A 144,179-nucleotide genomic window follows, 5' to 3' on the forward strand; every position below is an offset into this window, starting at 1 on the left:
AAATTAACAATTTCACCTTTGGGTTAAGAACGACGGACCCCACTCAAAAGACGCCAACGATGGTAGTTAATTCAGGATTGAATTAGGGGTTGTGTTTGTGATTGGCTGGTGGGTAATACTTAATCGCCATAATCCAATTAGGTTGCCGCTTTCAAGACCATGCTCTAGAGGATTAACCCCTCTTCGACGTTGTCTTCTTCTCTTCGTCCTTTGCTTTCTCTTCAGCCAATCACCATGTTGTTCAAGAAAGAGAAATTGGGTGTGGGACCCACACTTCCTTTTATTATTAAATCAACAAAATATGTCATGTCAGTAAAAAAACTATTTGAGATTATGTGTCATTAGTTTGACATTGTCATAAGAAAATAAGATGAAAATTAAGAGTGGCAGGTATTGGGAGTGTTCCCGGTCAACAACTGAAAGTTGAGAGTATTAAAATCGCATAACCCAAAACATATGAATGTTAACTCGCTTGACTAGTCATTAGTAAAGACGATCAACTTATTACTAGGTTATAGAGCATTATTGTATAATTGTTCCAACATAGAAATCAAATATATTTTATTCTGTTGTGTAGAATATTGATGTCATCCTTGTCTACTTGTTTATAAATCAAACACTAAAGTTCTTAAGATACTACTAAAGTTTCAAACGATATATAAATTGAATAGAATTTATCACACGAGTTTTTGTTCAAGTTACCGTTTACGTCCTGAAGTTTGACAAGTCACGAACTTTTTCACAACTGTTTGTCAAACGAAACACTTTGGTCCCTAAATTATTTAGTCTCCGTGTAACAATTAGTTGGTGGAGTTACTGATTTTCCTCCAATCAGTTTAGTATTTTGACTCCAAGATCACTAGTAAAGAGTTTAATTATAGACATAGAAACATAGCGTACCTAAGGTTATCGAAGAGATTCATTTGTTGCTGGAGACAGAAAAAGCAATGCGAGAGAGATTGATGGGTGGATTAATTGAGGGGGATGGTCAAGGCTCTAACATATGGTCGAACTAAAATGGTGAAAACGACAGATCAATGGTTCATCGGCGTGATCTTAGGGATTTCCTGAGAGTACAATTTGTTTTTTCTTGTTGGTTGTAATGATGAATTGCATAACTTTCATTTAAGGCTCCACCTATTATACCTATTATGGGGGCGGGGGTGGTTGTTTTTCCATCACTTGCAACACCCAATGAGGATGTGCCACCTCATCTCACCACATTCCATCACTAGTGATGGAATTTAGTGGGGGTAGTGGTAGTGTGATGGGTTTTGGTATACACACACACACATACATATATATAGGTTTTTGTGTGAGTGAAATGAGTGTATTTGGGGTATATTTATACTATATATAAAGCATGAGTGAGGGTACTTTTAATTTTTAAAAGGTACCAAACTTGTTGCCTTAGATACAAACCATAATGCATATGATTAAGACATTTTAGGGGTAATTTTGTCTTTAAACTATTAAAAAGATAAAAATTCAGGCCTATCGGGGTGTTGGGCCGTAGTCGTTCGACCACCGGGGCCTGCTTCGTAGCCGGCCTTGATGTAAATGGAACAAAAATATAAACACAATAATAAATAAATTTAAACACATGAGTTGCAAATTTTTCATATTCGGTTTCGAAATGAAAACGAGTCATTACATCCTCTTATTTTACTTTATCAAACGTTTAACTTTCGACCACACAACTTAATGCATTGTTCAAATACTCATCACCCATTCAGTTGAACAAATCCGTATTAATAAGCTTCATTTTATAAAAACATCTTTCAACGGTTGCGGTTGCAACCGGTAAAACCAACGCTAGCTTCAATATTTTATAAACCAAAGAAAAGGTGGTGTGTTTTTGAGTTTCCACCATTAGACGAGCAAGGTCACAAATTACACCCAATTTTGAAAATTTATTATATTCCTTTAAAGTGTAATAAACAGACGTAAAATCATCACCCAAAATACAACATATTTCTTTGTTACTAAAAGCATTCGGATGCATCTCATATAATGTCACTATCTTAGATATATCAAAACTTAGAAATTGAATCGCAAAGATTTAAACCAGACATATTTTCTAACAAACTAGTTGAGACCTCACTAAATCTATTTCCATGTTTTTGAATTTGCATATTGTCACACACCAACCTAAGGCGGTATATGCCGGGGCGCGAACTGATTATTCACAGCTCACAAGGTACTATCATGCAATTGTAAATTGACAATATCTAATTTATTTATTTAAATAAACAATTTACATTTAAGTACATCAAGTATAAATAAATTACAAAACAAATCTAAACCATCTTGTATACATTTTATCCTAAATTCATCACTAAGTGTTTTTCACCTTGATAGATAATCCAACCTGCAAATGTGTACAAAATAGGAAAGGTTTGTCAACACGAGGTTGAGTGAGAAAATCACCAGTTTTGACACTAACAGTAATATATATATATATATATATATATATATAAGAAAACCGTAAAAATTATCTGTGAGTATAAAAATCAAACCATAGCATGTAAATATTGCAAACAAATAATGATGTGTAGGCTAAACCATTGCCATGCGAATCGGGCATTGGTTACCATAATAGAATAATCGAGTTGTCGGTAAAACCATTGTCATGCGATCGGACGTCGACCACTACGACATGGTGTGATAATAAATGATAGACCTCTCCGAATGCGATTAATAAACACGTAAACAAAGAACAAGTAGCAAATAGTCATTCAATTGATACACAACAAAAATATTACTAGTTTGCATTTAAGAATATAATAAAATGTGTAAAGTGATAGTTGGTACGCATAAGTCCCAAAAAACATTTGAAAACAAGTAAAATATGGGAGTGATACTCACATGATTAAATGAACAAAAGTCAAAGGATGATGTGAGAATGCTAAACCCTTCGGGATTTACAGTCAAGGATTCCTAGATATATAATATAATATTATGATTTATTTATTAATGATATAACACGTAAAATGAATTTAAGGTTTCGATGTGATTTGAGTTACGTTTGCGATTAGTATGTTATGGATCGAATGATTTATTTCTACGGTTAATATTATTGCAAAAATCAATATTATCGTTTAACATTTTTTCATAAGATGATTGGTTTCTATTATTTATAAAATACCATTGCGTATACTTGATATAATATAAAATCAAATATATAAATGAAATAATTTAAAATAAATAGATTTAATAGAAAATATACTCATAATAATAATGTTTAGATAAATATATAATTAAATAGATAAATAAAATAAAATAATTTAATTAAATATAGTATGAGATATACATGTAACGCCATGGTTGTGGTGTGAACATATAATGTATTTATGTGTGGGCCATTGGGTGGGCAAAAGTGAAATTGCACTAATTTTGACGTTATTTTACTATTTTTGTGAAAATAACATTAAAATTGACGGAAGGTTAATCAGACATCATGTGGTGGCGTTGATGGCTGAAAGACAAAGGTACATGCACCAGTCATCCGGTGTCCGGATGGTTGAGTGTTATGTGCCTTATGTGCCTTATGTCCAAGGCTTGATGCAAAACTACTATCGAGCCGGGGGTCTCACCGGAAGCAGCCTCTCTATTCTTAGGGTGTAGAGGTAAAGCTATCTACATCTTACCCTCCTCAGATCCTACCATAGCTTTGCTATTAGTGGGATTTACTAAGTACGATGATGATGATGATGAGATATACATGTAATATTGAATAAATACAATACAAATATATAAATATTTAAATAAATAGATATAATATCTAAATAAAAATTTATTTCGAGTCTTTAACAAAAATTAGTGGTAAAAAGATAGTTAATACATTTAATACATTTATCATACTTTTGTTTAAAAAAAATAACACACACACACACACACACACACATATAGGGGATGATTCAGGAGAGAAATGATAATACTACGAGAAATGCGAGAAATGAATATGAGACACTAGTTTTATTTTAGGTTTTAAAAGCATAAAGATAAATTAAGAAAGTATAAATGCACTATCCCCTTCAATTAATATAACTAATAAACCATAATAATTATCTATTCAATTAATAAAACTAATCAAATTACTATAATTGAAAAATATTAAGAATTCATTTATTTTTATAACTTATTTTTTGTCTCTTGAATTTTTATCCTACACAAGTACAATTTATTCATATGTTAAAACTTCTTTCTATCCTATAACCAATTACTTCCAACTCAATATATTAATATCTATCAACACGTAGTTACATTGTGATAAATAATACAAAAAACTATTTTACACGTGTTTGCATTAAATATCAACAAAAAAAGATACAACCTACTCCAAAACATATAGCCTACACTTGTTTTAAGAATAAGAAAACATATAACATACACACAAAATTCATCATCAATAAAATACACATACACACAAAAATATATAACTTACACACGAAAATTTTGTCCCACACAACTACAATTTATTCATACATTAAAATTTCTTTCTATTTAAAACCAATTTCTTCCGACTCAACTAATTAATCAACTTATTAATATCCATCAACATATAGTTACATTGTGATGAATAATATAAAAAAAACTATCTTACACATGTTTGTATTAAATGTGAAATGTACAACCTACACAAAAACATATAACCTACACTTGTTTTAGTAATAAGAAAACATATAACCAACACACGAAAAACAAATAACCTACACACGTGTAGGATATGTGTATATTTGTGTAGTTTTTATAATTGTTGATGTCGAATTAAATATGTAAGATGTATGTTTTTTCGTATTTGCTCAAAACAAGTGTAGGTTATATAATTTTGTGTAGGTTGTATATTTATTGTTTTTATTATATGGACACATTTGTATGACATTTTTTTATTATATATGACAAGTTTTTCTAGATATATCAATTTAAAAAAATATTATGTTTTGATATTTATTGTTAAAAATTACGCGTTGATATATGCTAATAAATTGAGTGGAAAGAATTTTTTTTAATATAAAGAACTAGTATTATATGAATAAATTATATTTTTGTTGGATAAAATGAAGTGGAAATAAATAAATTATAAAACTAAAATAGTGTTTTTATTTTTTTTAATTATTATAGTTAAATTAGGTAGGTATATTAATTATATAGAGATTTATTATTGTTATATTAGTTTTATTAATTAAAGAGAGAGAGAGAGAGTGTATTTATTGTTGCATTTACATCTTTTTCATTTATCTTTAAGCTTTTAAAACTTAAAATAAAAATAGTGGCTCATATTCATTTCTCGCAGTAATATCATTTCTCTCCTGAACCTAAACACACACACACACACACACACACACACACACACACACATATATATATATATATATATAGCAAGGTTAAAATAAGAAGTAAAACTATCATAAGAAGTGTAAGAAGTGTTTTTTACCTTTAAAAAAAACACACCGAACTAACAAAATAAAACACACCGAATAGAAAACACACTAACAATATCCACCATCAGATGATCACATCCAACGCCCGATATTACTTCTCACACTTCTTACAAATAACTCACTTCTTATTCTAACTCCACCCTATATATATATATATATATATATATAACAAAAACCTATAACGAGATTATTTGTCAAGAAACGTAAGTGTCACACCCCAACTTAGAGCCCAGACGTGTGACCAATAGTTGGTACATATTTTGTAAATATATCAGAGTTTTCCAAAAGACGGGAGTTACACACCCGTTAGTCGTTACAAAAGTATTTGAAGAAGGAAAACCATAATTTACATTATTTTAACAATAAAATTGCGTCTGATTCATCAGATCGTCAAACGGTTATCCATCATCTCCAAATATCTAACTTGGTTACCTGTAAAACAGTTTATAAAATACGTCAGCAACACATGATGGTGAATAAGTTGACACAAAATATTTTAATACTTAATTATCCTCTCGAGACATCTTAGGCCTCGACTCAACGTAGCTTAGGAAATAATCAAGTTTTAAAAGTCTGAATAACTATTACAAACTCCAGCTCAACTGGAAACCTCTCAGCGAACACCGCAACGTTCGAGATCGTAGCCACTACCTATATACACAAGATTATCCCCAATCGAACATCGTAGGTCAGGCCCAACGTGGCGGAGGCATAATCAGGCGTGGTGCGGTGTGCCCACCGTCTACTCACATATGAAGGATCTAGACAAACGTATATGATAGCCTGAGGACCAGCGATAACCTTTGTTTATAACGTTTTAGGGACACGTAATCCCATGTATCATTTATAAGACTCAATTTATAAAGTCATAAATGGTTTGGAGATCAGTTTGTCTTACTGATGCATCCTTCTTGTTACCTCGGACCTATAGTACGAGAATAACCTTTTATAAATACTAGATCGACGATCTAGCTTTAGACCTTTAGTCTATTTGCATAATCATTACCTTGAGAATCATTTCTCCTTTATAAAATACTTGGACCTTTAGTCCAAGAGGTTTCATCATTTAAACACTACGTTTCTTCTTCATGAAGAAGCGTATATACTAAGTTTCTTATTTCTTAAGAAACATTATAAAATATTTAGAATTATAAAGAAATAATATTTTATCTATACCCTCATCTTATAAAAACTATATTCACTTATTAGTTGATGAATGTAGAGACTATACCCCCCAACGAGGGTCTAAGCCATATTTAATAAAATAACCGAGTAGAACCCCTACCTGGTAGAGCTATATTCTAAGAAATGCCTAAGCTTGGCGCGAGTAGCACTTCTACTTGTCGGTGGGTGAACGAGGAAACAAAAAAACAAAGCTTCAACACTTGCACGTACTTCGAGAAACGAATCGTCAGAATGTCGGGATCGAGGCACAAATACCGATACAATATGAGTGTAAAGTTTGATTTGGGATGCACAAGGCAGAGCCCACCACCCCTATTTATAAAGTAAAGATTGTGACCTATCACGTATCGCGATGGGCTAAAAAGGGGATCCATTGCGTATCGCGATGGATTGCTTAACCGCCATAGAAAATTATGTTCCATTGCGTACCGCGATGGAACTTTGGTTTGGCCATCGTGTATCGCGAGGCTACTCACTAGGTCTCATTGTCACCTAGTAGACCTGCCACGTGGTGAAACGTATCCACGATTACTTCTCCTGCTCATCGCGTATTGCAATGACCCAAAAGGTTAGATGATCGCGTATCGCGACACCACCTATCCTGGGGCAATGTGATATACCCATCGTGTATCGTGATGGGTGATCTTATGATCCATCGCGTATCGCAATGGGTCTTGAAATCCAGAATTTCCATTTAGTCCCTTGTCTTTGATAACTTATCACATCTTGGTCTCGCTTCCATTTTCCAAAACTACTAAGTCGGCTTACAGCGACGCGTGCGTGTGAAGTGCAAAGTGTGCCATCAAAGCGCTACATTGCGCCCATCGCCCAAGCCCGTGCGCGTTGGCTGCTTCGCACTTTCCGCTAAGACCACTAGTGCATGCGTGGCATATAAGAATATTACTATGGAAACTCAACTTCTTATAAAGAGCTTCTAAATTTTTCTTACTTTCCATGTGGGATGGATTTATTTTTCCTATTTATACCCATGTGAAAGGCTTCTATATTCTTCCTTCTTTCCATGTGGGATGGATTTCCATTTCCTTAACATGGATTGCTTCCATATTTATAATCTATACATATTTTATTATTTCTTTATCATATTTATTATTAAAATATTTTTGGGTCCTTCTACTTTTAAAGTTGACATTTTTAAGCCAAAATAAATATGGTATTTTTCGAGATGTTACATCCTCCCCACCTTGGAATGAATCTCGTCATCGAGATTCGTTAAAATAGGTGCGGATATTTCTTTCTCATCTTGGATTCCAATTCCCAAGTAAATTCTGGTTCTCTTCAGAAATTCCATCTTAGTTTGACTAACTTTAGTTTTCGCCTTTTAAGATTCTTAACTTCAAAATCTTCAACTTGTAGAGGTTATTCTACAAATTTAAAATTTTTGTTAATTTCAACATCTCTTAAAGGCATAGCTAAAGTCTTGTCAGCCAGACATTTACGTAGATTGGAAACATGGAACATGTCGTGTTTTCCTTTCATTTCTTCGGGTAAACGTAAGCGATAAGCTACAGTGTCGATTTGCTCAAGCATTTCGAATGGTCAAACAAAACGTGGGCTTAGTTTTCCTTTCTTTCCGAATCGGACAACACCTTTACGGACATCAACATAACTCTCTTGTCAATCAATTGCCGTCTTAATTCGCTCACGGATTTGTAATACTTTATCTATGGTTTCTTGAACTATTTATGCTCCAGATATTTGGTTATTCCCAATTTCAGACCAACATACCGCCATTCTACATTTTCGTCCATACAAAACTTCGAACATTTCGACTTGAATACTTGTGTGATAGCTATAGTTATACGAGAATTTCATTAGGGGAAGACGATCATCCCAACTTCCTATTAAGTAGATCACACAAGCTCGGAGCATATCTTTAAGCGTTTGAATTGTTCTTTCGCTCTGCCCATCAGTTTGAGGATGATAAGCAGTGCTAAGATTTAATTGAGTTCTTTCGCTCTACTATCTCGATCAGATATGATAGATAATGGCACACCATGTAATGATATGATGTTGGTTATGTATATCCGTGCCAATCTATCCATAGAGTAAGACTCATTGATAAGTAAGAAATGAGCGGATTTGGTTAACCTATTGATGATAACCCAGATTGCATTATGTTGACGAGTAGTCTTTGGAAGTTTTGTTATTTTTTATAAAGTCCATGGTTATCATATCCCATTTCCAAACAGGAAGTTCGGGTTGTTGATGCAAACCCGAAGGCTTTTGATACTCGGCTTTTACTTGTAAACATGTTAGGCATTTGAATACATGCAAAGCAATGTCTTTCATCATGCCATTCTACCAGTATTTAGCTTTAAGATTTTGATACATCTTATCACTACCTGGGTGCATCATGTATTTTGACTTATGAGCTTCATTCATTATCTTTTCACGTAGCTCTCCGATTATTGGAACCCATATCCTATTTCCAAGTTTGAGTATACCATCATCTCCCTTGACTAAAGAGTCGATTATGCCATTACGCTTTTCTTCGGGGATCTTGTTTTCCTTAATTCCTTGCTTTTAAGCTTTCTTGATTTGTTCGATTAGATATGTTTGAAGTTCTAATCTTAAAGCTCGAACTCTCTTGGGTTTCTCATGTTCTTTTCGGCTTAATGCGTCAGCCACTACATTGACTTTACCTTCATGATAAATGATTTCACAACCATAATCATTTAATGTTTCCATCCATCTCCTTTGACGATCAAAGATGTGCTTTAAACTTTTATGATCAGTGTACATGATAAATTTGACTCTATAAAGATAGTGTTTCCATAATTTCAAAGCGAAAATGATAGCACCTAACTCTAGATCGTGAGTCGTATAATTCTTTTCGTGTACTTTCAATTGACGAGAAGCGTAAGCTATTACTTTATTTCTTTGCATCAGTATACAACCCAAACATGAATGGGATGCGTAACTAAATAAAACGAAATCTTCCGTACCTCCTGGCAAGGCCAGTATAGGTGCATTAATAGGCTTTTGTTTGAATAAGTCAAATGATTCTTGTTGTTTGGTTCCCCATTCATACTTGACGTTCTTTCGAGTTAACGAAGTTATGGGAACTGCTATGCGGGAAAACTTTTCTATGAATCTTTGATAGTATCCATCCAAACCTAGGAAACTTCGAGTTTCGGTTGGTGATCTTGGGATTTCCCAATTAGCTATTGCTTCAATCTTGGCAGGGTCTACATGAATTCCTTTGGAATTAACCACATGACCAAGAAATTGTACTTCATGAAGCAAGAATTCGCACTTTGAAAATTTAGCATACAATTTCTCGTTCCTAAGTATTTCAAGTAAGATCCTAAGATGCACTTTGTGATCTTCTTCCGATTTAGAATAAATGATTATACCATCGATGAATACAATTACAAATTTATCTAAATAGGGTTTGCAAATCCTGTTCATCATATCCATGAACGCGGTTGGGGCATTAGTGAGTCCAAACGGCATCACGGTGAACTCATAATGTTCATATCTTGTGTGAAACACCGTCTTTGGAATGTCTTCTTCTTGAACTTTCAATTGATGATACCCCGAACATATGTCTATTTAGAAAAGTAGCTCCCTCTTTGCAATTGATCAAATAGATCATCAATTCTAGGTAGCGGATATCGATTGTTAATAGTTCTTTGTTCAAGTATCTATAATAAATACACATTCTCATGGATATGTCTTTCTTCTTAACGAATAATATTGGAGCTCCCCAAGGTGACGAACTTGGATGAATGAATCCTTTTTCCAGTAGCTCACCCAATTGTTTCTTCAATTCTTTCATTTCCGTTGGAGCTAAGAGGTATAGGGCTTTAGCTATTGGTGCAGTTCCAGGCATCAGGTCTAATCTAAACTCGACTTCTCGATTAGGTGGAATACCTGGTAACTCATCGAGAAAGACGTCTGAAAATTCGGCAATTATAGGTACATTATCTCTTTTAGTTTTAGCTCTTCGGTAACATAGTCCATAAATTCTAAACAACCTTGGTTTAGACATTTGTTAGCTTTAATCATGTTAATTATACTAACTTGACCAGTGTAACATTTGTCATTTTTTTTGTTTAACTTGCATTTGTATTTGTATCAAAAACCCGACCCGTTTTGATCTTTCGGATTCGTCGTTATAAATAAAATGTTGGATTTTATGTTCGTTTATGTTTCACAAATGTCGGATCAAGAAAACATCCTTTTCGGTACGTTAAAACACCTCTTTATGGCTAAAAATGTCTTAAAACAAACTTTAGGGACTATTATTGTCAATTATCAAAAGCTTGTTTAACCATTTTAACCAATCACATGCATCTTACCCCTTATGAATGAACCATGCTCTTACCATTATAAAAGCAAGGTTCCATTCACCACTTTGGTTGTTCATATTCTCCAAACTCTGTCTCAAATCCAAGTATTCTTTCTTCAAGTTCTTAATAGTTTGACTTCTCAAGATCAAGCTAATACTAATCTTTATTTCTAACTAATTCTTGTTACTTAAAGCTTGAGGTTGCAACATATATATATAATATACACCCATTGTATCCTTCAGCTTTCATTTCTCCGGTCACGGTCGGTTGAAGTATTGTGCTACAAGGCAAGGCTACATGAAGGATTATTATAGTCCTTGATATATACTTAACTTATGCTTTAATTTTGTTTATGCTTATCAATATTGTTTAGTTATTGCTTACTTTTAGTTTCCAAATCATTTTTAATAGTTCAATGATATTGGGTATGTGGCCACCAATTTCGGTTTCATCCCGAGTCAAGAGCCGAACCAAAACCGAACTTTTGTTTAAATACTTCATTATTAACATATTGTATGAAAGATTTGAGTATTATTATTTTTAAGTTTATTTTAAAGAGTTCTATGGTATTGGATATGTGGCCACCATTTTCGGTTTCATTCCGAGTCAAGAGCCGAACCCAAACCGAACTCTTTTTTAGATACTTTATATTTAAAATGATTTATCAATATGTTACAAGTTTGAATTGTGTATTATAATTTCTAAGTTCATTTTAATAAGTTCTATGGCATTGGGTATGTGGCAACCATCCTCGGTTTTATTCCGAGTCAAGGACCGAACCAAGACCGAACTAAACCGAGTTCACTCGCTTAAGACACACTAGTGTGTTTTGAGCCACCAAATCTCATATTTTCTCTAAAACTATTTTAAAAATTAATTTTAAATTGTTTTCTCAAAACACTTGGAATTTTGAATCTAACTTGATCTTATAACAAGTTTAGACCGACAAAACTAAACACTCGCTTAACGGACGTTGAGGTTCTTCTTAATAGAACTACACACTTGAGTAAGCTTCTTTTGATTTCATTGAGTTATCTCATAACATTTTGGAACCTCGGCTTCGAGCTTGACAAATTATCAAGACTCAAACCGACAAATCCGAACACTCGTAAAGTCTCGTTTTGGTATCTATTTAACTTTGCAATATTGCAGTTACACCCAAATATTTACTTAACAAAGGTTAAGTAAAAACTAATAAATAAAATAACAAGACCCGACTTCGAGTAAATTTACTTTTCAAAAATCATTACTTTAATTCCTTATGTGTTTACATTATAACCTTCAAACTTAAATTATTTATGTTACTTGTCAAGTTATTATACTCTAAAAGCTTCCAAAACCATCTACTAAATCAAGACCCTTTTTAATTTAGGTCTTGCCCGTTGAACCTACCCTTCCCCCATTTTATCACAAACTATCCTTCAAGTTACTTATTTCACGTGAGTACATTTCATCCCCCGTTTTCAGTTTTATATTTTGGGGGTAACATGCATACTTATTTAAAACAATAATAATTTATTATACTCAATCCTCAAACCACAAACTCTAGGGTGTATGATACTTAGAATACTTGCTCTATTGTGTGTTATATGTTCATATGCTTTACGTGCACGAGTGTTTATTTTTATGTTGTTGTTGAGCCTCAATAAGTATGATCATACGCTCCCCTAACTATTTTAGCCTTGTGCTAGTAGAATAGGGCCTCATTATTCAAGTATTTCGATTATTACCGATTAGAAAGGATCATTATTTACATATGTTTTATATACCACGATTGTTGCTTTTATTTATAGGCTTATATACGTTTATGGATTTCGCTCATATTATATATATTCTCAAAACTATGAAATTGTTCACCAACGTACGTGTTGACAAATATTATTTTATGCATTGTTACAGGTTTGATTATTACTTGACTTGGAGTTGAAGACACCATTCTATTTGATACCGCTAGGTTATTAGAAGAATGAACAATATTTATTTCTTGTATTTGGTGTTTATTTGTATGAACGAGATGCGCTACTTTTGTGATTGAATGAAATTAATGAGTTGATTAAATATTGTCACTTTAATAATGTCTTGTGTTCATGGGCAATCCGTTTCACCCCGGCATGTTCCTCCGCTTTTGGTCGGGCTGTGACAGATTGGTATCAGAGCCAAGACTATAGGATAGGCGGTTAGACGTAACGGCCTAGTATAGTTTTGCATTAGGGTCCTTATACGTGATGCTTATACGTGTTACCCTACTTGATTGTTTATTACACTTATATATTTATTTGCTTATTTATTTCATTTAATCTCCAAAATATACACATGCACACACTTTCATAGTATTCTAAGGTATCCTTACCTTACCGTAAAAAATTAGATTTTTCATGTCATTTTTTTATGGATCACAAACTTAATTTGGATCCCGTTATCTAAGATCCCGTAAAGGTTGAATTTATATTGGGTTTGTAGCCATCATAGAGGGCGAAACACTATGAAACGACCATTTGACAAAAAGATTCCAAGAATCGAAGGTGATTTACTTACCCGGGATGGTTGAATTGTAGTGTTCGTCTTTTAGGGCAACGAACCGTGTTATGCATGTCAATACTTTAAGTTGTCTAATGCAAATGTTCTGGTTGCCTCCTTATATTATTGTTGGAAGCATAAGAGCCACGGTGATACGTGGACTAATGTTTTCAACAACCCGATTACCTCATCGTTTACTTTTTATTGTTATTATTACGATATTTGGGACAAAACGTGTAAAACACGGTGATTTCGTGCACATGTTCAACTTCCCACTTTACAACGATTTTTAAGATTTAATGTTGGGACAACTAGTCATGGTGGTTTATGCAAGATTTCCCGATTTTAAATCCTAACACATTATTTCAAACTTCAAAGATTTAAACTATTTAACATTTTATATATTTACTTTATAATACTAACAAAGAAATTTTTTTTAACATCCTCATCCTCATAACTCTAGGATTCACAATTATTAAAGCCCTATATTTACTCATTTCTTTCATACTTATATAAATTACCCCAAACTTATATTATTTCTCTTTTATTATTTTAGAATGCCTCCACTTCGTCGCCAAACTCGCAAGCTTAACTCTGGTTTCGGATGGCCGCAATGGTTGCTAAAGAAATTGCCGCTGTGATTCCCGGACTAATAACTCAAATCCAAGCCACCCAACCCACCGTTACTCAAACCACACCCAACCCTGCACCTTTCGCCTTGAAAAATTTCACTAGTGTCAACCCATCTCAATTTTTTGGCACGAACTGTGCCACTACCTTGTTGCAATGGTTCGAGAAAATGGAAAGCGTTTTTACTCTTTGTGAATGCCCCAAACCCAAGAAAACCACGTATGCCTCATGCATGTTCGAGGATACCGCACGCACTTGGTGGAATAGCAAAATTTTCACCAATGGGGCATAAGTAGCTATGGCCTACTCATGGACCAAGCTCAAGGTAGTTATGACGAAAAAGTTTTGCCCAAAACATGAACTTCAAAAACTCGAATCTGAATTTTGGGAACTTAAGCAAGAGAGTGATGACAACTCCGCATACTCCAACTGCTTTCACGAGCTTAGCCTCTTGGTTCCCCATTTGGTCACTCCCCTTGAACGGTCTATTGACAAGTATGTCGGCGGTTTGCCTATGTAAATCCGCGACTCAGTGATGAGTAGCAAACCGCAAACCTTTCATGATGCTATTACCTTAGCCAGTGCTCTTTCCGAAAACCATGTCAAAGCCGGTACCCTTACCATCAAAAGCTCCAAGAAACCCAATGACAAGAGTACACCCGAACCATCAACCCTCACCAAAGTTGACCCCTAACCCCAATCCATAAAATACTCCAATTCCACCCACCACACCAAGAAGAAAGGCAAACCAAATTACCGAAACTATGCCGTCACTCACCCATCACAACCTCAATCTCAATCCCAAGCACTACAAAACCGAAAACCGTATTCCGGCCCGCACCCGTTGTGTAACACTTGTCAACGTTATCACCCCTCCTTCTCCGCTTGCCGCCACTGCACAAAGTGTAACCGCTATGGTCACCTTAGCAAAGTGTGTCGGGAAGCCTCTCGTGGACAACCCGCTCCACCAAGATTTTATCCAACTAACCAAAACCGACCTGCACCGTTTGCTTAAAATCCTCCTCCTCAACCTAGGGCTTGTTTCAATTGTGGAGACCTGAATCATTTCCGCAATACTTGTCCTCGACTTGCCTTTGTAAACCAAGCCCAAATCATGCCCACACCGTACTACCAAACCCATATGAATGCCAACCAAGCTCAAGTTACCAACGATGTGGTGAATGGTACGTTTTTAGTAAATGAACATTAGCTTCAATTTTATTTGATACCGGAGATGATAGGAGTTTTGTTTCTTTTAAATTTAATCTACTCTTGCCCTACCTCGCACTAAACTTTCTCACCCTTTTTTTTGTCGAAGTCGCCAATGGTAGCTCCGCCACCATCGATTTGGTCATTCGAAATTGTATTCTCACTCTTTGCAAGCACGAATTCTTGATCGACCTCATCCCGATTCAAATGGGGAGCTTCGACATTATAGTAGGTATAGATTGGTTAGCTTTGCACCGTGCCGAAGTCGTTTGTTATGACAAATTCATTCGAATCCCGCTCGTCAATGGAATAATCCTCAAAGTCTTTGGCAAAATGATTCCTAAGAAATTCAATCTCATGTCTTGCTCACGATCTCGAAAGTACTTACGCCAAAAGTATGTTCCATTATTAGCCCAAGCGGTGGTGAAAGATCCCAAAGAAAAGAAACTTCAAGACATTCCCGTTGTTTGTGAATTTCCCGGCATTTTTCCTGAAGACGTCTCTGGTCTCCCACCCATTCGTCCCGTTGAATTTCGAATCGACCTTGTGCCCGATGCGACTCCCATAGCCAAGGCTCGTTACCGTTTAGCTCCTTTGGAATTGCAAGAGTTATCGAACCAACTTCAAGAACTCTCCGATAAGGGCTTTATCTGTCCAAGCTCTTCCCCTTGGGGCGCTCCCGTCTTCTTCGTGAAAAAGGAAGATGGCTCGTTTCGCATGTGTATCGATTACTGTGAACTTAATAAACTCACCATTAAAATCGTTACCCTTTTCCTCGAATCAACAACCTCTTCGACCACTTCCAAGGCGCAACTTGCTTTACCAAAATCGATCTTCTATCGGGCTATCATCAATTGCGAGTTCATGAAGACGACATTCCAAAAAACCGCTTTTTGTACTCGGTATGGACAATACGAGTTCTTGGTTATGCCTTTCGGATAATGCACCCGTGGTATTCATGGACCTCATGAACCGCATTTGCAAACCATTCTTGGACAAATTCGTAATTTTTTTTATCAATGACATTCTTATTTTCTCCAAGACCCAAGCCGAACATGAGCATCATTTACGTTCCATCCTCGATCTCCTAAGAAATGAAAAACTTTATGCCAAGTTCTCAAAATGCGAATTTTGGTTAAAGGAAGTTCAATTTTTGGGAGACATCCTAAACGATAAAGGTATTCATGTTGATCCCGGCAAAATCAAGGCCGTAAAAGATTGGAAAACTCCATCCACACCCACGAGTATCCGATCTTTCCTTTGTTTGGCCAGGTATTATCGGCGATTCATTCTAAACTTCTCTAAAATTGCGTTACCCCTCACCGCACTAACTCATAAAGTAAAACCTTATGAATGGGGACCGAAACAAGAATAAGCTTTCCAAACTCTAAAGCATATACTTTGCAACGCTCCCGTTTTAACCCTTCCCGATGGAAACGATGACTTTGTGGTATTTTGCGATGCACCAATTATGGTCTCGGTTGCGTTCTCATGCAACGAGATCAAGTTATCGCATATGCCTCAAGACAACTTAAGGTTCACGAAAATAATTACACGACTCATGATCTGTAACTTGGTGCCGTCGTTTTCGTTCTCAAAATCTAGAGACATTATCTTTATGCCACAAAATGTGTTGTATTCACCGATCATAAAAGTCTTTAACACATCTTTGTCCAAAAATATCTCAACATGAGACAACGTCGATGAGCCGAATTACTTAGTGATTACGATTGCGAAATTCGTTACCATCCCGGTAAAGCGAATGTCGTGGCCGATGCCCTTAGTCGTAAAGTTAATGTCAAATCCGTTCTACTTCATAGCATCATCATCCAAACCGATCTCCAAGACCGCATCTATCGAGCCCAATGCACCTCCGTTGATGAAGGCAATATGTATTATGAAATGTCATGTGGAGCCGAACTTCAACTCGAAACCAAACCCGATGGCTTGCTTTATTTTTTCAATCGTTTGTGGGTTCCCGATCGTGTTGAACTTCATACTTTCATTCTCGACGAAGCTCATATGTCGCGATATTCCATACATCCCAGTGCGGATAAAATGTACTTTGATCTTTGATCTAATTATTGGTGGCCGGGTATGAAAAAGGACATAGCACTTCATGTCTCAAAATGCCTTACTTGCTCAAAGGTTACAACCGAACATCAAAAACCTTTTGGTTTACTCGATCAATCTTCTATTCCCGTTTGGAAATAGGAAGATATTTCTATGGACTTTATCACCAAATAACCCCTCACTCAAAAGCAAAATGATAGCATTTGGGTCATCATCGATCGATTAACCAAATCAGCTCACTTCATCTCGATCCACGAGAAGTACCCTGTTGAACAACTTGCTCAAATCTATGTTCGTGAAATTGTATGCCGCCATGGTATTCCATTGGCCATTATTTCTGATCGTGATGCTCGTTTCACTTCCCGTTTTTGGAAACACTTCAAGAAGCCTTGGGTACTCGCCTCGATCTTAGCACCGCTTATCACCCTCAAACCAATGGCCAATCCGAGCGTACAATCCAAACTCTCGAGGATATGCTTCGATCTTGTGTTCTTGACTTTGGTGGAAATTGGGATTCTCATCTCCCACTTATCGAATTCTCTTACAACAACAGTTATCATTCTAGCATTGATATCGATCCTTTCCAAGATCTTTATGGTCGTAAGTGTCGTTCTCCAATTTGTTGGAACGAGGTTGATGAAACCCAAATCACCGGTCCCGAGATGGTCAAAGACACTACCGATCGTATCGATCAAATTAGCAAAAATCTCCTCGCTGCTAGAAGTCGCCAAAAGAGCTATGCCGACAAACGGCGAAAACCCCTCGAGTTAAATGTTGGCGACCTTGTCCTTCTCAAGGTATGCCCTTGGAAGGGGTAGTCCGTTTTGGAAAGAAAGGAAAACTAGACCCTCGTTTCGTAGGCCCATTCAAAATCCTCGAAAGGATTGGAAAAGTGGCTTATAAGCTCGATTTACCGCAAGAACTTAGTGGCGTTCATCCAACCTTTCATGTTTCTAACCTCAAAAAGTGCTTAGTCGAAGGTAATCTCCATATACCTCTCGACGAAGTGTGTATCGATGAAACCTTGCAAATGAACGAAAACCCTGTTGAAATCGTGGACCGCAATGAGAAAGGAACCAAATGTAGCCGCATCCGTTTAGTTAACGTCCGTTGGGAATCACGGCGTAGCGCTGAATTTACTTGGGAACGAGAAGACGAGATGAAGAAAAAGTACCCGCAATTTTTTATTACAGATTCATCTTAATTTCGAGACGAAATTTTCTAAAGTAGGGATGACTGTAACATTTGTCATTTTTCGGTTTAACTTGCATTTGTATTTGTATCAAAAACCCGACCCGTTTCGATCTTTCGGATTCGTCGTTATTAATAAAATGTTGGATTTTATGTTCGTTTATGTTCACATATGTCGGATCAAGAAAACATCCTTTTCGGTACGTTAAAACACCTCTTTTTGGCTAAAATGTCTTAAAACAAACTTTAGGGACTATTATTGTCAATTATCAAAAGCTTGTTTGACCACTTTAACCAATCACATGCATCTTACCCCTTATGAATGAACCATGCTCTTACCATTATAAAATCAAGGTTTCATTTACCACTTTGGTTGTTCATCTTCTCCCAACTCTGTCTCAAATCCAAGTATTCTTTCTTCAAGTTCTTAGTAGTTTGACTTCTCAAGGTCAAGCTAATACTAATCTTTATTTCTAACTAATTCTTGTTACTTAAAGCTTGAGGTTGCAACATATATATAATATACACCCCTTGTTTCCTTCGGCTTTCACTTCTCCGGTCATGGTCGGTTGAAGTGTTGTGCTACAAGGCAAGGCTATATGGAGGACTATTACAGTCCTTGATATATACTTAACTTATGCTTTAATTTTGTTTATGCTTATCGATATTGTTTAGTTCTTTCTTACTTTTAGTTTCCAAATCATTTCTAATAGTTCAATGATATTGGGTATGTGGCAACCAATTTTGGTTTCATCCTGAGTCAAGAGCCGAATCAAAACCGAACTTTTGTTTTAATACTTCATTATTAACATATTGTATGAAAGATTTGAGTATTATTTTTTTTAAGTTTATTTTAATGAGTTCAATGGTATTGGATATGTGGCCACCATTTTCGGTTTCATTTCGAGTCAAGAGCCAAACCCAAACCGATCTCTTGTTTAGATACTTTATATTTAAAATGATTTATTAATATGTTACAAGTATGAATTGTTTATTATAATTTCTAAGTTCATTTTAATAAGTTCTATGGCATTGGGTGTTTGGGACAAAAATCACTCAAGGATAATGTATCCAAATTCGTAATTGTGAGGTCTAGTGGTATGATGATAATAATGAATATGTAAACGAAATAATGATGAACACAAGGATTTGTTACGAGGAAAAGCCCTTGATCTTGTTCTGATCGCCTGCACAAAAACCCCGGGTGATGACAAATTCTCAATCACCACTTTATTAATATGAAAAATAAGGATACAAGGTTGGAGATTATGATCAGTGATTACAATAATTCTAAGTGTGTGTGTGTATTGCTGTCCTAGCTTGTTCTTTGGATGATTATGAACGTGTACTATATATAGGTAGTGTGCCTTAACTGATCATAACTCAATGGAGTTATTAATAATAAATACAATTAACTAATAATCCCTAAAAATCCGCCTTTATCTTGAATGTAAACATAACAGCCACTTTGACCACGTGTTCCATCACTTTTACTGCGAAATAGGGGGTAGACTAGGTCTCTTAGCCGTTGCATCTGTCAAATATATTGTTATACACATGAAACAATCGTTAGTAAATAATATGTACTGAGGATCCTTGATCCTGACGGGATTTGACTAAGGATAACTGATCCAAGAACATATTCCAGGATAACTTATCCTCAGTGTCAAATTTCTGCGCACTAACAATTGCCCCCCAAAATGGCGGTTGTGATAAGATCACAGCTATCATTTTGCCTTTGAATTCAAACTTCCTGAAAAAACAGATGAGATTTGACAAGGTAGATATAATTATCATATAGAATTTCCTTGGGAACTTCCCTTCTGGTCGTATATCCGACTCCTCTAATTCTCCCTGCAAGTCATGAACAGTTAGTAGCATTTGTTTAACCCGGGTGGATGATCCATTTTTATGAATGGTGAAATCCAGGTTAAGATTTTTGGTAATTGCAAGTAACTAGTATCTTTTAACTATTGCCTGATTGTTTATATATTATAAAAGCATGTTTGTTATAGTTTAAATCTATAAATAGTTTTAAAAAATATTCTTTGAGAAAAAGCTTTAAGGATAGAGTATCCTTGTAAAAAAAATTTAAGGATCCTGAATCCTTACAAAAATAGATTGAGAATAATGAATCCTTATATCTATGAAGATATAAACTGAAATCCAATAAGTGGAAACCGATAAACAGAAATCATACCGTAAGGTCTGGTTAGACTTAAGTTACCATAAGTATTGATCCTTTTGTAATCCTTATGAAACTGAATTTAAGGATTTTGAATCCATATGTATTGATCCTTCGGTGATCCTCAGAATCTAATTTATGATACCTGATGCAAATAACTTATGATATTATCTGGGATTAAACCCAATAAACTGGGGACAGGCCCATAAAATAAACTGGGGACAAGCCCGTGCAACTAGGGACAAGCCCATGTAATCTGGGGACAAGCCCGTGTAATCTGGGGACAAGCCCGTGAACTGGGGACAAGCCCAAACTGGTGTCAAACTGGGGACAAGCTCAAAAACTGGGGACAAGCCCAAACTAGGGACTGGCCCAAGGATACAGATGTTAACTGGGGACTCGCCCAAACCGGGATTTAGCCCAAATGTGAGTGACGTGAAAACGCCAAAACCTTAGCTAACATGAAAATGTTAGAAACCTTCGTCTTGAGATAACGTGATAACGTTATAAACCGGTGGTATGGTACGTCTACCATAAATCGTAGGATCCTCCATATAGCCGAAGACAACGAAATTTTCAGCCACTAAGCGTGTACTGGTCCCGCTGCCCCGGACTATACATTGGATAGCGTGCGCTCCAGGCGAGAGTGTAGAAACTCTAATTTATAAGAAAGGTGAAAACCTTTAAACCTTCGAGGATATGACCATCGGGGGTCATATCCAATCGTGGGCTAGGATAAGGAAAATAGCAATGTACCTTAAGCGTGAGGGAGAGGTGGCCAACCTCTTAGACATTGAACCTTTTATTGAAATCTGCATTGTTACTTATAAACTTGGAAAACATAAAACGTTAAGAATATATTATCCTTTAATTAATAATAAGAAATTAAAAAGAATAAGTGATTAGATAGATATTACCAATTTTAGGATCCTTGACCCTTTTAGGATACTCGATCCTCTAAGGATACTTGATCCTGACTAGAAAAAGTACTTCTTGAGATGGATAGCATTCCATGCTCTTGGTAACCTGTTTCCTTCCATGGTGAGCAAATGATATGCCCCCTTCCCTGCTTCTGACTCGATCAGATAAGGACCTTCCCACTTGGGTGCTAGTTTCCCATCTGCCGGATTAGTTGTGTTTTGGAAGGCTTTCCTCAAAACTAGATCTCCTTCTTGAAATCTTCTGATCCTTATATTTTTGTTGTATGCCCCAGCTACCCTTTGTTGATATGCTACCATTCTGATCTTAGCTAGGTCTCTAAGCTCATCAATAGTATCTAGATCTTGGAGAAGGATTTCATTATTGGCCTCAGGATCACAGATGCTTGTTCTAGCAGTAGGAACCACCATCTCTGTAGGAATTACTGCTTCTGATCCAAACACCAATGAGAAGGGGGTTCGGCCTGTTGCATTTTTGGGTGTTGTCCTGTCGGCCCAAAGAACATAAGGTAGCTCCTCGGCCCATTTCCCCTTCTTGGATCCTAGCTTCTTCTTCAAGTTGTCGATGATAATCTTGTTGCTTGACTCTGCTTGACCATTGGCTTGAGGATGAACTGGTGTAGAAGTGATCATCTTGATGCCCCAACTGTCACAAAAGGTAGTGGTTCTTTTCCCGATAAACTGGAAACCATTGTCACAAACAATTTCAGAAGGGATATCAAATCTAGTTATAATATTTCTTTTAATAAAGGATATAACTTCCCTTTCTCAGACTAGCACGAATGCTTCTGCTTCAATCCATTTAGAGAAGTAGTCTGTCATAGCAAGCATAAAGACCTTTCCGCCTGGTGCCTTTGGTAGGTTGCCTACAATATCCATTCCCCATTTCATGAAAGGCCATGAAGAGGATATAGGATACATAGGTTCTGCTGGCTGGTGAAGAATATTTCCATGCCTTTGGCAAACATCACACTTCTTTGAGTATTCCATAGCATCCTTCTTCATTGTTGGCCAGAAGTATTTAGTCCTAAGTATCCTGGAGAATAATGCTCTTCCCCCCTGTGTGGTTGCCGCAATCGCCTTCGTGGAAGTCTTGATGTACCTCTTGTATTTCAGGATCCTCAATGCATCTCAGATAGGGACATGCAAGAGATTTTCTATACACAATATCTTGTAAAATAATGAATTGTGATCCCTTTAATATGAAAGCTTTAGGATTTTCCCCTGTAGGGATCTCTCCATCTTGTAGGAAATTTTTGATTGGAAGAATCCAAGATCCTACTTTTGAAGAGGATGGAGGATCCGTAAGTTCTCCTGTGCAATCCACTGTTATCTTCACGGATTCTTGTTCTCCAATTGCTCGAGACAATATATCAATGATAGGTATCTTTACATCATCCAGGATTTTTAATGATGATGCTAAGTTTGCTAAGGCATCTGCCCCGGCATTTTCTTCTCTTGGTACCTGCATGATACTAAACAACTGGAAGGATTTCGCTAATTCCTTCACAATTTCTAAATATTTGACCATATTCTCACCTTTTACAGTATAAGAACCGTTAAAGTGGTTAGTTATAAGTAAACAGTCTATATAAACTTGAAGATACCTGATCCTCATCTGTTTGGCTAAACATAAACCTGCGATAAGTGCTTCATATTCTGCCTCATTGTTGGTGGCTTGGAATGCACATGCAATGGACTGGGGTATTATGTCCCCCTGTGGCGATTTTAGTAGGACACCCAATCATGTTACTCTTACATTAGAAGCTCCATCTGTAAAGAGGATCCAAGGATCCTTGGTTTCTTCTAGTTGTTGAACTTCCAAGTCAGCTTCTTTCTGCATGTCGCTACTGAAATCAGCCACAAAGTCTGCAAGCGCTTGTGATTTAATGGCTGTTCTAGGCTCATACTGAATATCATATGCGCTCAGCTTCACAGCTTACTTGGCCATTCTACCTAATAATTCTGGCTTTCTAAGAACATTCTTAACAGGATAGTTAGTTCTCAAAATAATAGTATGTGTTTCAAAGTAATGTGTCAATTTAGTAGAAGCCATAATAAGTGCAAGAATTAACTTTTCTAAATGAGAATACCTGGCTTCTACATCTAAAAGACTTTTACTTACATAATAAACGGGATGTTGTTCACCTTCATGATCCTTCACAAGGATAACACTTACAGCGTTTCCTGAGATAGCTAGGTACAGGTATAAGGATTCTCCATCCACAGGCTTCATCAGAGCTGGAGCTGAGGATAAGTAATCCTTCAAGGCTTTGAGTGCAGCCTCATGCTTTTCCGTCCACTCGAACTTCTTATTTTTCCTAAGAATGTCATAGAAATCTTTGCACTTCTCGGAGGATCTGGAAATAAATCTGTTGAGAGCAGCTATTCTCCCTGTCAGTCTTTGGACATCTTTAGCATTTGCAAGAGACTTTAGGTTGATAATGGCTTCTATTTGCTCAGGGCTTGCTTCTATCCCTCTTTTAGTCACCATGTATCCTAGAAACTTTCCAGCCTTAACACCAAAATGGCATTTTGACAGGTTCAGCTTCATGTTATACTGGTCGAGGATATTGAATGCTTCTTCGAGATCTCTGAGATGATCCTCAGCTTTCTTCGATTTCACCACCATGTGATCTATGTATACTTCCATAGTTTTGCCTAACTGATCCCTGAACATCATATTCACCAGTCTTTGATATGTTGCCCCTGCATTTCTTAGTCCTAACGGCATAGCAGTATAAAAATATATGCCGGTAGGAGTCATGAATGTTGTATCCTCTTGATCAGATGGTTCCATCTGAATTTGTTGAAATCCAGAGGAAGCATCCATAAAGGTAAGCATTTCATGTCCTGCCGTTGCATCCACCATGGAATCTATATGTGGTAACGGGAAAGGATCCTTGGGGCATGCCTTGTTTAAATCAGTAAAATCGACACACATCCTCCACTTTCCATTGTTTTTAGAAACAACAACCACATTAGCTAACCATCGAGGATACTTAACCTCTCTGATCATACCGCCCTTAAGAAGTTTTTCAACTTCTTCTTGTATGATCACGTTCCTCTCAGGAGCGAATTTACTTCGCTTCTGATGGACGGGTTTAATAGAATGATCAAGGCCCAATTTATGAGTAATTACCTCCTTAGAAATACCTGTCATATCTGAATGTTTGAAGGCAAACGTGGATTTTCGTCGCTTTAGGAAGGATATTATATCCTCCTCGATCTTGTCAGGGATACAGGATCCTAGGAACACCTTCATGTCTGGATCTTCAGGATCTAAAGATACTTCTTTTAGGTCCTGCTCTCGAGCTTCCAGTACATTCTTAGGATTTTCTCTAATTTCTATGCTATCGTCTGTTTAGCTGTCGGCTTCATGGATGAAGAATAATAATTCTTGGCCTCCACTTGGTCACCATCTATCCTTACTACTCCCCAAGGAGTTGGTAGTTTGATGCACTGATGGTAAGTAGAGGCTACAGCCTTCATTCCATGTATCCAAGGCCTGCCAAGAATAACGTTGCAACAAGAAAGATTGTCAATAAAACAAAACTTTTGGTAGGAATTTAACCCTTCGATATATATTGGGAGGTTAATGTCCCCCAATGTTTTCTTGGTTTCTCCACTGAAACCAACTAACACCGACGTCCTCGGAATGATCTCCGAGTCTGGTATGTTCATCTTCTGAAGGCACATCGTGTTGGATGATATTGATCGAGCTTCCACCATCTACTAGGATCCAGTGTACATAATGGTTAGCAATAAACAAAGTAACAATCAAACTATCATGGTGAGGATCCTGGATGCTGGTTTTATCTTCTTTATCAAAGAAGATTCTTTTATCAGTTGTTAAAGTAGTGGAAATGACTGGTCGTTCCCCGTTCTCCATCTTGGTTTCTTTGGCTAGTCTCTTAGCTGCGGAGAAGGAAGTACCACATATATCCGAGACACCAGAGATGAAGTTAATTACTTGTGCATCTGGTGGGGGCAGAGTTGCTTTTTGCGGGATATCCTCAGGATCTTGGATCCTCGTCTTTTTTCTTCCCAATAGTTCTTTGAAATGGCCTTTGCTTAGGAGGTATCCAATTTCCCTCCTTAAACCAATACAATCATCGGTCTGATGGCCAAAGTCTTCATGGAATGCATACCACTTAGACTTGTCTTTGAAGGATGTTGTTTTCTCAATTTTCCGAGGCCACCTTGCTTTCTCTCCAAGATCCTTCATGGCACAAATCAAACCATGAGTATCAACAGAGAAGCAATATTCAGAAATACTTGGGTAGTCCTCATCATCATCATCATCTCCTTCTTCAACTGCCCGAACATTTTGGTTGTTGAACTTGGAGTAAGGCTTCGAGTTATTGTTCCTGAATGAGGATCCTTGTTTCTGGTTAGGTGACTCTTGTTTTGCTAGAGCTCCTAACAGTTACTGGATCTTCTTATCATCCTCTAGCCTTATAAATCTGAGTGCCCTATTTCTGACTTCATCTAAAGTCCTGCATGGAGTCATCACAAGATCATCATAAAATGGGGAGCCCCTTTGAAGTCCCATCTTGAATGCTTCAACAGCCGTAGCCATATCAAAATTAGGTATTTCTAGAGCCTCCCTGCCAAACCTTGTAACAAAATCCCTTAAGGATTCATCATAAGGTTGGACGACTCTATATAAATCACTAGTTAACTTCTCAAGTTTCCTACTACAAGAAAACTGGCTGTTGAACAAGTTAACTAAATGTGAAAAAGAAGTAACATAATAAGGAGGAAGACTTAGCAGCCATTTAAATGCAGATCCTGTTAGTGTGGATCCGAAACCCTTGCATAGACAAGCTTCGTTGAGTCTTTCAGGAATTGGATTGATATCCATCCTTTCCCTATACTGAGCCACGTGCTCTTCCGGATCAGTGGTCCCATCATACACCTTCATGTTGGGTGTTTGAAAGCGTTTTGGGATCTCCGTATCACATATCGGTGGAGCAAATCTGGACAGCTTATGGCTCCCTTCTGGTATTTTAGGAATTGGACGGACCACTCCTGGCACGCTGGAAATCATATCCTTAAGCTTCTGAAGTTCCCTAGCCATAGCCTGATTGATACCTGTATCCTGCATAGAGCCAAGGTTAGTGTCTAAGGATATGTGATTATAGGCATTACCTCTTGGTTGTTTGAACGTTGGCATCCCAGAAGTGTAGTTAAGATAAGAGGCATCTGCTACAGTAGCAGGTCCACTAGAGGCAATGGTCTGCATGGGGATGATGTCCCCTTCATGGACCTCTGAAGACCTTTGATGGTGAATTCCTGAGGATCCTTGATTCTGCCAGAAGGATCCTTAATGTTGGGAGCTGAAGGATCCTTGAGGATACAATCCAAAGGGAATCAAGGATCCTTAATGTTGGGAGCTGAAGGATCCTTGAGGATACAATCCAAAGGATCCTGGTTGAAGGATGGATTATCCTTGTTGAAGGAACAAGGATCCTCGAGTTTGCTGACCCATGGACCCTTGTTGAAGGATAGATGATCCTGGCTGAACGAGCGAGGATCCTTGAGTTTGTTGACCCATGGACCCCTGTTGAAGGATAGATGATCCTGGCTGAAAGAACGAGGATCCTTGAGTTTGTTGACCCATAGACCCTGGTTGAAGGATGAATGATCCTTGTTGAAGGATCGAGGATCCTTGAGTATGTTAAGCCACGGATCCTAGAGTAGTGAAATCCAGCACCCTAGGTATCAAGGGAGTCTGATCCTCCGCTGGCCTCTTTCTTTTCTTGAGATCTTCAATTTTATGTAGGATCCTCTGGTTGGTTTTGTTCTGCTGCTCCATGTATGCCTTAACCTGTGAAAACATTGCAGAAACATCATTGTTAGATTTGACCACCGAAGTGGCAGCAGTGGTTTTTGAGCTTTGTAAGACTGGAATTTGTGTCTTGTTTCCAGCCGCGGTGGTCCTTGGTGCTCCCGTAATTGGAGGAGGCATCGGCAGCAAAGTTCTTGATGAGAGAGAAACCGAAGATGGCATGGTTGATGAAGCAGAGGTTGATTGAGAGGCCATTGATGGTGATATGGGTATGAAAAGTTGAAAATTGATAGGAAATAATCTGGATTATAGCACCAATTGCCCCACGGTGGGCGCCAAATTGTTTTGGAAAAAAATCACTCAAGGATAATGTATCCAAATTCGTAATTTTGAGGTCTAGTGCTATGATGATAATAATGAATATGTAAACGAAATAATGATGAACACAAGGATTTGTTACGAGGAAAAGCCCTTGATCTTGGTCGGATCGCCGGAACAAAAACCCCGGGTGATGACAAATCGTCAATCGCCACTTTATTAATATGAAAAATAAGGATACAAGGTTGGAGATTATGATCAGTGTTTACAATAATTATAAGTGTGTGTGTGTATTGCTGTCCTAGCTTATTCTTTGGCTGATTATGAACATGTACTATATATAGGTAGTGTACCTTAACTGATCATAACTCAATGGAGTTATTAATAATAAATACAATTAACTAATAATCCCTAAAAATCCGCCTTTATCTTGAATGTAAACATAACAACCACTTTGACCACGTGCTCCATCACTTTTACTACGAAATAGGGGGTAGACCAGGTCTCTTAGCCGTTGCATCTGTCAAATATATTGTTATACACAGGAAACAATCGTTAGTAAATAATAAGTACTGAGGATCCTTGATCCTAACGGGATCCGACTAAAGATAACTGATCCAAGAACATATGCCAGGATAACTTATCCTCAGTGTCAAATTTCTGTGCACTAACATTGGGTATGTGGTAACCATACTAGGTTTTATTCCGAGTCAAGGACCGAACCAAGACCGAACTAAACCGAGTTCACTTGCTTAAGACACACTAGTGTGTTTTGAGCCACCGAATCTCATATTTTCTCTAAAACTATTTTAAAAATTAATTTTAAATTTTTTTCTCAAAACACTTAGTATGTTGAATCTAACTTGATCTTATAGCAAGTTTGGACCGACAAAACTAAACACTCGCTTAACGGACGTCGAGGTTCTTCTTAATAGAACTACACACTTGGCTAAGCTTCTTTTGATTTAATTGAGTTATCTCATAACATTTTAGAACCTCGTTTTCGAGCTTGACAAAGTATCAAGGCTCGAATAGACAAATCCGAACACACGTAAAGTCTCGTTTTGATATCTATTTAACTTTGCAATATTGAAATTACACCCAAATATTTACTTAACAAAGGTTAAGTAAAAACTAATAAATAAAATGCCGAGACACGACTTCGAGTAAATTTACTTTTCAAAAATCATTACTTTAATTCCTTATGTGTTTACATTTTAACCTTCAAACTTTAACTATTTATGTTACTTGTCAAATTATTATACTTTAAAAGCTTCCAAAACCATCTACTAACTCAAGACCCTTTTTAATTTAGGTCTTGCCCGTTGAACCTACCCTCCCCCCATTTTATCGCAAACTATCCTTCAAGTTACTTATTTCACGTGAGTACATTTCATCCCCCGTTTTCACTTTTATATTTTGGGGGTAACATGCATACTTATTCACAACAATAATGATTTATTATACTCAATCCTAAAACCACAAACTCTAGGGTGTATGATACTTAGAATACTTTCTCTATTGTGTGTTATATGTTCATATGCTTTACGTGCACGAGTGTTTATTTTTATGTTGTTGTTGAGCCTCAATAAGTATGATCATACGCTCCCCTAACTATTTTAGCCTTGTGCTAGTAGAATAGGGCCTCATTATCCAAGTATGTCGGTTGTTACCGATTAGAAAGGATCCTCATTTACATATGTTTTATATACCACGATTAATGCTTTTATTTATAGTCTCATATACGTTTGTGGATTTCACTCATATTATATATATACTCAAAAATATGAAATTGTTCACCAACATACGTGTTGACAAATATTATTTTATGCATTGTTACAGGTTTGCATATTACTTGACTTGGAGTTGAAGATGCCATTCTATTTGATACCGCTAGGTTATTAGAAGAATGAACAATATTTATTTCTTGTATTTGGTGTTTATTTGTATGAACGAGATGTGCTACTTTTGTGATTGAATGAAATTAATGAGTTGATTAAATATTGTCACTTTAATAGTGTCTTGTGTTCATAGGAAATATGTTGCACCCCGCCATGTTCCGTCGCTTTTGGTCGGGGTGTGACAACCAGTATTTTAGTCACTGGAAATTCGTATTGGTCGTTTATCAGGGGCTTGTAGTTCTATGGTTTTCTTTATAGGTGGGAATGCGAGTGGGTTGGGTTGGATCTGGGTGATGGGTTAGAATGGGTATGGGTCAGAATGGATTTTTAAAATAGAGGGTTAGGATGGGAATGGGTCAAGATGGATAAATTTAACCCATGTTGACACAAGTGAAAGTTAAAATAAAATGGGTTTCAAAAACCCCTCAAAAAACAATTCAAAAAAATTAATAAGAAAATAATAACTCAAAATATAAATAAAAAACCCAAAATGTAAAATAACTAAAATGTTTCCCTTGTCATCCTCGATAATTAAAAAAAACCTGGTTTTATACTGGCTCAGGTTCGATTTTCTCAGGTTTTTTTCGGTTCGGTTTTGCTTTTTTTCATTTCAGTCGTTTTTGGTATCTGTTCGGTTTTGATTTCTCTGTTTATATTTGGTTTCGTGGGTTTTGTTAAAAATAAAATTGGATTGAGCTTGTTTTAGTCCATTCTAACCCATAAACAAACCCATTCTAACCCATAACCAAGAACCACTAGCATTTCCCCAACCCATCTTGATGTCCTTGAAAAATTCTTTTAATCCATCCTATCTCATTTCAATTTTTATAATTATCCATATTGACCCAAAACAATGGGTTTGTTTTGGCATCCCAAGTTTTCTTATTGCAATTGCTACGAGCATGGTTAACGGATAATGTCAAAATCAGCTAATGTCATGGGTAATAATTGAAAGGGTATAATGTAACCTGCTAATAAGATCTTTCCATTTCCTAAAGTTTCGAAAATCTTAACTATCTCACTATTGGTCGTTTCAACGTTTAAAGTTTCATTCAATTTCGCTAAAGGTTCATTTAATAGACTACAAAAATTATAATCTATAAAACTTTGGTTTGCACCTAAATTAAATAAAACTCTACCATAAACTTTATTAACAAATAGTGTACCAGTGATGGTATCTGGTATGTCCACAACCTTCTTGGTGTCGAGTACGAAGACTCGAGTGCTTCCCTTCTTTGGATCATTCATGGTGCCGCTTCCTCCAGCACCTCCACCAGCAACAACATTTTTCTTTTTAGGGCATTCAAAACTGATATGCCCAGTTTCCTTGCAGTTGAAGCAAGTCATGGATGTCTTCCAACATTCAGCTACAACATGCCCTAGCTTGTTGCATGAATCCCATACTACAAACGTAGATTCTGCAAACCGACATCGACCGAAATGATGCCTCATGCATATCTTGCACAATGGGTTATTAGAATTAAAGCCTCCTCTTCTTTTATCATTATTCTTTCCCTTAAAACGAGTATTCCCCTTTTCTCTCTTGTCGCCTTTTGTGTCAAATTTCTTATCCTCTTCCTTGTTTTGGATAAGACAATTCATCAAATAACCGGCGAGTTCCATGGAGGAATCGGCGGTTTGTGGCAAGTGAGTCCTTACCATGTATCGTATCTCCCTAGGAAAACCCCAAATGTAATGGGTTACCTTTTTTGATTTCGGTGTCAACATTTGAGGTACGAGTTTACAATACTCTTGGAACTTAGTATTGTAATCCTTCATATTAGTTCCGACCACCTTGTGGTTGAGGAACTTCGTTTGGATCATGTCCTTCTCATGCATCAGACAGAATTTCTATAGAACCAACTCTTTAAACTATTCCCATGCTAACTGATACATGGGCTCTCTTCCCTTTGACATAATAAGGGTGTTCCACCACTCCAACGCTTCACCTTTAAACATTTGAGAAGTATACTAAATCTTTTCCTTCTCAGTACACTTGCTGATTATCATAAAATATTTCGCCATAAAATATTTCGGACCATAAGTCTTGAATTCTTTAAAAAGACAACCTTCGATCCTAAGTTTCTTTTTGAAATTTCTATTAAAGTTATCACCAGTATTTGAGTTTTGATCACTTTTTTCATATTGGTGAGTAGGGTTAGGGTTGATCTGTACAGTCTTGTGGGATAGTCTGGTTTCACTTTTGAGAACTGAATCGCCCTTCATAGCTTGAACTAGCGGGTTAATAGCTTGCGTTATTTTTTCTTGCATTTTTATTATCAGATTCTTGGGGATCTCTTGAGCAGGGTCGGTTCTAGCTCGATTGCTTCTTGTGTTAGAAGCTACTTTGTTTTGTGAAAGATTATTTTGGTTTGAAAGTTGAAATTATAAAGAGTAGATTTAGAACCAAAGATTTTAATTTTATATCGGTAGATGAGATATCTTATAGACCGGAATATCTCACAACAACTAGCATATTATACATACAACTATAACTTCTAGTCCTAATGATAGAGTATATTATAAGAACTGACACATAAACAAAAGATACAAACACAAATGGACGGGATTCTTAATCTTTCATATAATCCGTGATCATCTTCTTCATCTTACTATATTTATGTAGTAATTTATTTCCAACTTTCTTCTTCTTGCTAACCTCAGTAGCAACTTTCTTCCTTAAGTCATCGGTTTCATGCAGGGCTTGATCAAGATGTTCCTCTTGTGATTGTGGCATAACATTCGTGTATCCATATTGTGGTGGTGGATCACGATATCCCATCATAACAATATCTTAGTGATTTCTTGGGTATGGTGATGGGGGATTCGCTTCAAATGGTAAGTTGCTTCTTGTTCCCTTATTTTATTGGCTTGTTCCAACATGGTAGGAACAATTCCAGGGTATGGTGGAAAACTTAGCGGGAACCCTTGAACATAAGGATCTTGAGAATTATATCCATAAGGCATAGGAAGCATGGGATGTTGGAAACCAATATTTGGTGGACAATCACATCTTATATTATCTTGAATATTAGGGCTTTCTTCCTCGGTACTTATTTCTTTCGACATTTCTTCTTTGGAATCTTCCTCAGATTCTTCTTTCGTCCACATCTCTTCATTATCTTTGTTTCCACTTGTATTTTCACTTTTTCTTGAGATTGCATCACCCTCATCTTAGGTCTCCTTGATGGACATGCTATGGAATCAGTGTTGGAATCAGTTGGGATATAAGTTGGAGTTCCAAAACGCCATCTTCATTGATTGGAATGACATTGAATCCAACTGGACGTGTCTTTCTTGGTTTTGGATTTTATTGCTTCGTCAACTTGCATTTCATTTAAAGGGTGATAATCCAGAATATCAGACGGATGATATTCGGGAGTTGGTGTATCACTCGGTATACGGATTGGCATTTGCTCCATGCCGGGAAAATAAACTGGTTGGCTTCCATAGGGTATGGCAGGTATCATCAGACGATCTTGGCTAAAGAATTCAACATAGTAGCTGTCACTTTCGTATCCTTTGGGAAAAGCTGGTTCGGGACACTTTTCCATCCTTCGATCCTTGCAAAAAGTATCCATGTAACTTTTGAACAACATCTATTAGATTTAGAATGATGAGGGATAGGAAAGAGTAACAACCTATCTTATCCCTATAATATAATAAATTATTGAAACTTATCCCTTGATCAAATATTAGGTTTGATTAAATGCCTAATCGCTAAGATCGATGGCTCTGATACCAACCTGTCACACCCAAACTTAGGGCCTAGGCGTGTGACCAATAGTTGGTACCCATATTGTAAATATATCGGATTTTAAGGTTTTAAAGCGGAATTTATGATTAAAATAATAATATATTCCAAAAAACGAGAGTTAAACACTCGTTAGTGGTTACAAAAGTGTTTGAAGAAGGAAAACCATAATATACATTATTTTAATAATAAAACTGCGACTGGTAACGACTATCCATCATAACCAAACATCTTATCTTGATTAACTGTAAAACAGTTTATAAAATACGTCAGCAATTCATGCTGGTGAATACGTTAACACGAAATATTTTAATACTTAATTATCCCTCGAGACATCTGATGTGCTATGAAATACACACATCTTCATGCTTGTTTGTCAAGCTTTTCATTGTGTTTTGAAGTTTGTTTATCCGTTTTCGATGGTGCTTACAAGTTTATGTTTGATGTAGGATCATGGGTGATAAGAGCATGAAAAACAAGTCATAAAGTGATGAATATAACACACGCGAGGATTAAAACAAAGACGAAACGCGTATACAAGTATTACACGTTATAAAAATCGAGAAAACCGAACCAAGGTCTGACCGAGCCACGCGACCAACTTATCCCTGGTTGGCCGCACATGGCGTCGTCTCACACCAGCCCAGCTCCCCACAATCCCTCTAGCCCGTCTATTTTATCATTTAATGGGCTTGGTCCGGCTGGTTTTGATTATTTTGGCCTGTTAAGCAAGTTTAACTCATCTATTTAAGGAGATACAACCCTAGGTCTAATCATTCATCATTCCTGCCACCAAGAGGACCTTTTGGACGGAAAATTGAAGAGCACAAGATTCACTACAAGTTCCTCAAAATTCTCAAACAGCGTCACCTGAACATTCCTTTCCTTGAGGCACTCACTCAAATACCCAAATATTCCAAATTCCTCAAGGACATTCTTTAAAATAAGGAAAAGCAAGTTGAGGTCTCTTTTATTCCGTTTAGTGTTTGGTGCTCTGCAATGCTGGAGAGCAAGTTACCTGAAAAGATGGCTAATCATGGGAGTTTCATGATTCCCTGCATCTTAGGCGAAGATACGATTCGACATGCTTTGGCCGACCTTGGGGCCAGCCTCAATCTTATGCCGTATTTTGTTTTTCAGTAAGTTGGGTGTTAGTGAACCGAGGCCAACCTGAATGAGTATCTAGCTTGCTGATCATTCCGTAAAATACCCGTGAGGGGTGGTCGAGAACATGCTCGTTCGTATCGAAAAGTTCATCTTTCCGGTGGACTTTGTCATTCTGGATATGCATGAGGATGATAGTAAGCCGCTCATTTTAGGCCGACCATTCCTTGCCACCGCACATGCGTTGATTGAGGTCTGTGAGGGCAAATTTATTTTGAGAGTTGGGGATGATAACATCACCTTTGACGTAAGACAATCACTCAAGCACCCCAAGTTGGCGGACGATTATTTGTATTTCGTTGACACCCTTGAATCACATGTGGGGGATTTTTTCACTGACATATGTGGAGGACCTTCCTTGGACCCACAGATTCTCGATAGGGTTATTTCAGAGGTCAAGTTGGTTGCTATGACCGCTCAATCATATTTTTTTTTGGTATTTTAAACCTTAATTGTCACACCCCATCTTAGGCCTAGGAGTGTGACCAATAGTTGGCACCATATTTGTAAATAAATCAGAGTTGGGGGTTAATGCGAAAGACTTTATAAAACATAAGGATCGATATTATAAATATTTACATTACAAAAGACGAGACGAAAGTCTCGTTTAGTATTTACTTGTTTATATGTTTTACAAAAATATTATATTTTAATATTTAAACAAAATTATCCGAGCCATCGGATTCTTGAGCTTCTTCGTCTTCACAAGCCCTAATCTTGATTACCTGCAAAACGTTATTAAAATACGTCAGCAACGAATGCTGGTGAATATGCTGACGCTATAAGTATTTTCTTTACTTAACTACCCCTCGAGACCACGTAAGCCTCGGCCCATCTTGGCTTAAGAATAATCAAGTTAAACAATTATCATAAACTCGAGTCTCTACACTAGGTCACCTCAGTAAAACACCGCAGCGTTTCGACGTACTTAGGTACCATAAATATACACAAAGTCATTCTCACTCGAACATACTTTGGTTCGGCCCATCGTGGCTGGAGGTCGTGACCAGGCTTGGTGCGATGTGCCCCCCGCATACCACATATGTAAGGATCCAGACAAACGTATACTACAGCCTGAGGGCTAGGCTCATACTTTTATTTACAATGTTTTTAGAGAGACTTAGTCTCATGTAAAGTTTTACACATAACACGTTTTGTTTGTTTGAAAACAAGTTTGTAAAAGTGAGGCGTATTCACCTTTTCAATGGGATCGGTTTCCAACACCGATCGTGAGTCTCTCCTTGCTATCTCGCACCTATAGTACGAGTGTTGTTAGTGCACGGTTTTGCGTCTAGAGTTTTTGTATTTATCGTTAATGTTTTATTTATTAAATAATGTAATATTTAATGTTTATTATTAACTAGTTCGTTAAGGTTAAGTCTAGTTCGCTAGGGATGTTAGCGAACTAAGACATTATAATGTATACCCTCCTGATTCATTAGGGGATGTTAACGAATCAGGGGGTGGTTCGCTATGTTAAATTATGTAACGAAGGGGAAGCTGGTTCGCTAGGGGATGTTAGCGAACCAGGTCGCCTTCTATATATAGTGAACCACTGTTCACTTTAATGTAAGTTTTTAGAGAAAAGTTTTCAAAAGGAATTTTGAGTAATTGCTCTCTCTCAAGCTTCACCTTAACATTATTCGTTTAATCTATTGACAATATATATACATACATAACATTAAATCAAGGTAAATTATGAGCTAGATCTTTAATAGTGGTAATCGGATATTGACAGATCTGAGATCTGTTTATTGTTATCGACTGTTAATCCGGGATCCAACAAGTGGTATCAGAGCTGTTGGTGCTCTTTACACTTGATTTGGTGTTTTAATTGTTATGTTTATTAAGTTTTTCTGTTTTGTTTGGTTTTGAATCAATTTTGATTTGAATTGATTGAATTATGGATAATTTGGATTGAGGTTGTGTTGGTTAAGGTATTGGATAGGTGTGGATTAAAGGAATTGAGGTGTGGATTGGATTTGTGTGTTTTGGATTTGGATTCGGTTGAAGTCCGAAACAGGGGTGTGTTGTTGGTCAAATTGATTTGGTTTAAGGTGTTAATTGGTTACGAGGTTATGAGTATTGGATTCGGATTTGATTTACGAGTAGATTGGTAGGTTATTTGTTCATTTTGGTTGAGTAACGAGGTTGTATTACAAATCTGGTATTGTTGAGTTTCTGGGTTTGATCTTCAAAATTTCTGGAAAAATCGTTTAAAGTTTTGAAGATTTGAAGATGAATGTAATTCGTTATCTTCTTCCTGGTGATTCGCTATATGTTTCTTGGTGATTCGTTATCAACAGTGTTACTTCGCTACCTAGTTCGTTAATCAATTCGTCTGAGTTATTGGTTTGTGTTATCTAGTTCGTTAACTAGATTAACCGATTCGTGTGACACGTGTTCTTCTTGGGATTTGTGTCATAACAACCTTTGCTGTAACACCCCGACCAAAGGCGGATTATACATCGGGGCGCCACATATTGTTTCATTACTCGTGACACTATTGGGTGTCAATATTTAATAAATACATTCATTCGCGCACACGCAAAGTAGACAGAAGATAACATAAATCAACATAAATCAATATGTTATAAGGCAAAATATTCGAACAACAATAACTTGTCTTGATACATTTTAATCTAGGTCCAAAATAAAGAAAACTTCCTACGTGTCCACAAGCTTCAAAACAGCTACTGCAAACCTGAACATGTGTTAAAATAAAACGTCAAACACTTGCGTGTTGGTGAGAAATCAAGTTTAATAGATAATAGATAACAATAAATCTGCGCGCAACACGTGTATGTCTGGTGTTTAACAAGGGTGCAATCAGATTGTGATCAAGCCTAAATAGATCATAGCTCATAGTTCATAGTTCAATCCGTGCTCCCAAATGAGCACAAAAACAAGAAAACATCTGTGCAAGTGTAAACAAAGAAAACCGTAAACGATAGGTCTCCCGTGTTCATCTAATGGATCCATGAAAACTTCGGAATAGGCCGAACAAAGCGGTTAATGATACACACATACAAATAAACAGCCAAGTAAACGTCCTCAACACATGGGATACTGCGCGACTAAAGTTCATAAACAAGTTTAAGACTCAAGTTTGTACGAACACATGAACATCCCAAAACATTAAAAATAAAAAGGGATTAGATACGAGATTACTCACTTGATAAACGATGCGGTGAAAGATAAAGCAAGAACCAACTTTAAACAAGCACAAGTTAACCTATAATTAAAGATTATTGTTTTAACGATTGGTTTTAAGTCTTGATTATAAGTTAGCATAATTAATAAGTAACTTAAACAAATTATTATATATAATATATATTACCGGAAAAGCAGGGCAGAACAGGGAGGAAGACGGAGGCAAAGAGGGAGGCGACAGAGGACAACGGCAGAGAGCAAAGGAAAAGAAAGATAATAAGTGTTTGTGTGTGCAGTGTTAAGAAAATAGCATTATTATTTATAGGGAAACCCTAGGGAACACAATCCCTAGAAAAGGGGAAAAGATCTCCAAAAAGTAAAAGATTCCAAAAGCAAAAGATATGGCAGCTGCAGGAAATAAGGAAAAGCTGACAGGTAACAGTAAACAGGTATGGGCGGGTCAGATAAAGGTACTGGTCAAGCATGGAAAAGCAGATCTCAAAAGATAATGTCAGTCACTTTTTCTGTCAACCAATGGGGTTGGTGCGCATGCTGCGCCAAAAGTGGCTTTTCAGACATAAGACAGGTTAGGTCAACAGCACAGAAGATAAGACAACACAAAAGCAAACGGCTAGATTAAACAGAAGAAAACTCAAAGGGTTTAGCGCGAGAAGGCTCGAGCGCACGCGCGAGGGCGAAGGCTGACAGAACAAACCTTAGCGCGCCGCGGGAAGAACTATTATCCTTAGCGCGCCGCGGGAAGAATTACCATTCTTAGCGCGCCGCGGGAAGAACTTTTGTTCTTAGCGCGCTGCGAGAAGAACTACAATTCTTAGCGCGTCGCGGGAAGAACTACCGTTCTTAGCGCGCTGCGAGAAGAACTACAATTCTTAGCGCGTCGCGGGAAGAACTACCGTTCTTAGCGCGCTGCGAGAAGAACTAAAATTCTTAGCGCGCTGCGAGAACAGATCGCCTCGCGTATCGCAGGAACAACTGGTCTTCGCGCAGGCTTCCTTGTAAGGAGTCTGGCGCGTGGAGCTGCGCAGACAACCTTAGGCGGGAAGAAACAAAGGACACAAAAATAAGAGAAGGGGTTCAAGGCTTAAGGGCGGGACGGCGACAAGAGAGAAAGAAGGCGGAGAGAAGAAGAGGGACGGGACGGAGGAAAGGAAAAGAGAGGAAGAAGCGGGAAGGAAAATATTATTATTAAAAATAAAGTATAAATATAAATAAATATTAAATCATAAAAGAAAGAGATCGGATAAGGGAAACGGGTACCTGGGTCGGGTCGGATCGGGGCAGATGTCACATTTGCCACGTGGCATAAGGTGTCAGAGTTTGTTACAAACGGTTGTAATAACCTGATTCGCTATAGTGTGATTCGCTAATCAACTGTAGCTGATTCGTTATATTAATTCGCTAAGCATTTCTTAGTGATTCATTACTGATTATCTTTGTGCTTCGCTAAACTAATCATTTGTGCTTCGTTTGGTCAATTCGTTAAGTTGACTTGTGATTCGCTAAATCTTCATCTCATTCGTTATCTGTTTGTCATTTGGTTGATTCATTAACTTTATTTGTGATTCGTTAAGTTGACTCGTTAGGTTGACTTTTGATTCGCTAAAACACTCATCTCATTCGTTAAGGTACTTCGTTGCTGATCAGTCTTAACTTCGTTAAGAGTTGATTCGCTATAACTGTTCATAGTTCGCTATAACTGTTCATAGTTCGCTATAACTGTTCATAGTTTGCTATAACTGTTCACTGATTTGTTAAGCTATTTCACTCTTTGATTCGTTAAATTCTTAAATTTTTTTAAAAAAATGGCTGGTATGTATGCATTAGCGTCTCAAAACATGTTGATGCAACATATGTTGCAACTTGATACCGAGATAGGTTCACATTCTAAATGTCCAAGATTGATGAAGTTCAGTGACTTTGCCAAGTGGGAACCTCGGTTTCGTGCACGTTTGGGATCTGTTCATCCTGACTGCTCTTACTGTCTTGATGAAGTTTATGTTGCACCAATGATTTGTGATGATACTATTGGGTATACTCCTAAAGCTGTTTCTCAATACTCACAAGAAGAGAAGAAAGCTTTAGAAATCGAGATAAAAGCCTATTCTACTCTTACCATGGCTTTACCCGAGAATATCTTTCATCAAGTTGGTAGTATCAAGAGATGTGCGTCTTTATTTCAACATCTGCGTATGAGTAAGAAAGTGATGCTCAAGTTTCAGTTTCGAAACTTTAATTTATTGAAAGTAGAAACAGTTGAAGAGATGACTACAAGATTTAGTCATTTAATTGCTGAAATGGACAAGATGAAAATGGAAATTTCTGAAAGAGATAAAATTGACACTATTAAAAGTGTGCTTCCAAGTTCCTACTCAACATTTCTAATGGTTTTGAAAGAGAATGATTATTTTCTGAATGAAGACTTGACGGCACTTGAATTCTACAAAAGATCGAAGCTAGAGAATATGATCTTAAGTGTCAAAAATCCTCCAAAGAAAATCAAGATCCAGCTTTCTATGGTGGAAGTATGCCTCTTAGTTCAACAATCTCTCCAATCACTGCTTTTCTTACTCATGCGGCAAGTGAAAAAGAATCAACTATGTTTAATGATCCAAAAGTTTGTTTTTACTCTGCTGGTAATTCGGGAGGTTCTGAAAATTCAACTAATACCAATCCATTTGCTACACCACCTAGTGTTAATATGAAGGAAGCTGAGCAAAACTTTGCTTTTCTGACGGCTTTTATGTCTTCATATGAAAACTTAGTGAGCAGTAAAATTGCCACAAGTGATTTAACAGATGAGGACTATGATCAGATAGATCCAGATGATCTAGAAATCATGGATTTGAAATGGAACATGGCTATGATCGTTCGTAAAGTTAAAAGATTCATGCAGAGAACTGGAAAAGATCGTCCAGCTTTAAACAAAAAGTTGGGTTTTGACAAATTAAAAGTAAAGTGTTATAATTGTTAAGAATTTGGGCATTTCGCGAAGGAATGTGACAAACCAAGGAAAGAATACACTGGACCTCGTGGTCAAAGTCAAAATGCTTCTACACCACGAGGAAGTGATGCTGAAAAGAAACAATCTTCTTCTACAACACTAGCAATGTTAGCAGATGGAACTGATTGGTCACAACGGTTACTATGCAATGATGTTCAAGCAAATTTGGCTATGTTTGGGTTACATAAAGATTGTCAAGATGCTACTGGTAGTGAGATGTCTTCCGATAATGATTCTGGATCTGATTCTGACGACTCTTGCGACAACCCTTCTGAATCAATGTTTGCCTGCATGGCTAAGATCAATGAGGTTAGTAATTCTATTTCTACTACTTCATTTTTAAAGCATCATGTGTTGACTGTGAATATAACAAATCTAAGTTAGAAGCATTGAAAAATCAAAATGATAATCTTATAAGAGAAATTGCTTCTCTTAAGGATACTTATCGACAATCTCTTGAATCTCAAAGGAGATCTCGAGAAAAGATTGAAGCATTGTCGACAAGTAACCACGATCTCAAAGCCGATTTATCTGTGAAAATGACCATTAATGACCAAAAGTTTCATGAAATTTTGAAACATCGTTCTAAGATAACTGAGCTTGAGAATGAGGTTCTTGAATTGAAGAACAAATTGGGAAAATTTAGGAATTCATCTTTTCTGTTGAATGAAATTATTGAAGTATCTGGAAAACAAAAAGATTCTAAGAAAGGTATTGGTTTTGTTGAAATTCCACCACCTTTTCATAATGATTATAAAATTAATCTTTTTGCAAGAAAAGAAGAGGATTTGATTCAAAAAGAATCTGTGATTTCTGAAAAACCTAAATTGGTTAAACCTGAAATTGTCAAATCCCAAGTTGCTCCTCAAAAACCTCATGTGGAAAGTAAAAAGGTCTTTGTTGAAAATGTTGATAAAGTGATTATTGAAGATGTGTTTGAACCTGAGATAATACACAAGAATAAGATAATTCCTAGTTCTAATCATATTCTTTGCGAACCTCAAGAGTTTGAGGAAGCTGTGTATGGTTCATTCAAATCTCAAATGAACAAGGAAGAAACTGTGAAAACCAAACCAGTGAGGACAAAGAAGTCAGTTAAACCAAAGATTTCTGACGAGGACTTAATGCGTTTCATTAATCCTCCGAGTTCTAAGTCTTCATCGGCTAGAGTTTTTAAGTTAAAGGGAATGGATACGATGTTCACTGAAAAAGATATTCCAATAAGTATTATCAAACCTGAACTTATTGAGAGTGTTTTTGTCAATGAAACTTCAAAAATTCAAGAACTAGAACGTGTGTATACTCAAACAAAAACATCAGTTCAATCTGATCTATTGACTAAGGCAAAACAATTTTTAAAACAAGCTAAGAAGATTAACTTTGTGAAGTCAACTGGGACAGATACACTAAAAAGCTTTTCGAACTGTTCTAATTTAGATTTTTATTTAAAGAAGAAATCTGAATTATCTGATGAGTTTGCTAAGAGCATGACTAAAAATGTGAGTCATCATCAACCATCTGCATCATTTATTCCAATTACTTCTAAACATCATCATGTAGACATGCGAACTTATTTTTTATGCGGTCAACAGGGTCATGTTGTAAGGAATTGTAGTCAGCAGAACTATCAGAATCTTCATCCTTTTATCAAGGACAAATCTAAGCCAATTCCATTGGTCAAGGAGATTTTGAAATGACCTGTGTCGTATGTTGATGATACTCATATTTTGTTCTCTGATGTGAATCCTCGGAAGGTTCTTCATGTCAATGAGACACATGGTCAAGTGAAACCAAAATTCGTTCCAACTGAACACATATGTCAGAACAAGAATTCAAACATTGTTCAGACAGCTTACTTAAGACGAAAGTCTAGGAAGCCGGTAACATATTCACAAGTGGCTGAACAACAGTTGAAATCTGTTAAAGTTAATGATCAAAGAGAAAACCAAAAGGTGCCCAAGACTGAGGCCTGGGCTGCCTTTTTGAACTAATCACTTTTGTTTGTGTGTAGGGTTCATCCAAGACCATTTCTGGTGAAAACTGGATCATGGATAGCGGATGTTCTCGTCATATCAGTGGGAATCTCGACCTATTAACCAACGTAAGAAATATTCAAGGGGGTTATGTAGCGTTTGCTGGGAATTCTGGGGACATGATCACACAAGAGGGTGAAGTTTCAAATGGTCATATTACGTTTGAGAAAGTGAATTATTGCGACAATGTTGATCATAATTTATTGAGTGTATCGCAAATTTGTGATAAAAAATACACTACGATATTTACAGACAAAGAATGTCTTATCTTGAAACCGGGTTATGTTATCCCCGAGGACATGGTTGTCATGCGATCACCACGATCAAATGATATTTATGTCTTAAATATGAGATCTAGGGTATCCACATCGATCGAAACATGTTTTGTCTCGAAAGAAACCGAGAAAGACTCGATTCTATGGCATCGTAAAATGGGTCACCTACATGTCAGAAAGATGAGTTATTTAATGGCAAATAACTTAGTTGAGGGTGTCTCGTTAAGGAATTTTAAGTTATCTGATCACTGCGTTGCATGCAAAAAGGGCAAGTAGAAGAAGAAGACACATCCCTCTAAGTTATTGAATTCCATTGATACTCCTCTTGAACGACTTCATATGGATTTGTTTGGTCTAGTGAATCGTGCGAGTATTTCTGGAGACTGGTATTGTCTTGTAGTGACAGATGATTATTCAAGATATTCATGGGTGTTATTTATGAGTTCAAAAGATCAAACACCGGTTTTGGTACAAAATCTTATTACTAAGATCGAATCACTGTATAAACAAAAGGTGAGGAGAATCCGTAGTGAAAATGGTACTGAATTTAAAAACACTATATTGGATTTCTTTTGTATTCAAAAGGGAATTCACCGAGAATATAGTGCACCTTATGTACGTCAACAAAATGGTGTTGCTGAAAGGAAAAATAGAACTCTGATTGAAGCTGCACGCACAATGCTCGCTGATTCAAAGCTTCCTGTCCAATTTTGGAATGAGGCAGTGAAACAGCTTGTTATACGCTTAATCGAGTTCTAACAGTGAAACGACTCAAGAAGACAAGCTACGAGATCTTAAATAATAGAAAACCTAATTTAAAGTACCTGGAACCATTTGGGTGTCCGTGTACAATGTTGAAGAAGGATTCGAGTAAATTTGAAGAAAAAGCTATCGAAGGGTATTTCTTGAGATATGCATCTCCAAAGAAAAGGGTTTTTAATTTCACATCTGGTTGTGTTGAAGAATGGTATCATGTGGACTGTCAAAAGTACACAACTCCTCCTCAAGGGAAAGGTCCAGACTGGATGTTTGACTACGATAGTTTATTTAATTCTTTTACTCCTTCGACTGAACACATCGATGAAGATCTGGTTTGAGCATACTTTGAAGATCATTTGACCATTCCACGATCTTCAAGTTCTAATGAAGTTGAAGCTCAACCAGATGCTCCAACTGAAGAATCTCAAGTTGTTTCTCCAGTTGCTATTGATAATGTTTCTACTTCTTCTGATGATGATCAAGCTGAAATTCAATTTATTGTTCTTGACATGGATAATGTTTCATCTCCCGAGTTGGGTGAACATTACACTAACTTATTTGATAATGTTGTTGTTCCTGAGAATCCTACTCTTCGGATTCATGGATATCATCCACAGGAAAATATCATTGGAGAACTTGATGTGGGCGTTCGTACACGTCATCAAGTTGCTTCGTCAAGTGATAATAACATATTGTGTGCTTACACTAACTTACATTCTTCGGGAATTGTGAATATTGCTAAATTCAATTGCTTTCTATCTCAAGTTGAGCCAACGACAGCTCGTAAGGCACTTGAAGATCCTTCTTGGGTAGAAGCTATGCAAGAAGAATCACAGCAGTTTGCACGTTTGGGTGTTTGGGATTTAATAGACAAACCTGCTAGAGTTAAGAAAGCCATTCTGACTAAGTGGGTATTTAAGTGTAAGAAGGATGATCGAGGGGTGATTGTCAGAAACAAAGCACGTCTAGTGGTGCAAGGTTTTCATCAGCAAGAGGGTATTGATTACACAGAGGTATACGCTCAAGTTGCAAGATTAGATTCGATTCGAATCTTCCTGGCTTATGCAGCTTATAAGAATATAGAGGTCTATCAAATGGATGTTAAAAGTGTTTTTCTTAATGGTGAATTACACGAGGTAGTGTTTGTCCAACAACCACCTGGTTTTGAAGATCCTGATTATCCAGACCGTGTTTACCGATTAAACAAGGCCCTGTATGGTCTACATCAAGCCCCGAGAGCTTCGTATGGCACGCTCGCCGACCATCTGACTGATAATGGCTTCAAACGAGGAACTTTTTACTGCACTTTATTTCATAAAACTGTTGGTGACGATCTTCTTCTAGTCCAGATTTATGTTGACGATATTATTTTTGGGTCTACAAACGACACATTGTGTAAGGAGTTCGAGAAGTCCATGCAAAAAAAGTTCGAGATGACTTCGATGGGAGAGATGAATTTCTTTTTAGGGTTGCAGGTTCACCAGTCTGCTCATGGAATTTTTATTCACCAGACTAAATATGTGAACGTCGTCTTGAGCCGATTCAAGATTTCTGCCGGAAAAATCCCTTCAACTCCTCTTCCAGTAGGGCACAATTTATCACCGGATGAATTGGAGGATTCCGTTGATCCTACCCTCTATCGTGCCATGATTGGTTCTTTAATGTATTTAACGGCTTCTCACCCTGATATTATGTTTGCTGTTTGTCTTTGTGCTAGCTATCAAGCAAGTCCACGAGTGACTCACCTAGCTGCAGTCAAAAGAATTCTTCAGTATCTGAGGGGAAATCCAGACATCGGGTTGTGGTACCCCAAGGATGATACTTTCGTTCTTACTGCCTACTCAGACTCAGATTATGGAGGATGCAAGATCAACTTCAAATCAACGACTGCAGGATGTCAATTTTTAGGAAACCGGCTTGTTTTCTGGCAGTGTAAGAAGCAGACAACGGTCTCCACTTCAACCGCCAAAGCTGAGTATGTTGCAGCCTCGAGTTGCTGTTCCCAGGTTTTGTGGATACAACAACATCTTCGCGACTACGGTTTGAAGTTTCTTACTACTCCTATTTTGATTGATAATTCTGCTGCTATTAGTATCACCAAGAATCCAGTACAACATTCTAAAACGAAACATATCGAAATTCGATATCATTTTATACGGGATTGCTATGAAAAGAAATTAATCGATCTTGAGAAAGTACATACTGATTTTCAGAAAGCCGATCTGTTTACTAAAGCTTTTGACAAAACGCGTTTTAAATTTTTGATTGATTTAAACGGATTGAAGACCCTCGCTGATATCCTTAAACAAGGATGACTATCTTTATTTTCTGTCATATCTTTCTTTTAAAATTTATTTTGGTTTTAGGGGGTGAAAATCTATAAAATACAAAAAGAGTGTGTTTTCGTTTGTTTAGATAAAATCCAAAAACATTAAAAAAATTCCAAAATTTAAATATATTGTGATTTTTGTTCTTTAATGTTTTTCTCTTCAAATATTTAGAAAAACCAAAAACATTTTAAAATTTTGAAAACAAAAAAAAATGTGACTAATGTTTTGTACAGAAAAATCCGAAAATCCAAAAAGATTGTGAAAGTGATTTTGTTTATAAAATTTTTTAAAAAAAATATTGTGTTTTTAAAGTTTGTACAGAGAAAAACCAAAAAGATTTTTGCAGACGTTTTTAGATTATTTTCTCGCTGAAAATTACGTCGGTTATTTAAGTTTGTGAAGCATGCTTGCATGTCTTGGTCCTATGATTCACTTGTGAATTGATGGTTAGCCATTTATTTATAAACTTAAGTTAATTGAGGCGATTAAATTAATCTTTTCTTTATTTTATGCTCCTCAAAATTTTGAGTTTTTGAAGCAAAAAGAGAACATGATAGTACATTGATTACCTTGACCCCAAATTCAGCAAAAAGTAAGCTTAAAAGACTGTGTGCTTAATTGCATTGGTGCATTGGTAGGTCTTAAAACAACCCAGTAGAGTAAAGTATGTGATATAAACATAAAGAAACGCCAAATTGAAAGGGGTGTTAGTCTCTAGCAAAAGTCTCGGTGAGGATGGCAGATATGTAATAACCAGTCATACTCAAGCCTTATATTTGTTGATCACCCAAAAATAAAATAAAGCAAATAACAAGCGTTAAGATTCTGGACACTATGAGTCTTTATGTGGCTTAACCATCTGGGTATTCATAAGCATGAATATTTCACTCGCCTTCTAGAGCAAACCCAAAGTCATTAAACTTGATCACCGCTGTACTTCGTACAATTTAAATTACCGACTTGATCAAAATCCGCTGTTAGTCATACAATTGTTCCTCCCTTGCGTGCGTCTTAATACCATTAAGAAACGGACCCCAGGGGATACAATGTATGTAAGCCGACACATGGACTCGTGCATATTCACTCACAGTAAAGGAAACTTGATGCATTGCTCAAAATTTCAAAATAGGTATCAAAATTTTGATCAACAATATAATGGTTTAAGTCAAGTTGGGGTGATTTGGCAAAAATCAAATTAAGCTTGAACCGAGAGTAGAGGCTGATAGTTTCTGATATTCTGTGCTTTAATTGAACTATTTAATCATATCACAAAAATACTTGAATGTGTGTTATTAGATTTATGTGGATAACAATACCAATGACCGACTTATCACCAGTCATAATATCGCTGAAATATAAAACTGTGATGGAAGGGCAATTTGGTCAATATGATTCTCTTCTCAAACTCAACAAAAAATACAAAAATATGTACTCTTTTTGATAAAATCATTGAAAAACACAAAAAGATTGTCTATTTTTTAGCGGACCGGATATTTTTTTTTTTAAAATACATTCTTTAAATTTTTGCAAAATACCAAAAATATTTTCGTCTTCTTTGTACAAAATACTTAAATAATTTTAAGCTATGTTTCGGAAATCTGAAACGTTCTTAACGTATTTGGTTGTCGGGATAAAAGCGTTTCTCGATAACCTAATTTATTTATTTATTTATTTAATTCTTTAATTAATTCATTTAATTATTTAATTTAAAATTAAATAAAAGAGTTTATTTCATTAAAATCCAATTCGTTATTTATGGATAACGAACTAGGTGATTCTTTAGCGAACTAGCTTCTGGTTCGCTAACCTAATTCGCTTCCACACTTTGTAACGAATCATCCATTCGTTATGTATATTTAACGAATCGCGTCACGAATCAAGACTTGATTCGCTACTTTAATTTAACGAATAAAGTAGCGATTCGCCAACATAAGGTAACGAATTGAGTTAGCGAATGGGCCAATTCGTTAACTTTAATTTAAATGAATTGTCTGATTCGTCCAAGCTGTACCTAGGGTTGCGTGCTATGTTATATAAGACAAGAAAATGAACAGGCGTTCATTGTTCGCCTTCTTCCTTCATCTTTAAGAAACCCTGTTTAAATTTTCTCTGAAATCTCGACTTTCTTGTTTGGATATTTCAAAGATATATTTGGGTATCTAAGGTATAGCCGATCCTGGCGATATAATTTTCGTCAAAAATGGATAAGAGTTGATAGTTAAATTATAAACTTTTAAGAGTTTAAGGGTTTCCGAAGTTTTGAAACCTATTTGTGTGTAATTATGTTAATAACTGTATGTTTTTGATGTCATTGTGATCGGAATCATATTCCGATACCCTTGGTGGGCTTCAATCATGTTTTGATTGTTGTTTGCCGTGTTAATTATTGTTTCGTGTTATTGGTGTTTACTGTGGGTTCGTCTAACCTATGTACTCAGAGATTTTGAGTCTTAATCTCATACATCTTCGATTATGTATGTAATTCCGAGTACAACGAGCTCATTATTGTGATGTTTCGACGATAGTTATGGCCTAATTGTCCCCGGGTTCATATCGTTGACTATCTGTGTTCATCCTAATTTTGACCTTGACTTTGTGAAGTCAAAGAACAAGTCTTAATTAAGACCATTCGTTAGTCTTAGCGAATTGGAACTGTTTCGTGTCCAATTCGTTAAGATTTTACACGAACTAGCTAAGCAAATAAGATGTTACACGAATCAGATTTGAATTCGCTTAAAATATAACGAACTAGCGCGTAGTTCGTTAAAATTAAATAGTAATTTGCTATGTTCAGTTCGTTAAAACATTTACTTGATAGCGAATCGCCTGATTCGTTATCTTATTATAACGAATCAGTGTGATTCCCAACGAATGACAATTTAAAAAAAAATAAAAAATAAAATAAAAATTTAATTAATCTAAATTAATTTCAATATTCATTTATTTTAATTATAGGATTTAAATCGTCTAATACGTAAATAGATTACTTACACATATCTTTTGATTATATATTCTGATATCTATTCTCATATTCGGTTTTATTTATACAGTAAAACATGGCTGATCAAGAACAACAAAATCAACCGCCACAGGAACAACCTCCACAAGGACAACCACAACAACAAGATCAACAAGCTGAAGTGATCTTATTGCCGTTCGATAAGAAGCACAACATTTGTGCTTATGTTGATCAAGATGTGACTGATTTGAGAACGTTTGGAGCTATGTTGACTTTCTTACGACGTTCAAAGAATCACTTCTAAACCTAAAGTGTATCTTAGTATAATCAGGCAGTTTTGGAACACGGCGGTATATGTTGAGGAAAATAATTGGGTTCGAGCTACAATTAATCAAATTCCAATTACGATTGATGTTGAGGTCATTCGTCGGGTACTTCAATTTGACGATAATGATGATAACCCGAGTGAATTTGACAGGATATTGGTTAGGGGTTTATTCACACGCTTGAATTATGAAGGTGATATTCGTAAATCTATGTTGAACAAGAATGGGTTGTGTCCACCATACAAGTATCTGCTGCATGTTTTACTTCATTGTATGAGTGGACGTCACGGTGGTTTTGATGAGTGAAGACTAAGTTTGCAATCGGCATTTGTTGCTCTAATCCTGAACAAGCCCTTCAACTACTCAGAACTCATCTTTGATCATCTGAAAGAGCAAGTTCAGCAAACTCTACCGTCAAAGAAGTTCTTGATGTACCCTCGCTTTTTACAGCTAATTATTCAGGATTTGATTCCGAACTTGGTGATTGATCGATCGTTGGTAAACGATGTTCTTGATATGGAACATATGAAAGATGAAACGGTGCATCGTATGTTAATCTATAGAAGAGAAAAGCCATAGGATAAACGGATGATTGGTCATATAATCAATCCGGATTACGTATGTCCTCCTAATGAGCGCTGGATCCACGATGATTCGGATTCCGAGCGTGAAGGGGGAGAAGGTGAGAACAATGATGGTGGAGATGATGATGGTGACAATGATGATGGTGATGGTGATGGTGGAGCTGGTGAACGAGCTCTTAAAGAACAACAGGATGCAGTCGATGCTGCTCTAGCTGCCACCATGAAAGCTCAGCTGGAAAGAAAAAGAAAGGGTAAAGATGTGGCTACTGATGAACCATCAAAGAAGCCCCGTGTGTCTGCTGGGGCTGGGGTAATCATTAGAACCCCACCACCACGTCAATCAACTACTCAAAGCTCGGCGGTGCCGCTAACTACTAGCACTCCGATGCTTACCTTGACAACGACGTTGGTGTCACATGAGAGGCTCGGTCTAATTCCTCAAATGGCGTTGACCGAGATACCGAGGCCTTCTGCTGCATTGTCTACAGTATCTCCTATCACATCAATGAGACCTCCTCCTCCGCCAACAACTACTCTTCCTCTACCTCCTCCTAGTGATGTCTCATTCATGAGAATCACTCGACCTCAAGGACCTGTTCAACCTGTTCATCCATCCGTATACAACTTGCCACCAGGTCGTCAAACTGAAATGCTGTTAAATCTGCTTCATCTATATGAAAATCAAATGGCAGCTGACCGTCAAACTCAAGAACGACTCATGGAGAATCAATGACGAATGATGAGTTATATTTCTTTTTGTCAAAAGGAGATTAAGTCGTTACGTACGATTGTTGAGTCTCAGGGGGTGAAATTAAAAGAACAAGAAGAGTTGATTTTACAATTAACTTGTAAAGAAGATGCCCTCAAGAAAATTAAGAATGACGATGATGATCCTGACGAATCTGATGCAGGAGGTGAGCCTAAACAATCGCATGGTTCATCCTCTGGTGCTGGTGTTAGTGGCGGTGAGGATTCGAGCAAGCAGATAATTACCTATCAAGATCCAACAGCTGCCAAGCCAATTGAAATGATTGCAGCTTACACAGTGATTTTTGTTGATGGATCAGGGGTGGTTCGTAGTGTGGTAAACAGAGATGAGATAGAGGTTGGTGAGTTTGTGGTTAGATCCTTCACACGGGAGCAGATTTCGATTCTGCTTGGGCTGAATGACGATCAGTTGACTGCTTTAGAGACTGAGCCCGATGTTGAAGTGATCACTGAGGAAGATTTGGAAGTTGATCCGTTGTATATGGATACAGATTTTATTTATGAGGATGAAGAGATTGAGATGGAGAATGTGACAGCTGAAGAGTACCCGGACTTGTATCAACACGCAAACGTTGATCAAGGTGCTCCGGTATTTCATGAAGATGTAATTAAAGAGACTGAGGATGAACTGGAAAAGGTTGTGCAGCGAACAGTTCCTTCACTCAAAGAAGTGACTGATGATGACGTAGAAAGATGGTTCAAACGTCATAAAGTGGGTAAAATTATCAGTGCTTATCGTTATGTAGATCAAGAAAGAAAAAATACCGCTGCTGCTTGGATTGAGACTAATCAGGTGACTACCTTCAAGACTGTTTCAAAGGTACACGGTGATATTGTTTCATGGGCTTATGACTCTGACCTTAAAGTATGTATAGTCAAGTGGGAAAAGGGTGTCCAGTATTACGAGAGGATAATGGATGTTTTAACTCTACCGCGTTGGGATGTACGTACCCTCGCGAGACGTCCATTTATCAATCGTGGGGGTCACCGAACGGCTGAGTGGTTTCATCAACACTTACTGTTCGAGGTCAATCATGGCTTCAAATTCTTCAAGCCCCAGGTCCCAAGACGTAAGCGCATTGATGAGATTGATCCAAAGACCGGCTGGAAGAAACTTGTCTTGAAAGTGAAGCCGCCAAAGACAATGAAAAAGGTTCCTGTGAAGACAATGCCTCAAGATATTTATCTGTCTTTCAACCGTTGGTACTATGAAAATCGTACTGGCGAGGCCGTTATTGTTCGTGGTCGAGGACTGCAGACCGAGCTCATCAAAATAATTGACCCGATGTGGTTGGTTAATTATCAGAGACAGACAACGACGTGCTACACAGGAAGCAGATTTTGTTTGAACGCCAAGAAGATTACGACCTGGCTATGCAATTCCAACGAGTCGTTCGGGTGTGTCACGAACATGGAATTCATAGTTGCAGAGACTGGCAGTCCAAGCGCTTCAAATAAGTTAAACACAAAGAGCTTAAGACGAGGGGGTGTCTGTTAGTGCACGGTTTTGCGTCTAGAGTCTTTGTATTTATCGTTAATGTTTTATTTATTAATTAATGTAATATTTAATGTTTATTATTAACTAGTTCGTTAAGGTTAAGTCTAGTTCGCTAGGGATGTTAGCGAACTAAGACTAGTTCGTTAAGGTTAATTCTAGTTCGCTAGGGATGTTAGCGAACTAAGACATTATAATGTATACCCTCCTGATTCGTTAGGGGATGTTAACGAATCAGGGGGTGGTTCGCTATGTTAAATTATGTAACGAAGGGGAAGCTGGTTCGCTAGGGGATGTTAGCGAACCAGTCCGCCTTCTATATATAGTGAACTACTGTTCACTTTAATGTAAGTTTTTGGAGAAAAGTTTTCAAAAGGAATTTTGAGTAATTGCTCTCTCTCAAGCTTCACCTTAACATTATTCGTTTAATCTATTGACAATATATATACATACATAACATTAAATCAAGGTAAATTATGAGCTAGATCTTTAATAGTGGTAATCGGATATTCACAGATCTGAGATCTGTTTATTGTTATCGACTGTTAATCCGGGATCCAACAAGTGTAACCTTTGTTATTCGGATACACGATCCGGATTGAGACCTTTAGTCTTATAAACTCTACCTCGACGAACCTTTAGTTCGTAAATCTCTTTTACTTTAAAACCTTTAGTTTTAATAGTAACTTATAAAATTTAGTTTATTTATAATTTCCTACGTTTCTTCTTCTTTAAGAAACATATTTCTTTCTTTATTATTTAAGTATACTAATTATACTTAAATAATATTTATAACGAAGAATACTTATATATATATATATATTTCTTTTTCTTTCTATCTTTTCTTTGTTATATGTATTTCCTTTATTTTCGAGGTATTGTGTATAATTTCGACTTGGGGTATTAAGCCTTTATAATATTTTGTTATTATTTTGGTCATGCATTATGCCTACCTTGCTTGGCTTAGAAATGCCCTCGACACTTGGGCAGCAGTTCGACGCCGCCTGATATTTTCCACTCTTACTTGATCAATACTTCAATTCGGCACGCAAATCGAGACACTCTTCTACGTCGGCACGCTTTACGAGGTATCTTGTTGGGACGTCACTCCAATACCATCTTCTTGCTTAAAATTATCGGGAGGTGGCACGATTATCGAGGTATAGCACGAATTACGAGAAATCAGGTACACAAAAAGAGGTGGATCGATGGCACGAACTTCGAGGTTTAGAGAGATGTTAGAGAGAGATTAAAATGTGTGATTTGGTGTGAGTTTGTGAAGAACCCGTGGCTGCTATTTATAGAGCTGACTTTGGACCCCATCGCGCTACGCGATGGGTTTCTTGGCAAGCCCATCGCGTAGCGCGATGTAGGCTTGCTGAGTTAGAGAGTAGACCTGCCACGTGGCAGGTGCCGCGCCACGTGGCGGATGTGTTGCCACGTGGCGGAAGACGTTGCCACCGTGTGCCACGTGGCACACGTGTCACATGTGCCAGACAACCCTATCGCGGTACGCGATGGGTGTCTCCTCTGAGCCATCACGTATCGTGATAGGTCAAGAAAATCATAATTTACATTTTTAGTCCCTTGAGTTTGGAAATTGACAGTTTTGGTCCCTTGACTTTGGAAACTTGACATTTTTAGCCCGAAATTTACGTGATGTTACATCCTCCTCACCTTGAAATAAATCTCGTCCTCGAGATTGCATACGAGAACAAGTGGGGGTATTTCTTCTTCATTTCGGACTCGAGTTCCCAAGTGTACTCGGGTCCTCATCGGGAATACCATTTCACTTTCACGATTTTCAAAGTTCGTCTTTTAAGTTTATTTAATTTTGAATCTTCGATTTGTATTGGACGTTCTACAAATTTTAAGTTTTCATTAATTTCTACGTCTTTTAATGGCATTGAAAGAGATTCATTGGCTAGACATTTTCGTAGATTCGAGACGTGGAATATATCGTGTCTCCCTTTCATTTCCTCGGGTAGTCGCAAACGGTATACGAAGGGTCCAATGAATCGAGGGCTTAGCTTGCTTTTCTTGCCGAAGCGGACTACACCTTTCCATGGTGAGACTTTCAAAAGAACTTTGTCACCGACACTAAACTCTAACGGCTTACGACGGACATCAGCGTAACTCTTTTGGCGATCACGTGCCGTCATAAGTCGTTCTCGAATTTGAATAACTTTGTCGGTGGTTTCTTGGACTATTTCGGGTCCAGACAATTGATTATCTCCAGTTTCAGACCAGCACACGGGCGTTCTACATTTTCGACCATATAACGCCTCGAATGGTGCGGTTTGAATGCTCGCGTGATAACTATTATTGTATGAAAATTCCATTAGTGGTAAGTGGTCGTCCCAACTTCCACCTAAGTCTATCACACAAGCGCGGAGCATATCTTCCAACGTTTGGATTGTCCTTTCGCTTTGCCCATCAGTTTGAGGATGATAGGCGGTGCTAAGGTTAAGTTTTGTGCCGAGTGCTTGTTGGAAGCTTTTCCAAAAGTGAGACGTAAAACGACTGTCTCGATCCGAGATTATAGATAACGGTACTCCATGCAAAGCAATGATGTTGTTGACATAAATACGCGCTAATATATCCATTGAGTACGACTTGTTGATAGGAATGAAGTGTGCGGATTTTGTTAAACGGTCCACAATCACCCATATAGCGTTATGTTGTTGTGTCGTTTTCGAGAGTTTGGTTATAAAATCCATGGTTATTAACTCCCACTTCCATATGGGAAGTTCGGGTTGCTGAAGCAATCCCGAAGGCTTTTGGTGTTCCGCCTTGACTTTCAAGCATGTTAGACATTTCACAACGTGCGAAGCGATGTCCTTTTTCATCCCATTCCACCAGTAGTTTGACTTGAGATTTTGATACATTTTGTCACTACCGGGATGCATCATGTACTTGGTTTTATGAGCTTCGTTCATTATTTTCTCACGTAAATCCCCAATGATTGGTACCCATATCCGGTTTCCCATTCTAAGGATACCATCCTCACCTTTGACGAGCGAGTCAATGGTGCCGTTACGTTTTTCATCGGAGATCTTGTTTTCATTGATCGCTTGAGTTTGAGCAGATTTGATTTGATCAATGAGATCGATTTGAATTTCTAGCCTTAACGCTCAGACTCTTTTTGGCTTTTCATGCTCTTTACAACTCAAGGCGTCGGCCACAACGTTGGCTTTACCTTCGTGATAAACTATCTCACAGTCGTAGTCGTTAAGAGTTTCCATCCAGCGTCGTTGGCGTATATTAAGCTCTTTTTGATCGAAAATGTGCTTTAACTTTTATGATCGGTATACACGATAAATATAACTCCATAGAGATAGTGCCTCCATATCTTAAGTGCAAAGATTATGGCGCCTAACTCTAGATCGTGAGTTGTATAGTTCTTTTCGTGCACCTTGAGTTGATGAGAGGCGTAGGCGATTACTTTCTTTTGTTGCATTAGCACACATCCCAAACCGGAATGAGATGTATCACTAAAGACAACAAAGTCTTCGGTACCTTCTGGCAAGGCCAGTATAGGAGCTTGGGTAAGCTTTTGTTTAAGTATATCGAACGACTCTTGTTGCTTTGTTCCCCATTCGTATTTGATGTTTTTTCGAGTTAGAGAAGTTAGGGAAACTGCGATTCGGGAAAAGTTTTCAATGAACCTTCGGTAATAGCCAGCCAAACCTAAGAAACTTTGAATCTCGGTTGGCGAATTTGGGATCTCCCACTTATAGATAGCTTCAATATTTGCGGGGTCCACTTGAATACCGTTGACGTTGATAATATGACCAAGAAATTGCACCTCGTGCAACCAGAACTTGCATTTCGAGAACTTGGCGTACAACTTCTCGGTTCTAAGAATTTCAAGTAAGGTTCGAAGATGATTTTCATGATCATCCTTAGACTTAGAGTAAATAGGTATGTCGTCGATGAAGACGATAACAAATTTATCTAAGTAAGGCTTACATATACGATTCATCATGTCCATGAACGCGGCTGGCGCATTAGTAAGTCCTAATGGCATAACAGTGAACTCATAATGGCCATACCTTGTTTGAAAGGCGGTTTTCGGATTATCTTCAGATTGAACTTTGAGTTGGTGATAGCCGGAACGAAGATCGATTTTAGAAAAGAAGCTAGCACCTTGAAGTTGGTCGAGTAGATCATCGATTCGAGGGAGTGGATAACGATTCTTAATTGTAACTTTGTTGAGAGCTCGATAGTCGATGCACATACGCATGGATCCATCCTTCTTATTGACGAATAGTATTGGCGCTCCCCATGGTGATGAACTTGGTCGTATAAAGCCTTTCTCTAGAAGCTCGTCCAATTGTTTCTTTAGTTCCTTCATCTTGGTTGGTGCGAGGCGATACGGAGCTTTGGCGATCGAAGCAGTACCAGGAATAAGATCGATCCTAAACTCTACTTCTCGATCAGGAGGAATACCGGGGAGTTCGTCGGGGAATACATCGGCATAACCGGAAACAACATGAACGTCTTTGATTTCTTTGGGCTTTGATTCCTCGGTGACGTAGGCCATGAATGCTAAGAATCCTTGATTTAAACATTTGTTAGCCCTTATCATGGAGATTAGGGTAACTCGGCCAGCGTCTTTATCCCCTTCAATTCGAATAGTTCGTTTATCCGGGCCTCGTAGTTCAACGGTTTTGCTATTGAAAAGGATACGAGCATGGTTGTCGTATAACCAATCCATACCCAATACAACATCAAAACCAGCAAGAGTCATAGGTAGCAATTGAATAGGCAAAACGTAACCGGCTAATAAGATTTTTACATTTTCTAAGGCTTCGGTGATTTTAATAGTTTCGCCGTTAGCAGTCTCGACGCTTAGAGTTTTATTGAGTTTGATTAAAGGTTCGTTTAATAGACTACAAAAGTTATAATCTATAAAACTTAAATTGGCTCCTGAATCAAACAAGACTCTAGCATAAGCGTTGTTAACAAGGAACGTACCAGTGATGGTTTCCGGTGTGTCGGCCGCTTTCTTCGTGTCAAGGACGAAGACTCTTGCATTGCCCTTCTTGGGCTCGTTCTTTTGACCGCTACCACCCGCGGGTTTATTCTTGGGACATTCAAAGCTGAGATGTCCCATCTCCTTATAGTTGTAGCAGGTCATCTTCTTTTTCCAACAATCGGCCTTTGCGTGGCCGGGTTTGTGGCATGATTCACAAAGACGTGGAGTTAAATGGCATCTACCCCTATGATACTTCTTACAAATTTTGCATTGTGGGATGCCGGGGTTGAAGCCTGACCTTCGTTGGTCAACTCCTTTACCCTTGAAACGGGTATTTCCTTCCTTCTCGGGTCTTGCGTCTTCACGACCTTCTTATCTTCTTCTTTATTGCGGATCATTCCGCCCATCAAGTATCCAGCCAACTCCATTGCGGAGTCAGCGGCTTGAGGCAAGTGTGACCTCACCATGTCACGAATCTCTCGTGGCAATCCTCAAATGTAACGAGTAACTTTGCTGGATTCCGGGGTAACCAGCTGGGGAACCAAGCGACAGTATTCGTGAAATTTCGTGTTATACTCACGAAGGTTAGTTCCAACAACCTTGTGAGCCAAGAACTTGGTTTGACTTTGGTCCGTTTCATGCATCGGACAAAATTTCGACATTAACAACTCTTTAAACTCGTTCCAAGACAAACTATACATTACTTCCCTTCATCTACTCATCATTAGCGCTTCACCTTTGAACATCAAGGCGGAGTATTGAATCTTCTCTTCGTCCGAACACTTGCTCGTAATCACAATTGTCTCTATATCTTCGAGCCACCTCACGGTTTTGATGGCTCCCTTGTCCCCATGAAATTCTTTCGGCTCATAATACTTAAAGTCTTTAAATGAACATCCACCGATCTTAAGCTTCTTAAATTCTTGTCTCACGCCTCCATCGGAATTTGATTCATGAACGCTCTCTTCTAGATGAAATGATTTCGGACGTGACTTAACAGATTTTTAAGAAGGGTGAACAGATTGGGAATGTTTTATTTGTCTAGATTGGGATCGAAATTCAGATTCTTCCCTAACATCCTTTTTAATCATTTGCTGGATTTGATTCATGTATTTGTCGGGAATTGGTTCCACTTGATCTTTCTCGGGACCATTCCCTTTTGCTTCACGTTTCTTGGCTTCCTTTCGGGAAAACTCTCGATTATCACTTTGTCTAGACGTTCTTTTATCTTTTATTCTTTTTATCTGAAATTTAACATGTTTCTTTTCTTAATATACAAGTTTATTTATTTCACATTCATATACATATCATAAATGATATGTATATTATTTTACAACACACTTATATATCGTTTAAGCGATATATAAGGTCCTATCCTTATTACATATGATACATACATCACACATAACATACAAACTATATTACACACATAAACTTTATTCTTTGAACACGCCATCATCATCATCCACTTAGTCTTTTATAAATTTCTTCACTACTTTTGTTAGCTTGTTGCATTTGCGAAGAAGCGTCTCTCCTATCTTCTTCTTTTTCTTTCCTTCAACATCAATCTTCTTTCTTAACTCATCCGTCTCTTGTAGGGCTCGATCCAAATGTTCCTCCTGAGACTGAGGTATGTCGGTAGGATACCCGTATCTTGAATGTGGGTCGCAGTAACCCATCATCACAATGTCGTAGTGGTTCTTGGGATCAGGGTATGGAGATGCAGTCACATCGGAAGGATAATTGAAGAATGCATCGGCATCTTCGTTTTGTTCACGAATCTCAGTGGCCTGTTCTTCAATGGATGGTATCTCTCCTTGGTATGGTGGGAAGCTTGATGACACCTTACCTTGAGTTCATGAATAAATTTCATATATGGATCGACAGAGCCATAGCTTGGGGTTGAGTGTTGCTCCTCCTCCGGTGTGGTTACCTCATTTGGATTATCAGGATATTCCTCTTCAGGGTCGGTTTCTAATTCTGGTTCCTCTTCTGGTTCTTCTTCGGTCATTGCCGACATGTGAATCTTCTCATATGGCGTTGTCACTCTCATCTTGGGTTTGCTAGATGGCCTTTCCTTGTTGATGCGGGAATCAGAAGAATCCATAGTTGAAGTGCTGGTATGCCACCTTCGTTGATCGGAGTGGCATTGCATCCAGTCGGATGAAGAAGATTTTGGTTCCTCCTTGATTGGTAAGTTAGAGAGGAAAGCATACGAAGGATGAGGATTTGGTGGTAATTGTGTTGGAACTTCGGATGGATAATATGGCGGAATCTCGGTGGGTTGATATGTTGGTATTTCAGATGGTTGATACATAGGTAGACTCGTTGGATGATAGCTTGAATGTCGAGGGGGTTGGTATGTTTGATGTGGAGTGTTATCTAGGTGATAGATTGGACTTGGATTAAGGTTTTGGTTATGTTCTTCGTAGAAGAATGATTCAAAGTAGTCTTTACTCATGATGTCTCTTGGGAATTTGTAGTATTTTCTTGCCCTTCTAGCTTCATTATCATAATATTCCATTAACTTCTCGTAAGACATCTTGATAGGTGGTTTAGAATGTGGAGAGGGAAAGAAAAGGTTACCAACCAATCTTATCCCTATTCAAATAAACAAATAAATATTTCCTATGCTTGAATCGAAGCTGGGGTATTGTTTTATGATACCCAATTCGCTAAGATCGATGGCTCTGACACCAACCTGTCACACCCCCATCTTAGGCCTAGGAGTGTGACCAATAGTTGGTACCATATTTGTAAATAAATCAGAGCTGCGGGTTAATGCGGAAGACTTTATAAAACATAAGGATCGATATTATAAATATTTACATTACAAAAGACGAGACGAAAGTCTCGTTTAGTATTTACTTGTTTATATGTTTTACAAAAATATTATATTTTAATATTTAAACAAAATTATCCGAGCCATCGGATTCTTGAGCTTCTTCGTCTTCACAAGCTCTAATCTTGATTACCTGCAAAATGTTATTAAAATACGTTAGCAACGAATGCTGGTGAATATGTACGGATCCAGACAAACGTATACTACAGCCTGAGGGGTTGGCTCATACTATTATTTACAATGATTTTAGAGACACTTAGTCTCATGTAAAGTTTTACACATAACACGTTTTGTTTGTTTGAAAACAAGTTTGTAAAAGTGGGGCGTATTCACCTTTTCAATGGGATCGGTTTCCAACACCGTCCGTGAGTCTCTCCTTGCTATCTCGCACCTATAGTACGAGTATAACCTTTGTTAGTCGGATACACGATCCGGCTTAAGACCTTTAGTCTTATAAACTCTACCTCGACGAACCTTTAGTTCGTAAATCTCTTTTACTTTAAAACCTTTAGTTTTAATAGTAACTTATAAACCTTTAGTTTATTTATAATTTCCTACGTTTCTTCTTCTTCTTTAAGAAACGTATTTCTTTCTTTAATATTTAAGTATACTCATTATACTTAAATAATATTTATAACAAATAATACTTTTATATATATATATATATATATATATATATATATATATATATATATATTTCTTTTTCATTCTATCTTTTCTTTGTTATGTGTAATTCCTTTATTTTCGAGGTATTGTGTATAATTTCGACTTGAGGTATTAAGCCTTTAAAATATTTTGTTATTATTTTGGTCGGGCATTATACGTACCTTGCTTGGCTTAGAAATACCCTTGGCACTTGGGCAGCACTTCGACGCCGCTTGATCTTTTCCACTCTTACTTGATCAATACTTCACTTCAGCACGCAAATCGAGACACTCTTCTACGTCGGCGCGCTTTACGAGGTATCTTGTTGGGACGTCACTCCAATATCATCTTCTTTCTTAACATTATCGGGAGGTGGCACGATTATCAAGGTATAGCACGAATTACGAGAAATCGGGTACGCAAAACGAGGTGGATCGATGGCACGAACTTCGAGTTTTAGAGAGATGTTAGAGAGAGAGAGTAAAATGTGTGATTTGGTGTGAGTTTGTGAAGAACCCATGACTGCTATTTATAGAGCTGACTTTGGACCCCTTCGCGCTACGCGATGGGTTCCTTGACAAACCCATCGTGTAGCGCGATGTAGGCTTGCTGAGTCAGAGAGTAGACTTGCCACGTGATGACACATGGCAAGCGCCGCGCCACGTGGCGACACGTGGCGGACGTGTTGCCACGTAGTGACACGTGGCGGCAGACGTTGCCATCGTGTGCCATGTGGCACACGTGTCACATGTGTCGGACAACCCTATTGCGGTACACGATGGGTGTCTCCTCTGACCCATCGCGTATCGCGATAGGTCAAGAAAATCAGAATTTACATTTTTAGTCCCTTGAGTTTGGAAATTGACAGTTTTGGTCCCTTGACTTAGGAAACTTGACATTTTTAGCCCGAAATTTACATGATGTTACATTAATACAAGTTTTAATCAGTTATATATGAACATGTTTTTCATCTATATCAACATTATCTGCTGTTTGATTAATATAATTGGCTAAACTTGCTTGAATCACCTAGATTTGATGTTTAATGGTTAAAATTAACTAGTTTTGGGTGCTTAACAAGTGGTTGATTGTTTTTCCATTTTAAAGTTCATATTTTGTGATATTATTCAGTGTATACCCACTGCCCTAGATGTGTTTTGGGTTGCATGTGCCCTGTGCGATTGATTATGGCATAAATTAGTTTTGTGTAGTTATTAATTACATAGTTCGGTTAATACTTTGTGTGTTGATTGAGTGTGGTAGACGTCACCATTAGGGTTTATGTTTCCTGAGTCATTCAAGTCAGTGAGTTCACCATCTTTGAGTTGGACCAAGACCTTAAGTGTCAGCTTATCTTGCTAGTTAGTTGATTTGGTTAGTCATTGCGAGACCACGTGCGGTTTTCCATACTATTGACTAGGTTAGTTTGTAAGTAGAGTTTTTCTGCCCATAATATTGAATTCTCCTTTACTCCTAGGTTTATAATAGCTTTAAGCTTATTGTATCTTAGACTTCGACCAAGTGATGAGTTATTAGGGTACTTAGAATAAGCAACTAAGAATTAATAGTTAACTAGACGTCGTTAGGGTTTTCTAGTAAAACTGACCGTAGGGCCCCAGTTACCTTGGCTTCACTTATGTTAATTTATCTTTAGAACCCTAGTTTCAACCACATGTTAGCACCCGTGCCATCCTACAACCGTTAAATTATCTTATCTAAGTGATTCGCTTTTATCATTATCGTCAAACTCATTAATTGTTAATTTCGGGTTGTTATTTGAATTTCCGTTAGTTAAGTTAAGTTTAGATAAAATTATTACAAAATCAATTAAATATTATTAGGTAAGACTTGTGTTGGAACCCGGTAATTTGTATCAATCCAGTAACAATAACAATAACAATAACAGATCTCAGATCTGTGTATAATCGATTAATACGTTTATATGGATCTAGCTCATAATTACTATAGATTTAGTGTTGTTTATGTATAAGTATTATCAGTATCTGTATATAGGTAATTCGTATAATATTAATATGAAGATCGAGAGAGGAATCGGGCAAGGTTTTTCTTAATTAAAACTCTCAAAACTTTAATTATGCGTGAACAGTGTTCACTATATATAGAAGACAGGTTTGGTTCGCTAACATCCCCTAGCGAACCAGACGCTACTTCGTTACATACATTTAAATAATGAGACACCCCCTGATTCGTTAACATCCCCTAACGAATCAGGAGGGATTAAACTTAAGTCTTAGTTCGCTAACATCCCCTAGCGAACTAGACTGCACATATAACGAACTAGATAATAATTAAACTAATTATTACATTAAAAATTGAACAAGAACGTTAACATTAACTACAAAGACTCAAGACGCAAAACCGTGCACTAACAGACACCCCCTCGTCTTGAGCTCTTTGTATTTAAATTACTTGAAGCGCTTGGACTGCCAGTCTCTGCAACTATGAATTCCATGCTCATGACATACACGAAAAACTCGTTGGAATTGCATAGCCAGGTCGTAGTCTTCTTGGCGCTCGAACAAAATCTGCTTCCTGTGGAGCATGTCATTGTCTGTCTCTGATAAATTAACCAACCACATCGGGTCGACTATCTTGATGAGCACAGTCTTCAGTCCTCTTCCAAGAACAATGACGGCCTCGCCAATACGATTGTCATAGTACCAGTGGTTGAATGAGAGATGAATGACTTGAGGCATCATCTTCACAGGAACCTGCTTTATCGTCTTTGGCGGCTTCACCTTCAGGACAAGTTTTCTCCAGCCAGTCCTCGGATCAATCTAGTCAATACGCTTACGTCTTGGGACCTGGGGCATGAAAAACTTGAAGCCATGATTGACCTCGAACAATAAGTGTTAATGGAACCACTCGGTTGTTCGGTAACCCCCACGATTGATAAATGGACGTCTCGAGAGGGTACGAACATCCCACCGCGACAAAGTAAGAACATCCATTATCGTCTCGTAATACTGAATCCCCTTCTCCCATTTGATTATACATACTTTAAGCTCAGAATCATACAACCAGGAGACAATATCACCATGTACCTTGGAAACAATCTTGAAGGAGGTCACTTGATTTGCTTTGACCCATGCAGCAGCAGTGTCTTTCCGTTCTCGATCAACATATCGATACGCACTATTAATTTTACCCACTTTCTGACGTTTAAACCATCGTGAAATATCATCATCTATTATGACATCAAGTGAGTGAACTGTCCGCTTATACTTCAAGATCTTTTCCAACTCATCCCCAGTTTCTTTAAACGTTTGCTCATCGAATACTGGAGCACCTTGATCAACATCAGTGTGTTGAAACAAGTCAGGGTACTCCTCAGCATTGAAGTCTTCCATCTCAATATCCTCGTCTTCATAAATAAAATCCGTATTCATCTGAATAGATGGATCATCTTCTAAACCTTCCTTAGTCACCACTTCAACTCGGGCTCAGTTTCTAACATGGTTAATTGTTCATCATTTAGTCTAAGCAGTATGGAAATCTGCTCCCGTGTCAGAGATCTATCCACAAACTCACCAACCTCTATCTCATCCTTGTTCACCATACTCCTAACCATCCCTGATCCATCCACAAAAATCACAGTATTAGCCGCAATCATCTCAATTGGCTTAGCAGCGGTTGGATCTTGATATATGATAATCTGTTTGCCCGAGTCTTCACCGCCACTTGTAGTACCATCACCGGAAGATGAACCATGCGATTGTTTAGGCTCACCTCCTACACCAGACTCGTCAGGGTCTTGATCGTCACTCTTGAGTTTCTTAAGGGCATTTTCTTTACAAGTTAACTGTAAGATCAACTCTTCTTGTTCCTTTAATTTCACCCCCTGAGACTCAACAATCGTACGCAACGACTTAGTCTCCTTCTGACAAAATGAGATATAACTCATCATCCGTCTTTGATTCTCCATGAGGCGTTCTTTATTTTGACGGTCAGCTGCCATTTGGATTTCATAAAGATGTAGAAGATTCAACAACATCTCAGTCTGACGGTTTGATGGTAAGTTGTATAGTGAGGGGTGAACAGGTTGAATCGGTCCCTGAGGTCGAGTGATTCTTATAAACGAGACATCACTTGGAGGTGGTGGAGTAGGAGGAGGAGGAGGCCTCATTGAGGGTGTTGAAGGGACAGTAGATAATGTAGCAGGAGGCCTTGGAATCTCAGATAACGCCATTTGAGGGATTAAACCAAGCCTTTCATGTGACACCATCGTCGTTGTCAATGTAAGCATCGGAGTGATAGTAGTTGGTGGCACTGCCGAGCGTTGAGGCATTGATTGACGTGGTGGTGGAACACCAATAATTACCCCAGCCTCCGCTGAAACGCGTCTTTTCTTTGATGGCTCACCAGTTGCCACCGCTTTCCCTTTCCTCTTCCGTTCTTGTTGAGCCGCAATGGTGGAAGCTAGAGCAGCATTTACTACCTCTTGTTGTTCTTGAAAGGCAGCATCACCAGATCCACCATCACCATCATTGCCATCATCATCGTTCCCACCTTGTCCCCCTTCACGCTCGGAGTCCGAATCGTCATGGATCCAGCGTTCATTAGGAGGACAGACATAATTAGGATTGATTATATGACCAATCATCCGTTTATTTCTTGGCTTCTCCTTTCTATAAGTTAACATTCGATGCACAGTTTCAGCTGTCATGTGTTCCATATGAAGTACATCGTTCACCAATGTCTGATCAATAACCAAATTCGGGATCAAAGCTTGAATAACCAGCTGTAGAAAGCGAGGATACATTAAGAACTTCTTGGACTGAAGTGTTTGCTGAACTTGTTCTTTCAAATGGTCGAAGACTAACTCTGAGAAATTAAACGGCTTGTTCAGAATCAAAGCAACAAAGGCTGAGTGCAAGCTGAGTCTACATTCGTCAAACCCACCACGACGACCACTCATACAATGAAGTAGAACATGTAGAAGATACTTGTATGGTGGACATAATCCGTTCTTGTTCAACATAGATTTATTAATGTCGCCACCATAACGCAAGCTTGTGAATAAAACCTTGACCAACGGTTTGTCAAATTCACTCGGGTTGTTATCATTATAACCAAATTGAAGTACACGGCGAATGACCTCAACATCAATTGAAATTGGAGTTTGATTGATTGTGGCTCGAATGTGTTTCTCCGCTTCAACATACTCAGCTGTGTTCCAAAATTGCCTGATAATACTCAGATACACCTTAGGTCTAGCAGTTATAGCATAGTGTATCACTGAGCGTCTTAAGAAAGTCAACATGTCCCCAAACACATCCAAATCTGCAACATCTTGATTCACGTATCCACAAATATTATGTTTCTTATCAAATGGTAGTAAAATAACATCGTCTTGTTGTTCTTGTTGTGGTGGTTGCTCGGGTTGCCCTTGATCGGCAATAGGTGGATCTTGATTTACTTGATCAGCCATGGTTACTGTATAAGTATAAACGAATATAAGGAATGAGAAGACGTAAAATGTATTAAACATTAAAATATGTCTAGATATTTATAAGTGGTGTATTCATTATCATAAGATATGTGAATATAATTTATTTACGCGTTTAAACGATTGAAATACTTTATTTAATTTAACAATGATGTTTAAATTTAATTAAATAATTAAAACTGAATGTCATTCGTTAAATATCACTCTGATTCGTTACAATCAGTAACGAATCGAGCGATTCGCTATCAGGTAAATTAGCTAACGAATTAGACGTAGCGAATTACTATTCAAAATGACGAACTAAGGGTCTAGTTCGTTAAACTTTTAACGAATCCAAATCTGATTCGTGAACTAAATTATTCGCCGAGCTAATTCGTGTATGTCCTTAACGAATTGAACACGAAACAGTTCCAATTCGCTAAGAAAAAACGAATGGTCAATAAAAATTTGACTTGATCTTTGACTCTTCAAAGTCAAGGTCAAAATTAATAAGAACATCGAAGGTCAACAACACAAACCCATCAACAATTAGCACATATTTATCGTCAAACAAAATAATAGGTCTATGTGACTCAGAATCGCTAAACGAAGCTCACGGTGTTAAGATTGATGCTTAACACCGTATTCTAAACAAGAACAGTCACTTCATTAAAACAGAGTCTAAAACCCTGAAACATAGTCATTCAATCGACCCAGCAAACAATAATCAATCTTTGATTAAAGTCTACCCAGGGTATCGGAATCACATTCCGATCTCATTGAATCATAAATAAGCAGATTTAACATGATAAATCATAAATAAATCGGGTTTATAAACTCGGAAAACCCTTAGACTACAAAAATCCATAAATGGTCTATCAAATCTCAGTCATTTTGGACGAAAATCACACCGCGGTGATCATCTATACCTTAGAATCACAATAATAGCCTTGAAATGTCGAAAATCAAAGGTCGAATTTCAGAGAAAATTTTGAATAGGGTGACTTTAGAGTGAAGGAAGAAGGTGAACAGTGAAGGACTGTTCGTCTTTTCTGTCATATATAACCCTGCACGCTACCCAAGGTATATATTGTACGACTTACGCAATTCGTTTGAAATATAAATAACGAATTAGATAATTCGCAATTACAGTTTGTTACCTTAGAGTAGCAAACAAGACATGATTCGTGTCTTGATTCGTTAAATATGTATAACGAAGAAGGGGTGATTCGTTACAGAGTGCGGAAGCGAATTAGGTGAGCGAACTAGAAATCAGTTCGCTAAAGAATCACCTAGTTCGTTATCCATAATTAGCGAAGTAGCTTTTAACGAATTACAAACTTTATTTAGTTTTAAATTAAATAATTAAATGAATTAAATAATGAATTAATTAAATAAAATAAATTTCAATAAATTTTAACTTAAGTAAATTACCGAGAATCGTTTTATCCCAATAACTAAATACCTTAAAAACGTTTCATTTTACAAAACATAACTTAAATCCATTAAATAATATGTGAAAATAAAAAGAAGAAAATATTTTTGGTATTTTGTAAAAAAATAAAGAATGTATTTAGAAAAGAATATCCGAATCATTAAAAAATAGACAATCTTTTTGTGTTTTTCAATGATTTATCAAAAACAAAACATATTTTTGTATTTTTGTTGAGTTTGAGCAGAGAATCATATTGACCATAATGCCCTTCCATCACAGTTTTATATTTCAGCGATATTATGATTGGCATTAAGTCGGTCATTGATATTGTTGTCAACTTAAATCTTATAACAAACCTTCGAGCATTTTTGTGATATGATTTATGGTTCAATTAGCGCACAGAATATCAGAAACTATCAGCCCCTAATCTCGGTTCAAGCTTAATTTGATTTTTGCCAAATCACCCCAACTTGACTTAAACCATTATAATGTTGATCAAAATTTTGATACCGATTGTAGAAATTTTGAGCAATGCATTAAGTTTCCTTTACTGTGAGTGAGTATGCACGAGTCCATCTGTCGGCTTACATACATTGTATCCCCTGGGGTCTGTTTCTTATTGGTAATGAGACACACGCAGGGGAGGAACAATTGTATGACTAACAGCGGATTTTGATCAAGTCAGTAATTTAGATTGTGCAAAGTAGTGAAATATTGCGGTGATCAAGTTTAATGACTTTGGGGTTGCTCTAGAAAGCGAGTGAAATATTCATGATTACGAATACCCAGATGATTAAGCCGCATAAAGACTCATAGTGTCCAGAATCCTAACGCTTGTTATTTGTTTTATTATACTTTTGGTGATCAACAAATATAAGGCTTGAGTATGACCGGTTATTACATTTCTGCTATCCTCACCGAGATTTTTGCTAGAGACTAACACCTCTTTCAATTTGGATTTTCTTTAAGTTTATATCACTTACTTTACTCTAGCATCTTGTTTAAGACCTATCAATGCACCAATGATTAAGCACACAGTCTTTTAAGCTTATTTCTTTCTGGATTTGGGGTCAAATAATCAATGTACTATCATTTTCTCTTTTTGCTTCAAAAACTCAAAATTTTGAGGAGCATAAAATAAAGTTATTTAAAAATTGCCCCAGTTAATTTAAGTTCATAAATTAATGGTTATCCTAATCAGCTACAAGTAGAGAACAGGACCAAAACATGTAAGAACGCTTCACAAACTTAAATAACTGACTAAAATTCTCAGCTGAAATTAAATAGAAAGCTTAACGAACGCCCCAAGTACTATCCATTTGTCAGATAAATGGCTAACCCGAAGATTTTCAAGAAATTATCAGGACCAAACACATACAAGTATATGTTCTTCGAAATAGAAGCAAATGACATAATTTTCAGCGAACATAAGCAAAAATCTTTTTGGTTTTTCTCTTTACAAACTAAAAACACAATCTTTTTGTCTTTTCGGATTTTTCTTTACAAAAACAAGAAAAATTCACATTCTTTTTGACTTTTTTTCAGAAATTTTTTTGTACAAACAATAATCACAATCTTTTTGAAATTTTATAATTTTAAAATGTTTTTGGTTTTTCAGATATTAAAATAAAACAAGAAAGAACAATATTTTTGATTTTTCTATGTTTTCTAATGTTTTTGGGTTTTATCTATACAAACTCAAAGCACAATATTTTTGTATATTCAGGATTCACCCCCTAAAACCTAAAAACAGAATGAAATTTAAACAAGAATAAAAACAGAAAATAAAGATAATTATCCTAATTTAAGAATCTCAGCAAGGGTCTTCAATCCATTTAAACAAAGCAAAAAGTTAAAACGTGTTTTATCAAACGCTTTGTTAAACAGATCGGCTTTTTGAAAATCAGTGTGCACTTTCTCAAGATCAATTAATTTCTTTTCATAACAATCCCGTATAAAATGATATCGAATTTCGATATGTTTCGTTTTAGAATGTTGTACAGGATTCTTGGTGATACTAATAGCAGCAGAGTTATCAATCAAGATGGGAGTAGTAAGAAACTTCAAACCGTATTCACGAAGATGTTGTTGTAACCACAAAACCTGGGAACAGCAACTCGAGGCTGCAACATACTCAGCTTCGGCGGTTGAAGTGGAGACCGTTGTCTGCTTCTTACACTGCCAGGAAACAAGCCGGCTTCCTAAGAATTGACATCCCGCTGTAGTAGACTTAAAATTGATCTTGCATCCTCCATAATCTGAGTCTGAGTAAGCGGTAAGATCGAAAGTATCATCTTTGGGGTACCATAACCCAATGTCAGGATTTCCCCGTAGATATTGCAGAATACGCTTGACCGCTGCCAGGTGAGTCACTCAGGGACTAGCTTGGAACCTAGCACATAAACAAACAGCAAACATTATGTCGGGTCGAGAAGCAGTTAAATACATTAAAGAACCAATTATGGCACGATAAAGGGTCGGATCAACGGTATCCTCCAATTCATCCTGTGATAAATTGTGACCCACGGGAAGAGGAGTCAAAGGGATTTTTCCAGCAGTAATCTTGAATCGGCCCAATATATTGTTCACATATTTTGTCTGATGAATGAAAATTCCCTTCGCAGACTGATGAACCTGCAACCCTAAAAAGAAATTCAACTCTCCCATCGAACTCATCTCGAACTTGGTTTGCATAGATTTCTCGAACTCCTTACACAATGTATCGTTTGTAGACCCAGAGATTATGTCATCAAAATAGATCTGAACGAGCAGAAGATCATCACCAATATTTTTATAAAATAAAGTGCAGTCAACATTTCCATGTTTGAAGCCGTTATCCGTCAGATTGTTGGCGAGCGTGCCATACCAAGCTCTCGAGGCTTGATGTAGACAATATAATGCCTTTTTTAATCGGTAAACACGGTCAGGATAATCAGGATCTTCAAAGCCTGTAGGCTGTAAAACAAACACTTCCTCGTGAAGTTCACCATTGAGAAAAGCACTCTTAACATCCATTTGATACACTTTGATATTCTTGTAAGCAGCATATTCCAGAAAGATTCGAATCGACTCTAATCTTGCAACTGGAGCATACACCTCCGTGTAATCAATACCCTCTTGCTGATGAAAACCTTGCACCACCAAACGTGCTTTGTTTCTTACAATTACCCCACGGTCATCTTTCTTACACTTATATACCCACTTTGTTGGAATTTATATCTTGACTCTAGCAGGTTTGTCGATTAAATCCCAAACACCTAAGCGTGCAAATTGCTGTAATTCTTCTTGCATGGCTTCTACCCAAGATGGATCTTGCAGAGCCACACGAGGAGTTGCAGGCTCAACTTGGGATAGAAAGCAAGTGAATTTAGCTGTATTTACTATACCCGTGGAACATAAATCGGTATAAGCACATAAGACATTATTGTTACTCGAGGAAGCAATTTGATGACGAGTTTGAACTCCCACACCGAGGTCTGCAATAATATTTTCTTGTGGATGGTAATTATGAATCCTAAGAGTAGGATTTTCAGAAACAGCAAAGTTTTCAAATAAGTTAGTATAATGTTCACCCAATTCAGGAGATGAAACATTATCATCATTCACAATTGCATTATCATCAGATAAAGACGAAGCAGTATCATAATGAACAGGAGATTCATGATCAGGTTCTTCAGTTGGAGCAACAAATGGAGTTTCAACATCATTGGAACTTTCAAATCTTGGAATTTCCAAATGTTCTTCAAAATAAGCACGGACTAAATCTTCATTTGGATGATCGATTGATGGAGTAAATGTATTAAATAAGCTATCGTAGTCAAACATCCAGTCGGACCTTTCCCTTGAGGAGGAGTAGTGTACCGTTGAAAGTCAACATGGAACCATTCCTCAACACAACCAGATGTAAAATTATATACCCTTTTCTTTGGAGATGTATACCCCAAGAAATAACCTTCGATCGCTTTTTCCTCAAATTTACCCGCATCCTTCTTCAATATTGTACAAGGACACCCAAAGGGTTCCAGGTCCTTTAAGTTAGGATTTCGATTGTTCAAGAGCTCATAACTTGTCTTTTTGAGTCGTTTAACAGTCAAAACCCGATTAAGCGTGTAACAAGCTGTGTTCACCGCCTCATTCCAGAATTGGACAGGAAGCTTAGAATCAGCGAGCATAGTTCTTGCAGCTTCAATCAAGGTTCTATTCTTTCTTTCTGCAACACCATTTTGTTGAGGTACATAAGGTGCACTATATTCATGGTGTATTCCCTTTTGAACACAAAAGAAATCCAATATAGTGTTTTTGAATTCAGTTCCATTATCACTTCAAATTCTCCTCGCCATTTTCACTTCGAATTCTCCTCGCCTTTTGTTTGTAAAGTGATTCGATTTTAGTGATAAGATTTTGTACCAAAACAGGCGTTTGATCTTTTGAACTCATAAATAAGACCCATGAGTATCTCGAATAATCATCAGTCACGACTAGGCAATACCTGTCTCCAGAAATACTTGCATGATTCACTGGACCAAACAAATCCATATGAAGTCATTCAAGTGGAGTATCAATAGAATTCAATATCTTAGATGGGTGCGATTTCTTCTTCTGTTTGCCCTTTTTACAAGCAACACAGTGATCTGATAACTTAAAATTCTTCAACGACACCCCCTCTACCAAGTCGTTTGCAATTAAATAAATCATCTTTCGAACATGTATGTGACCCATTCTTCGATGCCAAAGTACGGAGTCTTTCTCGGTTGCTTTCGAGATAAAGCACGTTTTGATCGATGTAGATACTTTAGAATTCATATTCAAGACATAAATATCATTTGATCGTGGTGTTCGCATGACAACCATGTCCTCGGGAATCATATAACTTGGTTTCAGAATAAGACATTCTTTATCCGTAAATACTGTCGTGTATTGCTTATCACAAATTTGCGATACACTCAATAAGTTATGATCCACTTTTTCACAATAGTTAACCTTCTCAAACGTAATCTTCCCATTCGAAACATCACCTTCCTGTGTAATCACACCCCCAGAATTCCCAGCAAACGCCACATAACCCCCTTGAATATTTCTCACGTTTGATAAGAGGTTGAGATTCCCAATAATATGACGAGAACATCCACTATCCATGATCCATTTTTCGCCAGAAATGGTCTTGGATGTACCCTACACACAAAAGAAAATGATTAGTTCAAAAAGGCAGCCCAGGCCTCAGTCTTGGGCACCTTTTGGTTTCCTTAAGAAAAGTTAACTTTAGCTGCATTCAATTATTGTTCAGCAACTTGCGAATAAGTTACTGGCTTTCTAGACTTTCGTCATAAGTAAGCGGCTTGAACTACATTTGAATTTTCATTCTTGCATAAGGGTGGAGTAGGAATAAACTTAGGTTTGACAGAACCATGAGTTTCATTCATATGAACCACTTTTCGAGGATGTACATCTGAAAACATGATATGAGTATCATCAGTATACGACACCGGTCGTTTCAGAATCTCTTTTACCACATGAACTGGCTTAGAATGGTCCTTGATAAAAGGGTGAAGATTCTGATTGCTATTTTGACTACAATTTCTTACAACATGACCATGCTGACCACAAAGAAAGCAACTTCGCATGTCTACACGATGATGTTGAAAGGTAGTTGGAACGAATGAAGCAGAATTTTGATGATAACTCACATTTTTGGTCATGCTCTTAGCGAACTCATCAGATAATTCAAATTTCTTTTTCAAGTAAAAATCTAAATTAGAACAGTTCGAAAAACTTTTCAACGTATCTGTCCCAGTTGACTTCACAAAATTAATTTTCTTAGCATGTTTTAAAACCTGTTTTGCTTTAGTCAACGTGTCAGATGGAACTGATGTTTTCGCTTGAGCATATTGACGTTCTAGTTCACGAACTTTGGAAGTTTCATTGTAAAACACACTCTCAATTAGTTTAGGTTTAATGATACTTATTGGAATATCTTTCTCAGTGAACATCGTGTCCATCCCTTTTAACTTAAAAACACGAGCAGGTGATGGCCTGAGAACATTAGGATTGATGAAACACAACAAATCCTCATCATACATTTTGGGTTTTTCTGATTTCTTAGCCTTCACAGAGTTTGCTTTCAATGGAATTTCCTTTCTCACCTAAGGTTTGTGTGAACCATACACTGCTTCCTCAAATTCGTGAGGTTCGCACAGAATGTGATTAGAACTTGGAATGTTCTTATTCTTGTGTATAATCTCGGGTTCAAACACATCCTCAATAATGACCTTGTCATCTTGTTCAACAAAAACCTTTTTGCTTTGAACATGAGATTTTTGAGGAGCAAATTGGGTCTTAACAGATTCAGATTTAACAGATTTAGCATTTTCTGAAATCACAAATTCATTAGGAATAACATCTTCCTCAGTTGGAGCAAAAGGAATAATTTTATAATCATTGTGAAATGGTGGTGGAATCTCAACAAAACCTAAACCTTTCTTTGAATCCTTTTGTTTTCCAGAAACTTCAATAATTTCATTCAACAGAAAAGATGAATTTCGAAATTTACCCAATTTGTTCTTTAACTCAAGAACCTCATTCTCAATCTCGGTTATTTTCGAACGATGTTTCAAGATTTCTTGAAACTTTTGGTCATGATTGTCATTTTCACAGATAACTCGGCTTTAAGATCATGATTGCTTATAGTCAATGCCTCAATTTTCTCTCTCGAATTGATTTGAGAGGTCAAGGATTGCCTATAAGTATCTTTCAAAGACACAATATCTTTTAGCAAATTGTCATTTTGAAGTTTTAATGAGTCTATCTTGGACTTATTATACTCACAATCAACACATGATAAATTAGAATTAGAATTACTAACCTCGCTTTGTTTGGCCATGCAAGAAGATGTAGCCGAATCACTGATCTTAGTCATACAAGCAAAGCTAGTTGGAAGCTTTTCACTTTGATTATCAGATTCAGACTCAGTTTCAGCGTCAGAAGAAACTTCACTTCCACTTATATCTTGTGTGTATTCAGGAAACCCAAACATAGCTAGATTAGCTTGATTATCATTGCACAATAGTCATTGTGACCAATAACCTCCATCAGCTAACACTGCATGTGACCCAGAAGTAGACGGTTTCTTTTCAGTATCATTGACTCATGGTGTAGAAGAGTTTTGATTTTGATCACGAGGACCAGTATACTCCTTCTTTGGCTTGTCACATTCTTTCGCAAAGTGTCCGAATTCTTGACAATTATAACATTTTACCTTCAACTTGTCAAAACCGAACTTCTTATTCAAAGCAGGAAGATCTTTTCCGGTCCTTTGAATGAATCTTTTTACCTTACGAACAATCATTGCCATGTTCCATTTTAAATCCATGAGTTCAAGATCATCGGGATCAAATTGATCATAGTCATCGGTTAAATCACTTGTTGCAATTTTGCTACTCACCAAATTCTCGTAAGATGACATAAATGCAGACAAAAATGCGAAATTCTGTTCTGCTTCCTTGATGTTGACATTGGTTTGAGATGAGAATTGATTTGTAGATGATGAAGTTCCCGATCCTCCAGATGATCTAGAGATACCAGAAGATCCAGTATTACCAGCTATATAAAAACAAGCTCGTGGATCACTATACACTATAGTTGCATTTTCACTTGCAGCTTGAGTAAGGAACGCAGTCAATGGAGAAATAGTTGAACTTAGAGGCGTACTCCCACCATAGAAAGAAGGATCTTGTCTTTCTTTAGAAGATTTCTGGCACTTAAGATCATATTCTCTGGCTTCAATCTTTTGTAAAAATTCAACAGCAGTCAAATCTTCATTCAAGAAATAATTATTCTCCTTGAGAACCATTAAGAACGTGGAATAAGAACTTGGAAGTACACTCTTAATAGTGTCAATTTTATCTCTCTCAGAGACTTCTATCCTCATCTTATCCATTTCAGCAATTAGGTGATTGAATCTCGTTGTCATTTCTTCAACTGTCTCACCTTTGAGTAAATTAAAATTTCTGAATTGAAACTTAAGCATCACCTTCTTGCTTTCAGCTGTGTTACCCATACTTCTCATTCGAATGTGTTGAAACAAAGAAGCACATATTTTTATGCTACCCACTTGGTAAAAAATATTCTCTGGCAAAGCCATGGTTAGAGTAGAATAAGCTTTTGTTTCTATCTCTAATGCTTTCTTTTCTTCAACAGAATATTGTGAGATAGCTTTTGCTGTAAAACCAATAGTCTCATCTCCAATCATAGGAACAATATAGACTTCATCTAAGTAGTATGAACAATCAGGATGAACTGATCCTAAATGAGCACGAAACCTAGGTTCCCACTTGGCAAAGTCACTGAACTTCATCAATCTTGGACATTTCGAATGTGAACCTACCTCGGTATCAAGTTGCAACATTTGTTGCATCAACATGTTTTGAGACGCCAATGCATACATACCGGCCATCTTTGACAAGTTTGAAAGTTCAAGGTTGTAACGAATCAAACAACAAATAAGGTTAACGAACTGTGAACAGTTGTAGCGAACTGTGAGCAGTTGTAGCGAATTGTGAACAGTAAAATAACGAATCAAATCTTAACGAAGTTAAGATTGATCAGTCAACGAATCGCAATTGAGTTTAACGAATCAATCAACAAATCAAAAGACTAACGAATTAACTAAGCGAATCACAAAGTATCAACTTAGCGAATTAGCGAATAATCAGTAACGAATCACCAAGGAAAACTTAGCGAAATGAGATAACGAATCAGCTACAGTTGATAGTGAATCAACTATAACGAATCAGGTTGTTACAACCGTTTGTAACAAACTCTGACACCTTATGCCACGTGGCAAAGGTTTTTATGACACAAATCCCATAGTGGACTCGTGTCACACAAATCAGTTAATCCAAGTAACGAATCAGATGACACGAACTAACAAATGATACGTACTAGCTAGCGAATCACTTGAAAGTTATAACGAATCAACTAATTTAGATAACGAATCAAAGTGAATAATAAAAAGAATCACCAAGAAGATGATAGCGAATCATATTCATCTTCAAATCTTCAAAGAAGATTTCCAGAAATCTGGATTTGATGAACAATAAACCCAGAAACCCAGAATATGTAAATTTGTAATACAACCTCGATTCTTAACCAAATCACACAAATTACCTATCAAAATACTCGTAACACAATCGCGAATCCAATACACAACCCCTCGATACCAAACAACTCCAATTACCAATCCAATTTAACCACAACACGAACTCTGCTTTGGACTTAAACCAAAACCAATACCAATCCACTCAAAACCAATCCAAAACTCGTACCAATACCTTAACCAACACGAATTCAATCCAATTCGTCCATAATTCAATCAATTCAACATAAATTTAATTCAAATTCACTTAAACAGAAAACTAACAATATCAAAATCTAATTAAACACTGAATCAAGTGTAATTGAGCTCCAACAGCTCTGATACCACTTGTTGGAACGCGGTAATTTGTATCAATCCAGTAACAATAACAATAACAGATCTCAGATCTGTGTATAATCGATTAGTACGTTTATATGGATCTAGCTCATAATTACTACAGATTTAGTGTTGTTTATGTATATGTATTATCAGTATCTGTATATAGGTAGTTCGTATAATATTAAGATGAAGATCGAGAGAGGAATCGGGCAAGGTTTTTGTTAATTAAAACTCTCAAAACTTTAATTATGTGTGAACAGTGTTCAGTATATATAGAAGACAGGTCTGGTTCACTAACATCCCCTAGCGAACCAGACGCTACTTCGTTACATACATTTAAATAATGAGACACCCCCTGATTTGTTATCATCCCCAAACGAATCAGGAGGGATTAAACTTAAGTCTTAGTTCGCTAACATCCCCTAGCGAACTAGACTGCACATATAACGAACTAGATAATAATTAAACTAATTATTACATTAAATATTAAACAAGAACGTTAACGTTAATTACAAAGACTCAAGACGCAAAATCGTGCCCTAACAACTTGGATTAGGGTTTATAATCTGAGCCGTTCACACGTGTCTTCGAGTTCGATATCCGGACTTTCCTTATCTTTGCTATACGCGACCGGTACACTTGCCGTTTGTGTGAACTAGGATAAGTTGTTTCTTTTTTAAAGCTTAGTTGTGATTCGTGTTTACTATTTATATATATTTACGCACATCAACATCATAGGCCTCGGACCAACGTGGCTTAGGAAACAAACAAGTTCTAAAAGAATGAATAACTATTACGAACTCCAGCTCAACACGAAACAGTTCAGTGAACATGATGTGCTAAAAGTAGTCAAATAATTATTAACTAAATTACGGTAATCTAGACACTAAGTAATACTCTAGACTCTTAAAACTCGACTAAACTACTGACCGACAAGTGAACTGATCGACCCTAGTATAGCTAAGTCCGGATATTGAACCCACGAGACTCTTTAAATTACGTATATTAACTAATTAATTTGATTCGATTAACTGACATGACTATTTATTTGTTATTATTAAAGGGGGGGGGGTTAAACTATATTATATTAAACTAATAATATAAACTAATTAATAAAAGACAATTAATGAAACACAAGACAAACAAGTTTGACTGATTCAGATGATGATGAAAAACCACCTAGGCTAGAATCCCCAAAATTTCAGTTTTCAAATAGTTGGAAAATAGTTATGGAACTGGGATCGTAAAGTAGACACTTAAAAGAAAACCCGAACAGGACCCCTGACCCTTCAAGAAGACACATATGAGTTTCTAACAAGTTTTAAGACACACCAGTTATATGTATCAAACTTCCTTATAGTTATCAAATTAATTTATGAAAGAATACCATTATAGTGAAATCCTACCTTATAGCGCGGAAATCAAAGATAATTTAATGAACTCAATTGAGTCACTAGACAAGGTTAATTAATCAAACCTAGAGAGACTCCTTACGAAGAACTAAATCTAGCAATCTTAATCAACAAAGATCTAACAATAACCTATCACCTTACAGCTTTCTAGGTTAGCAACACACTTTTATTTGTTTGACTAATAATATTATTCCTATGGTTTTATTGCAAATCAACCACAAACTAATCAAGAACACACAGTAAATGAACTAACAAAACCTGATTATAAGACAGACAATCACCAAGGATAATGTGGAATAATAAAACTAGAACAACCAAAACCAAGCACACATACGCACCAATCAAGTAAAATCAAATACATTACTGAATCATAAAACTATAACGAAAAGACACAATCCAACTAAAATCAAAACATCAACGATGGTTCATCATAATCCTAGGTAGTCTATAATGTTTAGCCTAGCATCTTAAAATCAAACAAAATAATAATAAAAGAATTCATGGTGAAAATAAGAGAAACGAAAGATTAAAGGTGATAAAACTTGTAGTCTTCGATCTTGAACGTAAAGCTCTTCACCGGGTGATTCCTTGCATTCAAAACCGCCAAATAACTCCAAAATATGCTCCAAGAAACTCCTAATTCGGCTTTGGTTCATAGGGTATTCTTCAGGTTAAGGTTAAGGGTGTAATTAAACTGAAACAGGGCACAAAACCTGAAAAAACGGCAAACTTTCTGGAAAAACTGGGTCTAGGCGCCGCATGACCATGACTGACCCCAATGGCCGCGCTGAGTGGCACTATAAATAGGGGGCCAGTCTGACCGGTTCTCCTTCCGGTTCCTTTCTAACGCGTTCCGACTTCTCGTTTTTCGCCTTTTCGATCACGATCAACTCCCAAAACCTACAAAACATAATAATGTTAGTAGTATACAAATCTTGACTAAAAACAAACAAAAATTAATTAAATATTAAATAAAATATACAAGGGAAACATATATATTTAGCATTATATCATAACACCACGTCGTTCGAGATCGTAGCCACTACCTACATACACAAGATTATCCCCACTCGAACATTGTAGGTTCAGCCCAACGTGGCGGATGCATAATCAGGCGTGGTGCGGTGTGCCCACTGTCTACCCACATATGAAAGGATCTAGACAAACTTATACGATAGACTGAGGGCCAGCGATTACCTTTTTTTGTAACGTTTAAGGAATACGTAATCCCATGTAATCATTTATAAGACTCAATTTATAAAGTTGTGAAGAGTTTGGACGTATTCACCTTTGTTATGATAAGTTTATCTTACTGATGTATCCTTCTTGTTACTTCGGACCTATAGTACGAGAATAACCTTTTATAAATACTATATCAACGATCTATCTTTAGACCTTTAGTCTATTTGCATAAGCATTACCTTGATAATCATTTCTCTTTTATAAAATACTTTGGACCTTTAGTCCAAGAGGTTTCTTCATTTAAACACTATGTTTATTCTTCATGAAGAAACGTATATACTAAGTTTCTTATTTCTTAAGTAACATTATAAAATCTTTATAATTATAATGAAATAATATTTTATCTATATCCTCATCTTATGAAAACTGTATTTCACTTATTAGTTGATCAAGGTATAGACTATACCCTCGACTAGGGTCTAAGCCATATTTAATAAAATAGTCGGGTTGAAACCCTACCTTGTATGGCTATGTTCAAATAAATGCCTAAGCTTGACGCGGGTAACACTTCTACTTTTCGGTGGGTGAATGAGGAAAGAAACAAAGCTTCAACACTCGCACGTACTTCGAGAAACGAATCATCAGAACGTAGGGATCGAGGCATGTATACCAAGACAATATGAGTGTTAAGTTTGATTTGGGATGCACAAGGTAGAGCCCGACACCCCTATTTATAGGGCTAAGAATATGACCAATCGCGTATCGCAATGGGCAAAAAGGCGATCCATCACGTATCGTAATTGATCGCTTAAACGCCACAGAAGATTATATTTCATTGCGTACCGCAGTGGAACTTTGGTTTGGCCATCGCGTATCGCAAGGCCGCCCACTAGGTCTGATTGGTCACCTAGTAGACCTGCCACGTGTTGCCACGGGGTGACCCGTGGTTGGACACGTGTCCACGATTACTTCGACTATTGCGATAACCCAAAAGGTTAGGTGATCGTGTAATGTGATATATCCATCGCGTATTGTGTTGGGTTATCTTCTTATCCATCGCGTATCGCGATGGGTCTTGAAATCCAGAATTTCCATTTTAGTCCATTGTCTTTGATAACTTGTCACATCTTGGTCTCGCGTCCATTTTTCAAAAATACTAAGTCGGCTCTCAAGCTACTCGCGACGATGCGAGCGTGCGAAGTGCGCCATCAAAGCGCTCATCGTCCGAGCCCTTGCGCGTCGGGTGCTTCGCGCCTTCAGCTAGGACACTGATTCATTCATGGCATATAAGAATATTGCTATAGAAACTCAACTCCTTATAAAGAGCTTCCTAATTTTTCCTACTTTCCATGTGGGATGGATTTATCTTTCCTATTTATACCCATGTAAAAGACTTTCATTTTCTTCCTTCTTTCCATGTGGGATGGGTTCTCGTTTCCTTAACATAAAATGCTTCCATCTTAATAATGTATACATATCTTATCATTTCTCTACCATATTTATTATTAAAATATATTCGGGTCCTTCTACTTTCAAAGTTGACATTTTTAACCCAAAATAAATATGGTATTTTTTGATATGTTACAGCAAACTTAATGGTGTCGGTTTAACAAAATAATGATTATTTGATATTTAATATTAATTATAATTAATTAACAGTTCATAAAAACAATTAAAAACCTAAAATAACAAAAAGTTGGGATGGTTGGGGCTCAAACTTACTCCTCAACCGGCCAAACAGTTTGAACACACACACCTGAACCAGCAAGCTGGGCGTGTCAATTGGTTAAAGCTGAGAATTATAATTCAAATACATAAACTGAATAACCCAAATAAGCTTATGAACCCTAGAATTACAACTAATTAATCTGCTTGTTGTTGGTTTACTTAACGTTAGGGTTAATGATATATGGTTAAAGACAAATTAGATACATATTATAATTACCGTAAACATGAACGAATTGCCGGTAAACGATGAACAACAACTTGTGGCCAAGACACGATCAAGAAGCCATTCTGGTAGGCAGGTATAATACAAATAATTATAGGGTTTTGATTCGCGAGATAAAGAAGAAGGTGCAGACGAGTTGAATTCAGTTGTTATGATATGTAGATGGTATATCTCTATATTGATAAAGACAGTTTGTTAATATTGTCAATCCGAATCAACTTTGATCGGAATCCTTAAATTACATGGTCGGTGTAATACGTTTAAGCATAATAGTTGATTACAACGATCAATTCCAATAATATAACGAAGATTAAGGCACAAAAAATTTAACAAGTTAAGGTTTGGATCAAATATGGTTTATAGATATGGGTTACGGGTTTGGGTTAAAAATATAATATAATGTTCAGACAGATTTGCTATTTAGTCACTGAATTTCATATAACGACACAAATATGGTTAAAACTAAGATTTAGGGTTGGTTTTGTATATTTAACAAAGTAAAAAATAAATAAATAAAGAAAAAGAAATAATTTGAATATTTGATTGATTAAATTTACCCGATACGAAACGGGTCGAGTATTGATATTTGATATACTATATGAAAACCTGAGTTGTTACACATATCCAAAACCAAATTATAAACTTCAACATCAAAATGATGTCGAGTGGTGGTGTTTAGTACAACTTTGTTTGATGTCCGGCTATTTTTCAATTTCCAAACAACGAGTATAATTTTTGAAAATGGCTAACGGGATTTAATTTTTTGGGCTTTAAACTTTGATTGGACTTTAATTAGGTTAAAATTTTAAATTTGTTGGACTTTAAAAATATATGGGTAACATTATATTTTTTCAGAGGTAATAAAATACGAAAACTTACCATAAAATAATATTTTTTTACACTACTGACGAAAAGTTGAGAAGTAGCGGAGGCTACCTCTAGTAAAGAGCTATGTCCGTCCCAGATTATAAGCATGTATGAAACCTCATGCGTTTGCGACGCAACCACGTGATTTGTTCATGTGGCCTTATGTAGTTGGTAGGCTATTTTTTTCGTTTATGTGTATTGCTTTTTTTTAAATTCGTGTTGTTAAGCCGTTGCAATATGTGGTTTTTTTTCTACGCAGGCTTTTTTTGTCTGTCTATTCTGGACGAATTCACATTAGTTCTCTGCTGCAGTGCAATATGTGTTGTTGTTAAGCCGTTGCAATATGTGGTTTTTTTTCTACGCAAGCTTTTTTTGTCTGTCTATTCTGGACAAATTCACGTTAGTTCTCTGCTGCAGTGCGAGTGTTTTTTTTGTTGGGTTTTTCTATTTCAATATGTTAATTTGTTGTGTTTAGGTGTGGACGGATTCATTTTATTTTATTGTTTTTATACTTTCGGTGTCGTTACCTTATACTGGTCGAACTCGTGTTAGTTCGCAGACGCGAGGCACTTGCTTTTATTGCAATGACTTTTTCTTGTCAGTCGATTCCGGCTAAACTGTGTCATCTCGCAACTACAACACGCGTGTTTTTTATTCGTCGTAGTTTTTTTAATTTGTTAATTTTTTGTACTTAGGTGTGGATTATGATTTTATTTTTTTCTTTACCTTCGTTGTCGTATGCAGATACCGATAGAACATGTGTCAGTTCGTTACCTTGACATGCGATTTTTATTATGTTAAGTTTCTCACACCTCAACCTAAGACGGAAATGTCGGGGCGTGAGCTGATGGCTCACAGCTCTCAAGATACTATCATGCAATATTTAAAATGACAATATCTATTAATTAATTCCAAATATTCCAACAAGATTTGAATAAACAAATACAACAATCCATAAATAAAACAAACAAGACAAAATCCAAATTTAATCTTGCTATCTTCTTTCTAGCATAATAAAGCCTAAGTTACTTCAAAAGATCCTGAACAATCAAATCATTCGGTGACCTGCATATGCGTTAAAAATACAAATAGGTTTTGTCAACATGAGGTTGAGTGAATAAAACACCAGTTATGTGAAATATATAATAAATAAAGAAAAATGCAAACTGTTCCTGTGAGATAAAGAGTTAAGCCATAGCACATAAACAAATCAACCAAACAATAAAGATAAGGCTAAACCATTGTTATACAAATGGACATTGGTTACCAAGCTAGGGCTAAACAATTGTCATTAGAATGGACATTGGTTACCAAAGATAGTCGTATGATCATACTATAAATGATGAACCTTTCCGAAATGAGTTCAAATAAAGCAAGTAAGCAAATAACAAGTTAGGCAATTACTGATATACACACAAGGATAAACAGTTGCAGTTGAATACTATATAACATAAAAATATATAGTTACGCATATGTTCCCAAAAGATAAATAAGTAAAAGAAAGGAGTGAGATACTCACTTGATCAAATAAGTAAAGCGGGAATGAATACGACAAGAAAGAGATAAACCACGCTCTTCAGGAATTACCGACGAGAAATCCTAAGTAACATGAATTTAGGAAATAAATTTGGATTTAATAACGAAGATAAAACTAGATAGAGGTTCGGGATTTGATGATTGGTTGTATTCTTACGAAAGTTAAATATTTATTATAAATTTTATTATCAAGATTGTATCGTAAATAACATGATTTGATTTTATAAAATACATAACAATATTTAAATAAATATTTGTAAAAACTCTAGAGTTTATATGTAACATCCTACTTTTGGTTATAATAATAAAATAAATTTCGTCTATTTTATAGTGGGTCGTTACCGGTTTAGATAAATAGATTACGAGTTGAACTATTGTTGGGTAAATGGATATGGGTTATGGACTTGGGTTAAGAAAAAAAGAAGGAAAGACCATGGGCTTAAGCCCATGATCCATAACTATATAAACCCTTAATCACCATTTAATTTCATTTCACACATATTCCATACACCACCCAAAACACACACATAAGCTTATCTCTAGTTCTCTCTTTTCTCTCTAGCCGAAACCAAGAAGGAAACCGAGCACCGACCCGAGGTAAAACTAGAATGATGTGTATTAACTTAAACCCGTTAGATATAACCGCGAAACTACGAGCCGACACCGTTAAACCGTTTAAGTCACGAGATCTGGATGGGACCGGGTATAAACCGAACCTAAGATGAGCTTAGGGATCACCCAGCCCAGATCTGGATCGAACGGGACGAAAAATGGTGAAAAACGAGTTAAAACACGTTTTTCCGGCGAATCCGCGGTTTTTTGGCAACTTTCCGGCGGCGGCGCCGGAAAAGTTATTACGAGGTAACAGGAATGTCAGGGAATGTTCTGACATTCCCTGACTAACCCTAGTTCGCTATGGAAACTTAGCGAATCGGAGGGTGATTCTTTAGCTGATTCGCATAAGGAAGCCTAACGAACTAGAGTTGATTCGTATCCGACTCGTTAAGGGAAAAGGGTAACGAATTACCCTTGATTCGTATTAGCCAGTTCGTTAAAGGAGATAACGAATTAGATTATCCAATTCGCTACAGGAATTGATTCGTTTAAACAACCAGTTCGTTAAGGGGTTCAATTCGTTACAAGAACCAGTTCGTATGACAGCCCGATTCATTAAGAATAATGTAAGGAATTAGAAGTTTGACATAATGACAGAATAGTCCCTGAACTTAGAAAAGAATGATTTAATTGCAAAGAAGCCCTTGAACTTTGTAAGTTAGCAAAATTTAATAATTCAAAATCTTAATGGAAAATGTGTTACGACAGTTAGTGGAAATAAAATTTTTCCAAGCTGACCTGGCAGCTCGACCCCAGCCAGGGGCTCTGCCCCTTTGACCCTATCTAGGGGCTGTCGCCCCAAGACCCCGCTGCCAAGGGCGCTGCCCCCGGACCCCCGCTCGTTGTGGGTTATAATTAGACTCGAAACGCGAGATGAGTAGTGATAGTTAATTGATGCATGTAATTATTATACAGTTAGTCGTGCCCAACTGAAGAAAGGAATAACTATTAACGGTGAACGTAACCGACTACAGGTGAGTTTCTAGCCCCATTCTTTGTTATGTTTTCGGGGCTGTGTGCATACTCGATGTGATTAGTTAATACCCTTATCCTAAGTGATAAGTGTATGCCATATGTGTATTATGTGAAATGTATGAATGTTTTCTTGTCGGTACATGAACGATCTTCGGAATTGCAGGGAAGTGTATAGGACACGGAGAGTAACGTGATCAGCTAATCACAGCTGGCCACTGTTATTACCTGTTAGCTTTACTATCCTTGTACTAAATAGTTCCTTGAGTGATGACGCTTGTGTTTTTCCTTCCAGAATACGACGGTTGGATCTATGGTAGTTGTTGGAGCAGGAGGCCGCACTGGACGTCGTGGCAGGCCTCGTCGTGTCCAACGACCTTCGGTAGATACAACTTCCAACACCGAAGCTGAAGGAAGCGCAACTAGAGGAAACCTTAACAACAATGAAGGGGTTCAGCTAGATCCCTTAATCCAAGAAGCTATTGTTCAAGCGGTAGCGACTGCTGTGAAGAACCTGAATCCCGATAGATCTGCTGGAAGCCGTGAAAGAACTGCTGAAGGGGCAGGAGGAGATGGTAGGAAAGATGACGAGAGGGAAAAAGGTGATTCAAGTGAGGTTAAAGTTGTGAAGACCGGTGAGGGAAAGAGAGGCCGAGGCGGGTGTAACTACAAGTCCTTTAAAGGATGTGACCCGCCGAAGCTGACTGGTTTGGGAGACGCAATCGCTACCCTTCAATGGATAACCACCATGGATAAAATTATCCGTATTAGCGAGTGTCGTCCCGATCAAGCTGTCGGTTATGCCACCCAATCATTTAAAGATGAGGCGATGTATTGGTGGGAATCGATTGAGCAGAGAAGGGGCCGAGAGGAAATCAAGGCTATGAGGTGGGAGGATCTGAAAGAACTAGTTATGAAGAAATTTTGTGCTGACGCCGAGGTTGAGAGGGCGGAGATGAAGTTCCTGAACTTGAAAGCTGGGACGATGACACATCGTGAGTACACCACCGAGTTCAACCGAATGTCTAGGTTGTTGCCTGAAATGGTCAACACCGAGGCTAAGAGAATCAAATGTTATGTGAGGGGACTGCCACAAAAGGGTCGCATGCTGTTCAGGACGAATAAACCTGCTACTTTTGACTCTGCTGTCGAACTCTCAGAGGCGGTTTATGAGGATCTGGCTGCGGACGATGTTGTGGTGGGGGAAGAGAAGAAAGGCAAGAAGTGGGTCGCTCCTGTTAAACGACCTGGTACCCAGTTGTGGAACTCTAAGGACAAGAAGTAGAAGGTGTGGGAGAGAAAGACGTGCAAGACGTGTGGGAAGGTGCACGGTGGAGAGTGCAAGTGGGGCACTGGTTTGGATATGTGTCACAAGTGTGGAAAGGCTCATGGTGGAGAGTGTAGGCTTGGGACAAATGCCTGTTATAAGTGTGGGAAGGTGGGGCACTATGCTAATGAGTTTGATGTAAAACCCGTATGCTACAAGTGTGGTAAGACGGGCCATATGGCAAGGGAGTGTCCATGAGAGTACTTATCCGACGCATGATTTAGGGCTAGCAGCAATAGTGCATGCTCTCAAGATATGGAGACATTATCTATATGGTACTAAGTGTACCATTTACACAGATCATAAGAGTTTAAAGTACTTATTCGAGCAGAAAGAGCTGAACATGAGTCAGAGGAGGTGGTTAGAATTGATAAAGGATTACGACTGCGATATTAAGGACTACCTTGGTAAAGCTAATGTGTTCGCCGATGCGCTAAGCCGTAAGAACGAGGAAGTCCTTGCAACAGTGAAGTCATACCAGTTGATTATGAATTCAAGTCTGTTTGATGAAATCATCAAAGTACAGTCTGAAGTGTTGATAGATGAAGAGCTAGTGAAGAAAGAAAGGATTTTCGGTCAGAAAGACGAGTTGACGGAAAACACTCATGGTGTTAAGACTAGGTTTGACCGTATGTGGATACCACGCCATGGGGATCTCAGAGGTCGAATCTTAGATGAAGCTCGTAAGTCAAGGTATTCGATTCATCTGGGAACTACGAAGATGTACCAAGATTTGAAAAGAGATTACTGGTGGCTAGGCATGAAGAATGATGTAGTAGATTATGTCAGTAAGTGCCTAACTTGCTTGCAAGTCAAGGCAGATCACCAGAAACCCTATGGAAAGATGCAGCCTCTAGAGATACCAGAATGGAAATGGGAACACATCACCATGGATTTCATAACTAAGCTACCTCATACAGCTAAGCATCATGATACCATCTGGGTGATAGTGGACCGTTTGACCAAAAGTGCTCACTTTCTGCCCATACGAGAGGCCATCTCATCAGAAACATTGCAAATTTATTCATAAAAGAGGTTGTAGACAAGCATGGAGTGCCGTTATCGATCGTGTCTGATAGAGACACTCGATTCACTTCGAGGTTTTGGAAGAAGTTCCATAAAGCTATGGGAACGAGATTGAACATCAGTACGGCGTATCATCCTCAAACCGATGGACAGTCTGAAAGGACGATCCAAACCCTTAAAGATATGCTACGTGCTTGTGTTTTAGACTTTGGAGGAAGTTGGGATGATCATCTGCATCTAGCAGAGTTCTCCTATAACAACAGCTACCATTCAAGTATTGGTATTCCACCGTTTGAGATGCTTTACGGTAGACGATGTAGGACCCCGGTGTGTTGGGGAGAGATTGGTCAGAAAGAGATGGGAAGCCTAGAAGTTGTGCAAGAAACCTCTTAGAAGTTCGATCAGATCAAGGCAAGAATGAAAGCAGCCCAAGACAGACAGAAGTCGTATGCTGATAAGCGGCGAAGACCGATTAAGTTTAACGTCGGTGACAATGTTATGCTCAAGGTCTCGCCTTGGAAAGGAATCATTCGTTTCAGGAAGAGGGGAAAGTTGAGTCCAACGTACATTGGACCGTTTAAGATTATAGATCGTGTAGGTGAAGTGGCTTATAAGCTAGACTTGCCAGAAGAGTTAGAAGGAATTCATTCAACCTTCCATGTTTCTCAACTAAGGAAATGCCTAGCAGATGACACGTCTCACGTGCCATTGATGGACATTGAGGTTGATGAACAATTGAACTACATTGAGCAACCGATCGAGATAGTTGACCAAAAGGAGAAAAAACTTAAGGTTATACCTTTAGTGAAAGTGATATGGAAGCATCGCAAGGGTTCAGATGCCACTTGGGAAGCGGAGGATGAGATGCGCAAGTTTTACCCAAATTTGTTTATGTAATAGTTAGGTTTCGGGGACGAAACCTCTTTAAGGGGGAAAGACTTGTAACATCCTACTTTTGGTTATAATAATAAAATATATTTCGTCTATTTTATAGTGCGTCGTTACCGGTTTAGATAAATAGATTACGAGTTGAGCTAGTGTTGGGTAAATGGATGTGGGTTATGGACTTGGGTTAGGAAAGAAAGAAGGAAAGACCATGGGCTTAAGCCCATGATCCATAAATATATAAACCCTTAATCACCATTTAATTCCATTTCACACATATTCCATACACCACCCAAAACACACATCTAAGCTTCTCTCTAGTTCTCTCTTTTCTCTCTAGCCGAAACCAAGAAGGAAACCGAGCACCGACCCGAGGTAAAACTAGTATGATGTTTATTAACTTAAACCCGTTAGATATAATCGCGAAACTACGAGCCGACACCGTTAAACCGTTTAAGTCACGAGATCCGGATGGGATCGGGTATAAACCGAACCTAAGATGAGCTTAGGGATCACCCTAGCTCAGATCCGGATCGAACGGGACGAAAAATGGTGAAAAACGAGTTAAAACACGTTTTTCCGGCGAATCCGCGGTTTTCCGGCGGCGGCGCCGGAAAGGCAATTAATGGAAAAATACGCCGAAAAGGCTCTGCCCCTTGGACCCTGCTAGGGGTTGCCGCCCCTAGACCCCGCTGCCAGGGGCGCTGCCCCCAGACCCCCGCTCGTTGTGGGTTATAATTAGACTCGAAACGCGAGATGAGTTGTGATAGTTAATTGATGCATGTAATTATTATACAGTTAGCCGTGCCCAACTGAAGAAAGGAATAACTATTAACGATGAACGTAACCGACTACAGGTGAGTTTCTAGCCCCATTCTTTGTTATGTTTTCGGGGCTGTGTGCATACTTGATGTGATTAGTTAATACACTTATCCTAAGTGATAAGTGTATGCCATATGTGTATTATGTGAAATGTATGAATGTTTTCTTGTCGGTACATGAACGATCTTCGGAATTGCATGTACTGCTAGGAAATGGTTGATGTTATATGTATGGTGTAAGATGAATAATGAATGATGTATGTATGAAACCTACGATTATGTAAATAGAAAGTATGCTACAGCGGTATGGAAGAAAGGGTACCGGACCCTAATAATATCCGAGGATGGAGGGTACCAGACCCTAATAATATCCGAGGATGGAGGATACCGGACCCTAATAATATCCTAGGATGAAGGGTGACCGGACCCTGATAATATCCGAGGATGGAGGGCACTGGACCCTAATAATATTCGCGGTATGTAGGGCGAAATGCTCTTTATAACGTAAGGTTAGCTATGAATATGTATGGATGAACAGGTTATGTATGAAAAGCGTACCTTCGGGCACGTATACGTGTATGTAAAGTAAGTTATGTGATTAACTAGAACTCACTAAGCGTAGCTGACTTTTAATATGCATGCAGGCAAATAGGTTGAGGCAGCTCGCGTGATTGAAGACACATGGCATGGAATCGAAGATATTGGCATCTCGACGAAATGTTGTGATGTTTTAAAGACTATGTTTTATTTATTTGATTATGAATGTTTTATAAGACAAGATTTGAAGGTTATGTAACATATTATGGTTGAAGTTTTAATGTTCCGCGAATGTTTTAATTAACTCTGATATTTAGAACTGCGTTTATGAGTAAATCCAACACCAAAGTAGGGCTACCGGTAACGGGGCCTTACATTATATCAAGAGATTTGTTTTTATAATGCTTATTTTTTAACTAAAAATATGTTTAATGAATTTATATATATTTTTATTATTAATAAAGATTTCTTTTAGATTAATATTGTAAATTATAAATAATAAATAATAATATTTATTAAAAATATGATCTTTTATAAAAAAAATACTTGAATTTATATTATATTTTAATATGTTAAATAACAAGATAAATTTTAAATATATATTCTAAATTAAACCTGTTTTTATAAATTAAAACCTTTAACAAATTTTAAACTAAAATATATATACTCATATAATATATGGTTTTAACGAATGTTTCGGAAAACGACTAGTAAATGTGCCAGTTTTGTAAAAATAATGATTTATTAATATATATATATATATATATATATATATATATATATATATATATATATATATATAATATTTATAATATTTATAATATAGCTTGGGTAGTTAAATTAATTGATATAAAGATTATATGGTTAATTAACAAATGAAAAAAAATTCCCAAAAAAATGGGCGGGGAGGGGGGTTCAAACCCGCGCCCCCAGCGGTTCAATGTTTTAAGCGAAGGTGCACCTGCCACTGGGGCAGGTGGCTAACTCAAGCAGTGACCAACTTACAAAATTTAAATACTACTAGCTGCGAACCCAAATTAAGAACAAACCCTAGCAATCCCAATCATTATATCCGTTACGTGATTGTTTAATTAAAGTTAGGGCTATTGTACAATGAATAACTGTAACATCCTTAAATTTTTATAATAAATAAAAGAAAGTCCATGAAATTAGAAACGAGTGTTGATAATTAATTGTAAGGCCCCGTTACCGGTAGCCTTACTTTAACGTTGGATTTACTCATAAACGCAGTTCTAAATATCAGAGTTAACAAAAACTTTCGCGGAATAATAAAAACTTCATCCATAACATTTTACATAACCAACAAGTCATGTCTTATAAAACATTCGTAGTCAATTAAAACTAAACATAGTCTTTAAAACATCACAGCATTTCTTCGAGATGCCAGTATCTTAGATTTCCATGCCATGTGTCTTCAGTCACGCGAGCTGCCTCAACCTATTTGCCTTCGTGCATACTAAAAGTCAGCTATGCTGAGTGAGTTCTAGTTAATCACGTAACTTACTTTTCATACACATATACCTGCCCGAAGGTACGCATTACAACATATCAAGATCAGCATTCGTCCATACACATTCATATCTAACCATACATTATAAAGGGCGTTTCACCCTACATACCTAGGATATTTTTAGGGTCCGGTTCCCTCCATCCTCGGATATTATTAGGGTCCGGTCACCCTTCATCCTCGGATATTATAAGGTCTGGTCACCCTTCATCGTCGGATATTATTAGGGTCCGGTACCCTTCATCCTCGGGTATTATTAGGGTCAGGTACCCTTTCTTCAATAGCTTCACACTATACCTGTCCTTAAATATTTTTCCTGACAATACGTGCAATCTCCGAAGAACGTTCACGTACCATTAACTTATCATACGCACATTATGCATACATTATAAATATTCATACATACATCTTATCTTACATCATACATAGCAATCACGTCTTTAGCTACCACCTGACGGTACATGCAATATCCGAAGATCGTTCACGCACCGTCAAGAAATCCTCATACATCCATCACACAAGGCATACACTTACTACTTAAGGTAAGTGTATTAACTATCACATCGAGTATGCACACAGCCCCGAAAACATAACAAGGAAGTGGGGCTAGAAACTCACCTCAATGCGGTTGCGTTCACCGTTTACGGTTATTCTCTTCTTGAGCTGTGCCCGACTAACAGTATAATAATTATACGTTTCAGTAAACTATCACTACACATATCGCTTTTCTAGTTTAATTATTACCCTCAACGAACGGGGGTCCGGGGGCAGCGCCCCTGGCAGTGGGGTTCTCGGGGCGGCAGCCTCTAGCGGGGTCCAAGGGGCAGAGCCCCTGGCTAGGGTTAAGCTGCCTTAACACATTTTCCATTAGGGTTTTGAATCCTTAAATAATTTGCTACTTAAAGTCCAAGGGCTTCTTTGTAATTAAATAGTTCTTTTCTAAGTCTAGGGACTGTTATTGTCATTCAGTTAAACTTCTAATTCGTTATTGGTTCATAGCGAATTGGATTATCCTAGCGAACTGGTTCTTATAACGAATTGAACCCTTAACGAACTGGACTCCTTAACGAATCAGTCCATATAGCGAATTGGATCTTCTAATTCGTTATTTCTTTTAACGAACTAATCATAACGAATCAAGGGTAATTCATTACCCTTTTCCCTTAACTAATCTGAGACGAATCATAGACGAACTAGAGCTAGTTCGCTGTGCTCCCTTAAGCGAATCAACTAACGAATCACCTTCAATTCGTTAAGTCCCCATAGAGAACTAGGGTTAGATCAGGGAATGTCAGAACATTCCCTGACATTCCTTATCCTCGTACAACTATTCCGGCGCCGCCGGAAGGGTTAGGTCAGGGAATGTCAGAACATCCCTGACATTCCTTATCCTCGTACCAATATTCCGGCGCCGCCTTTCCGGCGCCGCCTTTGCCGGAAAGCCGCCGGAAAACCGCGAACACGTCGGAAAAACGAGTTTTAACTCGTTTTTCACCGTTTTTTGTCCCGTTCGATCCAGATCTGAGCTAGGGTGACCCCTAAGCTCACCATAGGTTCAGTTTATACCCGATTCCACCCGGATCTCGTGACTTAAACGGTTTAACGGTGTCGGCTCGTCATTTAGTGACCATAACTAACGGATTTAAGCTCATACAACAAAATACTATCATACCTTGGGTCGGGATTCGATCCTTCTTCTATATTTAGGCTAGAGAGGCTAGAGAGAGAGAGAGAGCTTAAGTGTGTGTGTTTGAGAGGTGTAAGGGATATGTGTAAATGAATTAAATAGAGGATTTAGGGTATATATATTTTTGATCATGGGCTTAAGCCCATGGTCTTTCCTTCATTCCTCCATAACCCAAGTCCATAACCCATATCCATTTACCCAACACAAGTCCATCTCGTATTCTATTCAACTAAACCGATAACGACCCGCTATAAAATAAACGAACTTTATTTTATTAATATAACCGAAAGTAGGATGTTACAAGTCTTCCCTCCTTAAAGAGATTTCGTCCCCGAAACCTAACTATTACATAAACAGATTCGGATAAAACTTGCGCATCTCATCCTCAGCTTCCCATGTAGCGTCCGATCCCTTGCGATGCTTCCATATCACTTTCACTAGGGGTATAACCTTGTGACGAAGTTGCTTCTCTTTGCGATCGACAATCCTTATCCGTTGCTCAATGTAGTTCAGCTGTTCATCAACCTCAATGTCCATCAATGGCACGTGCGACGTGTCATCAGCTAGACACTTCCTTAGATGAGAAACATGGAAGGTTGAGTGAATTCCTTCTAACTCTTCAGGCAATTCCAGTTTATAAGCCACTTCACCCACACGATCTATAATCTTAAACGGTCCAATGTACCTCGGACTCAACTTTCCTCTCTTCCTGAAGCGAATGATTCCCTTCCAAGGCGAGACCTTGAGCATCACACTGTCACCAACGTTAAACTCAATCGGTCGTCTCCGCTTATCAGCATACGACTTCTGTCTATCTTGAGCAGCTTTCATCCTTGCCTTAATCTGATCGAACTTTGAAGAAGTTTATTGCACAACTTCTAAACTTCCTATCTCTTTCTGACCAATCTCCCCCCCAACATACCGGGGTTCTACATCGTCTACCGTAGAGCATCTCGAACGGTGGCATACCAATACTTGAATGATAACTGTTGTTGTAGGAGAATTCTGCTAGATGCAGATGATCGTCCCAACTCCCTCCAAAGTCCAAAATACAAGCACGTAGCATATCCTCAAGGGTTTGGATCGTCCTTTCAGACTGCCCATCTGTTTGAGGATGATAAGCCGTACTGATGTTCAATCTTGTTCCCATAGCTTCATGGAACTTCTTCCAAAACCTCGAAGTAAAACTAGTATCTCTATCAGACACGATCGATAATGGCACTCCATGCTTAGATACAACCTCTTTAATGAACAAGCTTGCCAACGTTTCTGACGAGATAGCCTCTCGTATAGGCAGAAAGTGAGCACTCTTGGTCAAACGGTCCACAATCACCCAGATGGTATCATGATGCTTAGCTGTAAGAGGTAGCTTAGTTATGAAATCCATGGTGATGTGTTCCCATTTCCATTCTGGTATCTCTAAAGGCTGCATTTTCCCATAAGGCTTCTGATGCTCTGCCTTGACTTGTAAACAAGTTAAGTACCTACTGACGTAATCTACCACATCATTCTTCATCCTGGCCACCAGTAGTCTCTTTTCAAATCTTGGTACATCTTCGTAGCTCCTGGATGAATAGAATATCTTGACTTATGAGCTTCATCTAAGATTCGACCTCTGAGATCTCCATGGCGTGGAATCCACATGCGGTCAAACCTAGTCTTAACACCATGCGTGTTTTCCATCAACTCGTCTTGCTGACCTAAAATCCTTTCTTTCTTTACTAGCCCTTCATCTACCAGCACTTCAGACTGCACCTTGATGATTTCTTCAAATAAGCTTGAGTTCATAACTAGCTGATATGACTTTACTGTTGCAATGACTTCCTCATTCTTACGGCTTAGTGCATCAGCGACCACGTTAGCTTTACCAGGGTAGTACTTAATATCGCCGTCGTAATCCTTTATCAATTCTAACCATCTTCTCTGCCTCATGTTCACTTCCTTCTGCTCGAAGAAGTACTTTAAAATCTTATGATCTGTGTAAATGGTACACTTAGTACCATACATATAGTGTCTCCATATCTTGAGAGCATGCACTACTGCTGCTAGCTCCAAATCATGCGTCGGATAAGTACTCTCATGGACCTTCAATTGTCTAGACGCGTAAGCTATCACCTTTCCTCGTTGCATCAACACGCAACCTAACCCACGATGCGAAGCATCAGTACAAACAACCAAATCCTCGTCACCATCGGGTAAAGCAAGGATTGGAGCTTGCGTGAGTCTCTTCTTTAACTCCTGGAAAGCCTCTTCCTGAAACTTACCCCAACTGAATACTATCTAATTTCGGGTCATGCCGGTCAACGGTGCGGCTATCTTGGAGAAACCTTAGATGAATCTCCTATAGTAGCCAGCTAATCCTAAGAAGCTTCGTACATCAGTCGGATTCTGTGGAGTCTTCCAATTTGTTATCGCTTCAATCTTAGCTGGGTCCACGGTAATCCCTTCAGGATTGATCACGTGACCTAGAAATTGTACTTCTCGCAACCAGAACGCGCATTTCGAAAATTTAGCATACAACTTCTCTTTCTTCAGAGTCTCTAATACTTCTCGCAGATGCTCAGCATGGCCGGACTTGCTTTTGGAATAAATCAATATATCGTCTATGAAGACAATAACCGACTTATCCAACATTGGCCGACATACCCTATTCATCATGTCCATAAATGCTGCGAGAGCATTCGTTAGACCGAATGACATTACGAGGAACTCGTAGTGTCCATACCGCGTCCGAAACGCTGTTTTAGGGATGTTTGCCTCTTTCACCTTCAACTGATGATAGCCTGATCTGAGATCTATTCGTGAGAACCAGCTTGACCCTTGTAGTTGGTTAAACATATCGTCAATCCTTGGCAAAGGATATCTATTATTTACCATAAGCTTGTTCAACTCGCGATAGTCTATGCACATTCTCATACTTCCATCTTTCTTCTTTACGAACAACACTGGCACGCCCCAAGGAGAAACACTTGGTCTTATGAAACCTTTGTCGAGGAGTTCTTGTAGTTGGGACATCAATTCTTTCATCTCAGACGGCGCTAGACGGTAAGGCGCTTTCGCGACGGGCTGGGCTCCTGGTATTAAATCTATCTGGAATTCTATCTCACGTTCCGGTGGCAACCCCGGAAGATCCTCAGGGAATACTTCTGGGTAATCGAGAAAAATAGGTACATCTTTCATTTCTTTCATCTCGGCCGTAGCGTTGACAACATACGCCAGGTAGGCACCGCACCCTCTCCTTAACAAACCTTCTGCTTTTATCATTGAAATGACGTTAAAACCTGAACTTTCCTTATCGCCATAAACCGTCACGACACTACCATCCAAGGACTTTAGCTTTATTATTCTACTCTTACATACTATCTGAGCTTCGTATTCAGATAACCAATCCATTCCCAAGACTACATCGAACCCTCCTAAGGTCATAACATACAAGGTAACAGGGAACTCATGTATCTCTAACTCTATCTTATAGTTTTTAACCATTTTCATTATTTTCACCGAGGTGTCACTAGCGGTTTCTACTATGAAGGTTTCAAACACTCGGCAACTTTTCATTTTTGCTAGTTTACTAAACGCCGTAGCTACAAAACTCCTATTCGCACTCGAATCAAATAATACTGAAGCAGAAATACCGTTTACTAGGAACGTACCGGTCACAACATCAGGAATCTATCTAGCCTGTTCCTGGGTCAGCATGTAGGCTCTAGTCCTCGGCCTTGCTTGATCAGCATCTTTCTTCCCACTACCTCCAGCCTCACCGTCGGCGCACTCCCTTACCATATGGCCTGTCTTACCGCACTTAAAGCATGCATGTTTTGCATTACATTCATTAGCATAATGACCCATCTTCCCACACTTATAGCAGGCATTTGTCCCCATCCTGCATTCTCCACCATGAGCCTTTCCACATTTGTGGCACACGTCCGAACCAGTACCCCACTTGCACTCGCCACCGTGTACCTTCCCACACGTCTTGCATGTCTTTCTCCCCCACACCTTCTGCTTCTTGTCCCTAGGGTTCCATAACTGAGTACCAGGTCGTTTGGCAGGCGCGACCCACTTCTTCTCCTTCTTCTCATCCATAGCCACCTCATCTATCAAGTCCTCATAAACCGTTTCCGTGAGCCCCACAGCAGAATCAAAAGTACCTGGTCTACCGTTTCCGTGACACGAACATTCTGTGGCAGTACCCTGAGGTAGCATTTGATCCGCTTGGCCTCGGTGTTCACCATGTCTGGCACCAACCTTGACAGACGGTTGAAATCAGTGAGGTATTCTCGGTGCGTCATCTTACCCGCCTTCAGACTTAAGAACTTCATCTCAACCTTCTCTATCTCTGCATCAGACATAATCGTTTCATCACTAACTCCTTCAGATCGTCCTACCTCAAGGCCTTGATCTCTTCTCGACTCTTCCTCTGCTCGACTGTCTCCCACCAGTACATCGCCTCCTCACCGAAGGATTGGGTAGCATACCCCACAGCTTGGTCGGGACGACATTCGCTAATTCGGATAATTTTGTCCATCGCGGTTATCCATTGGAGAGTAGCGTTGCGTCTCCCAAGCCGGTTAGCTCCGGTGGACCACATCTTTTGAAAGACTTATAGTTGCACCCACCTCGGCCCCTTTTCTTGTCATCAACCTTCACTGACTTCACCACGCTTGATTCTTCCCTTTCCCCTTCACCATTTTTCTTACCATCTCCTTCCGCCCTTTCAGCGGTTCTTTCACGGCCTCCAGCAGACCCTTCAGCATTCCAGTTCTTCACAGCAACTGCTACCGCTTGCACAATGGCAGCTTGAACTGCAGGGTCAAGTTGATACCCCTCGTTGTTACTCGGATTTCCACCAGCTGCACTTCCTTCTCCCTCATTATTAGTAGCTGCTTCCACTGACGGTTCTCGGACAACGCGTGGCCTGCCACGACGTCCCGTACGTCCTCCTTTTCCAGCAGCTTTCTTAGCTCCAGCCATTCGTATTCTATAAGGAAACACAAATGTCATCACTTAAGGAACCATTTAGTATAAGGATAGTAAGGCTAACAGGTAATAACAGTGGCCAGCTGTGATTAGCTGATCACGTTACTTTCCGTGTCCTATACACTTCCCTTTATGAGTCTATTTGTGCTGGTTCTACTTCTAACAGTTAGACAATCAAGAATTTCATATCATCTTATACCTCTATCCCTAGCAATTAAGCTAGCATTCACACATTCTTTATTTAGCAATTACGCAAACATTCATTCATTATTTTACTTTACATGTGAATTTAATCACGTACTTTACCTTTACTTAGCTTGCTTGAGTGACACATGGCATTCTCGTACTGGCATCTTCATGTAGGATGCTTAAATCTCTCGAACTTTGCTATGATACCAACTTGTAAGGCCCTGTTACCGGTAGCCCTACTTTAACGTTGGATTTACTCATAAACGCAGTTCTAAATATCAGAGTTAACAAAAACTTTCGCGGAATAATAAAAACTTCATCCATAACATTTTACATAACCATCAAGTCATGTCTTATAAAACATTCGTAGTTAATTAAAACAAAACATAGTCTTTAAAACATCACAACATTTCTTCGAGATGCCAGTATCTTCGATTTCCATGCCATGTGTTTTCAGTCACGCGAGCTGCCTCAACCTATTTGCCTGCGTGCATACTAAAAGTCAGCTATGCTGAGTGAGTTCTAGTTAATCACGTAACTTACTTTTCATACACATATACGTGCCCGAAGGTACGCATTACAACATATCAAGATCAGCATTCGTCCATACACATTCATATCTAACCATACATTATAAAGGGCGTTTCACCCTACATACCTCGGATATTTTTAGGGTCCGGTACCCTTCATCCTCGGATATTATTAGGGTCCGGTCACCCTTCATCCTCGGATATTATAAGGATCCGGTCACCCTTCATCCTCGGATATTATTAGTGTCCGGTACCCTTCATCCTCGGGTATTATTAGGGTCTGGTACCCTTTCTTCCATAGCTTCACACTATACCTGTCCTTAAATATTTTTCCCGACAATACGTGCAATCTCCGAAGAGCGTTCACGTACCATTAACTTAACATACGTACATTATGCATACATCATAAATATTCATACATACATCTTATCTTACATCATACATAGCAATCACGTCTTTAGCTACCACCTGACGGTACATGCAATATCCGAAGATCGTTCACGCACCGTCAAGAAATCCTCATACATCCATCATACAAGGCATACACTTACTACTTAAGGTAAGTGTATTAACTATCACATCGAGTTTGCACACAGCCCCGAAAACATAGCAAGGAAGTGGGGCTAGAAACTCACCTCAATGCGGTTGCGTTCACCGTTTACGGTTATTCCCTTCTTGAGCTGTGCCCGACTAACTGTATAATAATTATACGTTTCAGTAAACTATCACTACACATATCGCCTTTCTAGTTTAATTATTACCCTCAACGAACGGGTGTCCGGGGGCATCGCCCCTGGCAGCGAGGTTCTAGGGGCGGCAGCCCCTAGCGGGGTCCAAGGGGCAGAGCCTCTGGCTGGGGTTAAGCTGCCTTAACACATTTTCCATTAGGGTTTTGAATCCTTAAATAATTTGCTACTTAAAGTCCAAGGGCTTCTTTGTAATTAAATCGTTCTTTTCTAAGTCCAGGGACTGTTATTTTCATTCAGTTAAACTTCTAATTCTTTATTGGTTCATAGCGAATTGGATTATCCTAGTGAACTGGTTCTTATAACGAATTGAACCCTTAACGAACTGGACTCCTTAACGAATCAGTCCATATAGCGAATTGGACCTTCTAATTCGTTATTTCTTTTAACGAACTAATCATAACGAATCAAGGGTAATTCGTTACCCTTTTCCCTTAACGAATCAGAGACGAATCATAGACGAACTAGAGCTAGTTCGCTGTGCTCCCTTAAGCGAATCAACTAACGAATCACCTTCAATTCGTTAAGTCCCCATAGCAAACTAGGGTTAGGTCAGGGAATGTCAGAACATTCCCTGACATTCCTTATCCTCGTACCACTATTCCGGCGCCGCCTTTGCCGGAAAGCCGCCGGAAAACCGCGAACACGTCGGAAAAACGAGTTTTAACTCATTTTTCACCGTTTTTCGTCCCGTTCGTTCCAGATCTGAGCTAGGGTGACCCCTAAGCTCATCATAGGTTTGGTTTATACCCGATTCCACCCGGATTTCGTGACTTAAACGGTTTAACGGTGTCGGCTCGTCGTTTAGTGACCATAACTAACGGATTTAAGCTCATACAATAAAATACTATCATACCTTTGGTCGGGATCCGATTCTTCTTCTATATTTCGGCTAGAGAGAGAGAGAGAGCTTAAGTGTGTGTGTTTGAGAGGTGTAAGGGATATGTGTAAATGAATTAAATGGAGGATTTAGGGTATATATATTTTTGATCATGGGCTTAAGCCCATGGTCTTTCCTTCATTCCTCCATAACCCAAGTCCATAACCCATATCCATTTACCCAACACAAGTCCATCTCGTATTCTATTCAACTAAACCGATAACGACCTGCTATAAAATAAACGAACTTTATTTTATTAATATAACCGAAAGTAGGATGTTACATTAATATTAAATATAGAAAGGATTATGGACTTGGGTAATTAAAATAGATCAAGATGTCTTACCAAACATTCATAGTCATTTAAAAACAAAACATAGTCTTTAAAACATCATAACACTTCTTTGAGACGCCAGTGTCTTCAATTCGATACCATGTGTCCCCATTAAGCGAACTGCCTCATCCTACTCACCTGCGTGCATACTAAAAGTCAGCTACGCTGAGTGAGTTCTAGTTAATCACACATAATACCATACATACACTTACCTTTCATTATGCATCCAAAGATACATAATAATTACTTTACTAATTTATTTTCATTTCATAAGTTCATACATACGTTTGTACTTTATTACTTTCATACTATATAAATTAACGTCCTTTTCTATCTCGGATATTATTAGGGTCCGATCCCTTCCTTTTCTATCTCAGATATTATTAGGGTCTGGTCCCTCTTTCCTATGTCTATCTAAGATATTATTAGGGTCTGATCCCTTTCTTGTCTATCTCAGATATTATTAGGGTCTGGTCCCTTTTTACTTCTCTATCTCAGATATTATTAGGGTCTGGTCCCTCTTTCTTCATCTTCGTACATACCGCCTTTACATACCCATAACATACATACTTTCTTGAATCATTCATACATATTCATATATTGTACGTATATCTATCATACACATTCATCTATCATAAACATACCTCCCTTGTTGGCACGTGCAATATCCGAAGATCGTTCACGTACCGACAAGCTTTCATTCACATTTAAGATATACATACATAACACATAAACCATATAAGGCATACACTTACCAATTAAGGTAAGTGTATTAACTATCACATCGAGTATGCACACAGCCCCGAAAACATAACAAGGAAATGGGGCTAGAAACTCACCTGAATCCTATTACGCTCTCCGTTAATCGTTATTCCCTTCTTGAGTTGTGCACGGTAAACTGTATAATATTTTCATGTATCAATTGACTACTACTACTCATGTTGGTGCATAAATGTCAGTAGTTCATATGTCTAATGTCTGTAATCGAGTCTGTAATATTGTTTATGTATTTGTTTGTTTAAAGCGAAGTTGTTGACAAGTTCGCTTAGGCGAACTTGTTAACCAAGCGAAGTTGTTGACAAGTTCGCTTAGGCGAACTAGTTAACCAAGCGAAGTTATGAACAACTTCGCCTGAGGCGAAGTTGTCGTGTATTTATATAGGTTACGGCTAGTTGTTCAAGAAGTTTGTGTAAGTCAGTTATTGTTCGTGAGTCAAGTGACTTGAGGTCGAGAGTCTATAACTGTGATTATATCACGTGTTGAGTTATTAATATACCGTGTGTTTGTTCATATCGTATTCGTGTGTTCGTGTGTTTGTGTTCTACGTCCGTAACGATCTACACAGGGATTCCGCACCTGTGTATATCGGGATATCTCGTGTGATCCGTCCAGGGAACCTACAATTGGTATCAGAGCTTTTGCTCGATTGTGTGGTTCGGGATATTCACGCGGGTGTAGAATTCGTCCCGTTTCGACTTTTCGCGGGACGTGTTTTCGGTGTTTTTGCTCATTCTAACCTCCTACCAGTGTGTTCAAGCCTTTAAACCGTCAAAAACCTCGTTAAAATCCGTTTTACAGATCTGCAGAAACTGTGTTGTTCGTCAGGCGAAGTTGTTGTTCATCAGGCGAAGTTGCCGTCAGGATACGTAGGGTTTCGGCGAAGATATAAGGAGAGGCGAAGTTATTCACAACTTCGCCTACTTTTTCAAGTTCGCCTAACTCAGCGAAGTTCTCTTCAAGTTCGCCTTCTTCCTAAGTTCGCTCACCCTAAGCGAAGTTATTCTCAACTTCGCCCAGTCACGCGAATTTAAGAAAGATCCAGCGAAGTTATTACTTAAGCGAAGTTATTCTTAACTTCGCCTACAGTACTTTATTAAATAAAAAAAAAAAATTTATTTTTCAGGTTTCTTCTCTTCAAGAAGGATGTCGTCGATCAATATCTCGGAGCTTGTAAAGATGGAAGTTGAAGCGGGGTCAGCTACAAAGGCCCCAAGGTTGCTGAAGGGAACCGATTTTGTCGCATGGAAGGATCGGTTCATCCAATATGTAAAGTACCAGGATGCGAAAATGTGGGTGTGCATCCAAGATGGCTATATTCCACCTGTAATGGAGTACGAAGGTAGAGACCAGATCAAAAAGTACAGTAAGATGGAAGAGGAAGAGAAGAAGATGTATGAGGCCGAGAGCAAGGCCCATGCTGCAATCACAATGGCTCTTCCACAGGAGATCCTCCATACATTCAGAAAATACACATCAGCTAGAGAGCTTTGGGAAGCTCTTGAGAACAGATTTGAAGGGAATGTAGGAATTCGAGCTTCAAAAATCAAATTGCTCAAAACTCAGTTTTCCGTCTTCAAATTTTTGAAGAACGAATCTCTAGATGATATTATCACCCGATATTATCATCTAATGACTGAGCTGAGCAACTATTCTATTTCCTACCGAGAAGAAGAAATAGTTGAGAAGCTTCTCGATGCCCTCCCACCAAAATGGAGATGTATACTGTACTGATGAGGGAAGACAAGGACTTCCCTACTTATGATCTTGAAACCACTGTCAACAAGCTCAGAACTTTTGAGCTTAATATGGTAAGAAAAGAAACATCTATGGATCAGGTTCAAGATCCAGGCATGTACGGTGCTAAAGTAAACTCCAATTCAAGTTCAAAGACTGATTCTGCCGCCTACTACACGAAGGGCGAGTCGGGTGCCAAGTCTTCACAGGAGGGGCGTGTGTCAGTAAACTCAAATGGGGATGTTTGCTTTGTAGCGGTGGATCAAGTGGTACTAAACAGACAGCAAGCCAGAGTAGTGGCTCTTCAAGTTCTTCAAGCAATAACTACTCTAAGATGCCAATGAGCGTCAAATCTGCTGAAGTGCAGTTTGGCCTCTATGCTTCGTTTATTGCTTCATATGAGAACTATATCCAAGGGAAGGTTGTTGATCCAGCGATGCTGGATGAAGACTATGACCAAATAGATGCTGATGATATGGAAGAGATGGATCTACAATGGCAGATGGCCATGATTGTGAGGAGGGTGAAGAGGTTTATGAGGAAGACAGGGAGAAAGTTTGTTGGTGGCAGGCCTGGGTTCGACAAGACTAAGGTGAGGTGCTATAACTGTCAACAAAACGGCCACTTCGCTAAAGAGTGCAGAAACGAGAGAGTTGAACGTGGTCAAGGCAGGTCTGCATAGTACAATGGGAGTAGTAAAGATTTAAGTGCCATGATGTCTAGAGAAGCAGGTGAATACAATTGGAACCTGCATTCAGATGAAACTTTTGAGCAGGCAAATATGGCTAAGGTTGAGAATGAAGAATGTGAGAAGGTCACCGGAGAAGTGAAAGCTACTGGAGAGGAAAAAGCTTTCATGGCAGATCTCAAGGACCAGTCCTCCGAGGTATGTTCTAAACCTATATGTACTAAATGTGAGAACTTGTCTGAGCAACTTGCTACCATAACTCATCAGTATGTTCGTTTAGATGCTGAATTTAAAACTCTTAAAGAGTATCATCACTTTATGAAAGCAAGAGAGAACAGTTACAAAATTAAAATAAAAGCGTGTGAAAAAGATGTTAAAAGCTTAAAAACAAAACTTGCTGAAAAAATTGAAGTGATAGATCTAAGTTATGAGGTTTTGGAAGAAAAGACCAAACTTATTGCTGAACGAGAAAAACAGATTGCTGACCACCAGGTGAAAGTGGTGGAACTGAACCGAAAACTTGAGCAGTTCAGAAATTCCTCAGCTATTCTTGATCACCTTGTTAGTGATCAAGGTACCTCTGCGAAGAGGGGAGGAATTGGTTATCACGAGGTTCCACCACCTTATAACCACAATTATACTTATAACCCTAGTGTTCAGAAATCTGTTGATTTTGAAGTTCCTCAGACAGTTCCAATCAAGGTTTCGAGTAAAGAACCAATTGTTAGTAAAGGCGAAACAAGTTCGCCTGTTTCAAGTGTGAAAATTTCTGTTGCAAGTCCAGTCTCATCAGATTCGGAGAAGTCGTCCGAATCAGGTAAGACAAAAGAGGAGAATGTGTTACCCAATGGTGGAGAAAAAGATAAAACTAACAAGAAAAGTACTCCACTAAACCCGTACGTCCCACCTTATGTGAAACGAACGGCCGGTAACACAGCCTCGAGATTCAAAACAACCTTTGAAAAGAAAGTGGAGCATATGTGTTGTTTTAGGTGTAATAAATTAGGACATCTTGTTGCAGATTGCCCTCTGAAGCCGCGATTCAGAGGTGTGAGGCCTAATAAAACTGAGAATAAGACTAATACTATTAAAAATGAAAACCATTCAAAATTTCGAAATGTAACTAATTCTTAAAACTGGTTACTTAGAATTGATCATGTCATTTATTTCTTAAAGGGAAGTTTTAAGGAGTTAATTGAAAAATGTTCAAATTATAAGGTTTGATTTTGTAAATATAGGCGATGTTAAACAGGCGAAGTTGTGAATAACTTCGCCTAGGCGAAGTTATCTGTAACTTCGCCTGTATAACTTCGCTCCTATATAAGGATTTTCAAGAGTCAAAACAGTTCATTATTTGAATATCAGCGAACTTATTCACACAGCGAACTTATCCGATTTTCATCCGATTATCCTTTTGTTTCCGATTTCATTCATTGTTCAAGGTGTGTTCGGGTTCTATATGTTATACTCGATGTTCGATGTCGTCATTCCTAGGTTGTTTCGACACCCGGTTAACGAACTCGGACGTTCGAAACCTATACCCGATTTCAAAACAAGCTTTTACGTGTTCATGTACAACCTGGTCGTTTGGTTATCATTAATATCATGTGTTTGAGCCTCTTCAATCGTCAAAGTTAATCGAAACACCGGTTTTCCGGATTTCGATTAACCTTACTGTCGCCGTTTCAGATTCAGGCGAAGTTAAGGTTTAGGCGAAGTTATCCGTAACTTCGCCTGGAGCTTAAATTCGCCTGAGGCGAAGTTATCCATTCAACTTCGCCTGAAACTTAAATTCGCCTGAGGCGATGTTGTGGTGAGGCGAACTTAAAGATGAAGCGAAGTTGTTCCCAACTTCGCCCCAACTTTAACTTCGCCTGGAACCTTTTTAACTTAATAATTTTTAGTCAAACTTAAAGCTGAAGCGAAGTTGTTCCCAACTTCGCCCAAACTTTAACTTCGCCTATACAGTCTTTATCACAACTTCGCTCATGGTAATAAGCGAACTTGTGTTATGCTTTAATGTTTATCTAACTTGGTTCGCTTGTTGCAGAGATGGCTGCTGTTGCCAGTGCTGGAGGTGCTGGAGGAGACGACGGTGACAATCAGAGGCAATTTTTCCCGGGTCACAATATGTACATCACCCTTGACCCGGAAGCGAGCGGCGTTGAGGATTACCGCGAGATTATTACTTTCCTCATACGCTCGAGGATTTTTCATGCTATCACGACGACTCTGCCGATATCCTTACCAAATATCGAAGACTTTTGGCAGACGGTAGAATACGATTGTCGTATTGAGCCCCCGGTCATGCGAGCGACTGTGAACAATCAACAGGTTCAGTTCAACTCTGAACAGATTCGGGTGGCGTTACGGTTTGGAGAAGAGACGAGGGACGACCCAACTGAGTTTGTGGCTCCGTTTCGTGATGGAGCGTTTCTCCGAATGGGCTATTCTGGTCCATTAGGCGATACACAGAGACGGAAGGGTTTTCTACTTGATCAGTGGCGCTTCCTTATGCACGTCATGATAGTTTGCATGTCAGGAAGGAAGGCAGGCACTGACGGTATGGGTGCGACCATGTAGTCCGCAATGACTGCACTGACTTACAATAAATGCTATAGTTTTAGTCAGATGGTCTTTTACGAGATTGACAGACAGAGGAGGGAGATGGCTCGTGAGCGGTTCATTATGTATCCACGTTTCATCCAGATGATATTGAACCATGTGGCTCCGAATCTACCTCAGAGACGACCGATCAGATACGTGGAATCTGTGAGCAAGCGTATCTTCGCTCAATGCCGCACTTCGAGTGCGAGGAGCAAGCCTGAGCTGCGTCCAAGGCATACTCCACTGTTTGGGTTTTTAATCAACCCAGAGTATGTTTGTAGGACCGATTCGGGACTCGGTTTCCCAACGATTCACGGGGCAACGTGTTAGAGTGCGGAATCCTCTAACACGGCGATTCGGTGGTGATCAACGGGCACGTAGGTACGATTCCTAAAGGGGTTTGACGCCTAGGATTGGAGGAAACGACCAAGAACACGAAGAACGCTCGAGAGAGTTTCTGGAGGCTGCTGGTTCTGTGATTTTCGTGAGTGTGTGTTCTGTTCAGCTGCTATGAAATTTCCTAAGTAACGTTTATATATCGAAAACTGATTCGATCGAATGATATGCCCATTCGATCGAATGAGATCTGGTTCGATCGAATCAGTGACTGATTCGATCGAATCAGCTTCGTTTGACATTTTCAGTACGTTAACTTGGTTTCACGATCGTTGGTTTCTTGTTGAACCAACCTGATAGAACTGGGGACATACATGTGACATTTCATGTCCTAACAAACTCCCCCTTGGAGCCAGTTCTATTTGCTTGTAACCAATCGAGTTCTCTTGCTCGACCGTAACTCCCCCTTGGAGTTATCTCACTCTCTCTTTTCTCAAAACTAGTGGTGCATACGTTGCATCCACAAACTCCTTTCTTCATGGAGTTCTCTCTTGATCAAATGGTACAGTCAGTCAGACTTACCATAGGTTCCGCATATCCTGAGACGCTGTCAATTGGAATTTTTGGATTAACATTTAAGCACAATTGTATTAGATTTGCAAAATTGACATTAAAGCATAATCTATCACAATATTCCAAATCATATTTCATTCAATTCAAAACAATTACAACCAGAAGATTTAACTTTTAATTACAACAAGAAACAAGATAAACGATAAACATGACAATTAATCTTCAGTTTCTTGGGCATACTTCTTCTGTTGTTCTTTCCAATTTGATCCTGCATGTATGTCATAGGCGAAGCAAATCCTAATGACATTTCTGTACGTTAACGCTTGATCTATATCTTCGGGAGCGTAAAGAATCTCTGTCTTGTACAACGTATAGACATCCTCCCGTGACAAATTTGTGAGCCACATTGGATCAAAGATACGAATTGTGCTCCAATTTCCATAGTCATTGAGCACAATAACTGCCTCATGCAGTCTTCCATCATAGTACCAATGCCTAAATGATTTGTAGAAGTCCTGCTTCATCTTTCTAAGAGGAATCTTCTTCATTGTGAGTGGTGGCATGTACTTCAAAATAACTTTTGGCCTGTTGGTGATCGGATCGATCTCCTTTTTGCTTAGATATCTCTTCGGCCTTTGTGGTGTGATCATCTTCCATTTTGTGTTGTACTCTTTTCGCAATACACTCTGATAATACGTGGCAAATGGAGATGAGTTGGCGTATAGCAGATCAAGATAATTCAGACGGTTCAGATCATGAGTAGTAAGGGTCTTCAAATCAGTAATACGTTGAAAGTATTCAACCCCCCTTTCTCTCTTGACAGCTACGCAGTTAAGATCCTTCAGACATGCCCAAGCGATAATTTCTCCTGAAGTTCTGCGACCCTTCATTTTATATGACGTTGTATGAGGAATGGTCGGCTTCGCTTGTTGTCTGGATCTTATCTTCTCAAGAATAGCATTGAATGCTTTCTTGCATTCCTCGGTTTTCTCTAAAAATTCGGCTTGAACCGCTTCAGAAGGCTGTTCCATATTGTTTGACCTTTCTTCAGCCTTTTTCTGCATTTTCTCCTCTGTTACATTTTGGAAGAAACTTGCAAAGTTAGGAAGATCGTCATTTTGTGACGTATAGTATTCAGGGTACTCTTCCTTTGACAAGTCTTCCATTTCAACGTCATCAAATTGAGAGGGATCGACGTGTGAGGGATCAGTGGCCGTAGATGATGATGATTCAGGTGTAGCAGCAGAAGAAGACGTTTGTTCTGTTGGAGGCAAAGCCAGATACTTGCCTGTTTCTACGTTGGATAACTCAAACATTTGTTCCAATTCTTCTTCTGTGAAATTATGAGAAATTTCACCTTCTTCCAAGTCTCCACTTGCGAAGTTTCGCTGCTCATTTGGATTGTCCAGTAGAAACGTGAAAAATTCTGCTGCTGTTTTTGATTGCAGCGGTTGGACATTAAACGGATTATCATCACCTGTTTGATTAAACAAAACACAATGTAACAACAATTTTAAGTAAACATATGTAATATCATAAACATGAAATACAATATCATTACATATGAAACTGAGTTTATACAAAAATCATCATTTACCAAGATTTAACATTTAAATCCTCACTACATCCACTCAACTCACTCTTTAGTACCTTCACCACCATCATCTGAAGAGTCAAGTTCTTCTGTGTCCACATCAACATTTGTTGGACCTTCCAAACGTAGAACATCTCCTTTCAATTCTGTTACTTTCGCCTCAAGGCTTAGATTCGACTCTCGTAGTTCCTTGATAGAAGAGCCCTGTTCGGCGACAGTCGCATTCAGCTGAGTGTTTTCAATTCTGAGCATGTCGTTTTCGGCTTGAAGTTTGGCAATCTGCTCATTTTTCAGTCGATTTTGCTCTTCTTGCCGTCTATTCAGCTCTTCTTGCTCAGTCTTGAACATGAACATCTTCATCATTGCCTTGTGAAGATCAGCTAGTTCTGATGCAACCTGAGGAGGTATAGACATTTCTAATTGAGGTTGAGTAGTCGGTTGTGGTGCTGATTGTGGTGCTGGTTGCTGTGGTGGTGGCGGTGCTTGTTGAACGGGAGGAGCAGCAGACGAAGTCCCAACTGATTGTAACGGTGGAGGACGTGGGAGATCAGAAAATAGACTACGATACTTCGTTGTAACCTTCTTATTTTGCCTCTTCGCAGGCCTTTCTTCGCCCGCAATTATATCGGCCAGTTGTTCCACGGCCCTAACCTCACCAGCAAAGTGCACATCTGATGCACTTGCTTCATCACCAGCATCCAGATCCTCAACGTTAAAGAATGAATCAGCCTCTTTTTCGGCATCTGTTCTGGTGTCTGCCGGTACCGCCTCCTCCTCAGTGTCAGACTCGTCGCTGGTTTTCTGATAAGGTAAGTTCTCGACGTCTGAATCACTGGCGGCTTTCCTCCACTTCCTCTTCGGAGGAGCCTTGTAAGACTGATTTGCCATGTGCCCAAAACACCTTTTGTGTGGTGGCCTTGTGGGGCGGTCCTTGTATGATTTTAATCGATTGAGGGTTTCGTTCTTCATGTGGTCCAGTTTCACCACATCACCCTCATTTTCTTTCAGTAAACCCGGAGCTTGACTATCGACGATCATTTGCACAAATCGCGGGTACTGTAGAAACTTCTCATCCGCCCCTTGTTTTATTGTAAGATTCTCCACCATATGGCTGAAGGTCATCTGCGAGAAGTTGTAGGGGCGGTTCATCACTAATGCAGCCATTGTAAACTGCATGCTTTCCCTCAATTTGTCAAAACTTGTTCTTTGAGGCCCTAAGCAGTGCATCACCACGTGTGCCAGATATTTGAACTCTGGACACAGATTGGCTTTATGGAGTAGACCGGCATTTAGGTCACCGTCGTACTTCATTCTGGCAAAACAGCCTCTGGTTCCAGCAGGATGTAACACAGTAGGATCTGAATCAGAATCAACAAACCCACAGACTTCCCTGAGGATTTGGGCAGATACAACAATTTCGTGCCCTCTAACAGTGGAGCGAATTACCGACGGCACAGCTGTTTTGTCGTGCGAGGCATTCCTCCAGAATTCCTGTTGAACTGACATGATGGGTTCTACTACCCTAGAGATAGGTCCGTGAATCCTGGACCGCTTCAGAAATTTGATCATGGTTGCAAAGTCTTTCCCATGGCTTGCCTTCTCGTCAAGAAAGGCTACAATGTTGTGCTTGATTGATGTTTTGAAAGGCACAAAAACTTCTGCAACCTCAGCCATTTTATCTGCAAACATAAACGTGTTAGAACGAACAGATATCGAAAAGACTGAATGCGTTTAACATTTTCAAACTTTCTGGACTGGTTCAATCGAATGAGTTTTGATTCGATCGAATGAGCTACTCATTCGATCGAGTGAGATCTAGTTCGATCACAGACAGTCGAATGAGATAGATTTCACCTTTGACATCTGATTCGATCGAACTACTGACCGAATAAGTCTCATTCGATCGAACAAGAGACTCGTTCGACCGAATAGACTGATTCGACTCCTTCAAACATCAGCCCAGAATGTGAAGAATCCCGATCGACATTTTCGATCGTTTAAACGATACACAACACACAGATAGCATCGGTTGAGGTTTGTGAACATGTATCAACATTAAACTACAAGTCTTAAACAGTTAAAAACAGTTTAATGTGTGTTTCTTTCAAATGTCCGATTCCGAGAACAAAACGACCAAAAACTTGATCAAATCATGGTCATAATCCAAAAAATCTTACATTTTTGTGATGTACGTGAAAAACCGAGTAAGATGAATGGATCAAAACGAGGGATTCGCGAAAACGATTTTGAGAGAAATTTTCTGTAAAATTTTTCAAACTATTCTGACCGATCGAATGAGTCTGAGTATTTATACTGTTTCTGGACTCATTCGATCGAATGAGATGTCATTCGATCGACAGGACTTGTTCGATTGGACCAATCGATCGAATAAGTCTCTCGCAACAACTCTCATTCTCACAACAACTGACTCGATCGAATCGTCTCATTCGATCGATTTACTCGATCGAATAGCTACATATTCGATCGAATGAGAAAAAAAAAACTTTGAAAAAATAAACTTTTAAACTTTTTATTCCCCGCCATCGATCGTGGTGCCTTTGAACCTGCAAGAAAACATAAACTTTTGACACTTGGTTAGTTTTCTTAGACATTTTCCGATAATGAGAGCTTAGTTCCTACAGAACATATAGACCATAAGACATTAGTAAACACACGGAAAAATATCAGGCACAACCATCTTTGGGTTTTCTTGTCACTTCTTCTTTCTTTCATGCACAGCCGGTTGCGCAGATAAACATTTAGCAACCTGCATGAAGTTTTCTTTCATTCCTACACACTGGATAAACATTTAGTAGGAACAGACAGGGATCAGACTACCTGTCACGATGATTTCTCATCGATTATCAGACAAACAGAACTAAATAAAATGAAAAATAAATAGAAATAAAATCTTTTTGGTTTTTTTTTTTTTTTTTTTTAAATATTTACAGGAAGGGACAGGGATCAGACTACCTGTCACTGGATGATTTCTCATCAACATTAAAGCAGAATAAAAATAAAAATAATTCAGAATAAAAATCTTTTTGAATTTTTATAATATTCAAACTGAAATAAGCAACTGTACAAAATTTAAAGTACAATATTTTTGGTTGAGAAGGATTTATAATAAGAAATCATACAGACTTATTTGACTATCTACTGAGACTTTTCGAGATTTTTCACATGTTTTTGATTTTTCTTAATAAAAGAGTATACAATATTAAACTAGACATAATGAACATTCTTTTTGTGAGAAAGATCCGAACATGGGATCAGTACTGACATTGTAGCACTCAGTAAGTTCAATATAATTTCTTTTTGGTCGATACATATTACCGATGCGATTATGGGTATATTTGTCCATTTAAACTTAAACAAACATCCTCTCGTCTGTCAATGACCATTTGATAATTGCTTGTGATCACAGCTATGTATCCCACCATATTTTGATTGACTCACGTAGGACCTCACAACATATTGAACAGTCAAATCGGCGCATCTTATTTTTGACAAATGACCATAAGCTTATAGGATCCCCTTTGTTCGCTTTTCATCAAAATTTTGTTGCTTTTCACATTCTTGCGAATTTAATTAGCAACTTGATGATTTTATCATGTTTTCACATACGTGTTCGGTATTCATCTGCTTGTCCCAAAATCATTTATTTTATTTTTTTTTCAGGAGATATCCAAGTTATCAGCGCTGTCCAGGTCGATACTTACGTATCACAGAGGGAGATAATAACTTTAGATATACCAGCATGGAAGAGCGCTGTCCAGGTCGATACTTACGTATCACAGAGGGAGATCATTCCAAAACCGGTGGAGCATAAGATATTTAATACAGATATCCAAGTTATCAGCGCTGTCCAGGTCGATACTTACGTATCACAGAGGGAGATAATAACTTTAGATATCCCAGCATGGAAGAGCGCTGTCCAGGTCGATACTTACGTATCACAGAGGGAGATCATTCCAAAGCCGGTGAAGTATAAAATATTTAATACTCCTCCTTAATCAACGTTTAAAGCATATGATTTAGAAGGGACTTTCGATGAAAGCAGACCTGCAACACGAAGATCTAACATTCTTTAAGAATTTAGGTTTTGGGGGAACCAATTTGGGCCGATGGTAATTCGTGTACGCGTGATAAGACATATCCTCAATTGATATTGGTCTTTAGACAGTGACGTCTCGTCAATTTATCTTAGATGTACACCCATAGCTGACAATCTAAATGATTTAGATAGGTCAAATCCAGACTCAATTCAGTAAGATAAGCCTACCAATATATCACATTAGTACTATGCATGACCAATTTTTCACTTTATATCTTTTTAACATCATGCTACTGTCAGTGTGCCATCACTTCCCAAAGGTTGGATACAATTTCTCATTTTCTGATTATATGAATGTTTTTTGGATTTTTTTTTTTTTTATTTTTATTTTTTTTTTTCGAAGTTATAGACTTGAAAAATTATATCATCTCCCAAAAAAAAATTTAAATTATTTCGCCCCGATCAAGTCAAAGTCTTCAGGTAAACGGCTATCCTGAAGATCCAATGGATCAGCTGGACCGACCACATACGAGTATGTGTCCTTCTAACTAAGTATGAACGACTATTTTTCAGCGAAAGAATAAAAACCCATCATAAACGGCCCGGTCACTTTCAGTCATCTAGTTAATGGTTATCCTCATAATCTACTAGTAGAAGTAAGGACCAAACATATCCGAAGATGTGTCCTTCAAACCGAAGCAACATACATAATTCTAAGCGATAGTGATGTGTTTTTTTTTTTTTTTTTTTTTTTTTTAATATAAGGAAAATGAAAATAAGCTATACAGAAATAAAAATCTTTATGATGTCTCAGTATGATAGCGTCTGTGTACTATCATCTTTCTTGTAACAAGATCAACTTCTCAAAATTTTAAAATTTTTGATGTTTTTGGGTTTTTGTATTTTATATTGTTTTTGGTTTTTCTTGAAACCTTTCTCCCCCTAAAAATTATAAAAACAAAATCTTTTTGGATTTTTCAAATTTTTAAGAAAAGAACAAATGAAAAACAATTTAAATGATATCTTCAGGAACATCATCTGATTGACGTTTAACGCCGTTGATCTCTAGCAAATATAAAAACCGTGGTTTGTCAAATGCTTTAGTGAAGAGATCAGCGCGTTGTTCCTGAGTGGGGATTTTTACCACATCGATTAACTTCTTTTCGTAACAGTCACGAAGGAAGTGATATCGAATTTCGATGTGCTTCGTTTTGCTAAATTGGACAGGATTTTTGGTAATTGAAATAGCAGCAGAATTATCAAGATATATGGGAGTAGTAGAACATTCAATACCGTAGTCACGCATCTGTTGCTGAATCCAAATAACTTGAGAACAGCAACTGGCAGCCGCTATATATTCCGCCTCAGCTGTTGAAGTGGAAACTGACGTCTGCTTTTTGCATTGCCACGTTACTAAACGACTTCCAAAGAACTGACATCCTGCTGTTGTTGATTTGTAATCGAGTTTACAACCACCATAGTCCGAATCACTATACGCATGTAGATCAAAGTTATCATCATGAGGATACCAAAGACCCCAATCTGGAGTACCCTTCAGATAACGCAAAATTCTTTTGACTGCAATAAGATGGGAGACCTTCGGCTTTGACTGGTAACGTGCACAGAGACACGTAGCAAACATTATGTCCGGCCGAGAAGCAGTCAGGTACATTAGAGATCCGATGATCCCTCTATAGTGAGTTGGATTGATCAATTCACCCTTCTCGTCAGGATTAATCCCGTGATTAACCGCTAACGGAGTTCCCTGTGAAGAGGAACTCAACATCTCGAACCGTTTCAAGATGTCATTGACGTATTTTGTCTGGTGAATGAAGACACCGGAGTCTGTTTGATCAACCTGAAGTCCTAAGAAGAACTTCATCTCACCCATGGAGCTCATTTCAAATTTTTCTTGCATCACTTGTTCAAACTCCTTGCATAGTGTTTTATTCGTGGACCCGAAGATGATGTCGTCCACGTACACTTGTACCATAATGAGATCTCCTTCTTTATCCTTTGTAAATAACGTGCAGTCGATCGTTCCTCTTCTGAACCCGTTGTTCAGAAGGTGTTTGGATAGTTCCTTGTACCAAGCTCTCGGGGCTTGGTGAAGACCGTACAAAGCTTTGTTGAGCAGGTAGGCTTTGTCCTTGTGATTTGGGTCTTCAAAACCTGGAGGTTGTGCCACATATACGGTCTCTTCGATGTGACCGTACAAAAAAGCACTCTTGACGTCCATCTGATATACTTTGAATCTCTTGAAAGACGCATACGCCAAGAACATCCGGATTGCCTCCAAGCGCGCAACCGGAGCATACACCTCATTGTAGTCTAGGCCTTCGATTTGCCTAAACCCTTGGACCACCAGGCGGGCTTTGTTGCGAACAATCACTCCACGATCATCACGTTTACATTTGAGTACCCACTTAGTGCCAATTTTCTTCTGTCCTTTGGGGAGATCCACCAGCTTCCACACACCAAGTCTCTTGAACTGCAATAATTCTTCTTGCATGGCTGAGACCCAGTTAGCGTCTTTCAACGCATCGGTGATGCTGTTTGGTTCTTCTTGTGCTAAGAAGCATTCATGGGCATTTAGCGCAACTGATCCTGACTCCATCATTTCAGTGTAGAGTCCAAAATTCAGCTGTCGACGTGTTTTGACACCCTGTTGAATGTCCCCTATAATGTTGTCTTGTGGATGATCACGTTCAGTCCTAACCACCGGATTGTCAGGAACGACAACATTTTGTTCCAAGTTAGTTAAGTTCGGCTCAGGAACTGGAGCGGTTGGTGCCTCTGAAGTAGACGTTAGAGGCTGTTCTGCATTTGGTGCTTCTTGATTTGACGATGAAGGTTGTGGAGTAACCTGTGTCGGTGCCGATTGTACATCATCTGCTGGTGATTCATCTTCAGAGTCAGATTCGGATGACTCTTGAACTTGCTCGCTAGACTCTGTGGAGGAAGACGATGATGGACCAGGATGAGGTGAAGATTGCTGTGATTCATCAGGAGGTGCATTTTGCGCCTCATACATCATCTGAATAGCAACCTCATACAGATTGAATGACTTGAACAATTTGTCAAAATCAAACAACCAGTCTTCTCCTGACCCCTTGGCTGGTTCTGTGTAGCGTTGAACGTCGACATGGTACCATTCTTCAACTAATTTTGTTGATCTGTTGAAGACCCTTTTGAGAGGTACGCTGTAACCCAGAAAATAGCCGTTGATGATCTTCTCCTCGAACTTATTATCGACTTGCCTTTTAAGTAACGTGCAAAGAGCTCCAAATGGTTCCAGGTGCTCTAAATTAGGCCTCCGTCGTTGAAGAAGCTCGAAGCTTGTCTTGCCGTGGCGCTTGACAATGCCTACCCGATTCAATGTGAAACAAGCGTTGGCAATTGCCTCACTCCAAAACGTGACAGGCAACACTGAGTCTGCTAACATTGTTCTAGCTGTCTCGATTAACGTTCGATTTTTCCTTTCAGCAACCCCGTTCATTTGTGGAACGTACGGGGCACTGAACTCCTGAACAATGCCTCTTTCTTTGCAAAAGTTTTCAACATTCGCATTCTTAAACTCTGTCCCGTTATCTGAACGCATTCTCCGAACCTTCAGATTGTACTGTGACTCAATAGTTGTAACCAGCAGATTTATACACCCAAATGTCTCAGACTTTGCTTTTAAGAAAAACACCCAAGAGAATCTCGAATATTCATCAGTAACCACTAGGCAGTATGAGTGCCAGAGATACTCTTGACGCTTATTGGGCCAAAAAGATCCATATGAAGGAGTTCCAATGGAATATCAATCGAGTGGAAACTCTTAGACTTGTGGGACCTTTTTACCTGCTTTCCCGCTTTGCACTGCACACACGAATTAGGGAGACGGAAACTTCTCAGATTAACTCCCTCAACTAGCCTGTTGTGCACAAGCTTATTCATGTTCCTGACATTAATGTGTCCCATCCGTTTATGCCATATGACAGTATCACGTTCGGATGCCTTGGACACAAAACATGTCGCCGTTGGAGACGATGACCCTGCCTTAGCCATATCCAGAATGTAGAGGTCACTCTGGCGTGCGGCTGACATTAAAACCTTGTCTTCAGGAATGGTGAAATCCTTAGCCAAGATGTGGCAGTCTCGGTCATCAAACATAACTTTGAAACCCTTGTTGCAGATTTGACTTATCGACAACAGGTTGTTCTCCAACTCCTTGATGAAATTAACCTTATCAAACGAAATTCGCCCATTTGAAACAATTCCTTGGGCCGTGATGTAACCACCTTGAGTTCCTGCAAAGGAAACTGCACCTCCTTTTATCTGTCTGACACTGGATAGGAGATTCATGTTTCCAGTCATGTGCCTGGAAGCTCCTGAGTCGATGATCCACATGTTGAATCTTGGATCATAAAGAGCAACCTGCACACAAAAAGCAAAAGGTTTAAACATCATTGGAAACCCAAGCCTTTATGGTCTTGGGTTTTCCATTATCGTCACGAATTAACAGTTCAATCCATTTACCCTCATTAACACTGTTTTCTGGTTTGACATTGTTATCAACAGTGTTGTTCTTCTTTTGATTCCAACTGTCAGTCTTCTTCTTACCATGTTTGACATAGCTGGTTGAAGACTGACTTTCACTTGTTGAAGTGGAAACACTTGGGTTTGAGGGATTCGGTGATCTGTGTGGTGAGGTTGGCTGAGGTTTCCTAGGAGAAACCGACCGCGGTGTGTGAGACTGAGTTTGACTTTGAATGTCAACGGTCGGTCGCCTCATAGGAGATGACTTGACATATCTAGGATCCGGAGTTGATATGTATTGCTTAGGATCCGTGTACTTGTAGCAAAATCTTGCTATATGGCCAACCTCTCCACATGAGAAACAGTAGTTTCTCCCCCTTTGACGTGGTGGAGAGTAATGACTTTGGTGTTGTTTGTTACCATAGTACCCCTTGGATTTGACATTTTGGGGTGAAGTTTGTCTGGGAGGGGGTTTTGGAAAATTATGTTTTTCATTAAAGTTACCCTCCTTAACAAACTGGGTACCATGTTCCACATGCACTTTCTCAGATTTATGATTAAACTTGTTCTTCTGAGAATTACTTGTTGTTGCCTTTGATTTAGATGTGGATGGGCCTGACTTAGTTGTGGAACCTAAGTCTGTGGCAACAACATTTGGTTTTGGCTTGGTCTCAGGAGCCGGGTCAATGACTTCTTTACCCTTGGACTTTGAAATTTGTTCTGTGTCCTCGGGTGTTTTAACATTTGAGTCATCGTCTGGCACAGCTCCTGGTGTGCTCACAAATTGGTTCAGCACTGGGGGTGGGACATTGTGATATCCCACACCTCTTTCCTTTTTGCACCGGAACTCGGGGATAATGTGTTCTAGCAAATAAGAGGAATTGGAGTAACTCTTTAACTTGAAAGTCAATGATTCAAGATCAGCTTTTGTGTTCTCCATTTCCTTTTTCAAGACATTATTTTTATTGATATGAAAGTTTATAGAGTCTTGTTGATTTAGAACACATATCTCCAATTCCTTGTTCTGACGCTTAAGGCTATCAACTTTTTCTTTAAAAGCAGACTCTTTCTGCTTCCAAGCCTTGTTTTGAGCAAGAGCGTCAGTCAGTTCAATTAAAGATCTTGAGGCTGCTTGTTTATAAGCCTCGAGATCTTCAATTCTCTCTTTCAGAGACTGAATTTCTTGTTCAGACATTTCACATTTTAAACATTTGGTATTTTCTGGTTTGGGAGTAGTAGGGTTAGAACTTACCTTGGCATCATTTGACGTCTCTGCCATGAACGCAAAGTAAAGATTCCCTGCTCTTTCCAGAAAAGATGCAGAAGTTGCTTTTGACAGTACTTCGTTGACTTCTTCAACAGTAGCAGCTTCTGCAGGAATTGTTGAACTTGGAGATGATTGAGGAACATTTGACTCTTTTGCTTGATCCTCCTTAATCTCCACTGATGACACTTCAGCTTCATGCTCTCCTTCATTTATTTCAGTAGCTGGCTCCTCGACAATGTATTCTTCATCAGTTGAGGAATCATCAGACCCAGATTCTGAGTCTCCATCCACAATGGTGATTTCAGCCATGTTAATGCTGAAGTTCCAGGACTCGCCTTCATCACCTTGAACAGCAAGAGCAGTTTCATTGTTGATGTTTGCGTTGTTTGCTGCTGTTTGATTCTGAGGGACCAGTTGTCTCTCATTGTTGACATTTGCAGCGGCTGCAGCAGAAGTAGATGAAGTTGAAGTAGTTCGGAAGGGATATTGGTGACCTTCCCTCTTTGGTTTAGAGCACTCCTTGGCAAAATGACCAAGTTCGCCACAGTTTTAGCATTTAACTTTTGTTTTATCAAAACCAAACTTGGATTTATTGTTGATTGAAAGAACTTGGCCTGTTTTCTTAGCCCACTTTCTAGCCCTACGGAACGCGCTGCCAAGTGCCCACATTATGTCGATGCGTTCCATATCGTCTTCATCTAGCTGTTCATAGTCATCGCTGTCCAGATGACTGTTGCCAAGTTTACCAGCCACCATTAAGCTGTATGATTCAATTATTGTGCCTAACATTGCCATATGTTCTTTGGCAACTTCCACCGTTACCTTTCCCAAGCCTTCAGTGTTTAACGTTGCCTTTTCAGTTGACTTGGGTCCGGAGTTAGAACTTGAATTTCCGGAATTTGATGTTGGTGGTGCAGAAGATCTAGTTTCGGTCCCCTTAGATTGATTTGACATTGAGGAGACAAACGCAGTCTTCATTGGAGCATGGTCATTTGAATCTGACATTGGTGATTTTGACATGTACAGCGACTTGTCAGATGTTGCTCTGGGTTTCCTGGAGGATGCTCTTAATTCAGCGTCTTCCTGTCTGATTTCTTTTATAAAGTCAGAAAGAAGAATCGTCTCCAATTGATGACTTCTTCTCATCACAGTCAGGAAGGTGTTCCAGCTTGTTGGGAGTCCTTGAGCGAGACATCTAACCTTTTCAGTCCCTGTTGTTTTGACATTATAGGACTTTAGCTCTGACATAAGATGATAGAACCTTGACAGCAACGATTCAATGTCTTCCCCGGATTCTGGACCAAACAAATCAAATTCACGCTTTAGCTCCCGTGCGTGAATTTCTTTAAGTGACTCAGATCCTTCGCATCGTTCTACCAGTGCGTTCCAAAGAGTTGACGCTGTTGTGAACTGGTTAAACTGATGGAAGAGATCGCTGGAGAGAGCTTGAGACAGTAAGGAGAAGGCTTTCTTCTCAGCATCAAAGGCTATCTTTTGTTCTTCAGACAGCCTAAAGTAGCTCAGGCTTTCACCATCATCGTTTGTAGGATGCACCCACGTTGTCTGAACCGCTTCCCATAGTCCAGGATTTACACCTGTGATATGAATCTGGAATCTTGTCTTCCAGGTAGTAAACTCATTGAGTGCCATCAACTTTGGAGGCTTGTTGAAGCTTCCAGATTCTGAATCACTCTCAAGGATCGATTGGATCCTTTTGTTTGTACTTGAACTGGCAGACATGTTTGCTTCTTTGCTTTAATCTTTGATCTTTTAATCGAATGAGACGATTCGATCGAGTGTGTTCTTTATTCGATCGAATGTGTCCTGATTCAATCGAATGTCTGACTGATTCACAGTTCTGGTCTTCTGAAGCTTATCCGATCGAATACGATCTTGTTCGATCGAATGAGGTGACAGGTTCGATCGAATGGGTGTCCGGTTCGATCAAAAGGGTTCTTGCAGTCGAATAAGAAAGAGATCGAATGGGTGGATCGAATATGAGACTTGTTCGATCGACTGGAAGCAGGTTCGATTGAAAGGATGAATTGATTCGATCGAATGGACTTGGCGCAAATCACGGCGGGAAAAACTAATTCGGTCAAAATTCAAACTGGTTCGATCGAATAGAAAGCTTATTCGATCGAATGAGTTCCAAAAATACGACTTGTTCGATCGTGATTTACGGAATTTCCAAACTTAGAAGATTTGACCAGATTTTCGGTTTTAAAATCACTAACACGAATCCTAATTGATTTAGAAGCAAAATAGGACTCTTTTAAGTGTTTTAACACTTAAACAAACAAGCAAACACACAAAAATGGATCAAACGTTTAAAAAACGAAGAACACGATGAATGTTCTTGATAAAATCCGAAATTCTAACACCAAATTTTGAGATCAAAAACCAAAATATATGACTTTTTATGAGTTTTTGATAAGAACACTAAGAACACCAAGAACAAAAACACTTGTTTTCGAAAATTTTTCAAGCAAAATATATGATTTTCACGAGAAAAACACGAATATCACCACGAATCTTTCGTGAATCAAGAACCTATGGCTCTGATACCACTTTGTAGGACCGATTCGGGACTCGGTTTCCCAACGATTCACGGGGCAACGTGTTAGAGTGCGGAATCCTCTAACACGGCGATTCGGTGGTGATCAACGGGCACGTAGGTACGATTCCTAAAGGGGTTTGACGCCTAGGATTGGAGGAAACGACCAAGAACACGAAGAACGCTCGAGAGAGTTTCTGGAGGCTGCTGGTTCTGTGATTTTCGTGAGTGTGTGTTCTGTTCAGCTGCTATGAAATTTCCTAAGTAACGTTTATATATCGAAAACTGATTCGATCGAATGAGATGCCCATTCGATTGAATGAGATCTGGTTCGATCGAATCAGTGACTGATTCGATCGAATCAGCTTCGTTTGACATTTTCAGTACGTTAACTTGGTTTCACGATCGTTGGTTTCTTGTTGAACCAACCTGACATACATGTGACATTTCATGTCCTAACAATGTTCCTGCTGCTGGGGACGAGTTCAGAGATCCTCAACCACGACAGGCAAGAGCAACTCAAGCTGCCCCTGCTGTGCCTGTTGTGTCGGCTGCAGAGGATATAGATCTTGATGCTGTCTTTGAAGGTCAAGGTTATTTCGATATGGATCAAGTTGATACACATGAAGAGGTGCAGGTCTCTGCTGCACAAGGTTCGGGTGTGAGTGTTACTAGAGCAGCAACGTCGATGGCTGACTCAGATTTGGATGAGATCATGAATGAGGGGAGACGGTTGATGGTGTCTCGAGAGAGAACTTTTGGGAAGAGAATGAGAACAGAGGATGATGATGAGTCAGAAGAGGAAGAAGATATACATAAGCTGATACGACGTTCAAGACGGGAAAGGACAGGTGCATGTATGGGAGCTGGAGAGACTTCAAGGATGGTACGTTTCGCTCCGGCTGCACTGTCTGGTATGTCTATCGTTCCTACTTCTGTACAGGTTACAAGTATAAGCACTGCGGATGTTCCCGTGGTGGCTACATCATCTGCTGGCATTCCATCTACCACTACTATCCAGATGTCGACTCCGGAGATTGTGTCTCTACCACCTCCAACGCTTACTCAGTCGGTGGTTGCTGCACGATTTGTAGAGTCAACGGTCGTCACTACTGCAGGGTTATCAGGTATGGTACCACCTGCGGTTACGCCTGCTTCTGATGTCTCGCCTACGCCTACTTCAGACTCAGAGAGAATAGCTTCACTAGAGCGGATCGTGGCAGAGCAATCTAAGACTATTCAACGCCTAGTAGAAGCAAATCAACTACAGTCATCCTTCCTGGTTGAGCATGGGAAAATTATAGATGCCTTGAAGGAGTTCTTGGCATCTCAGGGGGAGATGAGCTGTAAAGGCGACGAGCTCAGGACGAAGAAGAGAAACGACAGAGACGATGATCCCAATGCATCGAAAGATGCAGGTGGTGAGCTGCCAAGAACTTCTCAAGCTCTTGGTACTTCCACAGCTGAGGGGGAGTCTGCCGACGCGGCTGGTGGTTCGGGTGGTGATGATGTGGTGTTGGTTGATGATGAGAATATAGGTGATGAAGTGATTGATGCATTGAGGGAACTTGACGATGATATGTTCAGTGATGATGTGTTATTTGATGAAGATGTGCTGCCGAGTGATGTGATTGAGAAGATCGGTGAGCAGATTGAGATTGAGAATGAGATTGAGGAAGGAGAGATAGTAGAGGAAAATGTCGAACATGACATTCCAGAGGTTGAGAAGGCCGATATGGGTGATCAGACGGCAGTTGAAGATACTGAATGGGAAGAGCAGCTGAGGTGGAAGGAAGGATACGCTCAATGGTTCGTCAAAACGAAGAAACCGGCAGTCCCTACCATGTTCAAAAAGAGTTACAATATTAAGGGCTATGCTGAAGCAAAGAAAGGGATTATATGCTGGATTTATGATGAGCAGTTGCGGCTCTTCGTGATTAAACGATATGATGGAGTTCAGTACCTTAGAAGAATCTTGAGATCGTTAAACACACTGCCTGAGTGTGAGGTTAAAGACTTAGCCAGATTGGGGTTGATCAATCGAAGTGACGATAATATGGCTAGAGTCATAGGGAAAATCGTATGGAAAGAGAGCATAAAGGAAAAGAAGTTTGAGCTGTTGAAACCACAGAAAGGGAAACTTGTTGAAGACAAGGATAGAGGTTTGAGAGCTGATGGAAAGCCTTGGATGGTTATGAAGTATAAACCAATCCTGTGCCTTAAAGAAGTACCGATGAAGCTTATGCCCAAGGATGTGCTCAAAGACCTAAAGTGGTGGTTCGTTGATTGTGAGACAGCGGAGGCAGTGATGGAAGATGAGGATGGACAAGAGATCCTTAGAGTTTACGATCCGATGCATCTTGTTAACTTATCGCAAGCTGATCTGAAGATGCTTAACGATAAAAAGATCTTATATATTCCTGCTTGGAAGGATGAAGCAAGGAAATATCAAAGGGTTGTGTCGGTGTGCGTTAGAGAAGGAGTGCACGCTTGAAGTTACAGGATTACGAGACAAGAGCTGAAAGATCAAGATATGAAGCTACTGCCAAGGGGGAGTCTGTTGGTGCATAAATGTCAGTAGTTCATATGTCTAATGTCTGTAATCGAGTCTGTAATATTGTTTATGTATTTGTTTGTTTAAAGCGAAGTTGTTGACAAGTTCGCTTAGGCGAACTTGTTAACCAAGCGAAGTTATGAACAACTTCTCCTGAGGCGAAGTTGTCGTGTATTTATATAGGTTACGGCTAGTTGTTCAAGAAGTTTGTGTAAGTCAGTTATTGTTCGTGAGTCAAGTGACGTGAGGTCGAGAGTCTGTAACTGTGATTATATCACGTGTTGAGTTATTAATATACCGTGTGTTTGTTCGTATCGTATTCGTGTGTTTGTGTTCTACGTCCGTAACGATCTACACAGGGATTCCGCACCTGTGTATATCGGGATATCTCGTGTGATCCGTCCAGGGAACCTACAACTCATATCGTATTTTCTATCTTTATTTAACCCACAACGAATGGGGGTAGGGGGCAGCGCCCCTGGCAGCGGGGTTCTAGGGGCGGCAGCCCCTAGCAGGGTCCAAGGGGCAGAGCCCCTGGCTGGGGTCGAGCTGGATTTTAATTAGGATTTTAATTTATTTTCTAAATTGACTGTCTTAACACATTTTCAATTAGGATTTTAATTTATTTTCTAAATCGTTAACTCATTCCTCATAACGAATTAAGTCTGATTCGCTATCCGATTCGTTACCTTAAATGTAAGTGAACATACATGTTAGGCGAACTTAACTTAAACGAACCTAATTTAAGCGAACTTAACATTCAGCGACGTTAACTTGGCAAACTTATCATTAGGAGAACTTGGCATAAAACGAACTTAATCCTTAAGCGAACTTGGTAGCAGGCGAACTTACTGTAGCGAACTTGACCAACAGTGAACTTGCGTGCAAGCGAACTTGCGTGCAAGCGAACTTGCTTGCAGGCGAAGTTGGCTTGTAGGCGAAGTTTTTCAGCAGCCGCCGCTGTTCGACCCTAAGTCCCCAAAATCATCTCCGTTTCAACGTGAAATCTTTGGATATGATATTTACCAACCCACGATCAATCCTATGGTCATTTTTGGATAAGATTTGGCCCGGAAACGCATAAGGTTTGGACCTTTAAGCTCAAAACGTTCGATACTAGTTTTAAGGGTTCATTTAATCGAGCCGCATAGGTTTATGGGTTCATTAGCTTCGTTTTAGCATCAAGTTTACAACTTTACGTTTCGTTTCTACCCGATCTATTCTCGTTCTAAGTTTCAAGGATAAACGTTTATATAAACGTAAACTTTAAAGGGTCAAGAACATACCTTTAGTGTTCATTTGGATCTCGTTTAACTTGTATACGCACTCTAGATCTTGTATATAGCTCGTGAAATAAAGATCTAATAACAACTAACGTTCTTTTGGCCTCAAGTCCCTCTCGTCTCTCTCGGTCGTGTATATGGTGGTGTGTGGTGTGTGTGTGTGTTTTGATTGTGTAGAGAATAAGATGGAAAGTATGAGGATTTAGGGTTTTAGGATGGTTTAAGGGGTATTTATATCCCATAAAGCCCATGGACCTAAGGCCCATTACCCTTTAATCCTTTTTAATTATCCAAGTCCATCATTCTCCTTTATTTAACACTAATTAATTATTTAACGCACGACAATTTAACTCAACTATCTTTATTTAATATTAGAATATTTAGGATGTTACATTAGGTCCATGGGCTTTAAGAAGTATAAATATCTCCTTAAGTCATCCTAAAACCCAAACTCTCATTTCATCTTTCCAAAATCTCTACACACTCAAGAACACACACACACCTTCCTTACTATATATATAAACGATCGAGATGAGGAAGAAGATTCAAGGCCAAATGAGCGTTGGATATTAATAGATATTTGATACGCAAGATAGATACAAGTTTTAAGGTTCTTAACTAAGCTAACCGAGACCAAACGAACACGTAAAGGTACATTCTTGATCTTAAAGCTTACGTTTTATTTAACGGTTGGCCTTGAAACTTAAATCTAAGGTAGATCGGCTATAAACGAATTATAAAGTTGTAAACTTGATGTTAAATATGAATGTAACGAAACCGAAAATGGAAACGGCTCTTTTAAGAAACCCTAGATCTAGCTTAAACACCTTTAGCTATAAAGATTCAAACTTTATGGTTCTCGGGCCGAGTCTTAGCAGAAAGTGGTTGTGACATTCGTCAATTTCGGGTCTCGTTTTATATTCGTTTTTGTAAGCATTTTGTAACATGTCGATTTTTCTCTTTTATTTTAATAAATTTATACATCGTAGTTGTGGTTAAGCTTGTAAACTCGAACCGAAATTTTATCAAATTATTGATGTTATAACTCTTGCGTGTGTGGGGTTTGTCAAATACAGTTATTTATAATTCATAAGCTCGGTTAAGTAAACGTTAGGGACTAAAGTGGATTTCTTTAAAGTTATACAAGTTTTAAATCATTATAAACTAAATACAAAACTTGAGGGGCCGTTTTTGAAAATATATAATATACATATAAACCAACAAAAACCCTAAACCTACCATTTATCACCCCAGCCGCCCCCATTTCCTTGCAACCGATTTCCGACGACCAGCGACTCCGACGGCGATTCCGGCCACCTCGTCTCCCCTGTTCCCCTGAGACCGGCCACTCCCCCTCCTCTCCGCACGTTTTTCCGGTCGTCCCTCCTCCCTGCCCTCAACCCGACACCACAGCTCCTCTCCACTCATTTTTCCGGCGACCGGAAAGCCAGCCGTCGTGCACCGCCTCTCTCTCTCTCTCTCTCCAAGCCGAGCTCCCCCTCTTTCCCTTAGTCGTACTCTCTCTCGCTGTTCCGTCCCTCTCTCTTCTCTCTCTCTCCGTCGATCTCTCTCTCTTCGTATCTCTATCTCTCTCTCTCTCTCTTTGTCTCTCTCTTCGTCTCTCTATATCTCGGCCTCTTTCTCTCTCTATGGCGGCAACGAGGGGTCTCCGACGACCATGCTCGGCTTCCACAATCTTCCCTTGGCCGAACATCATTTATAGGTAATGAGATAGTTTTAATTGTCTTTGTATATAATTCATAACCGGTAAACGAGTTACGAGTCCGGTTCCGCCTTAAACCGACTTTGGAGAGTGTTTGGAATCACTTTTTTTATTATGTAATCTCATAACTTATAATAAAGTTTATTATTATTATTATTATTAGTAACTCTTTATAAAAAAAATGTATATCATTATAAATTCTAATTATTAGTCCTATAAATGTTCTATTTATTAATAGATCTTTAATATGGTGAACTCGTTTAGAAACCGAATCAAAATTTAGTATGGTATTATTATTACTATTATTAATATTATTATTAGTATCATTATTCTTATAAATATTAAAGTTTTTAATATTATTGTTAAAGATCACATTATTATTATTTATTAAAATTATATTTTTATCATTTATTATTAGCAATAATATTATTATATTTATTTTTGTGAACTCGTTTAGAACTCGAACCGACATCGAGGGTGGTATCATTTTTTTACTATTAATATTATTTATTATTAATATTAATTTTATCAACAACATTCTAATTAATACTAAAATCGTTATTCTTTAACTATTATTATTAGTATTATTAATAATAATTATTGTTATTATTATCATCATTATCTTATATATATATATATATATATATAACATATCTTTCTAGAATTATTATTATCATTACTATCTTATCATTAATAACATCATTATAAGCTTTATTATCTATTTCTTTTTATAAAATCGAACTCTTGATTTAAACCCATCTTTTTCTATTTAATATTGGTCTAGTTATTTAAAAGCTTAATAAAATAATATTATTTTATTTTTAATTATCAATTTAGTATGAATCCCTAATCATTAACAAATTAACCGGTAACCCGACTAACAACTAAACCTTCTCGTTCAATGTTTTAATGTAGTTTCAACTAAAGTTGAAGTTCATTAATGTATTTTATTTATTCGTTTTCCATTAGCTTTCAAGTCAGATTTATTCGTTTCATTCGCAAGCTTTCTATATGTCGATCATTTATTATTTCCCGATTCGTTAATCGAGGTGAGTACTTTCATACCCCTTTTTCCATCTTTTGTTTTGGGGTGACATTTCATACTTATCAAACTAAATGCTTTAATTACTTGAATCTTAAACCCACAAACGTGATTGTATACTTTACTTAAATAATTGCTCGATTTGGTGTTCTATGCTTACATGCTTACATGCTTATGTGTTTATCGCTTTTGGATGGTGGAACTATAAATCCTAGACCATTTGGCAACCCCTCATGGCAAGGTGTCGTTAACTTAATGCAATTAACGATAACTATTAAATCCTAGACTACTTGGCAACCCCTTGTAGCTAGGTGGTGCTAATGTGTTTAGCAATTGTTAATAAAATCCTAAACTACTTGGCAACCCCTTATAGCTAGGTGTCGCTAACGTAAAACTATTAGCGATATCTATTTTATCCAAGTTTATAGCTTTTATTTATTGTTTTGTATACAAGTTTTGTGGCTTTTTATTACTATATAATTATATGCTCCATCTTATGAATTTATCACCAACCTTTGTGTTGACAAACTTTATTTTATGAAATGTTATAGGTTTGACTTTTGTTGACTCGAGGACTTGACGAAAAACGTAACCAAGACCATTAGGGTATTACTAAAATGAACCATATAAATGTTACTTGTATTCAATTTGTTTTGTGTGAACGAGATGTGTTGATTATTGATTCGTTGAAATAATATGAGTTGAATAAATATTGTCACTTTAAATAGTGTCTTGTGTATTTATCCAATCACGTTGCACCCCGGCATGTTCCGCCGCCTTTGGTCGGGGTGTGACAGATTGGTATCAGAGCCACGAGACTATAAGATAGATGGTTAGACGTAACGACCTAGTATAGTCTTTACTTTAGGGTCCTTATACGTGTTGCCTATACGTGCTTACCCTACTTGATTGTTCAATACATTGGTTTATTTATATACTTATTTATTTTATCAACTCATAAATATACACATACACACACCTTCATAGTACTCCAAGGTATCCTTACCTTAAAACGCAAAAAAATTAGCTTTCATTGTGTTTTATGGATCACGAGCTTAACTTTGATCCCGTTGTTTCAAATCTCCTTGAAGATTGTCTCATATGAGATGACCACTTTAAGTTGTCGAAAGCGAGCGTTCCGGTCGCCATCCTAATTTTCGATGTTGAAACAATAGAACCACGGTAGTACGTGCATTAGTGTTTCGACATGACGTTGTATTCCGATTTATTATATTTGTTGCAATCGTTATTTGAGTCGAAAACATGAAAAAGACGCGGTGGTACGTGCACATGTTAGACTCCAACAAGGTATTTTTGGTAAAAAGGTTTTTAGTGTCGGAATATCAAGTCATGGTGGTTAATGCTCGATTTTTCCACCTTTAAATCTTAAAACATTATTATTACGTTTCAAGAATTTAAACCATTTTCCTTCATTTTGTTATAAATTCTTATCACAAGTCTTCATTTATAAATGTTATATTTTTCTTATTGTTAATAATTCTTTTATATCTCGATTTTATATGGTAAAGTTTTACACCAATTTTCTCATTTTAATTTTCACAAATATTTTTATTGCAAATTTCGTTCGTTAGAAAACTCTTCGATATCAGTTAAAAAAATTATAAATAAATAAATATATGTATATATAGAGTTTGATCTATTCATAATGATTTTTAATACGCCATTTATTTTCATTAAAACTATTTACAAACAAAAAATCTTATTATATAAATTTCGTCATATTAAGAAGGTTTTATGATAAATTTCACCTCAACTTTTCAAGTAAATTTCGTATTATATAAATTTAAATTGTCTTTAAAATCCTTGTACAAAAACCTTATAAAAACTTTATTTTTGTAACAATTCCATTTATTTTGGACGATCACTTCAAAATTTTAGTTATTTAAACTTCTCACGACATCTTTAATTATACTACATTATATAATACACATGGTAAAAATTTTCGCTACCCAAATTTATTTTCATAACAACTTTCATCATGCAATCTTTGGTTCATTATAAATTTTCACAAATAAAAATTTACATTATACGATTTTCCGCGTTTTAAAAGAATAATTCTTATGATAGTTCTGCCATGATTTTTCAAGAAAGTCACAAACTTATAGCTTGTAATCTTCTTGATTTTTCAAGAAAGTCACAAACACATGCAAAACTTCATAAAAATTTTACTTTAAAGACAAAAAAATCGTTTACTCGCGATTTCTCGATTTATAATGCCGGTCATTCTAACTTACCATGATATTTTTGTTACACAATAGTAAATAATGAACTTGGTAAGAAAAAAAATTTCTTTTCGCAACTTTATCAAAACGACATTCATCATTTAATATTGAGAACTCATAACAAATTTTAACATTCAATTTACGTATTTTAAAATTTCCTCATAAGCAAAAAAATTATTGTGATCTTTATAAAAAATATTTTGTGTGATTCACACGCTTGGATCTCAAAAAAAACTCTATTTATATAATATATATATTTATATATATATATTAACTTGTAATTTTTATTAACAAAATTTCCATGGATGTTTCAAACATTAGTTATAAATTATAATATTTTCAATTAATACTTATTACTAGTCAAAAATCTCCCTAAATGCAACCACAAGTTCCCAAACACTCGCATCCCGTCTCAAACTACGACCTTAAATCAAACCACCCTTCCATTTCAAAAGTCTCCCGAGCACTCAAATCTTTTCTCAATATGAACAAAACCTAAAACATCAAGTTATATCCTCACCTACTCAAGCCCCATGCAAAATCCAAGATGTACAACATTAAGCCAACAAAAAGCCTTAAATACCGACACTCCCACGCCACGAAAACCTATCAAACTCACTATCCTAATACTTCAAAGACACCGACAAACACACTCACGAATGCTTTAAACATATACAAACCAAATTTTACCCAACTAAGACTCAAAACTCTTCGACCCATACTATGTCGAGTCACAAACCATATCGCCACATCGTTCCCATCCAACCATAGAGTTTGATATCAAAACAGTAACCCGAACACTCCTTGCAAAACCCATGTATAAACCAAATCTCAACCCAAGCTAGTCAAGGTCGACTTACCCAACCCATCAAGTTACCCGAACTCAAATAAGCAAGCATCATCCTAATAGCCCAACCACTACTCACACAAATCATCCAAGCTTAACCCACTCAAAAGACCTAAACTCAAAAAACCCCATCGATTCAACTAAAGAAAACTCAACTACCCAAGCTGAACTAAACACTCTCACTTACTACTAAATTTCCAACCCACTAACCGTACGAAGCCTAAGACCCCTCCCTACGCATGCAAGCTTCGTTTTTCCCTAAAAATTTTTATTTATATATATATACAACTAGTGTATTTATAACGACCTCATATGTTTAAATAATCACTTTTAAATTATAAACTTTTTCAAGGTCAACGATTTAAGTATTTTGCTCATATTTTATAAACCATCTTGTAGAATATAAATATTGTCATGACAACAAAAATTCTATTATTAGGATTTGTATTCAAAGATTATTAAACAATTAAATGTATGATTTCTAGATTTTAAATATTGTCACCTAAGGTGATAAATCTCATAAAGACTTTATAAATACGAGGTTTCATCTTGAATGTCGAATGCGAGATTTATTTAGTAACAAATTTTAACTTTCATCATTTTGCATAAACTCAATGACCTTGACTTTACGAAACTTTTTGGGACACATTTATAAATACTTTATGCTTCATATTGTGACCTGAATTTTGTTCAATAACGATTTACGCGACTATTACCTCTTATTATCGCAAGCATCATCACTTTATATAATTTATTTTCATCACAATAACTTTATGTATACAAACTCCTTTAACAATTTGGGTTACAAGATTTACATTCAATAATGATTTAAATATTTTCCCTAACAATGCATTACCGCAATGCTTTGTTATTATATACATTTCTTAGAAACAACAAAACGGCTTTACTTAAGACCTTATTTTCAGTTTTAGTCTATTATACGTTACGCGATTTACATATTTCGACATTAAATTCGAGTCTCACAATTATTGCGATTTTATTTTCATTTGATGATATGTTTCGATGACAATATGATGCACATGAAATTTTCATTTTTGTGTTTTGATTTTCATGACAGAATGCAAACTATTCAATAACAATTTGTGTAATACTTTAAAAACCTTAACTTCGCCAAAAATCTCGTTTATCTTTTAAACGATATTTTCATGACTATGTTATTTGTATTGGAGCATTTATGTAAACACGATTCTATGCATTATTCTATATCATTTCATCTAATCTATTAACGGCCTATGGGCTGTCTACAAGTTTTGGCGCTATTAGAAACCGTTATTATAATGATGATTATATAAATGATTTCACAATAGTGGCCGTATTCACGTTTTATCACATTTCATCGATTGTTTTGGTTGTAAATCAATACTATTCTATTTATATTGATGCACGTATGCGTCACCCCAAAGAAACTCACCTCATTCTCGTGATTTCACGCAATCGTAATCCTAATTACTTATAACCTCAAGTTTGTTCACGTATAAAACTCATCGTACGCTATTATTAATTCTCGTTTCCTTTATTGGATTTCTCATTTCCTTCTATCGGAGTTCTCATTATTAAAATTCAACAGATTTATGCACGTTTCAAATGTTTAAAATTTCAAAAAGAATATATAAATATGTCTTTTTTAAACCACACAATGGGACGAACCATGTGGACCATACGACGATCTAAATAATTATGGATGCACACCTAATTATCGAAATCCCCGTATGAAAGCCATAGTAAGTACACTTGTGTGCGATAACTCAGACCCGAGAATGATAGCAGGAAAACGATGGAAATATGAATCGTGATAAAGGCATGGTGGATACGCCGATGGTACATCCTATATATAAGTGCCTATATCATGTTTCTCATTTGTAGCGTTTTTCGAGTCATGCTAAGGTTTGACGTTATTCTTTTGCTTAAAAAATTTGTTCATGCAATTATATTACTAAAGACAATATTCGTTAATAATTACTTTTTTCTTAAGTTTATCTTAATTTCGGGACAAAATTTTCAAAAGTTGGGGATACTGTGACATTCGTCAATTTGGGTCTTGTTTCATATTCGTTTTTGTAAGCATTTTGTAACATGTAGATTTTTTGCGTTTATTTTAATAAATTTATACATCGTAGTTGTGGTTAAGCTTGTAAACTCGAACCGGCAATTTATCAAATTATTGATGTTATAACTCTGGCGTGTGTGGGGTTTGTCAAAAACAGTTATTTATAATTCATAAGCTCTGTTAAGTAAACGTTAGGGACTAAAGTGGATTTCTTTAAAGTTATACAAGTTTTAAATCATTATAAACTAAATACAAAACTTGAGGGGCCGTTTTTGAAAATATATAATATACATATAAACCAACAAAAACCCTAAACCTACCATTTATCACCCCAGCCGCCCCTATTTCCTTGCAACCGATTTCCGGCGCCGTTTTCCGGCGATCGGCGACTCCGACGGCGATTCCGGCCACCTTGTCTCCCCTGTTCCCCCGACACCGGCCACTACCTCTCCTCTGTGCACGTTTTTCCGGCCATCCCTCCTCCCTGCCCTCAACCCGACACCACAGCTCCTCTCCACTTGTTTTTTCGGCGACCGGAAAGCCGACCGCCGTGCACCGCCTCTATCTCTCTCCGAGCCGAGCTCTCCCTCTTTCCCTTAGCCGTACGCTCTCTCGCTGCTCCGTCCCTCTCTCTTCTCTCTCTCCGTCGATCTCTCTCTTTGTCTCTCTCTCTCTCTCTCTTTGTCTCTCTATCCCTCGGCCTCTCTCTCTCTCGTTCTATGGCGGCAACGAGGGATCTCCGACGACCCTGTTCGGCTCCGAAAATCTTCCCTCATCCAAACATCATTTATAGGTAATGAGATAGTATTAATTGTCTTTGTATATAATTCATAACCGGTGAACGAGTCACGAGTCCGGTTCCGCCTTAAACCGACTTTTGAGAGTGTTTGGAATCATTTTTTTTATTATTTAATCTCATAACTTATAATAAAGTTTATTATTATTATTATTATTATTATTAACTCTTTATAAAAAAATGTATATCATTATAAATTCTAATTATTTGTACTATAAATGTTCTATTTATTTATTAATAGATCTTTAATATGGTGAGCTCGTTTAGAAACCTAATCAAAATTTAGTATGGTATTATTATTACTATTATTAATATTATTATTAGTATCATTATTCGTATAAATCTTAAAGTTGTTAATATTATTATTAAAGATCAAATTATTATTATTTATTATAATTATATATTTATCATTTATTATTAGCAATAATATTATTATATTTATTTTTGTGAACTCGTTTAGAACTCGAACCAACATCGAGGGTGGTATCATTTTTTTACTATCAATATTATTTATTATTATTATTATTATTATTATTATTATTATTATTATTATTATTATTATTAATTTTATCAACAACATTCTAATTAATACTAAAATCGTTATTCTTTAACTACTATTATTAGTATTATACTATATTAGTATTATTAATAATAATTATTGTTATTATTATCATCATTATCTTATATATATATATATATATATATATATATATATGTCTAACATATATTTCTAAAATTATTATTATCATTACTATCTTATCATTAATAACATCATTATAAGCTTTATTATCTATTCCCTTTTATAAAACCGAACTCTTGATTTAAACCCATATGTTTCTATTTAATATTGGTTTAATTATTTAAAAGCTTAATAAAATAATATTATTTTATTTTTAATTATCAATTTAGTGTGAGTCCCTAATCATTAACAAATTAACCGGTAACCCGACTAACAACCGAACCTTCTCGTTCAATGTTTCAATGTAGTTTCAACTAAAGATTAAGTTCATTAATGTATTTTATTTATTCGTTTTCCATTAGTTTTCAAGTCGGATTTATTCGTTTCGTTCACAAGCTTTCTATATGTCGATCATTTATTATTTCCCGATTCGTCAATCGAGGTGAGTACTTTCATTCCCATTTTTACATCTTTCGTTTTGGGGTGACATTTCGTACTTATCAAACTAAATGCTTTAATTACTTGAATCTTAAACCCACAAACGTGATTGTATACTTTACTTAAATAATTGCTCGATTTGGTGTTCTATGCTTACATGCTTATATGCTTATGTGTTTATCGCTTTTGGATGGTGGAACTATAAATCCTAGCCCATTTGGCAACCCCTCATGGCAAGGTGTCGTTAACGTAATGCAATTAACGATAACTATTAAATCCTAGACTACTTGGCAACCCCTTCTAGCTAGGTGGTGCTAAGGTGTTTAGCAATTGTCAATAAAATCCTAGACTACTTGGCAACCCCTTGTAGCTAGGTGTCTCTAACGTAAAACTATTAGCGATATCTATTTTATCCAAGTTTATAGCTTTTATTTATTGTTTTGTATACAAGTTTTGTGGATTTTTATTACTATATACTTATATGCTCCATCTTATGAATTTCCCACCAACCTTTGTGTTGACAAACTTTATTTTATGAAATGTTACAGGTTTGACTTTTGTTGACTCGAGGACTTGACTAAAAAAGTAACCAAGACCATTAGGGTATTAGTAAAACGAACCATATAAATATTACTTGTATTCAGTTTGTTTTGTGTGAACGAGATGTGTTGATTATTGATTCGTTGAAATAAAATGAGTTGAATAAATATTGTCACTTTAAATAGTGTCTTGTGTTTTTGTCCAATCACGTTGCTCCCCGGCATGTTCCACCGCCTTTGGTCGTGGTGTGACAGTGGTCAAGGGAATGCTTACGGGATCGGATAATGTCATGATAAAGCTGGAAGGGTTGAAACAAATAATGGTGGTGGACATGGCCGGCTCTTGGGGTGCAAAGCGAGCGACCGGCCGGGGCACGTTTTCTTTGGAGGCACAAAACTTTTAAAAATTCCTGATATTATATGTTAGGACACGGAAATTTGACACTGTGGATGCGTTATCCTGACATATGTTCTTGGATCAGTTATCCTTAGACAGATCCTGTCAGGATCAGTGGTCCTCAGTAATTGGTATTATTAACAATTGTTTCTTGTGTGTAGGTTGTTATTTAATAAGTATAACGACGCCAAGACTTATTCCACCGGTATCTCGCTATTGGACTTGTCAAACACGTGGTCAAAGTCGTGGATGAAGATAGTGGGAATATGGCGCATTTATAGGACTTCTTGTTGTGTCACAAATAACTGAGTACTGAGGATATGTTATTCTTGAAGACGTGTCTGGATCAATTATCCTTCTGAAGAGTTCCAGAGCTATGTCAGGATCATGGATCCTCGGTATTTGGTGCTGTTAACGGTTGTTTCTCATATGAATGTTGATATTTATCAACATTAACGGCTCCTAGACTTATTCTTCCACTTATTTCGCTATAGGACTTCTATGGCACGTGGTCAAAGTAATGGGAGTGGCTAGTGGAGGACTTGCGGATTTTTAGGAGTTATTGTTAGTTAGTTATTTTATCTTTTCTTTATAAATATTTGAGTTGTGATCAACCCTAGGACACACACGGTTCACTAGCTTTACTACTGCATATTTTAGCTCACAAATTCTCTGTAATCTCACACACACTTAGCTCGATTGTAATCGTTGATCAACAACTCCACAACACTTGTAACCACCCTTATTACTATTAATAAAGTTGACGGTGATAGTTTCACCGTCCGGGGGTTTTTTGTGCCGGAGATTACTATAACCATGTACTATCCGACCAAAGGTTACCTCGTTAATCCTTGACCGAAGTGATTCGACCAAAGATTACCTTGTTAAGTTTTTACCGAAGGAAGATTATCGTAATCAAGGGTTTTTTCCCTCGTGATCAAATCATTGTGTTCACCAAGATTTCGATTATACATTCGCTTTTATTGTGTTAGCACTATACCTCATAATTACAGATTTGGATACATTATCCTTAGCAGATTTTTGTCCAAAACAATTTGGCGCCCACCGTGGGGCTATTGGTGCTATAGTCCAGATTATTTCCTATCAATTTTCAACTTTTCATACCCATATCACCATCAATGGCCTCTCAATCAATCTCTGCTTCATCAACCATGCCATCATCGGTTTCTCTCTCATCAAGGACTTTGCCACCGATGCCTCCGCCAACACGGGAGCACAACGGCCTGCTGCTGCTGGAAACAAGACTCAGCTACCAGTCTTCCAAAGCTCAAAAACCGTTGCTGCAGCGCCGGTGGTTAATACTAACAATGATGTTTCATCTATGTTTTCGCAGGTTAAAGCATATATGGAGCAACAGAACAAGACCAACCAGAGGATCCTTCGTGAGATAGAAGATCTCAAGAAGACTAAGAGGCCAGCGGAGGATCACACTCCATAGATGCCCAAGATGCTGGATTTCACCAGTCCAGGATCCATGGCTCAGTTCTCGCAAGGATCATCTATCCTTCAACAAGGGTCCATTGGCCAGCAAACTCAGGGATCCTCATTCTTCCTGCAAGGATCCTTTATCTTTCAGCATGGATCCATGGGTCAACAGACTCAAGGATCCTCGATCTTTCACTCAGGATCATCCATCCTAGATCCGAGATCCATGGGTCAGCAGATTCAAGGATCCTCGATGTTTTAGCAAGGATCCTCAGTCCTTAATCCATGATCGATGGGTCAGCAGGTCCTAGGATCCTCCATGTTCCAGAAAGGATCATCAACCCTTCAACAAGGATCCTCTAAGGGGTGTCACCAAGGATCCTACAACTTCTAGCCTCAAGGATCCTTCTATCAGGGTCAAGGATCCTTAGGAGTTCAACAGCAACGGTCTTCAGAAGTCCATGAAGGAAATATAATCCCCATGTAGACCATAGCTTATGGTGGACCAACGCCTGTAACAGACGCTTCTTACATCAGCCACTTTTCTGGAATGCCGACGTTCACGCAACAAAGAAGTAACTTGTATGATCCTATATCCTTAGATGCTAACCGTGGTTCCATGCAGGGTGCAGGTATCAACCAAGCTATGGCTAAGGAACTACAGAAACTCAAGGATATGATATCCAACGTACCAGGGGTGATCCATCCAATTCCTGAGATACCATAAGGAAGCCACAAACTATCCAGATTTGCTCCACCAATCTGTGATGCGGAGATCCCAAAACGCTTTCAAACCCCCAACATGAAAGTGCATGATGGTACCACTAATCCTGAAGAGCATGTAGCCCAATACATGGAAAGTATGGAGATCAATCTGATTCCTGAGAGACTCAAGGAGGCTTATTTGTGCAAGGGTTTCGGATCCACACTGACAGGATCTGTATTAAAATGGCTGCTAAGTTTTCCTCACTTTTCTGTTACTTCTTTCTCACATTTAGTAAACTTGTTCAACAACCAATTTTCTTGGAGTAGAAAATTTGAGAAGTTAACTAGTGAATTATATAGAGTTGTCCAACCCAATGATGAATTCCTTTGGAATTTTGTCACGAAGTTTGGCAGGGAGGCCCTAGAAATCCCTAATCTTGACATGGCTACGGCTGTAGAAGCCTTCAAGACGGGACTAAATAGGGGCTCCCCCTTTTATGATGATCTTGTGATGACTCCTTGCAGGTCTTTAGATGAAGTCAGAAACAGGGCACTTAGATTCATACGGTTGGAAGATGACAAGAGGATCCAGGATCGTTTGGTGGACTCAAAAGAAGCAAGAATCCCCTGACAAGAATAAAGGATCCTCGTACAGAAACAACCACTCAAAGCCTTAAAGGATTACTTATCCTCTACACTAGCTCTGATGAAGCCTGTGGATGGAGAATCCTTGTATCTATACCTAGCCGTTTCAGGAAATGCCGTAAGTGCCGTCCTTGTGAAGGATCACGAAGGTGAACAACACCCTGTCTATTATGTAAGCAAAAGGCTTTTAAATGCGTAAGCCATGTATTCTCATTTAGAAAAATTAATTCTTGCATTTATTATGGCTTCTACTAAATTAAGACATTACTTTGAGACACATATTATTATTTTGAGAACTAACTATCATGTTAAGAATGTTATTAGAAAGCCAGAATTGTCAGGAAGGATGGCCAAGTGGGTTGTGAAACTGAGTGCATATGATATTTAGTATGAGCCCAGAACAGCCATCAAGCCACAAGCACACGCAGACTTTGTGGCTGATTTCAGTAGCAACATGCAGAAAATGAAGCTCTGATTGCAGGTTTACAATTAGCTAAATGCATGAGGATCAGGTATCTTCAAGTATATATAGATTCATTGCTGATTGTTAACCACTTTAATGGCTCATATGCTGTTAAAGGAGAAAAACTAATCAAATATCTAGATGTTGTGAAGGAATTAGCAAAATCCTTCGAATTGTTTAGTATAGTACAGGTACCAATGGAAGAGAATGCTGGGGCAGACGCTTTGGAAAATTTAGCCTCATCTTTGAAGATTCCAGAAGACACAAAGCTCCCAATAATTCATATACTCTCGCCAATAATAGGAGAACAAGAAGTTGAGGAGATAACAACTGACAAACAAATCGTACTTTGGGATCCATCATCCACAAACAACCAAGGATCCTGGATCATCCCAATCAAAAAATGCATTCAAGATGGAGAATTCCAGCCACAGAGAATCCCAAATCCTTCAAACTCAATGTATCACAATACATTTTATTACATGATGTGTTGTATAGGAAATCTCTTGCAGGTCCTTACTTGAGGTGCATTGAGGATCATGAAATTCAAGAGGTGCTTGATGTGCTAAAAGTAGTCTAATATTTATTAACTAAAAAATAAGCTAATCTAGACACTAAGTAATAAATCTAGACTCGTAACTTAACTAAAGCTACTAACCGACAAGTGAACCGGTCGACTATAGTACAGCTAAGTAAGTCCGGATATCGAACCCACGAGACTCTTTAAATTACGTATATTAACTAATTATGTTCGACTTACTGACACGACTAATTAATTCTTATTATAAAAGGGGGGGTTTTTTACTTTAAAAGAAACATAAATTTAAACTGATTATGAAAATAAATAAAATAAACAAAAGATAATTTTAATTGATTTAAATAAGATGACGATAAAAAACCACCTAGGCTAGAATCCCCAAAGTTTCAGTTATCAATTATTAGGAAAATGCTTGTTATGGAATTTGGATCATAAAATAATCACTTAAAAGAAAACCCGAACAGGACCCCTGACTCTTCAAGAAGACACCTATGGATTTCTATTAAGTTCTTAAAAACACCAATTTTAATATTAGACTTCCTTACAGTTATCTAATTAATTATGAACGAGTACCTTAAAACGACAACCTACCTTACAGCGCGGAAATCAAAGGTAGTTTAATAAATGCATTCGACTCAATAGACAAAGTTAAAAAGTCAAACCTAGACGGACTCCTTACGAATAACTAAGTCTAGCAATCTTAATCAACAACGACCTATCAAATAATCTATCTCCTTACAGCTTTTTAGATTAGCAGCGCACTTTTATTTATTTAATTAATAATATTGTTTCTATGATCTTATTATAAATCAATCACAAACTAGTCAAGAACACACAGTAAATGACCTAACAGAATCCTATTATATGACAGACAATCACCAAGGAAACTGTGAAACAATAAAACTCATCAAATAAAACCAAGCACCCATATGCATCGAATAAAAAATATTAAACTTTTTACTAATTCATAAACCCATTACGAAAAGAAAACTCCAAATAAAATCAAACTTCAACAAAGGTTCATCACAAGCCTAGGCAGTCTAATAAGTTTAGCTTAGCATCTTAAAATCAAAGAAACAAAAATAACTAAGTTCAACAACCAAGCTCATTATTAAAATAATAAATTCAAACCGAATAGTGATGATGCTTGGATGAGTAGGTGTTGAACCCAAACGATCTCCACTTATACCAAAGGCCTTCTTCTATAAAAATATTCTTCTTTCTTGCGGCAATAGGTCTTGGTCGAACTCCGTAGGGTTCTCTCAATCTTCTCATGTGAACTCTTTTTATTCTTTATAATCTTGTAGCACAAGTCAACTGTTACCGACTTCAATTTCCTTTTGAAACACATGAATGGCGGCCCACTTCATCTACATAGAATAATGAATTTTAAGCTCAAATAAAATCAATTAAGTTGAAACTAAAATAAATAAATACATTAAAATTGTTTCGTTAAAAGACCCAGACCCTTGTTCTTGTTTTTATATTAGTTTAATTTTATTGTAACATAATAATATAAATGAATAGCCATTGTCCAAAACGATTAACCATTTGTAATTTTAATTCAAGTGTTTATAATTCTTTTCTTGACCATTATTAAATCATATGTTTAATAAAATTTTAATATATATTTCAAGTTCAGTAAACATGGATAATAAAAATAATAATAATCGAGTAATTACTCGGTGCTCTCAAGTTTAGTAAAAATACTTCATATTAGCTCATTTTCTCTTAAAACCTTTAAACTTTAAATATGAACAACGAACTAGTAAAATTCATTAAAAACAATCTCAAATATACTCAAAAGTGTAGGAAATATTTATTTAATAATATGTATAATTTAGACCACATCAATGCTTAAAGATTTTCACGAAGGTGGTTGTGGTAATTACACTGGAGGTAGAGCTATATTTTCCAGGATTCTAAGAATAGGATACTTCTAGCCAACGATGATGAGAGATGCAATGGAAAATTCAGGAAAATGTGATGCTTGTCAAAGACATACAAACATCCTCCACCAGCCGGCAGAACCTATGTATCCTATATCCTCTTCGTGGCCTTTCATGAAATGGGGTATGGATATTGTAGGAAAACTACCTAAGGCACCAGGAGGAAGAGTATTCATGCTTGCAATGACGGACTACTTTTCTAAATGGATAGAAGCATAAGCTTTTGTTCAAGTACGCGAAAAAGAGGTGATATCTTTCATTAAAACAAATATAATTACTAGATTTGGTATTCCCTCGGAAATTATTTGTGACAATGGTTCCCAGTTTATCGGAAAAAGAACCACTAACTTTTGTGACAGTTGGGGCATCAAGATGATAACTTCTACTTCAGTACATCCTCAAGCTAATGGTCAAGCAGAGTCTAGCAACAAAATTATCATCAATAATCTGAAGGGAAAGTGGGCCGAAGAGCTACCTTATGTTCTTTGGGCAGACAGAACAACGCCCAAGAATGCAACAGGCTAGACACCATTCTCATTAGTATTTGGTTCAGAGGAAGTAATCCCAACAGAGATGGTGGTTCCTACGGCAAGAACAAACATCCGTGATCCTGAAGCTAATGAAGAAATCCTTCTTGAAGACTTGGATACTGTAGAACAACTCAGAGACCTAGCCAAGATCAGAATGGTAGCTTATCAACAAAGGGTAGCTAGGGCATACAACAAGAATATAAGAATAAGAAGATTTCAAGAAGGAGATCTAGTTTTGAGAAGCCTTCCAAAATACTACCAATCCGGCTGATGGAAAGTTAGCACACAATTGGGAAGGACCTTATCAGATTGAGTCGGAAGCAGGAAATGGGGCATATCATTTGCTTACAATTGTAGGCAGCAGATAACCAAGAGCATGGAATGCTATCCACCTCAAAAAGTATTTTTTCTTATCAGGATTCAGCATTCTGAGAGGATATGTTATCCTTAAAGGATCTAGGATCCCGAAATTGGTAATATCTATCTGATTTCTTATTTTTTACAATTTTCTATTATTAATTCCAGGATAACATATTCTTAACAATTTATCATTTCCAAGTTTTTAAGTAACAATGCAGATTTCAAAAAGAAGTTCAAAGTCTAAGAGGTTGGCCACCTCTCCTTTACATTCGAGGTACTATCCTATTTCTCTTGGCCTAGCCCACGTTTGGATATGACCCCCGATAGTCATATCCTCTAAGGTTTAAAGGTTTTCACCTTTCTTATAAATAGAGTTTCTACACTCTCGCCTGGAGCGCACGTTATCCAACGTATAGTTCGGGGCAGCGGGACCAGTACACGCTTAGTGGCTGACAATTTCGTTGCTTTCGGCTATATGGAGGATCCTATGATTTATGGTAGACGTACCATACCACCGGTTTATAACGTTTTCACGTTATCTCAAGACAAAGGTTTCTAACATTTTCATGTTAGCTAAGGTTTATAACGTTTTCAGATTATCTCACGTTTGGGCTAAATCCAGATTTGGGCGAGTCCCCAGTTGACATCCGTATCCTTGGGCCAGTCCCCAGTTTGGGCTTGTCCCCAGTTTTTGGGCTTATCCCCAGTTTAACACCAGTTCACGGGCTTGTCCCCAGATTACACCGGCTTGTCCCCAGATTACACCGGCTTGTCCCCAGTTGCATGGGCTTATCCCCAGTTTATTTTGTGGGCTTGTCCCCAGTTTATTGGGTTTAATCCCAGATAATATCATAAGTTATTTGCATCAGGTATCATAAATTAGATTATGAGGATCACCGAAGGACCAATACTTATGGATTAAAAATCCTTAAATTCAGTTTAATAAGGATTGCAAAATGATCATTACTTATGGTAACTTAGGTCTAACCAGACCTTATGGTATGATTTCTGTTTATCGGTTTACACTTATTTGATTTCAGTTTATATCTTCATAGATATAAGGATTCA

The sequence above is a fragment of the Bidens hawaiensis genome, unplaced genomic scaffold (assembly GCF_021521415.1).
Source record: "Bidens hawaiensis isolate Kalapana, Puna unplaced genomic scaffold, B.hawaiensis_p1.1 tig00010099_1, whole genome shotgun sequence".
Classification (NCBI taxonomy): domain Eukaryota; kingdom Viridiplantae; phylum Streptophyta; class Magnoliopsida; order Asterales; family Asteraceae; genus Bidens; species Bidens hawaiensis.